This window comes from Pollicipes pollicipes, unplaced genomic scaffold (genome assembly GCF_011947565.3).
Source record: "Pollicipes pollicipes isolate AB1234 unplaced genomic scaffold, Ppol_2.1 Scaffold_1600;HRSCAF=1878_pilon_pilon_pilon, whole genome shotgun sequence".
Classification (NCBI taxonomy): Eukaryota; Metazoa; Arthropoda; class Thecostraca; order Pollicipedomorpha; family Pollicipedidae; genus Pollicipes; species Pollicipes pollicipes.
In genome coordinates, this window is record NW_023595962.1 from 19,214,553 (window position 1) to 19,358,403 (window position 143,851).

The 143,851-nt window shown below is 54.2% G+C and overlaps 2 protein-coding genes across 2 annotated transcripts; both read right to left on the reverse strand.

Moving 5' to 3' along the window:
- Positions 1-12,738: 12,738 nt before the first annotated feature.
- LOC119091850 (cadherin-23) lies at positions 12,739-49,367 on the reverse strand. Its single transcript, XM_037214749.1, has 26 exons — positions 49,217-49,367; positions 48,127-48,276; positions 46,551-46,657; positions 42,970-43,107; positions 42,668-42,754; positions 41,406-41,519; positions 40,773-40,907; positions 37,698-37,776; positions 36,889-37,029; positions 33,415-33,590; positions 32,795-32,959; positions 32,292-32,388; positions 29,348-29,459; positions 28,328-28,434; positions 25,303-25,418; positions 23,606-23,778; positions 22,688-22,845; positions 22,036-22,204; positions 20,729-20,882; positions 20,354-20,495; positions 19,034-19,593; positions 18,467-18,706; positions 16,952-17,845; positions 15,721-16,085; positions 14,698-14,859; positions 12,739-13,990 (listed from the first exon to the last, which is right to left on the reverse strand). The coding sequence occupies exons 1-26, from the start codon at positions 49,275-49,277 to the stop codon at positions 13,591-13,593; spliced, it is 5,202 nt and encodes a 1,733-aa protein (XP_037070644.1). The 5' UTR covers positions 49,278-49,367; the 3' UTR covers positions 12,739-13,590.
- A 16,235-nt stretch (positions 49,368-65,602) lies between these two features.
- On the reverse strand, positions 65,603-105,034 carry LOC119094402 (pituitary homeobox x). The gene is made up of 5 exons (XM_037217466.1): positions 104,622-105,034; positions 85,234-85,381; positions 82,353-82,419; positions 68,563-68,817; positions 65,603-68,001 (listed from the first exon to the last, which is right to left on the reverse strand). Exons 1-5 carry the CDS (start codon positions 104,821-104,823, stop codon positions 67,678-67,680), a joined length of 996 nt encoding a protein of 331 aa, XP_037073361.1. The 5' UTR covers positions 104,824-105,034; the 3' UTR covers positions 65,603-67,677.
- Positions 105,035-143,851: the final 38,817 nt, after the last annotated feature.

Below are 143,851 nucleotides of genomic sequence, written 5' to 3' on the forward strand. Positions count from 1 at the left end.
GATCCAATGGGAAGTGACCACTTCCCCATCTGGATCAAGTACCGGGCTGACGTTTTTCTTGGTTCTCGGCCACAGCGCTGGAATTTTAGAAAAGCCGACTGGACTGAGTTTCAAGCAAGGATCGAGCATTCCCTTACTATGCAGCCAGCGGGTGAACCCCCGTCGGTAGGGGATTTGACATCGCTGATTTTGCGGTCTGCAGAAGGGTGCTTACCGCGAACGTCGGGCTGCCCTCGTCGTCCTCCTGTCCCATGGTGGACGCAGCGGTGCCGGGACGCAATCTGTGCACGTAGGAGGGCCCTTAGAAAGTTTGACCGTCGGAGTACTACTGAGAATCTTATTGCATTTCGACGAGCACGAGCGGCTGCTAGACGTACCATTCTAGAGGCTAAGCGGGCATCGTGGCGATCGTACGTCGGCCATCTAAACTGCCAAACACCTCTATCCAATATATGGTCACGGATCAAACGCATTGCTGGACAGCACTCGTCTGTGCCACACCCTGTGCTCCGTATCAATGGACGTGACATTATACACCCAGCTGACGTAGCAAATGAAATCGCCCGCGCATTCTCCGAACGGTGTGGTAACGGCAATGCCGTCCCGCAGTTTATGCGTCACCGGATCCGCTGCGAGGCATCCCCTGTCGACTTCAGCACGACGGAGCAGATGTCGTATAACCGACCTTTTACAATGGCCGAACTAATTTCCGCGATGGGATCGCTGCGCAATGTGGCAGAGGGTCCAGATCTAGTTCACAACGCCATGCTTAAGCAACTTCCCACTTCAGTAGTTGAGGCCCTCTTAGCGACGTACAACAATCTCTGGGAGAATGGAGGTTTTCCGGAGTCGTGGCGTGAGTCACATATTGTCCCTATGCTCAAGCCTGGTAAGAGTGGGGCTGACCCTGCTGACTATCGCCCTATCTCACTGACATCATGCGTTTGTAAGTTGATGGAACGTATGGTAAATGTGCGTTTGTCATGGTTTTTGGAGCGGTACAACGTTTTTACGGCTGCTCAATGTGGATTCAGAAAAAATCGCAGTACCATTGACCATCTTATAGCTCTCGACACAGACATTCGCACCAGTTTTAGGGAAAAGCGACATGTTGGCGCGGTGTTTTTTGATGTTGAAAAAGCTTATGATACGACGTGGCGTTACGGCATCCTGAAAAAGCTCTTTCATTATGGCATTCGAGGAGCCATGGGCACGTTCTTAGCGAACTTTATGACCGATCGTTCTTTCAGAGTTCGTGTTGGCTCACACTTCTCGGATAGGTACCAACAAGACAATGGCGTGCCCCAGGGTAGCGTTTTGAGCGTCGCTCTGTTCGCGGTTATGATTAACGATATTGGGACTCCCTTCCAAAGTCGGTCAGCCGCTCTCTCTTCGTGGATGACGTCGCCATCTGGTATGCCTCGTCAAACTTTGCCTCTTTGGAACGTCGCTTGCAGTTGGCTGTGATCAGCCTGGAAAGATGGAGCGTTATAAACGGACTACGTTTCTCGACCTCGAAAACAGTTGCTATGCACTTTTGCAGACGACATCGTCAATGCCCCGCTATGGCTTTAAGGCTATACGGCCAGACCATCCCAAACGAACCCAGTACCCCGCTTCTTGGGTCTGCAGTTGATAACCGTTTATCGTATGGGTCACATTTGAAACCCTACGTGACAACTGTTTTAAAGCATTGAACATATTGAAGTACGTGTCTCGAACATCTTATGGAGCGGACAGAAGAACACTGCTACTGCTATACCGCTCACTTATACGTTCAAAACTTGACTATGGCTGTTTTATTTATGACCGTGCGCCGAGTTCCTGCAAACGTTTATTAGACACCGTGCACCATACCGCATTACGCATTGTGACAGGGGCATTCAGGACGTCGCCAGTTGCTAGCCTTACCGTGGAAGTTAATGAACCGGCGTTGGCACTGAGAAGGGAAATGCTTGGCGTGCGGTACTTTTGCAAGCTGGCTCAATTTCCCAACCATCCGACTCACCGAGCAATCTTTTCACGTCATGTGGAAAGCAAGTTCCAAAGTAGCGGAAGGCTGTCCGCTATTCCATTTGGTGTCCACATGAAGAAGCTGTTCCGGGAAAGCGACGTAAGGTTGCGTGGTGTGCTGAGGTCGCGTCCCGTATTAGTGCCTCCATGGGAGCTAATTTCACCAAAAGTGGATGTATCCCTTTCATGCACAAGCAAACAGGGAGCGATCCCATGCGACCTGAGATCGAAGGCTCTGGAGCACATCGGGTCGTACATAGATTTTCAAGCCACATATACTGATGGGTCGAAGACGGAGGCAGGTGTCGGTGCTGCCTTTGTGAATGACCAAGCGACCCGGTCCTTTTCTTTACCGAAACACGCCTCAGTTTACACGTCCGAGCTCGTTGCAATCAGTAAAGCCCTATGCTTCATCGAAGTTGGTGAGAGCAACTCACACGTGGTCTTATCCGATTCTTTGAGCAGCCTGTTGGCTCTGACAACCTATAACCCACCTTGTCCCATTATACAGGATATTTTAGTTCGCCTGACAGCGCTGGATCTTGCTGGTAAAACTGTCGTCTTATGTTGGTTACCGAGTCATGTGGGTATCGCAGGTAACGAGCGTGCTGACGCGGCCGCAAAACGGGCAGCGCGTGCACCTTGCACCCGTTCTTTACCCTTGCCGGCAAGGGACTTTTACCCTGCAATCGCGACCTTTATGAAGGCGAAATGGCAGCGCTGCTGGGGCGCCATTGTAAACAATAAGTTAAAGATGATCAAGCCACAACTGGGTCTATGGTCTTCAAGCTCACGTAAGCTGAGACACGAAGAAGTAACCCTCAGCAGGTTACGAATTGGCCACACGCACGCAACACATAGCTACCTTTTGTGCGGTGAAGAACGCCCTAAATGTCCTCGCTGTGGTGCGCCACTTACGGTTCGCCACGTTATTCACTCCTGCCCACAGTTCAGAGAAGAGCGGGCACTTTACTTCGGACGAGATGCGTCAGGTCTTACCTTTTCAGACCTTATTGGTGACGATTCTCGCATGCTTGGCACCGGACAGCTGTTTTCATTTTTGAGAAGCGTAGGATTCACAGCTATTTATACGCCACGGTAAACACTTAGCTGTTATGGGCGCAAAATGACCCTAGAAGTCGACGCGCCCTAAAACCCCAATCATCATCATCAAACATTCGGCGGATCGTTGCTGGAAATGCGTAGCGGCCAAACTAATATCGACTCTCCGACGACCAGGTCATTTGTTCCCGCAGGGGCACCGACTTCGGTCGGTGTAGGGGACTAGCGCCCCCTCGGGTCCCAGCTCCGGTAACGGGTGGACAGCACAAGCTGTTCCTCTCAGGGTGTAGCGACCCTGCCGGTACGTGAGCTCCTGCTCCTTGTCCCGCCCGCTCCTCTTCCCATTACCCGTTCTCCGGCATCCGGCCCTATCACCACTCCTCATCCTCGTTTTGTCGGGGTCGCCGTGCCCCCTCGCCCACGTCCCCGGGTTGATCGGATCCTGGTGGCTGAGGGACGCGTCGTGCGGGTGAGTCACGGCGCGTCCCAACACTCCACTTTGGCCAGGATATCCGGGGGCGCGGGGAGGGGGGGGGGGCGTGGGGCCCCACACGGGTCTAGCGGCTTGTCGCTCGCGTCGCGGTTGGGTGCGCCTTGCGGGTTTCCGCTTGGGGCGTCTGGCCGCGCGCAGCGGCTTAAGGGGTCAAGGGGCGGCGGCGCTGAACCACGGTCAGGACGGGAGGGTTCTCGCCGGTTACACCTGGCCGTGTGGGAGGCGTCGTCCGCCCCGTATAGCACCGAGGTAGCCCTGGCGGCACCACCGCCAACTCGTGAGTGGGCCGTCCCCCAGTTGGGCTCCGAGGTGGGTGGGGAGCCCCGGTGCCGAAATAAGGAACAACATTGCATGGCATCTACAAACCCAAAGAACACCCGCCCCCCCCCCCCCCCAGAGGGGGACGGGACTGCGATGAATTTAGGGCGCAGCGAGGAGTCGGTTCCACCTGCCCCACGCGTTCTTGTCTTCCGGAGTGATGCGAAGAACCTGGCATCGCTTTCACCGTTTCAGTGCCGAAACGGATGCGACAGGTTGGGAAAAGTCACCCGCTGTGACAAGCTGAGGGACGGCGCGATCGAGGTGGATTTCGCAGACGGCACCGATGCGACTCGAGCTTTGACTGTAACTGAACTTGTGTATGCCGCGAGAACCGAGGGTGCAAAGCGATACGTGAGCGTGCCAGTCATGGTCACACCGCACCACAGCAAACATTTATAAAAAGGTATCATAAACCGCTATGGCCCTCGTGACGTCGGCGAGGAGGAAATCGTCGAAGAGTTGGGAATTTTGGGGGTCACGGCAGCACGTAGGATCACGACCAGGAGGGGTGATGACCAAATCCCTACAAACAACATTATATTGACATTCAACCGGCCTGATTTGCCGTCTGATATCCGCATTGGCTACGCAGTTGTCAAAGTCAGGGTCTTCGTTCCGAATCCGATGCGATGTTTTCAATGCCAGCGCTTTGATCATACAAAACCACACTGCCGCAATCGAGCTGTCTGTGGGAAGTGTGCATCTTCCGAGCATTCGGGAGACCAGTGTACCTCTGTGCAGCCCTGGCGCGTGAACTGTGGCACGGGGCAGGTACCGCACACAACTTTCGATCGAAGTTGTCCAGCCTTCATGAAGGAAAAGGAAATTACATCACTCAAAACTTCAAAGAACATTTTTTTCCGCGAGGCGCATGAACAGTATGAGGCTAATCACCCAAAGTATCTTATGCCGGAAAATCCAAAATCTCTGTACCACAGTCCACCAGCATCAATCACATGTCAGCGGTCCAACTCATCACGCTCCTGCGATCCTTCGGTTTGTCTGTGGTGCCGGCGGGGCGGGCGACCCCCGCCCAGTCGGATCCTCCTGGTCCTTCAGTTGCGTCCTGCTCTACCAGCGCTGTGCCGCCGGACCTTCATGTGTCGTCGGGGTCGCAGGCGGGGGAGGAGGAGGGATGGACGGTGGTCAAGTGCGGCCATGGTCCGCGGGCTCGGCCTTCTTCGCCGTCTGTCACTCCGCTGACCTCGTCGCCTCCGGCGACGCTGGCGAGTTTGTGTGGACGAGCAGCGGAAACGATGGAACGGCATGAGGCGGACAGGCGCGCCCGCGACGCCAAGCGGGCCCGCCTGGCGGAGTTGGAGAGGGCTTAGGCGACCAATCGTTTGTCCGTTGCAAGCAAGGAGCCCACCCCTCGCAGTGGCACACCATCGCGGAGAAGGCCAGTGGAGGCCCCCGCTGACCCCCAGACGCCCGGTAGAGGCCCGCCGATGGGCCCTCCCCCGCCGCCACCCGGGACTGGGTACGCTGGCGTCAAGCGTGCCCCGGCCGGTCCCCCGTCTCCATCTGACGGCGGGAACCCCAGAACTCGTCCCAGAGTGGGGCACCTTCCTGCAGATTCTATCCGTGGCTCTCAGTCAGAAACGTCTGCTTCTGCAACTGGCGCAGCCCGGTTCTTTTAGCACGTGTCCAGTTTTAGTATGTGACCTCCAACCGCCTTTTTAACACGCCCCCTTTACAGGCCTTTTTACAGTGGAACTGTAGAGGAATAAGGGAGAATGCCCTCGACCTCCAGGCTGTCGTCAGCAAGCACTATCCTGCAGCCGTAGCGCTGCAGGAGACCAAGCTTGCTTCTAGTCACCACTGCACGCTGAAGGGATACGCCCAGTTTCACAATGATGTGTTAACCGACGGTATCGCACATGGCGGTGTCCTTCTTGCAGTCCACCGCAGCGTGCCAGCCAGGAGGTTTAACCTGCGGTCTACGCTACAGGCTGTAGCCGCACGCCTACATGTCAATCACCGTCACATCACGGTGTGTTCTTTATATCTTCCACCTGGCGTCGGTTTTCCATTGGAAGACATGAGACGTTTAGTGCATGAGTTGCCTTCACCATGTCTTCTTTTAGGCGACTTCAACGCTCATCACACCGCGTGGAGCTGCGATAGCACGAACACCCGCGGAAGGATCTGCGAACATTTTATCCGTGACTCGTCACTGTGTATTTTAAACACAGGGACTCGTACTCATTTTACACTGCCGTCTGGTCAGACTTCCGCGCTTGACCTGGGTCTTTCTAGTCCCGAGCTGGTGGAGAGCCTCGAGTGGTCTGTGGCAGATGATCCAATGGGCAGCGATCACTTCCCAGTGTGGCTTCGATTCCAAATAAGAGGAACGTTGGGTGTAAGACCACGACGTTGGAATTTAAAAAAGGCTGACTGGAGTGAGCTTGAGGCTCGACTGGAGACATTATGTCAGACCGGAGGTGTGAGGGTGGTACTCTCTATTGAGGATTTCACTCACGGACTTCCAAATTGCGCTAGCGATTACATCCCGCGCACTTCTGGACTTCCCCGTCGCACTCCTACGCCGTGGTGGACGGAGAAGTGTCGGGACGCAATTCGCGCACGCAAGCGTGCTTTCCGAGCTTTTGACGCCAGAAGTAGCTCGGAGAATTTAGTAGCCTTTAAGAAGGCCAGGGCTTTCGCCCGCCGTACGATAAAAGAAACGAAACGTGAATCCTGGCGTATGTATATAAGCACGCTCAACCGATTCACACCAACTTCGCAGGTTTGGGCTCGGATCAAAGAATCTTTGGGCAGTTTTCATCCGTGCCACTTCCTATGTTACATGTGAACGGCCAGGTGGTGACTCATCCGTTGGACGTGACTAACGGGATCGCCCGAGCACTCTCCCACCGTAGCGAAGGTGCAAACATGAGCCCACAGTTTTTATGGCAAAGAGCACAATCCGAAAAAAATCGTAGTGAACTTTTCTACAAGGCAACCACAGGCGTACAATGAACCCTTCACTTTGGTGGAGTTGGAGTCGGCAATCGGAAAACGTCGTAGTGTATCGGAAGGTCCTGATGACATCCACAATGAGATGCTCCGACATCTGCCACCGTGTGCACGTCGTGTACTATTGGTGGCCCTCAACAGGGTGTGGTCAAGAGGTGAGCTCCCTCCGGCCTGGTGGAAAGCTGTTGTGGTGCCTATCCTAAAACAGGGAAAGAGTGGGCTGGACCCTCTTTATTACCGACCCATTTCACTCACGTCTTCACTGTCCAAGCTCATGGAAAAGTTGATAAACGTGCGACTCACTTGGTTTGTAGAGAACGATATTTTTAGTAACTCGCAGTGCGGATTTAAGAAAAACCGTAGTGCGGTGGACCATCTTTTAACCCTGGACACCACGGTTCGCAAGTCTTTTCAAGAAAAAGCGCATATGGGGACAGTGTTCTTCGACATTGATGCCGCCTATGACACCACATGGCGCCATGGTATTGTACAAAAGCTTTTTAGGTATGGTATACGTGGCCATATGGGCACTTTTATCCAAAGGTTTTTAGCCAAACGATATTTCCGTGTTCGGGTCGGCAACGTCCTCTCCGATAGGTACGTACAAATAAACGGCGTGCCCCAGGGCGGCGTGTTAAGTGTAGCACTGCTCGCAGTTATGATAAATGATATTTGTAATGTGCTCCCACAGTCGGTCGGATGTGCCCTTTTTGTTGACGATTTTACCATTTGGACCAGTGCAGCGAGAGCACCAGCGATGGAGCGGCGTCTCCAGCTGGCTGTGGACCGCGTTGAAAGATAGGGTGACATGAACGGGTTTCGTTTTTCAGGCGACAAGACCGTTGCGATTTTTGTCGTCGCCAGCGATGTGATGATCTGAGCATCCGTCTATATGGTCGCTCTATTCCAAATAAGGCCGTGGCCAGGTATCTTTGGATACATTTTGACCGCCGCCTTACATATAACGCACATCTTAAAATGTTACGCGATCGATGCTTTAAATCTCTCAACATACCAAAGTGTGTCTCGCACATCATATGGGACAGACAGAAGCACGCTTATGCTTTTATATCGTTCCCTCGTCCGCTCCAAACTGGATTATGCATGCTTTGTTTATGATGGCGCGTCTGAATCCAGCAAGCATGTTCTTGATACCGTCCACCATACTGCCATTCGCATTGCTACCGGGGCGTTTCGCACATCACCTTCCGTCAGCCTCTTAACGGAGGCACACGAACCACCACTTTCGACGAGGAGGAAAATGCTTGGCATACGTTATGCCTTGAAGCTGCGGCAGTTCCCACTTCACCCGACATATTCTGCAATATTTTCGCGGTTTGCGGTAAGTTCTCTTCGTCATGGGCCGCAGCAGCACGCTTTAACTTTTGGTTCCCGAATGAGAGCGTTATTGCTTGAGAGCGGAATTCCTCTTCGGGGTGTAAGGCAAGTAAGCCACCTGGCTTCTCTTCCTTGGCAAATGACGACACCCTTCACTGACACCTCGCTTACGGAAATTAGGAAAAAAGACGTCACACCACACCTTTTGAGATCCAGGGCAGCTGAGCTTTTGGCGTGTTGCGAAGGATATACCCTGACATACACAGACTGATCCAAAACCTCGGATGGCGTGGGTTGTGTTTTCGTCAGCGGTTCCGTCACTCGATCGTTCTCGTTACCGGCCCACTCGTCAGTTTTTACGGCGGAATTAGTTGCAATCACCAAGGCGATATGTTTCATAGAAGTGGGTGAAGGATCTTCACACGCCATTTTTACAGATTCACTGAGCAGTCTCTCTGCACTGAAGTCTTTTTATCCATCATGTCCCCTTTTACAGGACATTTTATCACGCCTGACACAATTTAATCGGGTTGGAAAGAGAGTTGCGCTGTGCTGGATCCCTAGTCACGTCGGTATCGTGGGCAACGAACTGGTTGATGCCGCTGCTAAGCGAGCAGCGGTAGCACCATATACCCGGTTTTTGCCTATCCCTGCCAGAGATTTTTACCCGGCAGTCAAGACCTTCCTGAGAAGCAAATTGCAGCGTTGTTGGGACCAGGTGCGTGACAATAAGCTCAGGGCGATAAAGACAGAGTTGGGCTTGTGGTCGTCATGCTCTCGCAGTGTGTGGTGGAAAGAGATGGTTTTATGCAGGCTGCGCATTGGGCATACTTATGCCACCCATGGCCATCTGTTGCATGGAGTCGACAGACCCCTATGCCAGCGGTGTGGTGCCGTCCTCACTGTCCATCATGTCATTATATCATGTCCATGCCTCATCGAAGAACGACGACGTCACTTTGGTTCACAGGCTTCGACCCTAACGATTGACGATGTGCTTGGTGACAGTTCCTCCTTTCTTAATCCCAAACAGCTCCTTTCGTTTTTAAAAGATATTGATTTTCAAGTCATTTTCACACCGTACTAATTAAGTAACAGCATAGTTATGGGCGCAAAATGACCACTGCAGTCGACGCGCCCGAAAACTCCAATGAACAACAACAGACCAGGTCATTTGTTCGACATCAGCCTCCGCACCCGGTCTGGCGCGACCGCATGACAGACAGACAGTCGCACCAGTCTGGCACCAGTCATGACAGACAGACAGTCGCACCAGTCTGGCACCAGTCATGACAGACAGACAGTCGCACCAGTCTGGCACCAGTCATGACAGACAGGCAGTCGCACCAGTCTGGCACCAGTCATGACAGACAGACAGTCGCACCAGTCTGGCACCAGTCATGACAGACAGGCAGTCGCACCAGTCTGGCACCAGTCATGACAGACAGACAGTCGCACCAGTCTGGCGCGACCCCCATGACAAGGTGCCTACCTCCCTCAGACCTTGGTGCCTTAGGAAGCGTCGCTTAAAGGGAGAGCACCGCTGCGTCGGGTCGAAGTAAAACTCTTCACTTCGTGACGTCACTAGATCACGCGAATCCGACTTGTACTGCAAACCAGTTCTATGAAAGTCTTTCTTGGTACTGGAATCTTTCTTGTTGGAGTACGTAACTATTTCATCGGATTTTCCTTTTACAATTCTTGCACACTACCACTCGAAAAAATAGGTATTGCTCACAAAATTCATTGTGTTTTGATCTTCCTGCCATGAAACTCTGCTCAGTGGACCTTCCCAGTAAATTACCTTCCTTACAAATCGTACGAGAACTTGAAATGGCAATTTTGTTACAATCCAGGATGCAAAACATTGCTTCCCAGCTGTAAACTTGGCGCCTTACGTCTCGGTGCTTGCACTGAATACACCCAGGTGGGAATGTGGATTACATTCACACATGGGTGTAGCCACCGGCGGGGTATGACACTCCCGTCCCGATTTCCCCTGGAAGTATTTCATATCCGCTCTAATTCGCCCACGCGTTTATGACATCTTCTTATTTGATATGCCATTTTCAGGTCAGATTGTCCCACCCAGATTGCAGATTAGTCCTCTTATGATGGCATGTTCCGCCAGTCTCAGAGACGTGGATACGCCCATACAGAGTCACAAGCATCAAAGCCCGGCCGCCTCGCGCGCCGCGACTTTGTAGCATCCCCCCCCAAACTAATGAGCTAATCACACAAACTAATGAGCTAAGCACCGGTAGATTTGTGGCTGCCGGCTTCCGCCATGCTGGAAGGAAAACAATGTTGTTGGCAGCACATTCAGTTTTGTATACCTGATATTTATTCAACACGTATTTCTTATCGTGTGCTTTACGCGACTAAGGTAAACTTCCCAGCATAGCGAGCAGTAAAGGTCAAGCTTGCCCCTGGCCACTGTCATCGTGACCTGTTTTCCACCTACACCGACCGTAGCGCCATCGCGCGGCCGTAAACAGCACCTGAAATAACAGTCCGTCCCGCCGCCGAATACAATGTCTTAGAATACAGCTGCCACAGAAAAAACGGTTGGAAGCTAACTCTGTCAGAACCATCAACAAAATGCCCAGAGTGGGAGAGTCTGTAGCTGGCCGTGGCTGGGGGGGGGGGGGGGGGGGGGGGGGGAGGAGTGGCCGTTTCAACCCGCGCAGTTGGCGAAGTGGTTACCATTCGGTTCACCATCTGGGGCACGCCACCATAAAATTTATTCACTAATTTGAAAAATAAAACCCTTTTTTGAATCTCCTTCAAATCGACCTATAAGGCTGTCGTAGGCCTGGACACAAGCTGTAACAACGAAAAAATCCGGAAAACGGATTCCGATATATAGTCCCGGGCAATTGGCATAGGCCACTTTGAGGGTACTTCTTTGACAGTCTGTCATTCCTAAACTGTCAAGCTAATGATGTTGAAAATCCTACGTCATTGCAATTGCCGTGATTCTAGACATGTATTAAGATGGCCTCCTTACAACAATTATACATGTGATGCTCTTTAAGCAGGTTGTATGTTGATGAATTTTCAGTCACACCTTGCTGACAAGTCAAAAATCCGAACATAAGGTGGACACCAGATTCTAGCCAGCGTTGAAAGCAGTTTCCCCTCAGCATTCACGTGATAAGATGGCACACATTTCTCACACTTTGTCTGATCAAAATTACAGTAAATCACGGACGATAAAGCAAATTAGCTTCGTAACGTGCTCTATCGTTGCTTTATTTATTTTTAAAACATGCGCAAACTGAAACCATGAGTAAATAGAAATACGTAAATCGTGGAGAATAACGTAGTCCTTATCGGTGTAAGGTTTATGTGTTTTATCGCTCATGATTTATTGTAATTTTGTCCGGGTAAAGTTTTGGGAAATGTGTCCCATCTTCTCATGTGAATGCTGGAAAGAAACCGCTCTCAACGCTAGTTAAAATCCGGTGTTCACCTTATGTTTGAAATTTTTACTCTGTTAGCGGGGTCTGTGACCGGAAATTCATCAAAAATACAACTTACTTAAGAAGCATCACTATATAATTATTGTAAGGGGTCATCTTAACTCCATTTTAGTACTAGTCATGCCTTACATTGTGCAAGCATCATACCATCCTAGAAAATTTTATCTATATCGGAAATTTACTTATTTAGATTTTATACGTGACTTTATGAAATAATTTTTACAGTGACCTTGACCTGTTAGCAAGTAAGTGCTGGATTTTTGTATGAGCTTTTCCCTGCTTTCAAGCAACGAAACAAAAAGCATGGGTCTCGTTTTGAAAATGTTTCTGTTTTTGAGTTCCAAGAGAGTTCTAAAAAAGTTCCAAAGTCATTTCACCAACACAACTATCACTGGCTTCACCGGCGACTGTGACCCTCGACCACTTTGACCTCTCCGCTTTTGCGATCTTTTGATAGCTAATGTGCTCTGATCACGGTCCAGTTCACCGGCCAGAATCAGCGCCATCTCATCATCATCATCATCAGTGTCCTTTTTAGGTCACCGCGCTGGCGAAGTGGCCGCTGACGTCCACCGCAGCCTTCGCCACATCTTCCTTCAACACGCAGGTACCGGAATCTGACCGCGGGTGCAAACTTGTGTGAGGAGCGCGAACACATGTTCGGCTGTGAGGGTCTGTTTCCTTCGGAGGTGCGCCGGGTGCTCTCGCGGCAAGAGCCGGGCCATGTGGCCGTCTGCCAAGCATTCTCAGCGAAGCGGGGCATTAACGGGAAGTACCAGGGTTACGATGGGGAAAGGTCTCATTTAGCGTAGGAAAAACACGTTAGTGGGTCCGTGCGAAGCCAGTTTGTCCAGCACCATCCTCGGATGGCACTACCGATTTCTGCGTACGCACATCAACGTAAAACTTCCCGTTCGCTTGATGCAGTGGGATGTAATGCAAGCAACCTTTCTCAGAATGTGCCAATTCCGTGGGTTTGCAGTACTTCACACTGAAGCGCCGTTTGATAATCTAGTGGTCGAATGTTCTGGATAAAAATACAGCGCCTATTCGCCTACGTTGATCGTGTATTGCATACAAGCTCGTCCGATGAGACCATGACACCTTGACACAGAACATTTCAGTCATGTCAACAGAGTCTATACCTGCAGTAGCCAAGCGGTGCCATCGTTAGTAAGTCACGTGACAGACAACGTCATCACATTCGCTGTCCCGTGGCAAGGATCAGCGCATTAACCCCGCGTGTCGGCGCCCTGCGTGGCGTTGAGAACCGCAGTGCAAATCATTCTTCAAAGTCAAAGCACGACCACAGGCAAGCCTACAGTTTCAAAAACGTCCCCATAATGAAAGCTCTGAACATTTTGTGAAACGTCTAAAAATATTACATCATGTTATAAAGATATCGAGGAAAGCGATTATGTCCCGACGCCAATCAATCACGCTGGAAATGGCTGTCAGCAGCCGGACAGATGTGAAGCGAACAGAATATTACCAAGTCATGAGTAGTCACATTGTAATCGACGGCAGCGACAGCTACTTTCGTGAGCCCTATAGCGACCAGGCGTCGGCTGTCAGTCATCGTCACCCGGCGTCAGCACTCAGCGCTCCCCGGTGGACGGGGGCAAGGGGGGGGGGGTTAGCGGCACAGCCTGGCCGTCACCCACTGGTTGACGTCCCTCTCCGCGGGGAAGGGGCAACGGCACAGCCCGGCCGTCACCCACTGGCTGACGTCGCTCTCGGCGGGAGGGGGCAGCGGCACAGCCAGGCCGTCACCCACTGGCTGACGTCGCTCTCCGCGGTAGCCCTGGCCGCTGGCGTCGCCCGTGGTCTTCAGCTCGACGGCTGCCGCCCGCTCCTGTGCAGGGCCGCCCTGCTGGCCGCGGCAGTCGCCCGCCGAGCTCAGTACAGGGCCTGCTCCTGCACGCTGCCTTCATCCTGCGGCAGCTCGGCCCCGAAGAGGGGGTTGCACGTGGCTCCACCGTCGCTGCCGAACGGCGAGGCGCCAACGCCGACGTCGCCGCCGAACGGCGAGGCGCCAACGCCGGCGTCGCCGAACTCTTCGTCGGCCTCGAACTGTGGCATGTGGTAGGGGCTGTCGACGTCAAAGACGGCCGACGCCGGCGGCGTCACGGGCGCGGATGGCGCCAGCCGTTTGGCGGCCTGATCGCCAAACCCAGCGTCAGAGGCGGCCGACGCCGGCGGCGCCACAGGCGCGGATGGCGCCGGTCGTTTGGCGGCCGGACCGCCAAACTCAGCAGCATCCTCGACGCCGATCAGCACCGAATCGCCGCTGGAGACGCTGCAGGGAGGGGCATCAGAGGTCAGAGGTCAGGGGTCATCAGAGGTCAGCCTGGAGAGGGCTGGTCCCGGAGGCGAGGTTAGGTCAGGGAGGCGGGGCGCCTGCTGACGATGCACTGTCCGGTGACGTGCCAGCGCCACAATAAGACTCTTCGCAAGACCCTCGTTCAGGCTGGTGCTTGGATAGCTTAGGGCTAGTCTCGGATAACTCAACGTTAGGTCTGAATTGTTTAGCTTTAGTTTGAACTGTTTAAGGGTGAGTTGGCATTGTCGAGGGTTAGTTTCGGTTGGTTGGCTTTCGTTTCTAGCAGTTTAACGCTAGTTTTAGACATTTCAGCGCTGGTGAGCTGACAAGCAGGCGTGTTGAGCGCTGCAAGACGGTTCGGTCAGCTGAGCCAATACCAGTTCAAGCGCTCGTTGAAAAGTGCCATCTCCCTACGACCTTTGCAATGCGTGTAAAGCCTACAGCAGCAGCCATGCAGCAGCAGCTTTGATCTACAAGCGCTCAGCCTTCGGATCGCGAACCTGCCAGCAGGCGATCTCCGTGGTGCAGTGCGGCAAGGAGCGCCCCCCCTCCCGAACGCCCCCCTTCCCTTTGGAAAACGTAAGCCGGTTACTGATACATGCTTTTGACGACGAGGTAGCGGCTACGGATACACGCTTTTGACGGCGAGGTAGCGGCGAGCGTTCGGGCAGGAGTGTGCTGACCTCTCGGCGTCCGGGTTCTGCCTCTCGTCCAGCGTGAAGATGGGGTTGGCGCCCTGGTTGGCGAACATGTTGGAGCCGGGTACGGCGAGGCCGGCGTTCTGCATGCCTGACTCTTTGGAGCCGAAGGCGTTTATGGAGAGCGCCTTCACCTGTCGCCTGAGCCTGCCGGGCGTCACGCGCAGGCGTCACGTCACGCGACACACAGACGTCGGACACTGGCACAGTCTGGCCATCGACGCCAGCTGGACCTTTCGGGGGGTAATCTCATGGAAAGCACAGGCGGTAGGGGGAGTCTCCCGGCAAAGGCCGCTGGAGGTGTCACCAATCCATGTCAACAAAAGTCAAGCTTGCACCTTTTAATCTATAGACACAAGTATGAGTAAGTAAGAGAGGCCTTAAGCTCCTAGCTTTAGCCCTTTTGGGTTGTCTTTGGTATCGTCAGTAATTCACCGAAGTTCAATACACCGGGCAGTACTGGTCACAATACAACTATAATAAATCATTGAAGAATATGGCGACGTTTCGTCCGCAGTGGTGGACGCCAGCTGTAATGCCCTGTTGCGACTGCTTTTGGAGCACCCGACTCCAAAATGCATCAAAATCTCTGCTGGAAACCTCGGTTAAGAGAAACCATGGCACAGTTACCTCCGGAAAACCATAGCGCAGTTACTTCCGGAAATCCATAGCATAGTTACCTCAGATAGGTCTATTTTACCTCGTATAGCAATTAGGTGTGAAATATGATAGAAAAATGACATCAGCATATATATATATATATATATATATATATATATACACATAAAGCTATATTAGTGATCAGTGAATAAACCAGCAAATAGGCCCAAAACACTACCAAGCTAAAACGGCTCGTGCAGACGGTGGCCGTAGGCACTGCATACAACACACCTTGCCAGGTTTTTTTCTAATGTGAGGGGCCAACTAACATGGCAACGGATCGCTCACGCCGCCATCGGCTCGCTGCGAGCGGCCCTCGCTCGTCCGCTGCCCGCCTCCGGGTCTCACTTGGTTGTTTTAATGCAGGCGGTGATGAGCGTCAGCGCCAGTAGCCCGCCGAGGACCGAGGCCACGACGATCAGCAGCATCTGGAACAGCGTGTCCTGCTCCGGCAGCGGCGCCACCTTGGTGTCTCCAATATGGGTGAGGTTGAGGTCAATGGCCGAGAAGTCCTCAATCAGCGTCCTACTGACGTCTCCCTGATACTGCATGTTGATGATGGTGTCGCGGTCAACGGGGAGCTTGCGCTGCTCGTCGATGAAGTGCGTCGTCACGTCAGTTGAGGTGCTGTCCGACGTGGTCAGCACCGTCTCGATGTTGGCCGTGTAGCCGAACACCTTCGACAGGATCTGTCGCACCTTCTCCTGCTGCGACTGCGGACAGCCGAGAGACGGAGGGACGCGTCAGACGGGACAGCCGAGAGACGGAGGGACGCGTCAGACGGGACAGCCGAGAGACGGAGGGACGCGTCAGACGGGACAGCCGAGAGACGGAGGGACGCGTCAGACGGGACAGCCGAGAGACGGAGGGACGCGTCAGACGGGACAGCCGAGAGACGGAGGGACGCGTCAGACGGGACAGCCGAGAGACGGAGGGACGCGTCAGACGGGACAGCCGAGAGACGGAGGGACGCGTCAGACGGGACAGCCGAGAGACGGAGGGACACGTCGGACGGGACAGCCGAGAGACGGAGGGATGCGTCAGACGGGACAACCGAGAGATGGAGGGACACGTCGGACGGGACAGCCGAGAGACGGAGGGATGCGTCAGACGGGACAACCGAGAGATGGAGGGACACGTCGGACGGGACAGCCGAGAGACGGAGGGATGCGTCAGACGGGACGCGACCGTGCCGGGGGGGGGGGGGAGGAGGAGGGGAGGGGGCGGCGCGCAGCTGCTGAGGGTGCGGCACCGGCAGCGCTGACTCTCGAGCGCTGGAGACGCTGCCCGGACCGGCGGCGTCCGGTGCCCGCTCTGACTTTGACCGCGCATATGAACTTACCAGCCCATTGGCAGCTGGAGAGGAGAATGAAGTGCCGCCAAGTTAAGCAAACGAAGACCATTTCGCATCCCGTGATACCACTATTCTCTGTGCACAAGCCAGAGATGTGAACAAACTTCCCCTGGGGGTGGGGAGGGGGGAGGAGAGGCAATGCAATTTTCTCGAAAGCCCTGCGAATGTTCACTAAATTTCTGCGACATCACCGAGCATCTAGACTCAACGCCGTCAGTAGCTCACCGTCACGAAGGCCGCCGCATTGGCAAAGATGAACTTGACGCGGTTCTCCTCAGTGATGATAAACACGCGCACGACGGTTTCGCTGCTGTGATCCTTCAGGTCTGTGGCCGACGCCGTGAATTCGAAGTAGCCGTTCATCTTGCTGTCCACGTCGAAGTTGAGCAGCAGCTTGCCGGTGTCTGGCTCGAGCACAAACGGCTGCGTGGTGTTGGCCACCGGCTCGATGCTGGGGTCGCTGGCTGTGATAGCACCCTCGATGCGGTAGCTGGTCGTGTCGTTGAGGTCTGGGTCGATCGCGCTTAGCGCCACAATCACCACCTTCTTCTCGTCGCCGGCGGCGATGCCGCCCATGGTGCTGCCGCTGAAGGTCGGCGTGTTGTCGTTCATATCCTGCACGGTCACGTTCAGCAGGAGGGTACTCTTGTCGCTGGCGTCGAATTCAGCCACGTCGCCCGGGTAGGTGTTATTGCGGCTGGTTGCGAGGATGAGAAGGTAGCTGGGCTGTTTCTCGCGGTCCAGCTGCCTAGTCGTGCGGAGCTGCGGCACTGGCGCATCATGATTCACCAGTTCGAACGTGTCCTTGGCGCCCCCCACCAGGAAAAAGAACATGATGTCCGTGTCGTCGGCGTCGGTGGCCTTCGTCGTAACGTCAAGTGTTACGCTACCAGCCGCCTGATTTTCCTTGAAGCGTGCGTCGTAGTTGACGTTGTCGTCCGGGAAGCGCGGCGCAAACTCGTCGACGTCCTTGACGGTGACGTGGAGGTGGGTGGTGGCGGCCAGGCCGCCGTCTTCCCCGCGGTCGCGCGCCTCCACCACAAGCGTGTACTCGTAGCCTGCCGGGCTCTCTCGGTCAACCTTGCTCTTCAGGCAGACCACACCGCTGCTTGGAATCACCTGCGGAGTGAGGGGGGCAGAACGGGGGGGGGGGGGGGGCGATCAGACAGGCGTTAGCCCCTGCGCGGCCGGCTCGCCGGCGCCGGCGGCGAGGATGATGGCGCCCAGGGCGTGGCGAGGCTCGAGCTCAAGGGAGCGCTTGGGGGCATGAGGAACCGGCGGCGAGGATGATGGGCGCCCAGGGCGTGGCGAGGCTTGAGCTCAAGGGAGCGCTTGGGGACATGAGGAGCCGGCGGCGAGGATGATGGGCGCCAGGGCGTGACGAGGCTTGAGCTCAAGGGAGCGCTTGGGGACATGGGGACCATTGGCGCGAGATTGACATGACGTGACATGACCAGACATGACATATTGACTGGCTGATCACAGCTCTCCGCTTTCGTGAACGTTGACACTAACCGGCGTTGAGCCGCAGTTTTGTTCATCACACCTTCACAGTGTTCGAGCGCTTCTCTACCTACGGAAAATAGACGGTCGAAAACCGCTTGAGATTTTTGTAGTCTTTTAAGCTTTTTGCGAGTTATGGATGCCCTTATCCTGCATTGCAAGCTGTTGCAAACTTTACTACGCCAGTGGTTGCCGAGAGCAGGCGGCCCACCGATCGGCACCCGTCTTGACGCTCACGTCGAATATGTTGGTAGCGCCCTCTGGGGTGGAGCTCTGCAGCAAGCTGTACTGTAGCTTGGAGTTTTGCGTTTTCGGAATGTCTGGGTCTTTGGCCACCACAACCAGTTCGGTGCCGTTCGTCAGCACGATGGGCATCAGGTGCTGCGAGCCGTTGTAACTGTTCTCCCAGATACCCAAGCTGAAGCCGTCCGCAGGCGAGACAAACTCGGGTGGGTCGTTCACGTCATCCACTTGCACCTGCAGGCAGGAAGCGTGACGTCAGGACGGCGCCGGCCGCTGGGCCCTCGCTTGTCAACGCATTGTACGCATTGACGTACAATGCGTTGACAAGCTTCGCTTGGCAACGCAAGTATTGACGTATGTATAGTACCGCTGCTGCTCGCCGGGTGGTGTATTACCAAGCAAAGCTTGCTAACCGAATGCTTCCACTCGCGACTTCGGAGAGTCCTGGGCCTACATTAGACGCGCGAAACATGCGACACATGGCTGAGCAGAGCAACATGCGTACGGCGGCTGGGGGCGGCTGCGGACCGCCGGCCACCGGTCTTCACCGCCGTCGGTCACCTGGTACACGGCGGTGACGTTGTGGAAGGGAGCCTCGCTGTCGGCGGCCCACAGGGTGACGTTATAGGTGCCCCAGCAGCCCTGCAGCGCGTGGCTGGACAGCAGCTGGGCGGCGTCGCCCTCCGTGCCGGCTGTGAAGAGGTCAGTGCGCTGGCAGCCGCTGCGCACGGCCACCGTCTCGGCCAGGCCGTACTGCAGCTTGGCGGCCGGCGTGTCACGAGCGTCGGCGTCGGTCGCCGTCACCGTCGCCAGGAACACGTGCTCCCGCGTGGTCTCCGGCACCTTGGCCAGGTCGCCGGACGGCGCCGGGAACACCGGCGGCTGGTCGTTGATGTCGAGCACGCGCACGCGCAGGTAGCCGTCGATGGTGTGGCGGCAGCGGCCGGCCGTGTCGCAGTTGTCACCAGCCTGCACGCGCACCGTCAGCACGTAGTCGGACTCTGGCAGCGCCTCACGGTCCAGCACACCGTTGACGCGGACCTCGCCGCTGATGGCGTCGACGGTGATGTTGTCGGAGCTCTCCTTGCTGACGCTGTAGGTGACGTTGCTGAAGGGCGTGCCTGCGGTGTGGACACATGCCGTTACAGCCAGCGATCGGTAGGGGCCAGAGGTCGCCGGGCCGATAGGAGAAGATCTGCTGCCCATTAGAACACTTCGCAGATTGGCTATATCCAGGAGATTTGAGTCCATCCCCTAGATTTGCCCGGACTTGACCTGGAAGGCTACGAGAACAAGGATTAGGGCTAAACGTGGTTCTGTACATGGATCGGAACGAACTGATGGGAGCGGATTGCAGCAACCGATGTAGTTTTAACCCGAAGTAACTGAGCCAACATCTACCAAATGCAGCGCAGTATGTTGACGAAACAAATAGCCGTGCGCGACTATCTTCAGAATTTCTTTGCAGTGCGGCATTGCAGCCGGTTTTGGAAATTGCGCAAAGTACGCTTGATGCCTAGGTTTGCTTTCATATTGAGGGCTTGCGCGAGACGGGATTCTGTCTTAGAAAATAGTCGCTTATGGTGCCTAGAATCGGAGGACCGAACTGAAAGTGTCATAAGTTGACTCCGTAAGTTGACTCCGTTGACTCCGTTGACTCCGTTGACTCCGTAAGTTGCCATAAGTTGACTCCGTCTGGATCTGCAGGCTGCATGCACGGCGACATTTTGCTGAACAGCATTACTATAGAACAGCATTACTATAGACGGATGTGATGCATATGCATCACATAATGCTGAACTATGCATAATGCTGAACAGCATTACCATAGAACAGCGCCGCGTGGAGAACAGGCAGCACCTGAGACGGACATTAGCAAACCTGCTAGGTCATTGTCTGTGGCTTGAAGCGTTGTAATAAGCTTGTTGGGGGTGCCCTGCTCCGAGACGTTGAGCAGCAGTGTGCTCGGGTCGACCTTCCATACCGGCGGACAGTCGTTCTGGTCCAGCACGGCGATGGTTATCTGAGGTCACGCGGGTCAAATGGGGTCAGCCAGGCTTTAGAGGTCAGCCGAGGCCACACCCAAACAGAGCTGCGTAGTTAAGCAGTTTCCCGACTGAGCTGTGCTTTGCAGTAAGATGCATTCGAATCCATACACGGTGATCAACGCTGCGCATCTGTAGCAAACTATTAGCGAGCTTCCGTTGTAGCCAGGCCGCGCGCCCATTTTGCGGCGGCTGCGGCTAGTTTCCGCACCTTGATCGAGCTGTTTTTGGGAGGCACGCCAGAGTCGGTGGCCGTAACGGTGAGCTCGATCTGCGAGTGCTTCTCCCGGTCGATGTTGTCGATCACTGACAGCTGGCCGTTCCCCTCGCCTATCGCCACCAGACTGGTGAAGGCCGGGTTACCACTGCGGCGACAGAGGGCGGTACGGTGACGGCGTGACCTGCTGATCTGCCGATGCTCGGCTGCAGGGCCCGGCGCCCGTCTGGATGCAGGGCCCGGCGCCTGCTCGGCTGCAGGGGCCGGCGCCTGTCCGACTGCAGGGCCCGACACCCGTCCGAATGCAGGGCCCGGCGCCTGTCCGACTGCAGGGCCCGACACCCGTCCGAATGCAGGGCCCGGCACCTGCTCGGCTGCAGGGGCCGGCGCCTGTCCGACTGCAGGGCCCGGCGCCCGTTCGGCTGCAGGGGCCGGCGCCTGTCCGACTGCAGGGCCCGGCGCCCGTTCGGCTGCAGGGGCCCGGCCCGGCGCCTGTCCGGCTGCGGGGCTGCCCATCACCGCTACTGCGCCCTACGGGAGCACTTCTAACGCTCAACGACACAAGGAGGCTAGTGTATTGGCGCTGAGGGGAATCATTCTGTGGCTGGTAACGCTCAACGACACAAGGAGGCTAGTGTATTGGCGCTGAGGGGAATCATTCTGTGGCTGGTAGCGCTCAACGACACAAGGAGGCTAGTGTATTGGCGCTGAGGGGAATTATTCTGTGGCTGGTAACGCTCAACGACACAAGGAGGCTAGTGTATTGGCGCTGGGGGGAATTCATTCTGCGGTTGGTAACGCTCAACGACACAAGGAGGCTAGTGTATTGGCGCTGAAGGGAATCATTCTGTGGCTGGTAACGCTCAACGACACAAGGAGGCTAGTGTATTGGCGCTGAGGGGAATCATTCTGTGGTTGGTCCAGCTGAGATTCACGTCGCGCTGAACGCGTGTCTGGGGGAAGTCGGTCATTTTGGGCTCAGCATGCAGTTTTTAGGAGGCCAGAACACCCCGTTGTTGAGTTGGTGCGTTCATCGTGACGACGTCTTATTTCACCGCGGCACAGCCGAGGGCTGAGCACAAATATGCCAGTATTCTGATCTTGAGAGCCTGTGGCGTCCGAACAGTGTTTTTAGTACGTAATTTGTAGTACATTCTTGGGAAGCAAAATTGCACGGTAAATAATGTTTTGTGGGCTTAACCTTCCCTCCCCTCCCCCGTGTTAATTTTACTGGTAGATGACGTCGTTGTTGTGGTACCGTCAACGAACCAACGTCCGAGTGGTACCCCGCCATGACTCACTCTAGCCGGTAAGTGATGGTGTTGTCCTTATCCGAGTCTTCCGCCAGAACGGTGAAGATGACTGACGTGTCCGGCACGTTCTCCGTCACGTTCATCTCCGTGGTGTTGTTGACATTGATGAAGGTCGGGTAATTGTCATTCTCGTCCAGGATGGTGACGGTGACCGTGCCTGCGGTGGACACGAGAGATGACACATACAGTAGCACGGCCGCCGGCGGTGTCCCTCGCTCCCAGCTGGCTGGGGCGCAACAGCCCCCGGCGGGGAGGGCCGCATGGCAGGCACAGGATTGCAAACATGTGTGGTAGGCGATTAACGAAGGCAAAAAGGGTTATGAGTACCTTCTTTGTTACGTCGGGCCCCGAGAAGGGGGCCAGCGGAAGAGTGACGCAGTGCACGTACCTTCACGCCCTCGCACGACATTCCTAAAAAAATGTGTATCGCCATACCACATGACGCAATACACGCATTGCTGCCAGCGGGGCCCCGGCTCAAGGCCTCTCTCAAGGCCTCTCTCAAGGCTCTCTCAAGGCTGGCTCAAGGCCTCTCCGCTCCCCTCTCTCTGAAGAGGTGAGCAGCGCCGGCCGAGCAACATTCCGGTCCACCCGAGCTGAGTTGTCGAGTCGAGTGATTAAACGGCGCCGTTGTGTTCACCTGTGGCACTTTTCGTGCCCGAGACGGTCTTTTCGTCGGTCACGACGACACTGAGCTGGATGGAGTCCATCTTCTCGCGGTCGGGTGCCTCGCCCGTGACGCTGAGTGTTCCCGTCGCGCCCCCGGGCGGCGCAGCCTGGGTGCCGATGTGGAAGCACCTGCCGCAAGGAACCGTTACAGGGCGGCGCCGAGGCGGCCGGGCGAGAGCGGCGCCAGCGGGCACCCGTGGCCCGAGCGGGGCCACTGTCGGCCGGCGGGCACCCGTGGCCTCGGCGAGCGGGGCCACTGTCAACCGGCGGGCACCCGTGGCCCGGGCGGGGCCACTGTCAGCCGGCGGGCACCCGTGGCCTCGGCGAGCGGGGCTACTGTCAGCCGGCGGGTACCCGTGGCCTCGGCAAGCGGGGCCACTGTCAACCGGCGGGCACCCGTGGCCTCGGCAAGCGGGGCCACTGTCAACCGGCGGGCACCCGTGGCCTCGGCAAGCGGGGCCACTGTCAACCGGCGGGCACCCGTGGGCCGAGCGGGGCCACTGTCAGCCGGCGGGCACCCGTGGCCTCGGCGAGCGGGGCCACTGTCAACCGGCGGGCACCCGTGGCCTCGGTGAGTGGAGTCATCATCAGCGGTGAAAAGGGCAGCTGTGAGCGACGAGCGCAGGTGATGTTAGCATTGTCAGCACTTGTGTGACACATGACTCACCGAGAGGGCTGGGTGACGATGTGAGAGAGTGAGCTCAGGTGGGGTGCTACGCCTTTTCTCACAAGCTGGCTCGTCGCTGCGATTTTGGTGAAATGTCAGCTGGTTCAAGGACACCAGCAAAGGTCTGTATGTGAACATTCTAAGAAAGCTCACTCACTGGATCCTTTTCCTTTAAGATTTTTGTTCGGACGAAAAAATATTCGGGTATCGCTATGAGCTCACTTTGTGAAGTCGTAGTCGTCCTTCGCCACCTCTTTTCCATCCTTGTAGGCCTTCGTGTTGCTCCAGTCGATGGAAAATGTCAGCTCAGCATCAGTATCTACGTCCTTTCCTTCTATATCTGGCGTGAGCTTAACATTCTCCTTGTTTTCTTTCACTGAACAGCTCAGTGAAGGCTGGAGCAAAGCAAGGACATAGACAAAGTTATGAGACTGGCGATGTCTGGCTGCCAGGAAGGGGATGGACAAGGGTAAGAAATTATTGACATGAATAAATGAAATCAATTGTTACAGTGTTTATCAAATGCGGCCTTGCATCCGGCCTTGTTCTTCCATAAATAAGCTTTTCCACTCAATTCGCGAACAAAAACGCATGCATTTCGTTGGCCACGTGGTTCTACTCTCTGCTGCCGTGTAGCAGCAAACCTGACATGACCTATCATAAACCCTAACAAAACATATCATGCACCGAAAATTGCTTCTGATACCAGTTGCAAAAGTTGCAGAAGCGCGCAAAGGGAAGTGTCAAATATTGAATTCTTGAAAACGGCCGTCTTCACAAAAGATTACAATGCAAAAGCCATCAAGGTTTATTAAAAATTTGTATCGCTCATTTTCTAAGGACACATATTGCACGAAAGGTGTTGGTTTTTAAATATTTTTGGGCAGAAACGCTTGGTAGATGTTTTAAAGCGTGTTTACAAACGCTCAATATTTTGATAGAATCGTAGTTTGCTGGTTATTAGCAAGATTATGCTCGTGCGGCCTGCTTTACTGTCATATCTCTTCCCACCAAACTTCTCGAAACTTTTGAGAGATTTGCTGGCACATCTGCTGCATACGCAACAAAACATAATTTTACGTCCTGGTCACGTCCTTGCTCACGGGTGCGCAGATTTTAAGAGATAACATGCCAAAACAAGATTCGCGATGAATGAGCCTGGCCTTTAATGACTGTCAAGTCCAGCCTTGTTCCACAAGACGCCGATTCAAACAGTAACAACGCGGCCACCATACAAGGCTCTCGACCGATCCACAGGTTTCCATGTCTGACATTGTCCTAGAACTGGGATGAACTAAACGCATGGACTGAAAAGCGTCTATAAAGAGCTTCACATCGCGCCATAAGCTTACTCTTGAGGTCGATTAGCATGGCTTTGCTAGTGAATGCCAATGGAACTGCCCGCGGACCACCATGTCTTTGTCAAAGTGCCTAGCAGGGAGTAAAAAACCGTGAAAAGATTCAAAGGCCTTTTTAAGAAATGTTAATGCCTCACTCTGTCATGAAAATGCCTATCATTCAGCTTGGGAGTACACAAACATATGCGATTTGAAGCTTAATTAACACGCATTTTCGGTAACAAGAGGCCAATTTCAACAGCCGCTACAGTGCCATTGACATCCAGAGTAGTACATCACTTGGCTTCTGAATTAACCACCCGGATGATGACGAGCACTTGCACTAGAAAAAAAACAGGGCCGGGCACGTGTCGTGATCGCTGGAGGCGTATCGTCGATGTCTTCGATGTTAATGGTCAGCTCTGCAGAGCCGGGCACGTACCGTGATTGTTGGAGGCGTATCGTCGATGTCCTCGATGTTAATGGTCAGCTCTGCAGAGCCGGGCACGTACCGTGATCGTTGGAGGCGTATCGTCGACGTCCTCGATGTTAATGGTCAGCTCTACAGAGCCGGGCACGTACCGTGATCGTTGGAGGCGTATCGTCGACGTCCTCGATGTTAATGGTCAGCTCTACTGAGGATGTCCGGGATTTGTTGCCACCATCGACAGCGCGAATTGTGTACTTCACGGAATGCTCTGGTGAAAGCAGAACAAAGGTGCAGAGTCAGATCATATTCACACGGGACAGTGCATGCAGTCACACGGACAGTGTATGCAGTCACAGGCACAGTGTATGCAGTCACAGCCACAGTGTATGCAGTCACAGGGACATTGTGCATACACATCACCGCATATGTTCGTCGGCGGTTTGAGAAGCGTTGCCTACTTATATTTAAAGTTAGTTTGACGGTAGGGATTTAACGCTGATTTTGGATAATTAAATGGTGCTTCCTTAGGAGCAATTCAGAATGGGAAATTAAGGTCATAACTGACATGTCCGACGGTCAAGTAAAAGTGAAATGTGTTTTGCAGTGCGTGCTTCTATTAGCAACGTCACCATGGTGCCCCGCGCAGACGCTGCGCGACGTTATGAAATGCTTGCTGAGCTAGTCGTTCCCGTCCACACCCATCGGAGGCTGTAAGTGGTTGATGTTAACCATTGCGAGGGTGTCAGAGCTGAAGAGAACGCGGCCGTTCGAGCATTTCTTAAGAAAGAGCTGGCCACATAATCAAAAGTTCTTGAGCGCGGTGGAGTCTGCGCTAGGTCTCATAATCAAAAGTTCTTGAGCGCGGTGGAGTTTGCGCTAAGTCACATAATCAAAAGTTACTGAGTGCGGTGGAGTTTACGCCAGGTCACATAATCAAAAGTTATTGAGTGCGGTGGAGTTTACGCCAGGTCACATAATCAAAAGTTCTTGAGTGCGGTGGAGTTTGCGCCAGGTTGGTGGACCCCAAGCTGACTGGGGAGGTGCAGGCTGGGTGGATGCGCATTTCACAAGAGCCCTTGTGCCGCGTGGAAAACGTTGGTGAAGATTCTTACAGAGGAATTGTGATCTCTAACGAAACACGGAGGTTCCGTTATGACCCTCAAAAGCAGGAGAAAGTTAATGGAACACCACCTTAAAGATTTAACGCGGCCGAAACACGTCAGATCACAGCTTTCAACGGGGAGAGACATGCTGACCGCATTTTGGAATTGTCAAGAAATTACACTTTTGGATGTCTTGGAAAGCGGAGATACAGCAAATTCAAAATGTCGCATGAGGTATCCGAGAAACATTGAAAATCGTCTCACGACAGAATGTGAAAACCGGGAGACACTTCTGCAGCACTCCAGGAAGGCAATGTTGCAGCACACCAGTGAGGCAATGCTGCGGCGCAACGGTAAGACAATGCTGCAGTGCACCAGTGAGACAATGCTGCGGCACACAGTGAGACAATGCTGCAGTACATAGTGAGACAATGCTGCGGCACACAGTGAGACAATGCTGCAGTACACAGTGAGACAATGCTGCGGCACACAGTGAGACAATGCTGCAGTACACAGTGAGACAATGCTGCAGTACACAGTGAGACAATGCTGCAGGATGCCAGTGAGACAATGCTGCAGCACGCCAGTGAGACAATACTGCAGTGCACCAGTGAGACAATGCTGCTGCGCGCCAGAGAGACAATGCTGCAGTACACCAGTGAGACAATGCTGCAGTACACCAATGAGACAATGCTGCAGCTCGCCAATGAGACAATGCTGCAGTACACCAGTGAGACAATGCTGCAGCACACCAGTGAGACAATGCTGCAGTACACCTGTGAGACAACGCTGCAGTGCACCAGTGAGAAAATGCTGCAGCACACCATTGAGACAAGGCTGCAGCACTCCAGTGAGACAAAGCTGCAGCACACCAACGCCAGGCCGCTCACCAACAGAACCACGACTGCCGGCATGCAGCGATCAAGGTTCCCCGGAATATCGCTCTTGTTGGTCCCTGGGATAGCTCTGACCCTGCTCCTAGCAAACATCTCTTGTCCCCGAAGCTAAAGGAACTTCCGAAGGGTAAGACTGCTTATCTGATGAAGAGGTAATGTCAGCAGGACGCAGATAGATACGGGAATGGCAGCCTAACTTCTTTGCTGACGAACTCTGTAAACGAGTGACATTTTGGCAGAAATGTATTGCAGTTGTAAGAGACGATGCTGAAAAATCGGTATGCCGATCATTGCATGATGCAGCTACATTTTCATGTTCTTCATGAAAAACGTTTCAAATCGTTTGGCTTGTATTTATGTGAAGATGGAACGGTTCTGCCCACCCTCGTATGGCAACGGATATCCATCAGCACATTCATTGCTACTACGGGGCACCGCAAATGAAATACCTGAAGTTGTTCATCCTTTTCCATTTCAAATGTCCTTTGCGTGGCCCGTGCTTAACCTTAACCTTAAGTCTTCCAGCAGTCTCTACAGTGTAAACTCCCCTTTCCGGCTGCACAAGTAGCGCATGCCGACAAACACATCCATATGCGAGGTGCTGGTTTTTTTTTTTTGGAAGTTCTTGTCAAAAGCCCAAACCAAAATCCAAGGATCAACCTCGCAAAAAAGCTCGAGCGACCCAGGATCGACTTCGCGTTTGTGCAAAAGGTGTCCCAAAAATTGGGTGGCCCAGAATTTTTCATTTCGTAGAAAGGGTTTTTTGTTAAAAAGATGGCAACCGTCGAGCGGAATACAGAAATGATGCGAGCTCCAAACTTTGGGAAAATCGGTTCTCGCGCTCTCATTCCAATTATCAGTCGCGTAGCTTAAGACAAATGTGACTGTACGCGATGAGAGTTTCTATTTCATTTTTCAAAAAGACGTATTTTCTAGTGTGCTGTGTCAGCAAGTTGTTGGCGTTCTGGACTCAATATTTTGAAAGAGCGATACCAAAGAAGTTGAGATGCATATCAATCTGCGCCGCGACGGAATGATATCAGCTGTATAGCAAAATTTCAAGATTTCTGCCGATGTCCGTCCAATTCCCAACCTGGATTTGGAAAATGTTTAAAAGTTGAAAGAGTCGGAATCCAATCGGCACCTCTAATATTTATGTATAGCAGCTTGTGACTTGCCATTTTCATAGTCGAACGGCGGTGTCTCGCTTGCCGACATAGTAATGTCTCCGGTGGTGTCGTCTATTTTGATGGCGTCCGTCTGGGTGCTCCCGACGATCGAGTACCTGCCGGCACGCACATACCGCATGGCTCAAAACGCACGCACTATATCCACAGCAATCACATGCATTCGTGTGCTGCCGAAATGTGTTGCAGTGGTTTGTGCAGCTAGCAAAGGGTGCGATGAGGCGGCTGCAGCCGCTGTGGGCCGCCGCCGGCCGGTGAGTGGGAGTCTTGGTGGCGCCCGCCTCGTCAACGTCACCCCAAGCGGCTGTCAGATCAGACAAACGGGCAGAAGCGCCTGCAAAAAACGGCGTGTGAAACAGCACTGTCCCACTGTCGAAAGAGAGAGAGAGAGAGAGAGAGAGAGAGAGAGAGAGAGAGGAGAGGAGAGAGAGAGAGAGAGAGGGGGAGAGAGAGAGGGAGAGAGGGAGGGAGGGAGAAAGAGAGAGGGTGAGAGGGAGAGAGAGGGAGAGGGGAAGAGAGATAGGGAGGAGAGAGTAGAGAGAGAGAGGGGGGAAGAGAGAGAGGAGAGAAAGGGAGAGAAAGAGGGAGAGAGAGGGAGAGAGTGAGGGAGGTAGAGGGAGGAAGGGAGAGAGAGGAGAGAGGGAGAGAGAGGGGAAGAGAGAGGGGAGAGAGAGGGGAAGAGAGAGGGGGGAGAGATAGGGAGAAAGGGAGAGAGGGAGAGAGAGGGGAAGAGAGAGGGGAGAGAGTGAGGGAGAGAGAGGGGGAGGGAGGGAGAAAGAGGGAGAGAGTGAGGAAGATAGAGGGAGGAGGGGAGAGAGGGAGATAAAGAGGAAGAGAGAGAGGGAGAGAGAGGGGGAGAGAGTGAGGGAGATAGAGGGAGGAAGGGGGTGGAGAGAAAGTGAGAGAAGGGGGAGAGAGAGGGGAGAGAGTGAGGGAGAGAGAGGGAGGGAGGGAGGAAGTGGGAGAGAGTGAGGGAGAGAGTGAGAGGGGAGGAGAGACAGGCGTCCGCACCTGATGCTGGCGTTGCCAAACTCTGGGGTGATATCTGCATCTGTCGCTGCCACTGCAATGACGTCATCGCCGCTTGAACAGCTTTCCTTGATGCTGACCGCGTACGCGTCCTCTGAAACGGTCGGTGTTACACCCATGTGACGTCACGTGATGTCGTCTGGCGCCGGCCTGTCGCGCTCCGGTGCGGCGGCTGCTGTACGTCAGTGCTTATCTATTGGTATCGCGATATTATGTCGGGCGTTTTCCGTACTTCGACTCATGCCTCGCGAGCTCGGGGCTCTCTAAAGCCAGGCTCGTCGGATGCCGGTCCATGCGACGGTGTTGGAAGAGACTTTGGGGGAGCCAGAGAAGATGTGACGCTTCGCGAGGGCAGGCACCGCGGAACGGTCCCGTAACAGCACCAGTGACGCTCGTGACGTCACCAGCGAGCCGATACAGTAGCGGTGGCAGCACGCCGGCGACTCTTGTCTGCTGACGAGCAGTGAAAACGGCAGCAGTGTTTCACACGACAAACGGGACTCTGTGACGTCAGCGCGCCCGTCACACGGGTGCGCTCACACGCAACGGAGTCGGCTGAGCCAGCCCAGCTGACGCTGACGTAGTGGCGCGGCCGTGTATTTCATTGGGCGGCCCCTCGCGTGAAACACAACAGGGCGGCCTACGGAGATGCCAGTATTTGTGCGTCTTGCTCACAGTCCGATCATCGATTTGCTGAGCATGTGAAAACGTGCGACTGTTGGTTCTGTAATGAGCTGCTTCAAGCGCCGGTTTTCGCCGCGCAGTGTTAGCAGTCTGTGAGCCGTTCAGCACGGCTATCATGACGCGGTTGACGCATCCTTAGCACGGAAGTCTGCGATATCAGGCAGCCTCGCTCACGACTCCACCATTGTATAACGGCTTCATCGCTCCGCACTGCCCACAGAAATTCTAGCCAGCAAACGGCAGCGTTATTCAAATGTAACAAATCATCTAGCTTTCGCTCCAGCCCTCGATGCCGATGCTCCCGGTTTGGAAAGTTTGGCACGTGAGGTAGGCATTGTCTAACCACTGGCATCCCAGTGGTGCATGAGCCCGACCTGATCCCACCGATGCGCACCTCAGATCGGTTTCCGCGGTCATCACTCTATTGAATTGATGGAGCGAAACTAGGGCCGGCTTTAACATCCAATCAGAACCAAGCTGGTGCTGCTCAAAGCCGGCAAATGCGCAGCAAGCTCTAACTCTAGCACAGCAAGCTCTGACTCTAACACAGTAAGCTCCAACTCTAGCACAGCAAGCTCTAAATCTAACACAGCAAGCTCTAACTCTAACACAGCAAGCTCTAACTCTAACACAGCAAGCTCTAACTCTAACACAGCAAGCTCTAGCTCTCAACTACGCTCATAATTTGACGTGATTGGATCCGGTGTCACTTGCAATGTAGTTCAATGACACCAAAACGCACAGGACATGCCTCTAGACCCGCGTGTTGCGTGCCGTGGCATCCAAAACGATTACAATGAGTTCAGTTCGTTGAAGAAGTTTCCACGTGCTCAGAAAATACTGACTCGATTTAACTTGATTTAACTCGATTTAACTTGAATGATTGCATACTCGTCTGTAGAGCACGCACTTTGTTTCAAAACATCCAAGCATTTCGGCATCTCAGGGATCAAAGGCCCGGGACCAGAGCCCGCACACGTGGAAATCTGAACGCGTTGTATTGGTTCAAATTTCCGTTTAAGCGTTTTGCTTCAAAACGCGGTACGCATGGCCATCCAGTTGCATGTACGGGGCCTCTGTGGGCGCTTTGTGGCAATGACAAAAGTTACACGGGATTAAAGGCGAGACTGCTGAGAACCTATGACACACCCGCCTCATGATGCCGGAGTCATCTAGCTGAGTGAGCAGTTGAAAGGCGGGCGCCCTCCACATACATGTGGCTGCTTAAAGTGCAGTTTAAGTTGAAGTTAGCGCTCGATGCAGGCAAAAATGACGTCGAGCTCTTGGTTTGCCGGCACGCATATGCACCGTCCTGTAGCATGTCACAGACAGCACGTAGCATATAGCATTATCTTATGTCACGTACCATAGCAGACACTCAAATCACTCTGTCCATTTCAGTTATTAGATTTGTTAAATCTAATGCTATTTTTCATTCCTAGGTATGTATGGGATGGTCTGCAGATATTCCTAGGTATGTATGGGATGGTCTGCAGATATTCCTAGGTATGTATGGGATGGTCTGCAGATATTCCTAGGTATGTATGCGATAGACTGCAGATATTCCTAGGTATGTATGAGATGGTCTGCAGATATTCCTAGGTATGTATGGGATGGTCTGCAGATATTCCTAGGTATGTATGCGATAGACTGCAAATATTCCTAGGTATGTATGGGATGGTCTGCAGATATTCCTAGGTATGTATGGGATGGTCTGCAGATATTCCTAGGTATGTATGGCATAATCTGCAGATAATCTCAAGCCTTCTCCTTTTTCACGGACCGCAGTTTTTATAATAAATCTCTTTAACGTTGACCACACGTGATCATGAGCACTCCTAGAAAAGTAAAGCATTTTTAACGTCATGTCAGTCAGCGCTTAATGCCTTGTTTTAACCTCCTAACCTCCTAGTGCACTGCAGGCTGATTATCTGCATCATCTAACATCAAAATGCCGATGTCAAAAATTCTGGTGGGAATAAGGTTTAAGGAACCTTGGATGTCAGCATGGCCATTGAGTCCTCATTTGCGGGTACTTAAGTATCGTTGCTAGACAACGTGAGCCCGTCATTGTAGCTCACCTCGGCCTGCGTTTGAAATACCGGACATTGGCACCAATACCGAGGCAATTTTCTGCCAAAGCTCATCTGGGCGGGGGCGCACTTCATGACTTCTCTGCAGCCGAAACTGCCAGCCTTTCCCGAACAGCGCGGTGCAGATGACAGACAACATGACGTCATACTTTCAAACACGGGCGAGTTATCGTTGACGTCGTTCAGGGTGATGATGACGTCAGAGCTACTGCTACTTTTTTTCTCGTTGTCACCCGTTGCCACCACCTGTCAAATAGGAGACGGTTGTTAAAAGGCTGGATAGAAGCCCATAGCCGGATGAACACATGATCACGTATAAACTGTCACGGTAAGGCCTCTGCCGCCATAGTCCCGTTCTACCACTGCTGATGCCGTGCGAGTTGCATTTGGCGTGCAATTTGAGCCGAGATTGCCTTCCAGTAACGCGTACGTTCATGCGTCGTATAAAGTGAGCTTCAATAAGCCTTCCTGCCAAACGGGCTCATTTTTGTGCTTAAAGTTAGACTAGAGCATTCTAGTGTATCGCAGCAGGCTTCAAAAGTTCGATGCTGGGCTCATTTTCCTGTGACCTTCAAGCGGTGCCCCACGGACCACGAAGCCGCCGCACGAGGCAGCGGCGTCTTTCGCTTCAAGGCGGAAAGCCGCCGCTTACCTTGAACTTTATGGTCTGTCGCTCCGCCACCTCGTAGTCCAAATAATCGGGATTCATGACGCGGATGTCGGTGATGAGCTCCTGTGCACCTTTGGTGGCGGCGGCCTCGAACACACCTTCAGGCGCCCCCTCCAGCGTTATGTCGAAGGCCCCGTTCGGGTACCGCTGTCGGCAGCATTTCGTCACTCTGGTGAGCACTTGTGCTCGTCGAGACCATACACGGTCCTTTTCTTGGCGTCTTACAAAGAGGAACACAATTAGGGCCCTCCCTGAATTGGCCTTATCTGCATCAAGGCCCAATGTATAAACATCGGTCCCATCGCACCACAGCCGACTCCAAAGCCCGTCTCGAGCACATCCAGCATGACCTTCATGACCTTCAATCATCCGTTTGAACTGTATCGGGAGACACCAGCGGTAGAAAGCTAGCTGTTAATACAGAAACTGTTCGGCTTCAGTTTTCACAATCTGTCCTATTGCAGGGACTACTGACGGGAAGCACCGCGTTGTTGCCTTAAAGGTGCTTACTGCTGCCTACTGTTGCCGCGCCATCGCGAGGCTAGCGCTGCGCTGTGCGGCCCGGCCGCTGCTGCAACCCTCCTGACCGCGTTACTACTGACCGAGTCCGGGTCGGTGACGTTGATCTTGAGACCGAGCATCCCCGGCCAGTTTTCGTCTATGGTGACCGGATAGCTGGGGCTGTCGAACGTCGGGATGTGGTCGTCCATGTCGTTTACGGTGATGATTCCCGTGGAGGTGGCGCACGTGATGTTGGAGCACGGCTGGTCTGGTTTGTCTGACGGGGTGGAGACCGAGTCAAGGACAATCGACGTCGCACGTGCGACATCGCGACAACGCTGCGCTGCGCTGTCTGCCCGCGCCGAGTCGTCTAACTGAAGCCGCGGGGCACACGTGCTGCGCATCGTCACATGGATGCCATGCCGCTGCCGCCCGGTCCTGTGCATCGTTACATGGGTGCCATGCCGCTGCCGCCCGGTCCTGTGCATCGCCACATGGGTGCCATGTCATTAGACAGAGCCGCCGCCGCGCGGTCCTGCCTAACTTTTGGGTGATTCACGCAACGTAGGCATGAGAGCGCCATTTGGACGCAGCGGCGTACGTCAAACAATAACGTCCGCCACACGGAATGTCGATTGGATTTGCGACAACGGGACACGGCACATGAGTGAGGTTGGTTCTAGTGGACGGGTGACGCCGCCATGTACGTCATGCTACAGGATACGCTGCCAGCGAGAGAGAAATAGGAGGCGTCCGTCCCTCTGACGCTGTCAGATATATATATATATATATATATATATATATATATATATATATATATATATATATATATATATATATATATATATTTTATTTCAGATATTTATATATTTCCCTCTAAGGTTATCACCGTAAGCCCGGGGCACATACGAACACTTCATATCTCCCCGGTATTCAGCTCAAGCCAAGCGGGAGCTCAGTGTTCAGCCCAAGCCAAGCGGGAGCTCAGTGTTCAGCCCAAGCCAAGCGGGAGCTCACTGCTCAGCCCAAGCCAAGCGGGAGCTCAGTGTTCAGCCCAAGCCAAGCGGGAGTTCAGTGTTCAGCCTAAGCCAAGCGGGAGCTCGGTGTTCAGCCCAAGCCAAGCGGGAGCTCACTGCTTAGCCCAAGCCAAGCGGGAGCTCAGTGTTCAGCCCAAGCCAAGCGGGGGCTCGGTGTTCAGCCCAAGTCAAGCGGGAGCTCACTGCTTAGCCCAATCCAAGCGGGAGCTCAGTGTTCAGCCCAAGCCAAGCGGGAGCTCACTGCTCAGCCCAAGTCAAGCGGGAGTTTACTGCTCAGCCCAAGTCAAGCGGGAGCTCTGTGCCCGTTGCGAGCCCGACGGAAAGACAAGCTCGATGATGTGTCACATGTGTCAGAACGCAACTCACATCGTTTTGAAGTGCACAGTGCACGCGCTGCGTGTACTGTTCTGAATGCTAAAACGCATGCTGTAATACATATTGTGGGGCGTGTTACATCACACTGCATAACATATTTTCACACAGCAAGTTTCGTCCCATGCTCAGAAAAGCGCTGTAATATGGATCTGATGAGTACTGTTCATACGCTGGGCTCGTGGCACTGCTTTGGCTTTAGTTCGGCACCCTGGCACCTCAAAACACGGTGGTGAAGCAGAAGGGGCAGATAGGGGCAGATATGCATTCGGTATTACGGACGTTTGGACATGTTAAGGACAAAAATTTTGATATGTTGAGCATTTGAATTCATTTCACTACGGCCTTCGTAGATTCAAGTTCAGAATTCAGCCAGAGCTAGCTTGCTGTTATTTGTTATTTTATAATCCGGTGATACACACAAACACGCGCGCGCACACACACACACACACACACACACACACACACACACACACACACACACACACACACACACACACACACACACACACACACACACACACACACACACACACACACACACACACACACACACGCACACACACACACACGCACACACACACACACACACACACACACACACACACACACACACACACACACACACACACACACACACACACACACACACACACACACACACACACAAGATGTTCTACTCTATGTTGTCCATTGGCTTACCATGTCCATCTGCTTACTATTTCCCTGTGGCTACGGCTATCCCAGAGCTACGCTTAAGGACTATAGGCATATGGCCATCGCTTTAAAGCCCAGTGTTTTCACCATGTCTGAGCTGTCCTTTGGTCAATGATAACGCTTTCAGATGTACCAGCGCTGTGTGGTGAGAAGTCAGCGGCACGCTTGATCGCTGGCCTGTGCTAAATGTGACAAGTTCGCTGCAATCACTAGTCTTACATGATTCGGCCAGTGAGGCGGGGTCACCGCTCCGGGTACTGTTACAGCAGTGAGGGGCGTGTGTGTGGTGGTGAGGCGGGGTCACCGCTCCGGGTACTGTTACAGCAGTGAGGGGCGTGTGTGGTAGTGAGGCGTGGTCACCCCTCCGGGTACTGTTGCAGTAGTGAGGGGTGTGTGTGTGGTGGTGAGGCGGGGTCACCTCTCCGGGTACTGTTATGGCAGTGCAGGCAGGAATCAGAAATCAATGCCGGCACCACCATTGTCTGTAGACCTAGATCTACTCAAAAAAGAATAGGTGGCTGCACTTGTGCTGTAAGTACCAGTCAAATGAGCTCATCATTTGACATTACATTGCAACTTATTTCACAATCTGTACGGGTGTAAATGATAGGCATGGTCCATTTTCTACTCCATCCACATTCTACTCCATCATATAACTTACAAAGCAAATGACAACATCAAACCCCAAATGACACGCGTCTACCACCCAATAGGCGGCAAATTGTCGTCACGTGCCTTCGACAGGTGCGTTGTGAGTTCATCCTTCAGGAAAATCTGAACAGCTCCGAGTGCGTTTGGCCGCTGTCAGTCGCAAGGCTTAACTCATGCCGGCCCCGTCTGTCAGTGGACTCAGCTCATCAGACGGCCCCAGCTCATCAGACAGCCCCAGACATCTCAGCTCATCAGACGGCCCCAGCTCATCAGGCGGCCTGAGACACCTCAGCTCATCAGACGGCCCGAGACACCTCAGCTCATCAGACGGCCTCAGCTCATCAGACGGCCAGAGATACCTCAGCTCATTAGACGGCCCCAGCTCATCAGGCGGCCTGAGACACCTCAGCTCATCAGACGGCCCCAGCTCATCAGACGGCCCGAGATACCTTAGCTCATCGGACGGCCCCAGACGCCGCGTTCGGAAGGCGCGATTGAAAACGTTTTACGTAAATCCCATTTCAGCTCGCCGGGGGTGATTCGAATGTCTCGCTAGGCTTTTGATAACATTGCATTTTTTAATACGTTTTTTCACGTGCCACCTTATGTTTATCATCCTCTCCTATTGGCATGCATATCAATGCACACAACAATAGATAAGGAGAGGGGGAGGGGGTGGATACGTACTCGCTTCTGGCATATGCACCGGGTTACTGGGCTGTTTTCATACCTATTTATGCAGAATCTGTCAACACACTTGATCTACATTGCCGGCGTGCTCTGAAAATGGTCATATACCTGCGGGCGACTCCCGGGCCTGCACAACGACGGAGATGAAGCCGTTGACGGCAGCGATGGCCGGATCCTCCCTGTCTAGGTCCTTCAGAAGCGTGACGGCCCCGCTCTGGGTGTCGATGGTCATTATGCTGTCGGGATTCTCTGCAACGCGTCGGCATTCGCGTCAGCCGGCTGGAGGCGACACACGTTTGTGCGGCCGTGTGAGCACGTTGTAAAAAGGACCCATGTGTCATGCATACAAACAAGCAGACGTACATATATATATATATATATATATATATATATATATATATATATATATGTGTGCGTGTGTGTGTGTGTGTGTGTGTGTGTGTGTGTGTGTGTGTGTGTGTGTGTGTGTGTGTGTGTGTGTGTGTGTGTGTGTGTGTGTGTGTGTGTGTGTGTGTGTGTGTGTGTGTGTGTGTGTGTGTGTGTGTGTGTGTGTGTGTGTGTGTGTGTGTAGACACACATGCGCTGATTTATTGATGAACATCCAACTACGAAGTATCAGTCTAAATCATTATTTTGCTGCTCATAAGGTCACGTGATCTTTCGAGAAAAAAACACTCAGTTTGACCTGTTGCATTCGTGCTACGCAGGTGCGACTACGAGAGTGCAAGAAACGGCACAGGAACTGTAAACAGGCTACAGCTGCTCCTAACAAAGAAAGCATTTCAGAAAGAAAACAAGGGTACGCTACAAACCTGGTTCGGGAGCTCAAGTTGTTATGAAATAGAAGCATTGGTGTACGTAATGTAACACGCACAATGCGTATTTCCAGTACTGTGGAGAGTACTACGGAAACTCACGTTTGGTTATGGAGTAGACTATTGGGTTATTGACCCCTAGGTCTCCGTCAATGGCCAACACGCTGAATATGAGCGCACCCTGAAACGGGGTCATCAAGTTATATCGCAGTGCAATGCCTGATAAAACAATGGAGGTCACATTAAAACCGGGCCGTACACACGAGATTTGTAAGCGGCGTAACAGGGAAGCCACTTTTGTCGCTTTTCAGTGCCGTCATGACGTCAAATAACAATGCTGTTTTATCTTAAGCATGCTTATATTTTTTAACCCACCAGTCCAAATTTGCAGGATGGTAGCGAATGGAACTTACACCTGACAATATGGCACGCCCCTCTAGCCTTCTAGTGTCGTTTTCACTCTACCTCTTTGTCTTCAAAGTGGTCTGGGGTTTCTTGAATAGCTAATTAGATAATCCGGGACAGTGCATAATTGCGGTTCAGTTACAAAACCGCTTGAGTGGCTCCCGCAGCCACTCTTACGAAGCATTTTTATGCCGTTAAATTAAGAAAAAACAAAATTCTGAAGATTTTGGTAAAGCCTAAGATAGCTGACCAGTGGTTGGCTTATGTGTCTTTATTTTTGTTTACTGGGAAGATTAATGGAATGATTTACCAGGATAGGTTATTTAAATCCTTGTTGGGCATAGTGCTGCAAAGTTCCTGAACCGCACACCTCCAGCTAAGCAAACCCAGCTCAACGAACAATTCTGCGGAATAAGTGCGGCGCCCTCGACACTGCTGTCCTGTCGTCCCCGTGCCAGGTGGCTTCTGCTGACTACCTGCCAAATGGCGTTAGTCAACAGCCTCAAGGCAGCAGCCTCCTCCACTTGGAAAGGATGATTATTGCTATAATTATTTCAGGAATGCTTTTCATATTAGCGTGACTCAAAAGGTCGATGAATACAGGCCGGGCCACATTTGACATTCAGTTGTGGCGTCGTCGGTGGACGGTTGTTTCTCGTGCATTTACATTTGACTGCATTTCGTGTGCTTTTCCGAACTTTTAAACTTATTTGGCATAACGCTGGGCATGATGGCCAGGTCGTGCAGGTCAAACCGAATGTTCCTTCTTTTAAAATGTGCTTTGCCAAATAAGGAAGCGATGCGACAAAGGGCTGGTTCTGTAAATGATAACTGATAGTAGCATAATGCTGCGGCAGGATGCTTCAGTGCACCTCTTTGACACGAATTTATTTTAGCCGCTATGTCGTCGAGGCATTTTAACCCTTCACTATCATAACCTATGGAGTTTGACTGAACATACAGTTTGGTGGAGGTCACTTTGCCCCTTTCGAAGGTATTTTGCCTGTATAACTCCCGAACGACTTCGTGTAGTCGCACGAAGCTTGGAATAGCTGAGAGCTAACTTAAATAATGGACCTTTTGGTATAAAAATGTGAATGTAACTGTCAAGGTCGCTGACCCATGGCAGGTCAAAGGTGGGCCGTGACAGTCAGCCAGGGCAATTTCTAGGGAATCGTTCAATTTGACGCGACAACGGAGCGTTATACGAGAACGAATATACTTGATGAAGTTTCCTAGGCAACAAAAACGGTTCAATTAAGGATCAAAATAATTACAATGACCTAGGGTCAGGTCAGACCGAGATCTAAACCGACCTACATTTTTACTCGGGTGCTTGCTGCTTGGAAGTAGTTTCTGGTGTTCATTTCGAATTTATTGGTAACAGGGACCGAAACAAACATTTTGCATGCCATTTTTAAAGGTGGGAGTAGGTCACTGACATAAAATAACCAAGGTCAATATTTTGTGTTTAAGAACATGCCGCCTAGCGTTATGCTTGACACCGATTCCAATGTAAAAAACAAAACGATCCCGTAGAGTTTTGGATGGCCATGACCTTTTAAAGGTCGAACAACATCACTGGTATTAACACGCGCCGGAGTGGCCGGTTGAATATCCTTCACTCGGTTGGGGATGGAGTCAATTTAATCCCTTGAGATTTCAAAAACTAGCATGGCTAGAGACACCAAATTTACAGTGTAGATTAACATATGTCTGAGCTTACTTGTCTCCAAATTTGAGATTCCTAGATCATAACCTGAAGGTTAGGTAATACCAAACAATGTCAAACTTTAGCTAAGTGCACAAAATGCCTCCAGACCTCCGTATGCAACCGTCGTGAGCCTAGATACCTTTTCTAATGAAAAGGTCAATAGTGTTTATTAAATTCAGTGACCTTGTTTGACCTAAAGAGGGTCCAGGTGACAAAGAACCTATGGGATAAGAAAAATGAGAGGTTCTTGGACTAATGTGGGCAGCGGGAGCAGCCGGTGCTGACGGCCTCATCATACAGATGATAAGCATGACATTGGCTGCTGTACAGGTACGGGATGGTTCTTGACCCGCCGCTGCTAAAGTCAAGGTACAGGTACGGGGAGGGTTCTTGACCCGCCGCTGCTGAAGTCAAGGTACAGGTACAGAAGGCGGTTCTTTACCCACTGCTGCTCAAGACCAGGTACAGGTACAGGGGTGGTTCTTTACCCGTCGCTGCTAAAGCCCAAGTGCATGTACAGAGTCGTTTTTGACCCAACGCCGCTAGCTCCCAGGTGTATGCACAGCTAGCCCAGCCCAGGTACGCGGGTTAGAACAGAGCCTGCTCACGCAGCTCCTTCAAATGCAGAGCTTTGTTCAGCTGGAACGCTTAAGACACGACCCTCAGACTTGAGGAAAGATGTTCGGAGCGACGTGTGTGTCGACTGGGACACTTAAGACACGACCCTCAGACTTCAGGGAAGATGTTCGGAGCGAGGTGTGTGTCGGCTGGAACGCTTAAGACACGACCCTCAGACTTGAGGGAAAATGTTCGGAGTGAGGTGTGGTCTGTAAAAGCACTCTGCCTTAGCGTGCATGGTATTGTCTATTCTTTGAAACGTGAATCTGTTCTTACGGCTATGATGGTATGTACTTGACTGAACACGGGAAGCAACTCCCCTGGGAATGTTCTCAATACGTATCTATCTGCATCTGTAAAACAATGACCGTCGCACAATATCTTCATGCTCGGCAATAAGTCTCCAGACGCTGGAGACAGACTGTGGGGAGCCCACTAACCTTTGGCACCGTCTCGTCCACGACCTTGGTGGCGGCTGGCGAATTCCAGAGAGGTGGCGTGTCGCCCACGTCCTGAACGTTGATGTTCACGGTGACCGAGACGTTCTGGCGGAGACCGCGGCCGTCGGGAGCGTCCTGCCAGGGCGCAGTGCGCCGGTCAGGCCGGCTGGGCCGCTCGCCATTGGCTCGCTCATGTGCGCACGCGTCAAAACCAGGTTACCTCATGAGGAAAAGTGTGGCGTGTAATACATGTGGGAGAGTGCTCAAACTGGGATATAACACAACTTGTTCGCCTCAACGTAAGTCATGCCTAAGGTTTTAATGCTCGCTTATCTATTGTCTTCTTCTCTAATCTCCTGCACGGCATGACTAGACGGGGCATGAGAGAAGAGACCATGTTCTGCTGGCAGCGGCCATACCTGCTGACAACCATGACGCATTCGGCTTAAGTATGACGCCAGCAGATAGCAGTTTATGGCCAGGAGCTGCGTGCCTGCCTCCGACACTTGTGAACAAGGCGCGTGTGCAAACAGATCATGAATCTCAAATACGCAGGGCCCACAGCCCCGCATCCGCTGGCACTCCTTGATCTCCGGGACGCTTGAGCAAGCTGGGGACCGGCTCGCCGCTGACCGTGGCTGTGATGGTGAGCGTGTACAGCCGGCTTGTCTCGTAGTCCATCGGCTTGATAAGGTGCAGCTGGCACCCGTCGGACGGACTGGTCAGGGTGAATAGTTCCGGATTGACCTGAATCAGCGTCATCAGCGCATCAGCCGCATCCCAGCCGCACTGCTCGCGTCAGGTCATAGTTTGGCCGCACTGCTCGCGTCAGGCCGTAGTTTGGCCGCACTGCTCGCGTCAGGTCATAGTTTGGCCGCACTGCTCGCGTCAGGCCATAGTTTGGCCGCACTGCTCGCGTCAGGTCATAGTTTGGCCGCACTGCTCACATCAGGTCATAGTTTGGCCGCACCGCTCGCGTCAGGTCATAGTTTGGCGTTGGTCCCGTCAGACATTTGTCGAATGTTCATGACGGTACAGACGAGCCCTTTCAAATCATGCTGATGTTTCTAGAATGAAAGTAGGCGTCCTTTATCATTATACGCACTTAATATCGTTTCTTATTGTCATACTAGCTATTATAATAATCGCTGTCATCACGCTGTCCATTATCACCACTTACTATTATTACATGAGCAAACACAGTAGCACAATTCCACTATCTAAGCACCTTATGACGTTTTCTGTTGATGAGACTGGATCGTCGGTGAAGCATATAGTCAGTATCTTGTTTATAAGGGAAATATGGCGAGATACGCACTACTATGAAGGAAACAGGCTCCATAGACGTCAAAAGATATGTTGGAAAGCGTTACTTTCACGTGTAAGCGATCACAATATAGGCCAAGATCACCCGGAAGAAAGAATGCGACGGAAGGAGAACAAGAGTGCAATTATGTGCAGAATTGAAGCTGACGTCACCTTTCCGGTTTTTTCGCATCCACACACATCACATCGGTAGGGAGCAAGTATATGTTGCTGTCACTTCGTGAAAATGGTTCCAGAATTTTGTTAGGGAGAGGGCAGAGGGCTGTCGTTGCTCTCAAGCGGGGGTAATGAGTGACATACTGTTGCTAGGTATAGCTGGGGTTACTCTCAAACGGGGGTAATGGGGGACATACTGTTGCTGGAGTATAGCTGGGGTTTCTCTCAAACGTGGGTAATGAGTGACATACTGTTGCTGGAGTATAGCTGGGGTTTCTCTCAAACGGGGGTAATGGGGGACATACCGCTGCTAGAGTATAGCTGGGATTACTCTCAAACGTGGGTAATGAGTGACATACTGTTGCTGGAGTATAGCTGGGGTTACTTTCAAACGGGGTTAATGATTGACATACCGTTGTTAAAGTATAGCTGGGCACCTTCGTACCACCCTGATCTGCATCAGTTGCTTTCAGTACCAGCAAAGAGTCATTCGTGCTGTCCTGCGGTACAAAACATGATAAGACAGCGTTCAGCACTCCAATGCCTTGTGTCATACGGTTTCTTACACAATGAGACAATGTAATGCACACAAGTGAAATCAAGTTACACGTGTGAAGTTTCATACAGGCCTCAGCGACATACGTGAGCGTGGCTAAGCCGGACACGCGTCCACATCCGGCGCCTGAGCTACACCGTTCTGACCGCGACGCTTCACCTCTGGAACATTAAGGTTGACTTGGGAGCCGATGCCGCCGTCGAACCTGGGCGGGTTGTCGTTCACGTCTTCCACGTGTATGATGAGCGTTTGACTGTTTCCGCCGTTCAACTTCACCGTCGTTATTATGTCTGTTTTCTGAAGCAGAGGACAGTCGACTGTTGGTGACAGTGCCAGCTGGCACGACCGTCCAGTTCAGTGGGTACGCAACCACCAAGCAGCAGAACGCCAGCGCCGAGTCGCCATTTACTGCACACATGCATGCGTGCATTTAGTGTATTTCATTTGAACTCACCGCAAATCTAAGAGCCCCAATTTTGATTCGTTATATTATAAGTTCGAAGTAAACATCACTCTCAACTTCCTGTGCGGATGAGGCGTACAAAAGCTCGCTAAGCTAACGGTCCTGCGGTCATTGGCCCTCACCTCACCTCACCTCACATCTCACCTCACCTGCATTCACCTCAACTCAACTCACCTCCCCTTGCCTCACTCACCTCGCCTCACTTCACTTCACCTCGCCTCACCTCACCTCACCTCACCTCACCTCACCTCACCTCACCTCACCTCGCCTCACCTTACTCCGTCCATCGGACGGCCCACTCCTAATATGGCAAAGCGCGCATCGGTTAGAGATCACAAGGCGGTTATATAAACCGATGTTCCCTTCTGACCAACAGTAACACCGCATAGAGGGTTTTCTCATATCTAAGCAACAGCCTTCTCTTCAAGCTCGGTAAAACCCGCTCTGCTGAGCTATTGAGCTGAGCTATTCTGTTCGTACTAATTGTCCCGGCCGTCCCACGGCTCACCGAAAGCATCCGCTTTGCCATGCATTCTGGTCTCCGCTCTGTGAAGGCCATGGTTAGGTGCGGAGAAATTAAGAAACAAAATCAGCGTTCCTGAGAACATTTCTGCTTTTTGACGCTTCCACGCGCCTTGCCGGGGCATGGAAGCGTTAAAAGGCGAAGATTGCAGAGCCCCACAGAGTTCCACTAGCCACAAGCGTCTGCCTGTCAGAAATACCCTGCTAACACTATCTTCAAAGGGTTTGTGATGCTGCACATGCTCAAAGGGGCATTACAGCCCTGTTTACGCCAGCGGTTGTTCGACTGCTACCTAATGTGATCCCGCCGTATTGCACAGGTATTTAGTTCTGAACTGTACAGAAAACATGATCATCAGGACACGAAACTCATCGTTGTTTTGGCTAGGCCTGTGATATACCCGGGAATGGCCGCTAAGCTTTGCCTTGGAAACTTTTTTCGTACGTCATTACGCACCCAATATGGCATTTCATATTTATTCTAAAGCCTTGGCTAAAGACTTGTGTGAAAACGGCAGCAAATGACATTCTTAGAATCATTTTTTGCGTTCGATATTTGTCGGGGACATGAATGAGTCCAACATGAAACAGGCTCACGAATGAAGCGTCGCTCGCTCCGATGACAAGTTGCTGGTAGTTTCAGAGCCGAACATTCATCGGAAATTTCAGCAGCCACGCTTCCTTTCAAACGGGAGTGACCGCGGCGCCGGCGGCCGTGTAATGGCGGCTGTAGCGAAGCATACGTTGCCTCGCTCGCGGACACCCGTCTCAGCGTGCGGTCAAAGCATGGGACCACTCGCATGTCCTTGGTGTGAAATCGGTCAACTGACTTTTTATTGATCTCGGTCTTCATTTTCAAAGTTGTTCGATATGAGCGGCGCCATAAAACGGTGGATATTTGGTGGCGATCGGTCACGTGAGCTTACAAGTCCCTGCAGTTCTGCATCTTGTCATATTTGCATCTGATCTTGTTTTTGTGGGCTTCTATGCCACCCAACGAAAAAGTCTCACTTCAAGCTCCGGTTACCACCCGCTGCTTCGTGCTTTACGTTAGAGGCAAAGAGACGCATAGTATTATGGTTATGGACGCGCAATCGGCCCATTACCAACATTCAAACTGACAACATGTCTGTCTGCTCATTCCTTGCTGTCAGCAGGAAATCTTACGACCTAAATTATATCATTGCTGATGAAAGAAAATTGTGCACCTTGATGCGATGTGCGTGCATAATTATGTATCAGAGAGGTTCCGGCACTGATGAGTGAGGAAATCGCTTTAAAAGCCCAACGCTTCGTCCGTATTTTTGACGGTTCCTTACTGGAGTAACATTTGGGCTGGACTGGGAACTGTCTTACACCGGTGAACCAACCCAAGCAATGCATGCACAGTCGTTGGTTTTTAGCATGCGCCCAGGTGGCTGGTTGAATACCATTCACTCAGGTGGGGATCTCAGATCTCTGAGATCTTAGAAATGAGGGAGTTAGAGACACTAAATGTACAGGGTATCTTGACCCATACGTGAGCTCAGTTTTGTCAAAATTTGAAGTTCCTAGGTTATGACCTCCGGACCAAATAAGGTCAAACAAGGTCAAACCCCAGGTTGGCGTCCAAACTGATTGGTGTGCTGTTCTGAGCAAAAGGCTACTGATTCTCATTTAAGGTCGTTGACGTTTGACCTTTCGAAAGTCAAGGTGACCTTTCAAAGTCATGGTGACCAAAATTATACAAGACTGCCTTGAGTTTTGCATTTGACCGAGCGTCAAAGATTAAGCTAGGCAGCATGTTCCTTAAAACAGAATGTTGACCCGAGCCGTTTGAGGTTGTTGACCTTTTCTGACCTCTGAGGAGTCCATGACAGATGTATAATGCGCTTCTTGTTATCAAGAATTTGAGATGAGCACCACACAGCAGGCTCTAGAGTGATAAAACAGGTTGGTTTTCACATTGGTCTGACCTTCATACCTGACCCTAGTTCAGTGGAATTTGTTCAGTCAGTTCTTGTGTCGCCTAAGAAACTATCTCGGAGATGAATGGCCTCGTCTAAAGCTCTGCCCTCCATCAGACTGGACGATCCCCAAAAAACCGTCTTCGCTGAATCCATGACCTGTCTTTGACCTGTCGTAGGTGAGCGACCTTACCAGGTGCATATAAGTTTTTGGTACTAAATAATCCGCTTTTCAATTGTCTAGAGCTATTAAAATCTGGCGCGGTTGGCCGTACCGTTCGAAAGTGATTCCGGAAAACCCTTCGGGGGGCCAGTTGACCCCGTCCATTTTTGCGCGTGTTGAACACGCTAAACAAACAAACACGTTTTGCCATAATATATGAGAATGCTTTTTGTGCTTCTCGGAAGAAATAGATGCACATACACTAGTATTGCCTGTAGCAGACCATATGCGTCGGCGTCTGGTAAGATCAAGCAAAAATTTTGCGACAGTGTTGAAAGGTGCTGTGCGTATGGCCTTTTTGCATGCGGTGCACGATTGTACAAATCGCAATATGATTTCCCGGAGGTCATATTGCGATTTGTGATCATATTGCGATTTGTGATCATATTGCGATTGAAGTGGATGGCATCCACTTTATATCATAAACAGTAAGACTCACACTAATGGTGCTCTGCACCGCGTGGCCCAGTCGTCACCAAGAGCTCCTCTTGAGAACCACGCGTCCAAGCGGGCAGGCCAGGGATCGTACCCGCAGGCCAAGCATCCCCTCAAGCGGGCCAGCGAAAGCGTGTGCACCAATAGTTACCGGCCTCTCGAAGTCGAGTTGTGACGCCAATGTGACTTTGATGTTGGGTGCATTCTCTGTGAACTCCAGTTGTACACCATCCTCTGCTGTCACTGTGACCTTTTCACCTGAGGACACAATTGTCAGCATCACGTCCTCCTCTCAAGGCGCAGATATCAGCATCACGTCCTCCTCTGAGGCCGCAACTAGGAGCATGACATTTTCCCTTGAGGATACAGCCGTTATAAATCCTCCCCAGAGCACCCAGTCGTTATACGTCCTCCCCAGAGCACACAGTCGTCAAACGTCCTCACCAGAGCACACAGTCGTCAGTGCCACGTCCTCCTCTGACGACACTGCCGTCAGCATCACATCCTCCTCTGAGGTCACAGTTGTTACTATCACATCCTCCCCCGGGAACACTGCGTCAGTATCACGTGCTCTTGCGAGGATGCACTCATGAGTATTACGTCCTCCCCTGAGGACACAGGCATCAGTACTAAGTTCTCCTCTGAGAACAGTCGTTGGTATTACGTCCTCCCCAGAGGACACGGTAGTCGCCCTGATGACACGGCTGTCAGCGTCACGTCCTTCTATGAGTACACAGTGGTCAGTATTGCGTCATCCCGTGAGGACACAGTCGTCAGTATCACGCTCTCTCGCAAGGATGCGGTCGTCAGTATCACGTCCTCTCCTGAAAACACATTGACCACCGTGACGTCATGCCAAAAGGACATGTCCACCGCTCTGACGAAGCGTCCAGGCAGCGCTCGTATTACTACGATGCTCTCACTGAGAGAATGGCTGCTTTGGGCGCCATCTCCCGGGGACTTCGTCATCTCTCATTTCCGTGGACGCCGCCGCGATAGCCATCACGTGCAAATGGGACACACGGCACTCGAGATTCTCAAGAACAAAAATGACGAAACAATGCAAGGCAAGGTTGCATGTCACTGGCTGGCAAACTTTCTTTGACCTGGCGAAAATGTTCGCGAAGCAAGCATGTGGCCAAATGCGTAGATTCAAGAGCTAAGTGGCGTGAGATATGCGTTTGATGGCGAGCAGCCAGGCGGACCACGCATGTTTTAAGAAATGTAAGGGAATTTTTATTTCATGACCCGATCCAACCTGGCCCAAACCGCCTCCGTCTAACGCATTTTTCCACTTTTACAGCTGCACGGCACATGGGTACCAAAGCAAGCCGTTTTGACAAGATGTTTTTTTTTGTATTGAATCTCTGTATTTCGAGTTATGTGGTGACATTTATGTCGTTTCTCTTTACAGTGGTGCTTCATATGAACTTTATTTACGCTGTATTGCACGAAAAGAACGCGCCCATTACACAAACAATCCGCCCACCGCAAATACCCCCCATTGCAAAAAATCTGTCCGTTGCAAAAAAAAAAACATTGCAGAATCTGCCCATTGCACCGCCACGTGGGGGATGAACTCAGCATGTGCTACGGTCTCCCCCAAAAGCATAAGCGGGTCATTTGTGAACCTTTACGTGAATGAAGTAATTTACAAACGTCATAAACAAAATGTCCAAGTGACAAAATCGTGTAGGCGTATCTGGACTCCTCTTGCTCAAACTCACCTTCTGCGGCGTTCACGTGCAAAACTGCGATCTGGTGGCCAATCGGCACGTCTTCATATATCGTGAGTTCGCTGTTATCGGTATTGACTTTAATCACGTAGTCGTCCTTTGACGCGGTCATCCATGGATCTTGCCAGGTGGGTGCCGCTCCTGACAGTGAAGAAAAACGCCACTATCATATTGGTATGTGACAGCTCAGTCGTTCCGGTCAGTGAAGGCAGTGTGACTGCGACTGGTCATGACTGGCCAGTTATTTATGCACCATTTGGAACTTATTTTTCTATCAAAGGATTGTCAGTGGATGTGTACGAACCACAGACATGACACTGCATTACACGACGAAGAGCTGGAAAGTTCCGAAAACAGGCACCGATTCAAAAACAGCGTTATTCGAAGTCACGTTTTCAGCGACTGATATCAGGTGATTATCCAATGATCAACTTTTCCGCGCCGTTCGAACGTACATGGAATGCATTTAAACAGGCAGCGTAAGACACTATCAGTTCTCCAATAGCATTGTTAGTAATAATGAATGTAAAGTGTGCACAAGGCGTACACACAGTGCTGAGTGATTGCTGAAGTTGGGTATTTTGATTTACCACGTCACCGCAGTCAAATAATACCAAAGCCTCTTGCAGTCCTTCCTGGTTTTCTTCTGTCCTCCTGTGGCTAATTACCGTGCTCTTGTGGCGAAATGCCGTCCTCCTGTGCCTAACTGGTGGCCTCCTGTGGCTAGCTATCGTCCTCCTGCAGCTAACTACCGTCCTCATGTTGCTAACTACCATCCTCCTGCAGCTAACTACCGCCCTCATGTGGCTAACTACCATCCTCCTGCAGCTGACTACCGTCCTCATGTGGCTAACTACCATCCTCCTGCAGCTAACTACCGTCCTCATGTGGCTAACTACCATCCTCCTGCAGCTAACTACCGTCCTTTGCTGGCAACCCGCAGAACTCCCACGGCTCTTGCCGTTCTCTCCTGGCTTTCTACCATCTTCTGACGGTAACCCGCGGTCATCTCCTGGTTACTTGCCGTCCTCCCCTCGCTCCCTTCTCTGCCCTGGTGACCTACCCGTCCTCCCCTGGTTACCTGCAGTCCACGCGGTCACCGCCAGACAGAGGACGGTCATCAGTCGAGCGTGGGTGGCCATGTCCTGTTGCGGCCGCCTCAGGGCGACCGTGTCTTCTCCCGCCTCGCTGACGCTCTGCGCAGGGCTCGGACTCGGAGTCGACACGGTGCACCAACGGGGGCTCAACTGGCCGGCGCTGCTGGCCTAGGCCGGCCGCCGCCAGACGCCGATAGCCCCGGATAAGATAGCCGGGAGCGTCGCCGCACGGGTCAGGGTCGCTGACGGCCGCACCGGCCCGAGGGAGGAGGGGGGGGGGGGGGGGGGCGGGCGCTCCCTCAGCCACCGCACGGGTCAGGGTCCGCTGACGGCCGCACCGGCCCGAGGAGGAGGAGGGGGGGGGGGGGGCGCTCCCTCAGCCACCGCACGGGTCAGGGTCCCTGGCGGCCGCACCGGCCCGAGGAAGGAGGGGGGGGAGGGGCGCTCTCTCAGCCACCGCACGGGTTAGGGTCCCTGGTGGCCGCACCGGCCGGAGCCAGGAGGGGGCCGGGGCGCTGCCGGCACAGCCTCAGCCACCGCACGGGTCAGAGTCCCTGGCGGCCGCACCGGCCAGAGGGAGGAGGGGGGGTGGGGGGGGGGGGGGGCGCTCCCGACATAATCTCAGCCGAAGCCGGCGGGTGGCACTCTATCGCGGTCGCCGCACTGTTCGCCTGCAATATTATCAAGTTAAAGCACGTTTAGAAATACCTCTATGTTTGCCGTGATCAACACCGATGCCCGCTTCCTGAATCATTTCTATCCTGATGCTCGGTAGAGGCCATCGGTACCTTTCGGCTCCGCCGTCTGTGTTGCAGGCTGACGTTGGCAGCAGCGGACGTGAGAATGTCCTGGTGTATTGAAGGCTCGATGCCGCGACGTGAGAATGTCCTGGTGTATTGAAGGCTCGATGCCGCGACGTGAGAATGTCCTGGTGTATTGAAGGCTCAATGGCGCGATGTGAGAATGTCCTGGTATACTGAAGGCTCGATGCCGCGATGTGAGAATGTCCTGGTACATTGAAGGCTCGATGCCGGGACGTCAGAACCTCCTGGTATATTAAAGACTCGATGCTAGGACGCGAGAACCTCCTGGTCTATTGAAGGTCGATCGCCATGGGTGGAAGAACTATGAAGTTATGGAGTTAGTACACACAGAATGTCATCAATACCCTGTCAAAAGCTGTCCTAGCTGTGCAGTTTTAGTCCTCTGGCTGCAGTGATGGCTGATCTGTAGCAATCAGGCGCGTGGACTATGTTTGAGTTTCAAAAGCCGGGCAGTCTGGCCCACACGGCACCCTTTCGCCGGTGAGAACTATCAGACCGACTCCGAAGCATCATTTGACAACCTTTTCCGGGGCACACCCAGGCCTGTGGGTACGCCCCTCTCCCCCCCCCCCATCGGACCCCCTCAGCGGCGCCGTCATCGGACCTCACCTCGAACAACGGCTGGCGGTGATCGCCGAGATCCCGCGCGCCGTCACCGAGGGTTCTCGTTCCGGAGCATCCGAAAGAGTGTTGGATAAGCGTCCTGCTTATCGGATTACCTGCAGGTGTCTTCGATAGGCGGCTGGCGTGCGGTGTGACGCCCGACGCTGACCAGCGCTTATGCCCTGTACGCTGACCAGCGCTGGTGCCCTGTACGCTGACCAGCGCTGGTACCCTGTAGGCTGACCAGCGCTGGTACCCTGGACGCTGACCGGGGTGCTGGTACCCTGTACGCTGACCAGCGCGTGGTAACCCTGTCAGCTGACCGGTGTGGTACCCTGTACGCTGACCGGTGCTGGTACCTGTACGCTGACCAGCGCTGGTACCCTGTACGCTGACCGGCGCGGTACCCTGTACGCTGACCAGTGCTGGTACCCTGTACGCTGACCAGCGCTGGTGCCCTGTACGCTGACCAGCGCTGGTACCCTGTACGCTGACCAGCGCTGGTACCCTGTACGCTGACCGGTGCTGGTACCCTGTACGCTGACCAGCGCTGGTACCCTGTACGCTGACCGGCGCTGGTACCCTGTGCGCTGACCGGTGCTGGTACCCTGTATGCTGACCGGCGCTGGTACCCTGTACGCTGACCGGCGCTGGTACCCTGTAGGCTGACCAGCGCTGGTACCCTGTAGGCTGACCAGCGCTGGTACCCTGTACGCTGACCAGCGCTGGTGCCCTGTACGCTGACCAGCGCTGGTACCCTGTACGCTGACCAGCGCTGGTACCCTGTACGCTGACCGGTGCTGGTACCCTGTATGCTGACCGGCGCTGGTACCCTGTATGCTGACCGGCGCCGTAACGCTGGCGGCACGTCACGGTCGGCCAGGCTCACGGTCGATTAGGTTGCGTTTGGTAAGGTAGCTGCCGGTCAGATCACGGTCCGCCAGATCACGATCGGTCAGGTCACGATCGGCCAGGTCACAGTCTGTCAGGTCACGGCCGGTCAGGTCACGGCCGGTTACGTCACGGTCGGTTGGGTCATTGCCGGTCAGATCACGGCCGGTCAGATCACGGCCGGCTACGTCACAGTCGGTGAGGTCACTGCTGGTCAGATCACGGCCGGTCAGGTCACGGCCGGTCAAGTCACGGTCAGTGAGGTCACTGCTGGTCAGATCACGGCCGGTCAGGTCACGGCCGGTCAGGTCACGGTCGGTTAGGTCACTGCCGGTCAGATCACGGCCGGTCAAGTCACGGTCAGTCAGGTTACGGTCAATCAGGGCACGGCCAGTCAGGTTACGGTCAGTCAGGTCATGGTCAGTCAGGTTACGGCCGGTCAGGTCACGGTCAGTCAGGTCATGGTCGGTCAGATCACGGCCGGTCAGATCACGGTCGGTTACGTCACGGTCGGTTAGGTCACTGCTGGTCAGATCACGGCCGGTCAGGTCATGGTGGTCAGGTCACGGCCGGTCAGATCACGGCCGGTCAGGTCACCGTCGGTCTGGTCACGGTCGGTTAGGTCACTGCCTGGTCAGGTCATGGCCGGTCAGGGTCACGGCCGTTTAGGGTCACAGCCGGTGGCGACGGCGCTGGGGCCGGCGTTAACAAGCGGGGCAGGACGTGATCCCCCTCTCCACAAGAGGAGAAGCCCGCCTGTACGATATGTCATTGCCTTCCACAGCTTCTATGAAAGCTTGACGTTAGGCGCACGGTAACAAACGGACAAAGTTGGCTCAAGAAGAGGGTGTGTTCGGGTGTTGCCTTTTCCATCGATTGTTCTACACCCGGATGCTGTCAGGGTCAAGCGCAGCTGCATTTCACAGAGCACCGTGTATCTGGCCAGGGTGTTGACGATGAATTAGGGTAATCTTATCTCGAGTGACGCAGGTTTCGCCGTTATCTTCCTCCATCTGGCTCTGATTGATAGCTTCACTCCACCGCGCAACGGGCGTCAACAGGTGAATCAGGCTCTTGGGTGGCCTTGTTCTTGGTCCTCTGTCAGTGCACGCGATAACTGACGGGATAGATCTCGCCTTCAGAAGGCGCCATGGGTCTGTGAGACGGCCGCCTCTCTCCAGCCCGCGCGTCTGCAGTAACAGTTGCATGTGGAACGTTGGCGAACCGTGGGGCGACGCTCCCGGCCAGGGAACAACACCGACCTCTGGCGTAGGCGCCCACACAACAGCGAACTCTGGCGTGTGCGCCTACGCAACAACGACCTCTGGCGTGTGCGGCTACACAACAGCGACCTCTGGCGTGTGTGCCTACACAACAACGACCTCTGGCGTGTGCGCCTCCACAACACCGACCTCTGGCGTGTGCGCCTACACAATACCGACCTCTGGCGTGTGCGCCTACACAACACCGACCTCTGGCGTGTGTGCCTACACAACAGCGACCTCTGGCGTGTCCGCCTACACAACTCCGCAATCAGCAAATTCAAGCTGGGAAACAGCTCGAATTTGCAGAGTAGTGGTTTGAATGAGCAAACAGAGTAGTGGTTTGAATCTAGCTCCCAGCTCATGTGGAAAACCAGTGTTACGGAGTTCAATTCTTGGCGGTGCCCATCGTTCTAGCTAGCGTTGCAGGCATTGCATTGCTAGCATTGCAGGCGTTGCAGGCTATGGACGCCACATAGCCACAGCGCCTGAGTGCGTTGCAAAGCCCAAATGACACAAGCAAGTAAATTTAAACTTGCTGCAAACATTTTGAGAGCGTCATGTAGCAACAGATTTCGGTTAGTTACACGGACACACACACACACGCATACACATACGTTACGCACGGCAGGGGTCTCATGTGGCCTTACAGGCGTTGACTAGCGTTTACCAGGCGGTTACGGTCAGGATGGTCAGCGGGGCGTATGTATACAACAGGTCCACCCCGATGGCCCGGCTCCGAAGGGCAGAGGTCTGCCCCAGAGGCCCAGAGCGAGGCTGTGACCTCAGGACAGGCCATAAGGCCAGTGGGCCGAAGGGTCTATTTGTTCAAATGCAGACGATGCTTTCCGTGAGCCCAGCGCGGTGGGCACTGGCTGGCACAGTGTAAATGTCGCGACAGGACAATTACTGCCAAGCTGTTGTCGCTGGTATCTCGTGGACGACAGGACGATTGCTGCCCAGTTGCTGCCCCTGTTGTCTCCTGGACGACAGCATGATTACTGCCCAGTTGCTGCTCCTGTTATTTCTTGGGCGACAGGACGTTTGCTGCCCAGTTGCTGCCTCTGTTATCTCCTGAGCGAGGGCTAGCCGATGAAATGCCGGCCGAGGCCAGGCTCCAGCTACAGATCTTCCACCTATAGTGGAAAGCTTTGCTTCGGAAAGCTTCGGAAAGAGAGAAAAAGGCTTCGGCACCGAGTCGGTTGAAGCATCAGGCGGTAAACAGCGGACATCAGGCGGCCATCAGGCGCTAAACAGCAGACATCAGGCGGCCATAAGGCGCTAAACAGCAGACATCAGGCGGACATCAGGCGATAAACAGCGGACATCAGGCGGCCATCAAGCGATAAACAGCGGACATCAGGCGGCCATCGGGCGATAAACAGCAGACATCAGGCGGCCATCAGGTGGTTAACAGCTGACATCAGGTGACTGTTCGACGTTGCGTGATGGTTTAGGCGTGTTGGATATGCCCCAGGGCCCGATACAAGCAGACACGAAACATTTCCCCGCCATTTCTCCATACGTCGCATGAGAATGTGGTGGCTTGGCACTACTTGTGTTGCGGGTGGTTTTGAGAAGAAGGCGGGTTATGCGCTGTTCAATCCGGCGAAGTGAAGATGAATCGCTATCTTCGGAGGTGTTTTTCTCCTTCTTGGGTCTACATAGGTGTCACACACACAGTCTTGTCGATCTCACGATTGTGGCCATCAACAGAACCGCGTCAAAGTGTCAACCTCTATGGTGGTCAGCTGAGGGTCAGCGGAAAGCCTTCTGGGCATCCATCACCGGAAAACCCATTCGCCTCTTCTAAAGTCAGTATACGTACTGGCATTTTCAACACATGGAGAATAGGTGTCACGCGACCAGTACAAGTCACGTTTAATGCTAACATTTGTATGGTAATAACGATATGTATGTAATAATAAACACGAATATGGTAATAACTATTCAGCTTTTATCATTTTATCAGCACATGTATATATTTTTTCATTGTATATGCTTAACCAGACCTTGCGCATATCTTTTTTTCTATGTCTAATATTCCATCTTTCCCATTTCCTCTTCGCCTGTGGACCCTTTATACATTTAGCTGCATGGCACACTGAGGTGGGGATTGGAGGAAATGCGCAATGGCAAACACAGTTTTTTATTGTTATATCAATGCGGCAACATTATATCGTGAGCAAAGGGATCAGATACACCACATGGCTTCTCTCCAACTGCCCACAGGCTCTGAAATGGAGGACTCGGCCTCCATTTCGCCAGAATTTCAGCCGACACGTACCCCGATCTGGGATGGAAGGGCCTTCCGGTTCCATTACCAGGAAAGGTAATGGACCATCTCATGTCCTGCCTACAGAGCTCCTACTTGGAAAAATGAAAGGGTCTCTCCCATAAGTGTTCACTCCACAGGCCCTCAATGCAGGTGCTATATTGGCCACATACAGATGAGATAAAAACAGGCCCGCGTCATGGCAGCCGACTGTTTCCTCTAAGTAGTCTACCTAGCCTGTTACAGGTACCTAACTGGTCACAGGTGTCTACCTAGCCTGTCACAGGTGCTTAGCTCGTCACAGGTGTCTACCTAGCCTGTCACAGGTGCTTAGCTCGTCACAGGTGTCTACCTAGCCTGTCACAGGTGCATAGCTCGTCACAGGTGTCTACCTAGCCTGTCACAGGTGCTTAGCTCGTCACAGGTGTCTACCTAGCCTGTCACAGGTGCATAGCTCGTCACAGGTGTCTACCTAGCCTGTCACAGGTGCATAGCTCGTCACAGGTGTCTACCTAGCCTGTCACAGGTGCTTAGCTCGTCACAGGTGTCTACCTAGCCTGTCACAGGTGCTTAGCTCGTCACAGGTGTCTACCTAGCCTGTCACAGGTGCTTAGCTCGTCACAGGTGTCTACCTAGCCTGTCACAGGTGCATAGCTCGTCACAGGTGTCTACCTAGCCTGTCACAGGTGCTTAGCTCGTCACAGGTGTCTACCTAGCCTGTCACAGGTGCTTAGCTCGTCACAGGTGTCTACCTAACCTGTCAAAGGTGCCTTACTTGATATAGACGTCTACCTAACCTGTCACAGGTATCTACCCAACCTGTCACAAGTGCCTTACTTGGTGCAGGTGCCTATCTAACCTGCCAAAAGTGCCTAACTTGATACAGGTGTCTACCTAACCTGCCACATGTGCCTAACTCGTCACAGGTGTCTACCTCACCTGTCACAAGTGTCTTTCGCCGTGGTCAGGTGTGTGTGATGTAGATTGGAATACGGAAGAGTATGGCTCCCAATTTTCAGAGCCAAACGCATTCTCCTTATTGGAATGGCAGACTGGTGAGACCTTCTGGCTAGCGCCCGTGGGACAGCTTATTGTTGGCACCCGTATTTTCGCAAACGTTCGTGCTGGTGAGGGCTTCCAGGTTGTCCATTTCGCCGCAACGGGTACAAGATGCGTTCGCATCCAGGTCGACGGCTCAACAACACCAGGTCTGCTAGGGCCGCCTCATGCTGCCGCCGCTTCAGGTCTGCTAGGGCCGCCACATGCTGCCGCCGCTTCAGGTCTGCTAGGGCCGCCACATGCTGCCGCCGCTTCAGGTCTGCTAGGGCCGCCACATGCTGTCCCTGCTTCAGGTCTGCTGGGGCCGCCACATGCTGCCGCCGCTCCAGGTCTGCTAGGGCCGCCACATGCTGTCCCTGCTTCAGGTCTGCTGGGGCCGCCACATGCTGCCGCCGCTTCAGGTTTGCGGAGACCGCTACATGCTGTCCCTGCTTCAGATAGATCTGTGTGGGCTGCCGCGGTCTTCCCCTGCTTCAGGTCTGCTGGGACCGCCACATGCTGCCGCCGCTTCAGGTCTGCTGGGACCGTCACATGCTGCCCCTGCTTCAGGTCTGCTAGGGCCGCCACATGCTGCCGCCGCTCCAGGTCTGCTAGGGCCGCCACATGCTGTCCCTGCTTCAGGTCTGCTGGGGCCGCCACATGCTGCCGCCGCTTCAGGTTTGCGGAGACCGCTACATGCTGTCCCTGCTTCAGATCTGTGTGGGCTGCCGCGGTCTTCCCCCTGCTTCAGGTCTGCTGGGACCGCCACATGCTGCCGCCGCTTCAGGTCTGCTGGGGCCGTCACATGCTGCCGCCGCTTCAGGTTTGCGGAGACCGCTACATGCTGTCCCTGCTTCAGATCTGTGTGGGCTGCCGCGGTCTTCCCCTGCTTCAGGTCTGCTGGGACCGCCACATGCTGCCGCCGCTTCAGGTCTGCTGGGGCCGTCACATGCTGCCCCTGCTTCAGGTCTGCTAGGGCCGCCACATGCTGCCGCCGCTCCAGGTCTGCTAGGGCCGCCACATGCTGTCCCTGCTTCAGGTCTGCTGGGGCCGCCACATGCTGCTCCTGCCTCAGGTTTGCTGGTGCCGCCACATGCTGCCCCTGTTTCAGGTCTGCTGGGGTTGCCACAGTCTGCCCCTCTGTTTCAGGTCTGCTGGGGCTGCCGCAGTCTGCCCCCTGTTTCAGGTCTGCTGGGGCCACCACACGCGGCTTACAGTACCAGCGCCCGCAGTGACGTTGCGGCGACGGCTGGCGGGTGGGAGCGCATATGTGGGAGGCGAGCGGACGAACCCGGCAGGTGAGAGAGCGCATGTGGGAGGCGGGCGGACGAACCCGGCGGGTGAGAGAGCGCATGTGAGAGGCGGGCGGACGAGCCCGGCGGGTGAGAGAGCGCATGTGGGAGGCGGGCGGACGAACCCGGCGGCGGCCGGGTTGGCCGGCAACGGTAGACCACTCGTTGGCCGGCAACGGTAGACCACTCGTTGGCCGGCAACGGTAGACCACTCGTTGGCCGGCAACGGTAGACCACTCGTTGGCCGGCAACGGTAGACCACTCGTTCGCGCCGGGGGGTAACCTTATCGGTGTCGGGGCTGAGGCCGAGCCAAGCAGATTACGGGTCAGACCTTGGTCAGTTTCTCAGGCCAGGGCTTGGGCCTGTGCTGCGCGAGTGACCGCCACGCACTGTGCGCTGCGTAGCCACTTTGACCTCAGCTACTTTGACCACAGTCAGCGCTGCTTGACCTCAGCTAACGGACAGCTTACCTGTCTCCGGTTGTGTTGTTTGACTACGCTACAAATTTGAGTTTAAGTTTGGGGCTCCTATATTCTCGATTCACCACGCTTATTTGAGAAGAGCTGATTAAAAACATGTGACTTTTTCGGGGGTACATCATGTTCTGGTTTCTTAAAAGCAAATCCATGGAGGGCTGACGCCTGGTGGGCAGACAGACAGGGACCGATGAACTTTTAAATTTTGACTCTGGTGCCTTAGCCTTAGAGCAGCGGTCGGATATCCCCCGACGAAACATAACGTGCAATTACCGACCATGATGTTCTGTGCCGCCGGCATCTTATGTACCATTTCCGTTGATTTTTCAAGTAATGTACTTATTATGCTGGTGAATCACGTTAAGATACATTTTGAATGTTGGAATATATAGAACTTCTTCATAACAATGAGAAGCGAATGTCCTGCATCAGTCGTCAGCCATCAGCTGATCACAGCAACTTGCGGGCTAGCCGTAAATAAGCCACGACTCAAGTTCGTGCTTGATTTCGACAGTATTTAGCAGGCAACTTTATTGCATTCTGACATTTTTTCCAAACTGCTTAGCCTGAAAATAACAGAACTCATCCAGATCTGAAGAAAGTGAATAACCTCCATGCATTTGCGTACGTAGCACGTCTAGTTCTCTAGAGCTGCGTGCAGTAAGATGGATTCCCATTTAAAAATGGTATACCAAGAACCTTAAAATAAAATGGCCGGAATGCAAAGATTTCTTTTGGGTAGGCGCCAAAACCTACGAGGCCACAATGTTACATGCCCCTTCCCCCTTCACGGAATACTGGATCCGCCCCTGAGCCAAGATTCCTTTAACTAACGACATTTGCCAAACCATCGCCACCAGTTGCCATGACGACTGATTGCATCCTCTCGCACCGCACAAGTGTCGTCAGGCGTCGTACCTCTACAAAATCGTTGTAACAAGGTATGGCCTAGGACACCAGCCTGGGGATAGACAAATATCTGATCGAGTGATTGTTAGGATGACTGAAGAAAAGGATCAGTATTTTCGGCAGCGTAAAGGGATATTGCATCTGCTGGTGAATCTGGAAAAGTAAAAGCAGAATATTATGCTTTATGTTGCTGTAACCGTTGATCTGCTCTGAGGTCAACCACGAATTTGTAGCGTCAAAATATGCGTTTAAGCCTTAGCCTTGAACGGTGCGATTATATTTGAAAGCTGCAATTACAAACGCGGCTGGAAAAAGCGGGGTTGCAAATGCAGCTCGACTCTCGTCCCTGCACGCTTCTGGTAGCTCGTGTAGTGAAACTGGCGGGAGATGTCGGTTCCTCGTCCCCAGCGTGCAGTGAAGGTGGCAGGAGACGGCGGTCCCCCGTTTCCGACGCGTGGTGACTTTGGTGGTGACGTGGTGACTTAGAGATATCGGTCCCCCGTCTCCGGCGTATGGTGAAACTGGCGAGAGATGTCAATCTCCCGTCCCCGGCGCGCACTCCCTGCTCTATATTAGCACTCAGGTGCCATGACGTAACCAGTGTTCGAGCCCGGCTACCCACGTGGAGCCCGCAGGCGCCGCTGAAACGTCACCGTGCGGCCGTGGTTGGCAGCTGAAGAAAGCAGGCTGCGCTCCTCAAAAGGCTGCGCTCCTCATAAGGCTGCGCTCCTCAAAAGGCTGCGGTCTACAAAGGCTGCACTCCTCAAAAGGCTGCGCTCCTCAAAAGGCTGCGCTCCTCAAAAGGCTGCGCTCCTCAAAAGGCTGCGCTCCTCAAAAGGCTGCGGTCCTACAAAGGCTGCACTCCTGAAAAGGCTGCGCTCCTCAAAAGGTTGCGCTCCTCCGAAAACCTCGTGATCAATAGTCTTGAATAGAGTAATGAAAGCAAAACAATATCATTGGCTCGTTTGTGGTAACAACTATTAGATGAGGATATTAGCAAACTGCTATCGGCGCTGTCGTCCCGACCATCGGCGCTGTCATCCCGACTATCGGCGCTGTCATTCCGACTATCGGCGCAGTCATTCCGACTATCGGCGCTGTCATCTGTCCTATTGATATACGTTTAAACTATTGATATACGTTTCAGTTGAAAAGACTGTTCTAGACAACCATATTTCTCAATTTTGCAAATATGCTGCCCAAAAGTCATGGTTTGATTGCGTCATTTAACGTTTGTATGGCAGCACTCATTTGTAGTTTTTTCAATTTCCTGTGAGATCAAAGCGTGGGCTGGCGGTATTCGCTGAGCCAAATATCGTTATGCTCGTTCGTGTTTTGGCCCTTCCTCGTGGTGTTTTTGCATCTTCGTCTGTGGATATAAACTGTTTACTTGCACTCACATACTCGGTTAAAGAACTATTCATAGCTATTTGATGACAAGTGTTATTTCCATGATCACTAGAAGGAGAGCATAACATATTGTACTATGAAACACACAACGTAATGCCCGACTCCCCTCAACCGCCCCCCCCCCCCCTTATCCTCTATCTTGCTTCATCCTGCATGCCCCCCCCCCCCTCCAGGCGCATACAAGTCTGCCCCACCGTTAACAGGCGCCCGGTGTGGGGGTTAAAATGACCCTCCGAAGGTTTTTCAGAATGGTTTCCGAACGGCGCGGTGTCAACGCGCCAATTTTTGCATAGCTGTAGACAGCTGTATAGCGGATCGTTTGGTGTCACAAATTTAGATGTACCTTGTTAAGTTGCTTACCTAGGGCGCGTCAAAATTAAGCCATGGATTCAGCGGAGGCAATTTCTAGGGAATCGTTCAATCTGATGCGACAACGAAGTGTTAGACGAAATCATGCATCTCTGAAATGCTTTCTTAGATAACACAACAGTTGAATGAGCAAATTGCATTGACCTAAGGTCAGTTGAGAAGGTCAGACAAAGGTCAAAACCAAGCTGTTTTATAACCCAGGGGCTTGCTGTGTGGGACAGTTTCTGGTGCTCACATCGAATTTATTGATAGCAGGAACCGCATTTTACATCTTTCATGGGCTTTTTAGAGGTCAACATAGGTCATTGACCTAAAGTGACCCAGTTCAATATTTGTTTTTTAGGAGCATGCTGCCTAGCGGAAACCTTGTCCCTTATTCCAATGCAAAACTCAGAGCAGTATTGTATGATTTTGGTCGCCATGACCTCCAAAAGGTCAAACAAGGTCACTAAACCTAAATGAGCATGTGACTTTTTCCTTAGAAACAATTATCTAGGTTCTTGGGGCACTTTGGAGACCAACCTGGAAGTTGACCTTGTTTGACCTTATTTAACCAGTTAGTTCACGTTACAGGTTAACATATCCTGTGGATTTGGTGTGAAGATATGCTGTAACATGTTGTTACATTAAGTGATGAACTTGATATAGGAGTATAATTACCTTCATCAATGACGGCGGCGGAAATTAGTCGAACAGTTCGATTTGCCCTTGTCTGAGTAAGAAAACCAGCTCTCCTTTTTCAGGTTTTGTCACAAAAAAACGAGCTTGCTGCAGTGATTTGTCGTATCAACGATGATAGAATACGCCTGAAAATATGTATGGTTGATGTCAACTACTTTTGTTTTTAGCTGGTTTTCTATTGCACTCTGGGATTAAAACTCTCAAGTTTCTTGGGTGTTCCCTTTACACCGCATGGTCACGGTATAGTTCGATTAAGGCCGTGCCTGAGGTATAGCACGCTCAAGTTTTTACAGAGTCATGAATTTAGACTTAAAACACGGCATCCTTGATTCGTATCCACAAACAATTCAAAACAAATAGGACCAGCACGTTACCAGCACCCCGTTGGTCGGCTCTGGCCCCAGTCGGCGACACACCGCCGTAACGCAGAAAAGGTCATGTCGTCCGATCGGCGAGTTATACTGGCGTCTGTTAGTGCTCCCATAACGACGTTGTTTGTGCATGGTCACACCCGCCGCGCACGCATTTAAGTATTCTATGTGGCCTTCCGTAACTCTGTAACTTGCCGGCTCGCAAACGCTGAATAATGGGCACGCCGCCGTGGCATGAGGCGGAAAATATCATTGACAACACCAAAGACAGCTGCTACGCTGTCAGCTAACAGCTGTAAGGCAGTGCTGTCGACAATGCAGAGTGGTTTTCTTGTCGTGTGCCTTTGAGTGGTTTGGCAGGGCCACCGTGGTCCGGGCATTACGGTACCTGCCAGTTAGTTATGATGGTGCACTGCCACGTCAGTAATGCACCGTCATAACGCAGAATTGTCGCATCGTCCGATCTGCGATTTATGATGGCGTCTGTCAGTGCTCCTACGACACTGAGCATGGTCGCACCCACCGCGCAGGTAACCTAACCTAACCTAACCTAACCTAACCTAACCTAACCCGCTGTATTTTACGCTGCATTCCGTGACCTTAGAAGTGGCCAGCTCCCCAGCACTAAGTGTAGACGCCGTTGAGGCATCGAACGGAAAGTATCAACGCCATCAAATAAATATGTTGTATTGGTAGCTCATAGCTGAAGAACAGTGCTAACAAAAATACACAATGGCTTTCTTGGCGTGCTCCTAGAAGTAAGGTTGCCGGGACACCGTAATCTGGCCAAAACGCTACTGTCCGTCTCTGGTCGCAGTTGGTGACGCACCGTTATGACTTGGAAAAGGCCATGTCTTCCGACTGGCGTTTTACATCGGCGTCCGATAGTGTTCCCACAACGAAACTGTCTGAGCACGGTCGCACCCGCCGCGCATGCATTGAGGCATTTTGCATTGCCTTCCGTAACTCTAGAAATAGACGGTTCGCCAGCAATGAGTACTAACGCCGTTAGGGCATCGACGAACTTATACCAATGACGTCATCAAAGACAGCTGCTACACTAGCAGCTGATAGCTGCAGAAAAGTGCTAACGAAAATACCGTGTAGTTGTCTCGGTGTTCGCCTGTCAGTTGTTTTCCCGGGCCATCGTATAGCCAACACGCTACCGGCCGTCTCTGGCCACCGCCGGCGACGCACGGTCATAACGGAGAAAAGGCTATGCCGTCCGATCGGCGATTTTTATTATTTTATTTACCAGTTTTGGCGTCTGATTGTGCTACCGCAACGACATTGTTTCAGCATGGTCGCCCCTGCCGTGCGTGCATAATTTGTTTTATATTGCGTTGACAAGTTCCGGGTAAGGCAACATTTGGTTATCATGCACCGCTATTTCGATTTAAGTTGGTTTAAGTCAATAAATTTGTTGGCTTAAACCAAACCCTATGTATTCGGGTTGCTTTGCCCACATCCGAAGGTGCATCACAGCGCGAGCATGTCAGGATAAGATGGTATTATATCAACCCAGTCAATCGGACGGCATTTTTGTCCGAGTCGTCGTCCAGATTTTGTTTTCATTGGCCGCATTCGATCTGTCGCCAGCACGTTTGTCAGCACCAATCACGGTACAGTATTCGCCCCGCGGCACGTCACGTTACCGCAAAGTCACGTGGTCTGCGACGTCACACTCCGACTGACGATGCCAGGATTCTTTGTCAGCCCGTCAACATAGGGAGAAAGCGCTACCAGATTTTAACAAATCACTCCGACAACGAAGCCGGAGTTTGATTTGGAAGCTGTTGTGGTGGCGAGTACGTTAAGTGGGATGGAGGCATCCATCACCATTTGGGGGGGATGCAACGTAGGCTATATAAAAAGGAAATTGATATTCCAAGAGTGACGGTAAAAAGGCGTGTGACAGTGACTGGTTTGGTGTATGGTTGCGCTCCCCAGTATATCAATAGCGTCGGAATGATCGCAAAAGATGGAGATCAGGAACGAAACGTCACTGGTCTCGAACATGGTCTTTGTCAGTGCAAGTGGGAGTTTAATGAAAGGATAGGCCTTATGCCAGCGGAAGAAGCAGTAAGAATCGATAAGCCTTTTCCACACAAAAATGAGTGAACGCTTAGAATGTGAACGGAAGGGATCGAAATGAGATAAGAATGGGGAAAAGCAATCAACTTACGGGTGGGATAGGTGATCGTTATATCAGAGCGGGATCCACAGTTCCAAACGCCACTTTATAGGTGGTGTGCCATGCTCGGCGATAAGCCAGAGTTCTCAATCTCGCTGGGTGTCGTTCGTCTACTGTTGTAAAGAACACAGTGTGTTTTTGGATACGACGCTTGCGAGTTTCTTGTTGGGTGCATGCAGGCGGTTGGTCTAAATTCGACGGCGGATGCTGAGCGTGCCATCGAAAGCTCGTGTGACGCTGTGTGGTGCTTGCATACAGTTGCACTTGGATCATGGCGTGGTTTGGAGACCCCGAACCGAAGACACGGTTACGGATCTGACGGACACCCCATCTGGCGGGCTCCACCGAAACAACAGCGAAACCGACATTCTGAACCTTTCTAAACTCCGCGAGACCTGATACCGCACGCCAGTTTGAGCGTACACCGTGGACGTACCCTTCATATGATCACTGTGTGGCTCGGCATAGCGTGCTATCTGCCATTTAGCCCTCTGCGGCGTCTTCTGAACATAAGCGGATAAGTAAAAGGCATGCTGTGCAGATTAACTGCGAATGACTGTCGGCGAGTCGGTATCGGTCTTGACCACGGTGGCGGAGCTCACCATATCCACACCGACCCCAGGCAGTCTGCTCACGGCGGCGGCGCTCACCATGTCCACACCGACCCCAGGCAGTCTGCTCACGGCGGCGGCGCTCACCATGTCCACACCGACCCCAGGCAGTCTGCTCACGGCGGCGGCGCTCACCATGTCCACACCGATCCCAGGCAGTCTGCTCACGGCGGCGGCGCTCACCATGTCCACACCGATCCCAGGTAGTCTGCTCACGGCGGCGGCACTTACCATGTCCACACCGATCCCAGGCAGTCTGCTTACGGCGGCGGCACTTACCATGTCCACACCGATCCCAGGCAGTCTGCTGCAGCACAGCCTGCAAGCAAATAGCTCATCGAGCCGTCGCCAGCGAGGCGATGCACGCGCGACTTCCGCCACTTTTGCGATTTTTTATCGCGACCGCCTTAAAAGCTCCCCTCAACTTCCAAACCTTAACTTTCATTTGTTCCGCCCTGTCGACACAGGTGATTACACATAGATTGGCGTGTTTCCCCTGCACTTACTCAGGGTTGTTGATAATTCTGACCGTTCGTCATTGTACCTCACCATACCCTGCGTTCATGCCCTTGGCTAGGTCAAGACGAATAACATTGCAGATGCTGACAGATCAGAGGTTCATGAGCTGTTTCATAGGCTGTACCGCACCGTTACATGCATGCTTGTATAGGTTGAATGTCACAATGCTAAAACCATGTACTTAACTGAAATATGCGATACAAATAGGTAAATATATATATATATATATATATATATATATATATATATATATATATATATATATATATGTACGCGTGTGGCCAGCGCCGCCGCAGCTCGAAGACATGGTTGCTGCGGGTCGACCTGAGCGGGTCGTCCCGCTCCTCGGGCGGTATGTGGCCAGTGCCGCCGCAGCTCGAAGACACGACTGTTGCGGATCGACCTGAGCGTGCCGTCCGCCACTCGGGCGGTACGTGACCAGCGGCGCTGCCGCAGCTCCCACTGCCGGAATCTTGTTCGTGGAGGTCACCATCAGCACAGCGCTGAGCAGCCGCTGGAAGGGAGACGGTGTCCCGCGCACGAGACCTGCCCCCAGTTCGCATGTATATTCACAGCTCACAGTACCTCGGTCATGCGATCCGCATTGCTCCCCTCAGCGGCCTCTGCCCGCGAAACAAACACGACACGAGCTCCGTCCGTGTATTGCAGCAGCACCACCCTAGGTCACAGGGGTCAGGTCACCATCCTCGCCTCCACGTCTGGGACCGCCGCAGGGGTGGTGTGAAGAACCTCCGAGGCCCCAGCGCCGGTACGAATCGAGCCAGCACGTGCTGGAGAGAAGCAGGCGCTGGGCGGCGCGCCAGTGAATCGCGCCAGGATGGAGGCGGGGCAACAGCGCGGGGGTCAAGACGGGCGCGGCCCGGTTCACCGGAGCCAGAAACGCAACATCGTTCGGGGAGGTATAGAGCAAATGAGGGAGTAACCAACGCGGCTGCTACAGCTGAAAACAGCCCCATGTGCGGGCAAACGTGCACGAGATGCGTTAGCGAGCTTGTGGTTATGAAAACGACAATTACGGAAGCGTGTCACAATTACATCAGAATCACGTTAGGTGCGCTGGCATGCGATGGTGTGCGTAAAACATTCCTGTTGTGGGTGCGTAAAACATTTCTGCACACGACTCAAAGAACATGCAGATCAATAGGGCCGCTCGAGTGTGCGGGAACTAGAAAGCGATAATTTAATTCAGATAAATAAGAACATTTTAAATATGGCAATAAATATGGTTGGGTTTTTAACAAGCTTCGTTGGCCATTTGCGGAAGATGAGTGTTTCGGAACAGCTTCGGGTTCGGTGTGTGCCGCAACGACTTCGGCGTCACAAATCTGCACCATCGACATCATACATCGCCGCCGGCAAAGAAGATCGAAAGCCTTTCGGCAGCAGTCGCAGCCACAACATGACAATGTCAGCGACCGAAGGGCATATAAATAACACGCAACACCTACACAATTATGCCGGAGGCTGTACGCCGTCTCCCAGCTCGTGTCAGAGACTGGACCCTGTTGGCGCCGGTCGACGAATATATACACGGAAACACTCACACTCACACAGACATAGATCGATAATAAGCTAATATCATACAAGCGACAGCCTGACACGGCCATCTCCCGCCCACAGATGGCGCTGCGTGTCTTTGGTAGACGCGAATCCGGTCGCCTTGGACCAGCCGTCGGCCGCCAGTTGCCAGCACCGTCCGCCAGGTTCGCCACCGTCGGCCTCTCACTCCAGTCAGCTGACCGCGGTTGAGCGCCTCGGCAGCTGACAGCCGCCGCGGTTCGCCTTTGATTGTCTCCGTTCGGTCGGCCGAGCCGCCGGTGACGTCAGGCACCGTGACGTCACAGGCGCGACCCCAGACCCACGCGTGGGTCTGACGAGGATCTCGGACCCTCGCCCGTCGTCTGGCCGCCGGGAGTCTGAGAACCGCCGAGTCTGCTGTGTCCAGTCCTCGCCCAGTGTCCAGTTTGCAGCGTCCGTTCCCAGCGCAGTGCCCGGTCAGCACCGCACCGCTCCCGCCCAGACTGGGCGAGCGAGGGACGAGCGCCAGTGCCGTGCAAGAGGCGGTGGACCTCCGGAGCCTCGCCGAGTCCGTCCCCTGGCAGCCGTGCCCGGCCGGTCAGCGGTAGAGCGGCAGATCCCCACTCAGCGGGTCCGCGTGCGTTCAGTGCTCAGTCGGGTCGCCACGTCTCATCCCCAATCAGTTTGTCTGCATAAGTTACAGCGTCCATCGGCGATCGTTCAACCAGCGACTCATCCTCGTCCTCAGCCGCTAGACCCTCGTCTGTAGACGTCAGATCAGCGGCCGGCAGTCCTCAGACCGGCGGTCGTTAGACCTCGGTCAGGAGCTCCTAGACCCCCGGTCTGGGGCCCCTAGATCCTCAATCAGGGGCCGTTACACCCGCGTTCAGTGCGCGTTAGACCTTCGGGCGGGGCCCGTTAGGCTCTCAGTCAGGGGCCGTTATACCCCGGTCAGGGGCTGTTAGATCCCTGGTCGGGGGCCGTAGACCCCAGCCAGGGGCCGTCAGACCGGCGCGGCGGCCCAAGCGCGTGAGAGCCTCGATCGGCACACCCCAGCCCGGTGGCACCGGACCGCCAGCCGACAGACGACCGACGACCGCCCGCGGGAGGCGGACCGGCAGTCAGCGACCCCACCAGCCCGCCGCTCGTCAGTCGTCAGTCGTCAGACGCCGGGCGAGCGTTAGACGAGCGGCCGGTCCGTGGGCGCGTACTGGCAGGCGGACATGTTAGCGCTCTGGGAGCGGACGCTGACAGCGGCCGGCGAGTACGCCATGCCCGGCACGGTGAAGCCGCCCGTGTGCTGTTTGGCGCGCAGTCGCAGGCTGGCTATGCTGGACGACATGCTGGGGCACTGATCGGGCCGGTACACCGCGTACGGGCTGGCGCCCCCGTACGGGCAGGCGGCAGAGGCCAGCGATGACGTCATCGACGGCGAGCCAATCGGCGACGTGCTGACGGCGGCCGGCGAGCTGAAGCAGTTCATGCCGATGCTGGCGCCCGGGGACTGCGGACGGGGCGGTGCGGGTTAGGCACGGATGTCAGAAGGTCAGACGGAGGTCAGCAGGGATTATCACAGCTCAGACAGAGGTCAACAGGTGGTGTCACGGGTTATACAGAGGTCAGCAGGGCGTCAAATGTCAGACGGAGGTCAGCAGGGGCGGCATAGATCAAACAGGCAAGAGACACAGGCATCAGAGGTCGACATTAGAAGTTGCAGGTCATCAAAGGACACTCGAGGCGTTACAAGTCATACGTAGGTCATCAAGGGTCCGCAGGGGCGTCGCAGGTGAGACGCAGGCCGGCACAGGTGGCATAGGTCAGGCGCTGGTCAGAAGAGACCGGGGCGGCACGGGTCAGTCACCAGTCACCAGGTTAGCAGAGGGTAGCGCGGTGGAGTCATGGGTGGACAAGACGGCATGAACGACGAGACAGCAGCCAGCCCACACGGACCTTCCGCTCCTCCTCCAAATCTGCATCAACACCACGCTTCATGACAACGCCGCGACACATGGCCCTCAAACAGAGCCCCGCTCCGGGCCCTCCCGTCGCCGTACCCCGCGCTCACCTGGTTCGGCACGCCCAGCGGGTTAACGCCCGTGTCAAAGCCGGGCCAGAAGGCCTTGTGTCCGAGTGGAGAGGGCACCTTGGCCGCCCAGTTGTTGTAGCCGGGGTAGCCCGAGTAGAGCGCCTCCTGGCCGAACGGCTGCATGAAGCCCTGCAGCTGGCCGCCGAAGCCGCTCTTGATGTCGGCGCCGTTCATCATCACCATGGCGTTGCGCTCGCGCTTCCGCCACTTGGCGCGCCGGTTCTTGAACCAGATCTGCCGGGGGAGGGGAGGCTGTGAGCCAAGGCTGAATCGCGGTTGCCGCTGGGACAGGCTGCGAACCGGGGCTGAACCGGAGTTTTGGGAGGGAGGAGAGACAGCGAACCGAGGAAGACCCGGAGCCCCAGGGGAGGACAGGCTGTTAACCGAGACTGAACCGGCGTTTTGGGAGGGAGGGGAGGCTGTGAACCGGGAAGAACAGGAGCTCCAGGGAAGGCCACGCTGTTAACCGGGACTAAACTAGAAGCGAGCCTGCCCGTAACCAGACAAAAGGGCATCTTGCCGACATTCGACATGTTGGCATGTCAGGTTTGGGACCTCCTGCAGCGAGGATGCAGGAGGCCCCAACCAGATCGGGGGACGGCAGATCGGGGGATCGGGCAGATCGGGGGATGGGCACGGGGTGCCGATGCACGGCGAAGCTCGTCTGAAGCCTGTCCCGATAGCTCGGCTGGTTAGAGCGGCTGTCTTCCGATCCGCACACCCGTGGTGAGGTAGGCTTGCTCGCTTTAAGCGCCGCTATTTGCCTCTGACTGGGATGGTCTGCGGACGGTGGCAGCGGCCGCGCTGAAGGTCTGGTGACGTCAGAGGGCAGGACCAACCGTGTAGACTATTGTGGCATTTGTCCGATCGAAAGGCTCGAGCAAAATGCGTTAAAGAACGAAGCAGCAGACAGCGGAGGAGCTCAATCAGCGCCGAACCGCGAATGGGGACGGGGGTGAAGAGATCCGTCACCAGATATGGTGAAAGTATGGGCAGCCGTATCGCAGTTCTGAGCCTGCTCTGGCACTAGCGGGAGTTCATTACCGACAGCAGGGACAGTATGAACCAGGTCCTTTGGAAGGCGTTTACTTCCGAGCCGGCTAGAACGACCAGCTGTGTGCGATGACGGTGATAAATCTTAAGGTCGTGATCATACGCCACATTTTCATCGTCATCCCTTTCAAGCTCAAGTTCAGCCCTTGTCAAGTGCTGACACCTATTAAGTCAGATTCTTCCGTAGTTCAGTAGTGTCACCTATACTAGGTTGTGTTCACGTATCTGGTGCTGCCACCTATACCCTGCCAAGCGGGCCCCGTTTCATCTCTATTTTCACCGAGTCGTCAACACCTCGTAAGACCAGGTGAAATCTGCTCGAAGTCCACGACGCGGAGCGCCATCAGCCGCGCATGACATGCTGGGCTTTCACGAAAGACGCGAAAGCCTACCATGTGTTTATGTCGGATCAGCTGACTAATGACATCGCCGTCAGGCGGAGCGTGCGCCGGCTGGGCGGCTGGGGATCACGTGACGCCGTGCCTCCAGGCTGGCGCGGCGGCTCGCGGCAGCAGCAGCTGCGTCCCACCGCGTGTTTATCGTCGCTTGAGGTGCGAAGTGAAGAACATCCCGAGTCTCGGCCGGAATTATGCATGTTGGTGATGGGATTATTCTTGAGAGCGGGATCACTTACTGAAGAGCCTGGTTTGTTGGCCCACCAGATGGTCCAGATTGGGGCTGTTGACACAGGCGGGAGGAGGCCCAGGCAGCTGGGGTCGGCGCTCGCAAGGAAACACATTGTGGCCGTAAGATCTCGGAAGAGCAAAAGAGCCACCGCTATGAAGAATTTGCGTATGATATTTGTGAACTCGGCGTCCCTTGCCCTCTGTCTGCCATCACTATGCAGTTATCGCTACCCCGTTTTTCATCATAGAAAACCCTGAACCTGCCGCCTATTTATCCTATACATACTAATGCGTGTTAGGTCGTAGCACAAGGGCGAGATAAGAAGCGTGTTGTTCACCTTGTCGCGCTAGCCTGCCTTTGACCTGCGGCTAAGTCAATATTTTGGTCGGCGGCAGCAGTGCGGGCCGTGGCCGTCCAAAGGCCCTTGGACAAAAGTACAGCACACCTCCGCTGCGAGGCGTGACCCCTCGACCTTGACATTCTGAGTGCGACCAGACGCTGGTTGGTGATGACTGGGCAGTGCTTGTACCCGATACAGGATCTGAGTCCCGATTGCGCTGTCGGGACGTCGTTTTGCGATAGATGTAGATATGCAGGAGGTGAGGCCACTCTAAGGGCAGTTTGATTAGGTTGGAATCGCCCTATGGGATCGCCCATTTATTTAGGTTGGAATCGCCCTAGCCGTTCGGCCGTCGGCGCACCGACGTAAGGAAAACCTTGGGGCACCGTCAAACAGCGGTGGAACCATTCACCAAAACTGAGAGATTACGGTACTGTCCGTCAAGCTCGGAGATGGAGGAGTCATTTCACTCTCAAACTTGCCGCCCCGATAATTATTATCCCCCCGATGCGGGATGGGGAAAACTGAGACGTGGGCCGGAGGCATCCCAGGCTCGTTGCTCCAGAAGGTCGGCGCGCCGCGCGGTGGTCTGTTCAGTCCAGTCCAGTCCAGTCCAGTCCAGTCCAGTCCAGTCCAGTCCAGTCCAGTCCAGTCCAGTCCAGCCCAGTCCAGTCCGGGTCACCTGAAGGCTCGTCCTGAGGGCTCCAGGTCCGGGCCAGGTCAGCACGACTCCAGTCTGGGTCAGCACGCGCCGGGTCGCCTGGACTTCAGTCGAGTTAGGCTGCAATCCAGTTCTGGTAGGTTGGAGTCCAGTTCTGGTAGGCATGAGTCCAGTTCGTGTCGGATAGAGTCCGGTGCAGGTCAGCTGAAGTATGGTCCGGTTCGGCTGGACTATGGCCCGAGTTCAGTCCAGTTCGGCGGACCTCATTTCGGATTCAGAGCCCTCCCAGTCAAAGTAAAATGAACCTCAGACTAGGTCGGGTCGAGATGAGTACTGACCAGTTCTAACCGACCCCTGTTTCCGTCCCGTTTCGTTTAGAGCCGAGTCCTGGCCCCTGGTCCCGGCCGGTCTGAGTCGACTCCTCATCCCGTCTGGGCTAGTTTGGAGTCAACTCCTGGCCCCGTCCGGGTCGTGCAGAGTTGACACCAGCCCGGCTCCTCCCCCCCCCCCCCCTCCCCCTTCCGCCGCCGTCTGCAGGGGGTCGCCCGTCAGGTCGCAGCGACCACCCGGGCCGGAGCCGGTGATGTCAATCCTGTTCGCTATCGGCGGGCGGTGTGTGCGCTCTCGCGTCACCTGTGGACACGACCGGCGCCGCTATCTGCCGCGCCAGATACGGCCCAGGACGCGCTGGCGGCTCCTTGCAGGCGCCGGCAGCGCGCCCGCGCCCCGGGCCAGGCCTGGGGCTGGGGTGACGCAGAGGCTCGACTACCACCGAACTGGACTGAGACCAGCCGTCCCTCGTACTGACCCTAGGTCAGGGTGACGCAGAGGCTCGACTACCACCGACCTGGACTGAGACCAGCCGTCCCTCGTACTGACCCTAGGTCGGGGTGACGCGGAGGCTCGACTCCCACCGACCTGGACTGAGACCAGCCGTCCCTCCCACTGGCCCTAGGTCAGGGTGACGCAGAGGCTCGACTACCACCGACCTGGACTGAGACCAGCCGTCCCTCCCACTGGCCCTAGGTCGGGATGACGCGGAGGCTCGACTCCCACCGAACTGGACTGAGACCAGCCGTCCCTCGTGCTGACCCCAGGTCAGGGTGACGCAGAGGCTCGACTCCCATCGCGGCCCGAGCTCGACCGAGACCAGCCGTCCCTCCCACTGGCCCTAGGTCCATGTCTTGCCATGTTAACAGCTGTGGACAGGGCTGTAACAGCTGTGGACAGGGCGGAGTAGCTGCCATGTCAAAGGTTTGGATAGATCCCCTCGACAGGGCTCGGTCGGGGCTCAAAATGTAGTTGTATGATCTGGCACCAATTCTGGTGCTTGGTGCTGGTATTGACCGGGTCGCGTTCCCATGGTCTTTACCTGCCACCAGAGTACCTTGGCTGGCCAGACGTTTTTCTTATCGCAAACACAATGCGCAATGGCCTGGGCGTGCGTGGCGACCCAGACAGGACACGCGACCTGCCGAAACCGCAGCGCTGATGCCACTGGCGTGCCGCCACTTGGCACTTGTTATCAGACCATGTTGATTCGGAAACGTACCGCGTCTGTCGACCCGCGACGTGTTAATCTGCAGCGGACTGCAACACTCGAGAGCGGCTTTATCGGGCAGATACGGGCCGCGGCCTTTGGATGTGTCCCGTGAGAGGGACTGAGGTCAGCCTAGAGCGCCCCGGGGGCCGCCCGGGGGCTCGGCCGGGGTGGGGCGCGCCGCTGCCGTCTGCGGGCGATGGGCCTGTCCGAGGCTACAACAGACACAGCTGGGCGTGTCCGAAGCTGGCACAGACACGGCTGGGCGTGTCCGAAGCTGGAATAGACACGACTGAGCGTGTGCGAGGCCGGAATAGACACAACTGGGCGTGTCCGAGGCTGGAAGGTACACTGCTGGGCGTGTCCGAGGCTAGAACAGACACAACTGGGCGTGTCCGAAGCTTGAATAGACACGGCTGAGCGTAGCGAGGCTGGAATAGACACAACTGGGCGTGTCCGAGGCTGGAAGAGACACGGCTGGGCGTGTCCGAAGCTGGAACAGACACAACTGGGCGTGTCCGAAGCTGGAACAGACACAACTGGGCGTGTTCGAGGCTGGAAGGTACACGGCTGGGGCGACTGGGTGTCTTACTGAAGCGCCCATGCGCAGGCTCCTCATTCAAATCGCTGGGCGTTCGCTCTGTCGTTGCTCAGAAAGTGCTACCGGGCAATTTTTGACGTCAGTTTCTCGTGAGGATATTGAGCGGCGTGTTACCGGCTATGGAGGGCCGCAGAAATGCAGCCCGTGATGCCTAGCACGGCGAACCCGTCATGCAGAGCTGGTCCTGCGACAAACCCGTGATGCAGAGCTGGCCCTGCGGTGAACCCGTCATGCAGAACTGGTCCTGCGGCGAACCCGTCATGCAGAACTGGTCCTGCGGCGAACCCGTCATGCAGAGCTGGTCCTGCGGCAACCCCGTGATGCAGAGCTGGCCCTGCGGTGAACCCGTCATGCAGAGCTGGTCCTGCGGCAAACCCGTGATGCAGAGCTGGCCCTGCGGTGAACCCGTGATGCAGAGCTGGTCCTGCGACGAACCCGTGATGCAGAGCTGGTCCTGCGGTGAATCCGTGATGCAGAGCTGGTCCTGAGGCAAACCCGTCATGCAGAGCTGGCCCTGCGGTGAACCCGTCATGCAGAGCTGGTCCTGCGGCAAACCCGTGATGCAGAGCTGGTCCTGCGGTGAACCCGTGATGCAGAGCTGGTCCTGAGGCAAACCCGTCATGCAGAGCTGGCCCTGCGGTAAGCCCGTCATGCAGGCTGGTCTTGCGGTGAGCCCGTCATGCAGAGCTGGTCCTGAGGCAAACCCGTCATGCAGAGCTGGCCCTGCGGTAAGCCCGTCATGCAGGCTGGTCTTGCGGTGAGCCCGTCATGCAGAGCTGGTCCTGCGGTGAGCCCGTCATGCGGAGCTGGTCCTGCGGCCTCGATGTCGGTATGACCCGGGGGCGGACAATGGCTGCGACGTCGATGTGTTCTCGCATACCGAACATCCTCAAAGTTCGGGATTCAGTACCGCTGCCTATCTAACCTCTATGCTTCAATCGGCAGGAGGCATTCCTTTATATACGTATCGTTCCCATCACGGCGCCCAGAAAGGAGTGGCCATCACTGCACGAAACGCGGCATTGCAGAGCTAATAACCACGACATCCATATGAGTCATGAAAAAATCGAAAGGAAAGTTTGTTCGCAAGATATCACCTGGGTTAGGATAAAGGGTAACTTACTGCAATATGCAGCAGCTTTTAAAAGTTCAGTGTGACGCAGACGAGGGTTAAGCAATGCTGCCCTAAACAGTGACTGGCGTATTTGTCACAGTGTGAGGTGTTGCCCCGCCCTGTTGGAGCCTCCCCTCCCCCCCCCCCCCCCCATCCCGACCGATCCCGTGAAATCGTCCTAGGGCCACCCAGAAGCGTATCAGAGTGTACCGCTCTGAGGCGGTGTACCGCTCTAAGGCGCTGCTGGCAGGACATGGTTCTCTCCCTCGAAGAGAAGAATAACGTATAGATATAGATGCTTTGTGTAGAGTCGCGATGAGACGAATGCGATATCGCTGATGACTGCCGTTTTAATCACGCTTTGCCATGGAACGTTCTTCTAATGTCACTGCAGGATCGAATGTGCGAGAAATGCTTTGACGCTGTTTAGTAAAATGTACGTTAACTTTTGTCAGCCACCTTGCATGCACTGGTTACACATAGATTTTACCGTTCTGCTACTTTCTGCGAACCTGACGTAACGGCACATTTGGGGGACCTCGCGCAGTACTCCGTGCGTCCGTTCTCACGAAAAAGAAGGAGCACTTAAGCACGTGTACGTTCACACAACTGAGGACTAGAGGACACGCATACCGCTCTCGCCATTTGTAATAGGACTGCTTTCTTAGAGTCACGGGTACGCGGAATTGCAATGCAATAGGATTGTGCAGCCGCGAGTGTTTTTTAAAGATCTATCTCGAGCCTTTTGCTAGGATGCGTTTGCTGGATGAGCTCTACACTAGATTACTCAGCCCTGAGCCCACCGTAAACTTCAGGTCAACGGCAGAACTCTGCGGCGAAAGCTTTACGTGTCGTAATGCTCGACGCGAGTCCTGCCGCCCCCCCCCCCCCCCCCCCCGGACGTTACCTGACCGTGGGAGCGGCCGCTGCCACCGGCCGCGGACTATCTCACAGACTCGTGAACAGGAAGGCGGGCGTTCTAACCAGCTGACCTGACCAGCTGACCAGCTAACCAGCTGACCAGCCTAACAGTCTAACAGTCTAACAGTCTAACCAGCTGGGGACGGGAGTGCACTGCGGGACGGGACGATTTCAGATACAGTTTGGCGGTGTGTCTCCCACCTGATGTTGGTGCTCATTGTCGGCCGGGCGCTGCTCGCACAGCGCCTGGCCGCCCGGTCGGTGTCAGGCGCCAGGAACATCAACACCTGATTACGACCGGCCACCGGCCCGGCCCGGGACGCGCAGCGACCGCAGCTGGGGAGGCAGGCCCGCCGGCCCGGCAGCCAACACTGGTAGGGTGTGGCACATTGGGGGGACGGGACCCACCGGCGGCGCGGGACCTGCCGATGGGGCAGGACTCATCGGCGGGACAGGACCCACCGGCGGGGCAGGACCCACTGACGGGACAGAACCCACCGGCGGGGCAGGACCCACCGGCGGGGCAGGATCCACCTACGGGGCAGGACCCACTGGCGGGGCAGGATTGCACACCGCAGGCGGCGCGTGTCTGTGCCGCCAGGACCGCGCGGTGACGTTAGGCCGCGGGCCTGCTCCGACAGACGGCGAGTCTGAGTCTGTCCCAGCAAACGGTGTATCTGTACAGGCAGAGCGAGTATCTATGTCGGCGGACGGCTTATCTGTACCGGCGACAGGTGCTTTTTCACTGCACATTGTATTTGCACCGGCAGACCTGTATGTCTTCCCAAACATCGTATTTGCCCCCGACGGCCGCTGTATCTGATCCCGTAGGAAGACTGGATCTGTCCCTGCCGCTGTTCCTGTAGAAACTGTTAGTACTGCTCGCTTTACACATCTGTCTGTGTTTTCCGTTAGCGGACAGAGAACCCTCACACCTGTGGCCGTCACCGCAGACCCTGTCGCCGCTGCCTTCCTTCACATCGCATCTGTTTCGGCCGAGCGCCTCCCTGTCTCCCTCTGTCTTCCGTCACACCGCTTCTCCTCCGGCCTCCCTGTCTCTCTGTCTCCCTTCACACCGCTTCTGCTCCGGCCGAGTGTCTCCCTGTCTCCCTCTGTCTCCCTTCGAGCCGCTTCTGCTCCGGTCTCTCCGTCTCCCTCTGTCTCCCTTCACACCGCTTCTGCCCCAACCGAGTGCCTCCCTGTCTCCCTCTGTCTCTCTTCGCACCGCTTCTGCTCCGGCCGAGCGTGTTCGTGAGCCTGCGGGGGCGCGGGGAGGGCGGAGGGGGGGGGCGACCCTGTTGACCGTGCCGCCGGCCCGATAACGTCAGAGAACGGCGCCAGGTGACGCCCGACGACACAGGAGCCGACGCCTTTCATGTCGCCGGCACCGCCGCCGGCCACGCCCGAGCCGCGCCACGCGGAGCGCGCTGCGCTGCTGCTGAGTGAGAAGCACGCCGGAAGAACAGCGGAGCGTCAGAGCTGCGTGACACGCTCGTCAGCGGGCTGCCTTCAGTGCTGGACGGTCGGGTGGGCGGGCTGAGTGCGAGCGGAAAGACTCGGAAAGTTGGAAAGCCGCGCGCGCGACGGCGGTTGAAGCAGGCTCGCCGGCGCCCGCCCGCACGTCGCCCAGATAAGCTTGCACCCGGACCTTGTGCGCCGTCGATCAAGGCCGGTTCGGCCAGACGCCATAGCCTCTCCACTACACTCTAACGCGATCAACTGATCAACTGACACCGCCAGACTCTAACGTGATCAACTGATCAACTGACGCCACCAGATTATAACGCGATCAACTGATCAACTGACGCCACCAGATTATAACGCGATCAACTGCTCAACTGACGCCACCAGACTCTAACGTGATCAACTGATCAAATGGCGCCACCAGATTATAACGCGATCAACTGATCAACTGACACCCCCAGGAGCATACGGCGCGGCCGCTCAGCTGACCAGGGCTGGAACGCCGCAGCCGACGCAGAGGAGAGGCGTGGGGGAGCAGGGGCGGATCCAGAGGGAGGGGCACGGGGTCATGCCCCCGCTCCCCCTGGGCCCCAAAGGAGCCCACAGGCTCCAAAGCGGCCCAAAGCAGGCCGAATAGATGCTTTTTTAACCACAAAGCGCAACAAAATTGGATGTCTTTGGGCTTTCAGTCGTCCAAGACGCAAGTCCAAATCGCAAGCGAAGGTGAAGGGCCCACGAGTAGAAAGGCTTTCAGTCGTCCAAGACTAGTCGCAAGCGAAAGTCAAGGGCCCGCGAGTGGGCAAAAATTTTCTTTGCTGATTGGGAGAGTCGTGATCGGGATATCAGAAGGCTTATTACGCTGTTCAGTGGCCCTAAACTGTTTCCGGGGGGGGGGGGGGCTATATGCACACTTGCAGGGTCAAACTGATCGTTCAGGAGCCTTTCGTGCTGCACTTACTTTATTCGCGTTTACCCGGATGGCCTGGACTGTTTCTGAGCCCTTCCTGCTAGTGTGCTGGGGTACCCTTGTCAAACAGGGGCCTTCCACGGATTCCTCCCATTCGCCCGAAAGGCTCTGCACGCTATAGCCGGGACCCCACACGTTAACCTGCCGGGGGTATTCTTGGTTGCTCAGGAGTCCTTCACGTTGGTCTCGGTTAACCTACCGACACACTCGTGATATGCTCATGGGCCCTCTACATCGGCCTAGGCTCCTTCCAATTCTCTGTCACTTGCTTAGGGCCCTCCACTTTCGTCGAGGGTCCATCTGATAGTTTTCTGGGGCGCACTCGGTCGCTCTGGCCTTCCAAATTGGGTCTTGGGTACTTTATATATCGATGGAGGGCACTACACACTTGCCGGGGCTCTATCTGGTCGCATTCTTGGCCAAACTGGATTGTTTGGGGGCCCTGAAAGATGGGTTTTTGAATGGAGGGCCATACGCTCTTGTCGCGGGCCTACCTGATGACCTGCTCGGGCACACTCAGTCGTTCTGGGTTCCTCTACATTGGGCCTTGGGTGTTTCCTACTTTATTGGAGGGCCTTACGTTTTTGTCGGGGGCCCTATCTGTTGACATGCTCTGGCGCACTCGATCGTTTAGGGGCCCTCTTCATTGTGTCGTGGGCATTTCTTATTTGAATGAAGGGCCATGTGCCTCATAGCTGCTAACCTGCTCGGGCACAACCGATCGTTCGGGGCCCTCCATGCTGTGTCTTGGGCGTTTATCTTTTTAATGGATGACCCTATATTATTGGCAGGGCCCCATCTATTAATCTGCTCAGGCCGGTGGCGGATATAGGGGGGAGGGCACGTGACCATGTCCCATCCTATCCGCCACCGGCCTGTATCCGCCACCGGCCTGTATCTGCCACCAGCCTGGACCCGCCACCGGCCTGAATCCAACACCGGCCTGTATCGCCACCGGCCTGTATCCGCCACCGGCCTGGACCCGCCACCGGCCTGAATCCAACACCGGCCTGTATCGCCACCGCCCTGGACCCGCCACCGGCCTGAATCCAACACCGGCCTGTATCGCCACCGGCCTGTATCCGCCACCGGCCTGGACCCGCCACTGGCCTGAATCGCCACCGGCCTGGGCAGCTTCATAGATGGGGCCCTGCCAAGAACAAAGGGCCATCCATTCAAACTGGCCACGACACAACGTCCGGTGTTGAATAGTCGAGGGAAACTCTGCATAATTTATCTGCAGCAGAAAAGGCAGACGCGTTAACCCTATGAGAGGATGACAGACATTTCGCCACCAGCAGCAGCCAACTCAGCACGCCTTACGGTGGCGAAGGTCATTAGGCCCAGCAGGTCAGAAGGTCAGTAGCGGAGGTCAGTAGGGTCACGACTTGACCGACGCGCATCGCCAGTGCATCAAAATCGCCGCAGCAATGTATGCCATGGAGACCAAAATGCTTTATTAAAGCCCCGATATTGACCGAAATAAACAGAAAATCATTATATTGATAAGCAGGAGACCAAAGTTACAGAAAGGAACACAAAACGGCTGATGGCCCGGAATCGACCTTAAAAGATATCATTTTCTGATCAAAATCGTGCAGTTTGGCACGCTGCGCACGGTCGTCCCGCGCCCCGCGCAACAGCACGCTACTGGCGTCTATAAGTCTCAGCATAGACACATGCGGCTAAAGCGGATACCCTGTGCTGCAGAGAGCCGACACATTCAAGTCCCTGGCGCTCTAACAGAGCGGGGACGTTCAAGTCCCTGGCGCTCTAACAGAGCAGAGACACTCAAGTCACCGGCGCTCTAACAGAGCCGACACATTCAAGTCCCTGGCGCTCTAACAGAGCAGAGACGTTCAAGTCACCGGCGCTCTAACAGAGCAGAGACGCTAAGTCACCGGCGCTCTAACAGAGCCGACACATTCAAGTCCCTGGCGTTCTAACAGAGCCGATACATTCAAGTCACCGGCGCTCTAACAGAGCCGAGGTACGCAGCCGTTCGGAGCTCCCCAGAACACAGACAAAACTTGTGTCGGCAAACGTCACATTTTCTCCCAAATCGGGATAATTTTGAGCATGTTCTGGCAAAATCACCCAGCATATTGTCAAAGGCTCTTCGCTGATGGAGAGAGGCATCCCTGGTCCCCTCATCAGGCCGACACCTAGCCGTCCCTGCTGCCCAGGTCAGCTCCCAACAGTCGCCCAGGTCCCCGTCCGGGGCACCGCCGTCGTCCTGCGGGTCTCTTCGTCGGCGGCGCCGCGGCCGCGCCAACCTTGCCGCGCATCCATCATGGGCGCCAAGATTGTCTTCATTAAACGGCCCCCCGCGCAGCACCCAGCGGGGGGGGGGGGCGTTGGAGGGGAGGGGAGAGAGATTCGTGAGCCGCGCGCGAGGACGGCAGGGCGCCCCCCCCCCCCTCCCTTCTACCCCCTGTTTTAGCGGTGGGACGCGCTGCGTCGGGTGTGTTGCGCTACAGTATTTCTCCAACAATGTGCTGCAGGCCTCATGGCATTTCGTATGTAGTTCGGGTAGTAAACGAAAGCATGAATCTTGATAGGCAGGTCTTCGCAACATTATAGTCGGTTGAACGACGGTGAATATTATCTGCCACCCAGACGAGGCACGTCCAAGGGCCGGTCTTGCGCACATGACATTTTACCGGGCCCTTGATATTCTTGTTGTGAAGCTAATTTGCTAACCTCCCTAGGGATGCATTAAACGTGTGTGTGTATACGTCTGTGCAAACAGCTTACATACCACACCCAAAAATCGCAAATATTTTAGCCGATACAATGTCTGTTTCCACCATCGTAAGCATTTTGCATTTTCCCCGGTGTTTATCATAGCTCACTTTTAATGTGACGTTTTCTCTGCCGTTATTTGGTGTGGTTTGTATGGCGCGTCTTGACATTATCGCGGTTCGTATGGTGGTTAAATGCTGATGTTATGTTGGCCCCGGGTTTTCTCCGTCAGCGCCGCTGGATCTGGCCGTCGGGATGCGTCGCTCGCTCGGTCTGTTTGCTCCCGCCGAGTGCCATCTCGCGTCATGTTCTTCGGCGCGTGACCGGTGGCTGCCCACAATCGCCGCCGCTGCACCCCCGTCGACGGATTGCGCTGCGGCACGTGCCCTGCCTGCGGGCAGCTCCCCACCCGTGGCGGTCCACAGGCAGTGCGAGCGAATCGCGACAGACCGCGCTCCGATTTACGGCCACGGGCACGGTGCTCGACAGTGATTACGGCGTCTAATGCTTCCGCCGCGTGCTGTGTTTCAGGGGCGGAGCCAGGCATTGCAGCAGAGGCGCACTGCCCGATGGCACATTTCAAGGACACACGGAATGGAACTGTGTCTAGGGACACGGTCAGCAATTGACTCACTCAGGGTCATCCCCAAAAGTCGACGCTCCCCCCAGGAGCTCTTGCTGGGTGCGCGCCTGCGCGACACGGCCGCGCCCCGAGTCAATGATAACCAGGACTGCCATTAGCATATCAATGCGGCCACACCGCATTCATTGGCGACGACAGACGGTGGTAATTTTGTCCAGACCGAGTGTGAAATGGGTCTCTGATCGGGCAGCGCGGGGGAGAATCGCGGGGAGGGGGGGGGGGGGGGGGAGGGGCGCCGACGGGCGGCCGCGGCCGCAGAGCGTTATCTAATTAGCGCTCCCCACGCGGCGACAGATGAGTCGATGTAATTAGGATCGGGCCGGCCAGATTCCGGCGGCCCATTGGGACGGGAAACGCGGCGGTTAAATCATGTTTGTCCCCGTCCGGCCGGTGGGCATCGCGCCACGCGACGTTTGTGCCCGCGGAATGGCCCGGCGATGGCGAGGCCGGGCTGTTCCGGCGTGATTTCAGAACAGCTGGCCACACTCTCGGGCGGAGTCGCAGGAGGCGACGTCAGGAAGTTTGTGGAAGGCTTTCAGATATGTTTCAGATGCGCGCCTTGGCAGTGTCGTGCTGGTTTAGATACAGCGCCGCGGTTTGGGGTTAAGTGTGCTGCACTCGTTAGGGATTTAAATAGTGCAAACCAGATGCCTGACCTTATGACGATGATCACAGCCTCAGGACATTTGGCTTCCTGAGTATGCCTCAGAAAATGACGCCGTTAACCAGATGTGCTCTTTGAGAGGTGTTGCATAACATAAATGCACGATGTCGAGATTCATAAATAGCTCAACGTGTAAATATTCATAAACATCCGCACGTATTCGCAGATATAAAAAAGTGACAAATGGCTATGGTCGCGAACATCACACGGAGGAGGAGACAGGAGCTCGGTGTGGAACGATTTCAAGGCTTGATGAAAATATCTCCCGCAACATGACGCTCCTTTTTCCAAATGATCGACGTGACGCCATCTCGAAGGGCGATTATGATTCGCTCTCGTGTCGAGCCCGAGGGGTAGCACCGAACGGAATGCGACAATTCCCGCCGGGTATCACGACGCTCACCATTTGGAGCGGCGGCTCGTACTCACCCTGATCTTAGCCTCGGACAAATTTGTGTAGAGCGATATCTCCTCGCGCATACTCATGTCGGGGTACCTGCGAAACAGTGGGCACGGGGTAAGAACAAACACAGGCCTCGAGGCGCGGGTCGGGGGCACGAGCTCACCTCACCGCCGGCGTCGTCTGTTCACCATCGCGAGCTCGCTTGGCTGTAGAAGAATCGACGATGCAGGGCATCCGGCTCAGTGAGCACAATGCAAGACAGGCAGGGCACTTGCGTTGTTACGTAAATCCCATCATAAGCGAATCACAAGCGAGGCATGAGAACAGTCCGCCGAACAACGATAGGGGTTGCATAAGTTTCCGAGCCAAGACTAACATGCAATGTCCATGGCCACAAGGGCACTGGCAACGGAGGCACATGTACGCGACATTTTTCTTAACCAGCAACAGCGTGTTTTCGTACGCGCGTGATGGCTTCCTGCAGACAGCCTGCCCCTGCCCCTGCCCCTGCCCCTGCCCCTGCCCCTGAGAAATTAATCCCGCAGATAGCGAGCATTCACCCGACTCAGCCCTGACCAATCGCTGCGCGATAAGAGCTGCGTATCTGAACACGAGTTCCGGGTTCGAGTCTAGGAGCGTGTGCTCTTCAAACCAACGCGCGCAACGTCGTTTGGCAGCTGAGCAGAGATGGCCCCTGGGGCGGTCTCAACACGCGCACGACACAGCCGGAGCCGCGAGCCTGGCGAGCTCAGGAGCCTGGCTAGCTCAGGAGCCTTGCCAGCTCAGGAGCCTGGCTAGCTCAGGAGCCTTGCTAGCTCAGGAGCCTGGCGAGCTCAGGAGCCTGGCTAGCTCAGGAGCCTTGCCAGCTCAGGAGCCTGGCTAGCTCAGAAGCCTTGCTAGCTCAGGAGTCTGGCTAGCTCAGCGGTCAGGAGTACTGTTGAGCTCGAGCCGCGCTAGCTGGGTAGTTGACTGGGGAGTACAAGCGCCGGATATGTTGGCGTAACGGGGCTCGGACCGTGCGCAGGCCGAACAGATCCAGATCCGATCCGACCCGACCCCGAACAGAACAGATCCGTGCACCTGCGGTCTGCAGAATCAAAGCACAAGTAATGTCATCCCGGTTAAAGAGCGTTAAGGATGTTTCGCGGCGTTTGCGGCCCACCCAAACAAGGCAATATCATGTATTGTTGCATTTCAAGGCAGATCTTGCGTTTCGTGATTTAGCTCGTGTAAAAACCAAGCAAAGCACAACAAAACACCGTGACCCTCCCGGAGGTACACCTCAAAATGAGCGACAATGCGGATTGTGAGGTCCGTGCTTTTGAAACATCGCGGGAGGGGCAAAACGTCACGGGGTCAAAAGCGGTTAGCGAAAAAGAGAAATGCATAATCTAATCAGGTAAATAAGTATAACGTAACGACTAGGACAAAACTCCGGACATTTAAGTGGCGGCTGACATGGGATCCCGCGGCTCCGAGCTGCGGCTGACATGGGATTCCAGGGCTCCGATTTGCGACTGACTTGGGATTCCGCGGTTCCGAGCTGCGACTGACATGGGGTTCCGGGGCTCCGAGCTGCGGGTGACATGGGATTCCGCGACTCCGAGCTGCAACTGACGTGGGGTCCCGAGGCTCCGCGCTGCGACTGACGTGGGATCCCGCGGTCCCGAGCTGCGGTTGACATGGGGTCCCACGGCTCCGAGCTGCGGCTGACATGGGATCCCGCGGCTCCGCGCTGCGAATGACGTTGGATCGCGCGGCTCCGCACCGCCACTCAAACGGGACGTCTACGACCCCGGGCGGTTATGCCTCGGGTCCTCACGGTGCAGCGTCGCAGCTCCGGCGTGACCTGGGGCCTCCCGGGGCAGCCGTGACTCAGGCCGCTCCTCGGGTGACGTCAGGTGGGAGCCGAGAGGGCGGCCGACGATACAGGAATCGGCATCGGCGATAAACGCGGCACGAACCCGGAACTCCCACCGCCGCTGCTCAAACACCCAGGCGTATACACCGCTCCGCCACCCCAGCGGGCGCGCCGAACACCGCAACACCTCGCGGCGGCCCTCAAGGGCGTGAGCATGGATGCTTTACAGAGGTGGACGCGGAAGGTGCCCCCGAAAGGCGCTCGTTGTCCAGGCGCCGACGGCGGGCGAGGGGGGAGGCACCAGGGAGATGGGGGGGGGGGGGGGGCACCTGGCAGACGGGCAGGGGAGCTGAACGTTCGCCTTTATCCGCGGATGGAGGACGATGACGAAACAAAATGCAATTATTCGTAGAGGTGGTCGAGGTTAGGAAGGCAAGATCATCAGTAAACAGAGGGTAGGCAAGTCCCAGTGAAATACAATTTAGGATGCTAGGATATCGAACGATCAGACTGGGCAAGCGCGCACGGTGTAATCTTAGGTAGTGGCGGAGGATCAGGAGACCAGGATGTGTCAACCGTAGTTTCCGGTTGTAGAGAGTAATTCGGCGGGGAGGTTACATCAAACGTAACGTTCGGTGTCTACGAAACCATTCGGCGAGGCCAGTGTGTCGAACGTGGTTTTCGCTTCTGTTTCCTTTGTTTAAGAGGCGAGGCGTGTGACAGTGGTTGTCCGGCGGAACAAAACGAACATTTAGTTAAATATTTACAGCTGTAGTTAACCACTCGGTGCTCTTATCACAAGCGATGCCATTCTAAATATATGGTCTATTTCAGCTGACACGCCACACCGAGAACTGCCTGATCTCGCCAGCCTACCGCTGACTTCACTCGGTTCCGTGAGATTTCCCCGCCCCAATCTGACCCCGGCAGTTGACCTCTACCTGACAGCTGACCTTGACAGCTGATCCCGGACTTGATCCCGGCAGCTGACCCCCATCTGCCCCCCAGATGACCCTTGACCCCGCCAGTCACCCCGCGCCACTGACCGATTGCGCGCGAATGTCGACTCGAGCTCCTGCAGCTGCTGGGATGTGAAGTGGGTGCGCTGCCGGCGCTGGCGCTTCTTCTTGCCGTCCTTGCCCTCCTCTGTGGTGTCGGCCGACTGCGACGGCTGCTCGCGGGGCTGCTCGCCGCCTGTCGGCACAGAGTAAACGGTCAGCCAGCCGCACAGGCAGGTCAGCGTTAGGGGCTCGCCGCCTGTCGGCACAGAGCAAACGGTCAGCCAGCCGCACAGGCAGGTCAGCGTTAGGGGCTCGCCGCCTGTCGACACAGAGCAAACGGTCAGCCAGCCGCACAGGCAGGTCAGCGTTAGGGGCTCGCCGCCTGTCGGCACAAAACAAACGGTCAGCCAGCCGCACAGGTAGGTCAGCGTTAGGGGCTTTGCTCTGTTAAATAAATTGAGGGGCGGAAGAGCCAAAAATGGCTGAGTCTTCATCCCCCCCCCCCCCCCCTCCGGGGGAAGGGTGGAGAAGGCGTCAGCTATGACTGTCAAGGAACAGGAAGCAGGGAGCGTCAACAGTGGCCATTAGAAGTCATGGAGCGCCGACAGTGAAGAGCAGAGGTCAGCAAATGTTGTCAGCAATGTCACTGGCCAGTGCATGTTAGCAGTGACGGTCAGCGACCGTCGTCATTGGCAGAGATGGTCAGAAATCTGTCGACAGTTACCGTCCACTGTCGCCGGACAGCTTTCTGAGGCTCCGTGGCGTATTGAGGTCACCAGGTTGGATTGAGCCTGGGTGGACGCACGTTAGGCATTCGTAGAAGAACGCCCCCGGGGCCGGGCTTTGCAAAATGGCGGGAAAGTTATTGGACGAAAGGCTCATTTCTAGTGCCTTTCAAACTGATCTTATGCCTGTGCCGTCTACACCCACATCGATAACATATCGGCGGGGAAGGCGAAAGCGGCGAGAAGGAGCGGCAGAGGAAACAGCTGTTCACATCTCTATAACTATGAGCATTAGTCATGTGGTGTCGGACGGAAAGAAACGATGTAAAAATCGTGTCAAATATACTTGTGCATTCCTTCGAAAACATCGACGGCTCATTTTTGGGAAAGATGTCATACAATCATGAACTGTCAATGCAAACGAATCTGAAACGTTTCACCTTCCGAATAATGTGTAATATTCTGAGTGATTAGGGCTTTACGACGCACCACGCTGCTGAAGCTATATGATGCCGCCCGCCTCTCACCCTGCCAGGATAGGATGTAGCATTGTGTGCGATTACGGCTTTACAGTGTACTCTGCTGCTGAAACTATATGATGCTGCCCGCCTCTCACCCTGCCAGGATAGGGTGTAGCATTGTGTGCGATTACGGCTTTACAGTGTGCTCTGCTGCTGAGACTATATGATGCTGCCCGCCTTTCACCCTGACAGGATAGGGTGTAACATTGTGTGCGATTACGGCTTTACAGTGTACTCTGCTGCTGAGATTATATGATGCTGCCCGCCTTTCACCATGAAAGGATAGGGTGTAACATTGTGTGCGATTACGGCTTTACAGTGTACTCTGCTGCTGAGACTATATGATGCTGCCCGCCTTTCACCATGAAAGGATAGGGTGTAACATTGTGTGCGATTACGGCTTTACAGTGTACTCTGCTGCTGAGACTATATGATGCTGCCCGCCTTTCACCATGGCAGGATAGGGTGTAACATTGTGTGCGATTACGGCTTTACAGTGTACTCTGCTGCTGAGACTATATGATGCTGCCCGCCTTTCACCATGAAAGGATAGGGTGTAACATTGTGTGCGATTACGGCTTTACAGTGTACTCTGCTGCTGAGACTATATGATGCTGCCCGCCTTTCACCCTGGCGGGATAGGGTGTAACATTGTGTGCGATTACGGCTTTACAGCGTACTCTGCTGCTGAGACTATATGATGCTGCCCGCCTTTCACCATGAAAGGATAGGGTGTAACATTGTGTGCGATTACGGCTTTACAGTGTACTCTGCTGCTGAGACTATATGATGCTGCCCGCCTTTCACCCTGGCGGGATAGGGTGTAACATTGTGTGCGATTACGGCTTTACAGCGTACTCTGCTGCTGAGACTATATGATGCTGCCCGCCTTTCACCCTGGCAGGATAGGGTGTAGCATTGTGTGCGATTACGGCTTTACAGTGTACTCTGCTGCTGAGACTATATGATGCTGCCCGCCTTTTACCCTGGCAGGATAGGGTGTAGCATTGTGTGCGATTACGGCTTTACAGTGTACTCTGCTGCTGAGACTATATGATGCTGCCCGCCTTTCACCCTGGCAGGATAGGGTGTAGCATTGTGTGCGATTACGGCTTTACAGTGTACTCTGCTGCTGAGACTATATGATGCTGCCCGCCTTTCACCCTGGCAGGATAGGGTGTAACATTGTGTGCGATTACGGCTTTACAGCGTACTCTGCTGCTGAGACTATATGATGCTGCCCGCCTTTCACCCTGCCAGGATAGGGTGTAACATTGTGTGCGATTACGGCTTTACAGTGTACTCTGCTGCTGAGACTATATGATGCTGCCCGCCTTTCACCCTGGCAGGATAGGGTGTAACATTGTGTGCGATTACGGCTTTACAGTGTACTCTGCTGCTGAGACTATATGATGCTGCCCGCCTTTCACCCTGGCAGGAGAGGCAATCACAATGCGGAACGTTGCAAAACATCATGTGCACGAACAAGCGAGATTACGCCCTCTAAAACATACGTATTATCAAAAATAGTCCTTTATGAGCGATCACAAATGTATCATCCTCCAAAGGTATGACCGAAATTGGCCCCGGGCGGCTCAGCCGGGCTTTATGAAGCCAGGCCGCTGCGTCACCGGCCGACCGCTAACCAGCTGGAGCGGTGAACACCCTTACGGTCCGACCGCTAACCAGCTGGGGCGGTGAACCACTTCACCGACCCACCGCAAACCAGCTTGGGCGGTGAACACCCTCACCGGCCGACCGCTAACCAGCTGGAGCGGTGAACACCCTCACCGGCCGACCGCTAACCAGCTGGAGCGGTGAACACCCTCACCGACCCACCGCGAACCAGCTGGGGCGGTGAACGTCCTCACCGACCCACCGCGAACCAGATGGGGCGGTGAACACCCTCACCAGCCGGCCGCTAACCAGCTGGAGCGGTGAACACCCTCACCGGCCTATCGCTAACCAGCTGGAGCGGGGAACACCCTCACCGACCCATCGCGAACCAGCTGGGGCGGTGAACACCCTCACCGGCCGACCGCTAACCAGCTGGAGCGGTGAACACTCTCACCGATCGACCGCTAACCAGCTGGGGCGGTGAACACCCTCACCGGCCGACCGCTAACCAGCTGGGGCGGTGAACACCCTCACCGGCCGATTGGTCCAGCTGATGAGCTTTTTATCGCGCGGGCAAACTCATCCGGCTGATCCAAACAATAACACGGGCCGGCACGGCCGCGCCGGGGCGCGCCAAAACGGGCGCGCGAACGGCGCCGACACCGACCGGGCTGTGGGAGCGACGACAGCGACGGAAGGGACGGAGCGACGGAAGGGACGGAGCGACAGAGCGAAAGGAGCGGCGGGAGTGATGGAAGGGACGGAGCGACAGAGCGAGAGGAGCGACGGCAGCGATGGAAGGGACGGAGCGACAGAGCGAGAGGAGCGACGGCAGCGATGGCAGTAGCGAGATAAAATGTCCCACACACATTTGGCAAGGGAGGTACGGGCACGGGTGGGTTGAACATGGTAATAAGCGCCAGATTAAACACTATGAGAGGATGCGCTATGTGACACTTGCCACACCGCAGCTGCCAGATCTGTGTGGCAGCAGCTATGGCCAGTCGCGTTTGAGTTACCAAAATCCTAGCATTCCTTTTTTTCTTCTGGCGCTTCATTGATCTACTATTGTTCACGTCAATTCTACCATTCCAGTTATAGCTTATGCATGAGCCCGCTGGTCTTTGCTGCTTTGTAAGTCTTTTTGTTGCTTTTTGGTAGGCTTCTTCCAATAGTTAGAAGGCCAGCGAAGACCCCTCCAAAAGCGAAATTAAATCCTCCCGTGTGGTTATGACTGGCGGGAGACCAGCATCACCAGACCAGCATCACCAGACCAGCATCACCAGACCAGCGTCACCAGACCAGCATCACCAGACCAGCATCACCAGACCAGCATCATCAGACCAGCGTCACCAGACCAGCATCACCAGACCAGCATCACCAGACCAGCATCACCAGACCAGCATCACCAGACCAGCATCACCAGGCCAGCATCACCAGACCAGCATCACCAGACCAGCATCACCGGACCAGCATCATCAGACCAGCATCACCAGACCAGCATCATCAGACCAGCATCACCAGATCAGCATCATCAGACCAGCGTCACCAGACCAGCATCACCAATATGCACCAGGCGGCCAATTTGATAACACACAAACAAGGGGCAGCCAGGAGGGCCAGCAAGAACAAAACAGCAAAAACAAAAACAAAAACAGCGTCATGGGATCGGAGTCACGGTCTTAAGTGAATATTTATGAACGCACGAGCGACTTTCAGACACCCAATCCAGCGGTCAGGCAATCAGGAACCGTTTAGATCATTAACGCAGTGGGAAAAAGAGATGACCTGAAAGGGATTGGGTACATCAATGGTATTTTGTCATGCTAATATGCTTAAATATGGAGCCTACCTTGATCAGTTACGTGAGCTTTTATTTTGATCAGATTCTTCTAGCAATCATCCCGTGAGGAAGCGCCACATGGCGGGATGTCAATGAAAAGTCGAGGAAAGGTCCCAGTGACGGGTGGAGGCTGGAGCTGTCTGATCTGCTGCGAGAAGACGGCGTTTTCTCACTTTTTGGAACTCATCAGGCTTGTCTCCCCAAACCTGAGGTGCCACAATACCAACGCGTGCTAAGACCACTGCAACCTACAAACGAATCCACGTGTTTTTCTCGTCTCCGTCGCCACCGTCGCCACTGTGAAGTTAAGCTTCACGAAACTCCGTCCCTGGCAACACCTGCCTAGCAAGGAAAGGATTGGGCCTCTACGCATGTGCGTTTCCTCACGCCTCAGCTGTCGTGCGCCGCCCGCTGATGGGACGGAGAGGCGGACCACCCGCTGTCGGTGGTCCTTCCAGAGCAGGACGAGAACGCCGCCGGTGGTCCTCCTCGGGAGTGAGGACCGCCCGCCGTCGGTGGTCCTTCCAGAGCAGGAGGAGAGCGCCGCCGGTGGTCATCCTCGGGCGAGAGGACGCCGCCGTTGGTGGTCCTCCTCGGGAGTGAGGACCGCCCGCCGTCGGTGGTCCTCCTCGGGAGTGAGGACCGCCCGCCGCCGGTGGTCCTCCTCGGGCGAGAGGACGCCGCCCCGTCAGCGCCGCTGGTCGGCTCCTATTGCGGCCCAAACATCGATTCAGGCCGCGTACCTGATCACCGGCCGTTTGTCGGAGCGCTAACGACCTGGCGGCCCATCCGGCGACCGGCTGCACCCCCTCCCCCCCCCCTCCCCGGCCGGGGCTGACCCGTCCGGCGCACGTGCTGCCGGCGGGGAATGCTCAGGACCCAGGCGGCGGGGCCGGCTGGGGACCCAGGTGGTGGGACGGCTGGGGACCCAGGCGGCGGGACAGCTCGGGACCCAGGCGGCGGGACCGGCTTGGGGCCCAGGAATCTAGGAGGGACAAAACCTAGATTCCAGGGGCAGGAATCTAGGAGGGACAAACTGACCTAAAAACTTAGTTTTAAACGGAAAAATGTAAAAACGCATATTCTTGAGTCGAAATTGGAAGGGAGAAAACCCCGGTTGAAAAAAATAGAGGGGACATGTCCCCTCCCCCATGCCCCCAGTAATCACAGTCGTGCGCCGTTTGTCAGGTGATCGCGAGCCTCTGTCGCCTGCTCTGACTGCGCCGCCGCCGCCGCCGCCGCCGCTGGCGGGCGGCCGATCCCCCTGCCCCGTTGGCGGGTCACGTGCCCTCGTGTGACGGTGGACGTCCGCCACCTCCGCCTGTAATTAATGACGCGCCGCCGATGGCCGCTTCAATGGCTCAATAGGGCCGGCGCGGCCGGCGCCCGGTGTCCGTCCGGTGTCAGCCCGGTGTCCGCCCGGGGTCCGCCCGGAGTCCGCCTGGGGTCTGCCCGGTGTCCGCCCGGTGTCCGCCCGGGTCCGCCGGTGTCCGCCCGGTGTCCTCTCGGCGTCCGCTCGGCGTCCGCCGTGTCGCCGCACCGTAATGGTGGTCATACGGCAGTGGTCCGGCCGGGCTGCTCTCAAGGGGCGCCAGTCTGTCCGGGAGGGGGTCAGGAGGGCGAACACACCGCATCAGGGCCCGGGACGCGGCCGGACCGAGCTGGGATCACCGGCGCCGGCCAACAGCCCGGTCTCTCAGCTGTTTACTGCAGCAGCGGCCGATATCGCACACGGAGATCAGGACGAGCTGAGCGAACTGAATCAGCTGGAAGCATTTGGCTTGGTACACGGAATATGGACGACAATGCTGCATTTTCGTTTTCTAGTCAGTTGATGGTTCCAGCTTTAAGACAAAAGTGGGCAAAATCGAAGCAAAAATTGGTCTGGCGAGTTTTGAGGAATGTATAGTTGCTTTTTTCGCACAGCAACCCAGCTTTCTTCGCAAAACTACAACCACGATGCAGACCTCTTTTGGTACGCATCGGCCCAAATGCCTTTAGATAAGCTTGCGGTAGAGGCCTGATGACATTTGATGGATGTCAAATAAAGTTTCACGAGTAGCGCATAACCTTGGTGCTTGTCTGAGTAACTTGGCCCTTTAGCATGCTTTTCGGCTTTTCAAATGCAGATTTTCATTTTCATCATCACACACATTCACATGCTTATGTGAATCTCTTAATGCACGGGGGGGGGGGGGAGGAGGCATTGGGTGTTCGTGGGATAGCCTCTTCCCATTCCTCCTTCTTTGGCTGCAGGTCCCAAACCCATAGGCGGCCGTATCGCGCCAGACATTTGTTGTGATTGTTGTTGTAGTCAGGCGCGATTTTGAAACGGGAATTCCAATGCGTGCGACATGCATTTTGGCAAATTCGACTGATACAGCGCTACAGAATGAGTCGAGGGCAGCCTTTTTCTACGGTTAGAGAGCAGAGAGCACCCGGGTAATCGCGTCAGGGTCGTCTTGTACGGGCCACTAAAGATTTCTCATCATTTTCTTCGCGTCATGGCAAAGGTATCATGCGTCGTGGCGTTATTTTGTCTCCATTATCCAACGGACTGAGCTTGTGAAACGAGCAACACAATGTCCTTTTCCTGGAAAAAGGTAGTAATTCGTGTAAAAAGACACTTTTTAGCCCAGCAGTAGTAAAATAACGGACATGTAACCATTTTTGCGGCATGCTGTTCACTTGCCTGGACCACGATGCTACGAGCGGAGATCTACGCCACATTTGAAGATGCCGTTCTACAAGGTCTTTTTAGCATTTGGTCCGAGACGTTTCATTGGATGGATTCTGGAATCAGCGCCCACCCTCAGCGGTGCGTGTTGGGTGATCCTTGGACCCAAACTCCGATCCTGAATTCCTGGTCAGTGGCAGAGGTCCCAATTAAGAGCATCACGCGCGTCGCCATATTTGAAAGCCACACGTTCCACAAATCGTGCCTTGGGCTAGAGCCATATCGGTCCAGGAGAAAGTGTGCTACTTTCCGCATACCACACTAAGCGTGTTTTTTCGATAACTCAGTCCTTTTAAATGAGTGGTCCTTAAATAAGCCACGATTTGTAAGAGCTAGATCGGCATCTGAAATATCGTCAGGTTTTGCGTACAGTCCTTGGCGAAGGCTGTTTTCTGGCGCCGAGCACTTTAAGCATCTCCACATTGCACTCGCCCCGGCTCTAAGCCCTTTAATCGGCAGAAATACGAGAAGACGCGGCGCGGTCGCCCGCAAATGGTTTTTAAACGACCGGCGGAGAAGGCAGCGGGCCGGCGTCGGGGGCGCGACCCCCGTCCCCTGGCCGCTGGTCATTACCGCGACGCGGCGGCCGGGTCGGGTCAAATTAGCGCGTCATTATTCACGTTGCTCGCGCGGCGGCTTACGGTGCGGCGGCAGCGAGGCCGCGGCAGACCCGCACCGGCTTTACCGGCTGACCGCGGAAGCAATTTGCCATCGGAGACAACGATGTATCAAAGCCGCCCGGCGACTGCGCATGCGCGGTGACGCCGCGCGGCGACATGAAAAGGGTTCAGCGTTCAGCGCCGAGGGCTTCAAAGGCACCGCCGCGCGTGCCGCGATGGTGACAAGTCAATTCAGTGGGCGCCTCCGCTCGGGTACCTTTCTGTTGCCAAAAACGTGACAAGTTGGGCCGCCGGGCTGAGGGATGGCATGGATCGCTCTTTTCGTTTCAAAGTTTGCTTCCACAGAATCTGGGCCCGTAACATTATCATCCAGTTTTGGCTGATGACTATATGGTATGACTAAACTGTATATATCTGCATCTTTGACTAAAGACTGTATGGTGGCACCTATAGTAGCACTGGTGCACTGGTGCAGCACTGGTGTACGGTGGCACTAATCGAATGTGTCAGCGCAATCAGGTTCAGCGCAATCAGGTTCAGCGCAATCAATGTCAGGTTGAGCGCAATGTGAGACAGGGCCCGCCGAACAACACTGCACAGCGCAAACGTTTACGTCGCTGTGCATATTACGATCTGAAAAATACTTTTGAACAGAATGTCACCCTTTCTGCAGGAAAAATGCGCGATCATGTTTTCCCGCCAAAATGACCAACCGTATTTTAAAAATTGTGTAGCATGTCCAATTTGAGATGTGATGAGGTGTGGGAAGTGAAGCTTAAATGCATTAAATGAAGCTCACCCAATGTTGTGTCTTGCAAACATTGCTATTCAAAATGCCGAATAATTTATTTCGTGTTTCAATCATCTCAAGCTGCAAGTAACCCTTTTGGCAACCAGGTGGATACTACTATTTATTATCCCTCGCACCATTCATAAAGGCGTGCGTGGCAGATTAGTTGGGAGTAAGTCACAAACCCACAACCTTCACCCGCTGTTGAAAATTACGGGGGAGAAGCTTCCCAAGCTGCCTGACATGGCACAATACATCTCACGGTCCGCAGTGGTCGTAAGACATGAAAACCCGTCCGGACAGAGGGTCTGGCGGTCCGCCGTGATCTCACGGTCCGCAGTGGTCGTAAGACATGAAAACCCGTCCGGACAGAGGGTCTGGCGGTCCGCCGTGATTGATCACCATCGACAGCCCGCACTGTCTGCACGTGCGCTGACACGCCAGCCGCTTCCGCCGCGCTGTTTCCACTGTCACCGGGCATGACGAGCGTGCCAGGCCGCAGGTCACGGAAGGTCAGGCCGCCCGCGGCGGTTAGCCGCGGACGCTGGGGGACGAGGCGGCGCCGCCGGCGAATCGGAGAGGTCACGAGGGCGGCAGGGATGTGAGTGAAGACCGGAGATCGCTGGGGAGGGGGAGGGCGGGGGAAGGGCGTCCGGAGAGTGAACTCCGACGGCACTATTAGACGTCTGTAAAGACGTGCAACATACTGGCCTGTCGGAGGCATCCAGGGTCTCACTGATCCATTACCATTTTCCTTATTTAGATTCGGTGTTTTCGGTCAAACTGCTTCGCGGAAAGGCGCAGACGCAATCGCGGAAAGCTTAAATTGAGACAAATTATCCGTTGACGTTGTTTAGGGCCTGAAGGGGCCGTGCTAATGGCGCATCTCTGATACACACCTTTCTCCAAACTTGCAAACACGAGCCAGGCACTTCGGTCAGCTCATCCAAAGACAAATAACCCTGCATTTGGACGGGCGAGTGCAGTTTCTGAGCGAGCTCAGACGACTCCGCTGGGTTTGGCTGAAGGGATGCCGTGCTCTCCCCACCCCAGCCGCCGAAGGAGAGAGCGGCGAGGGCAGGGGAGAGGGCCGGGGAGGGGGCGGGCGGGAGGGCGGGCCGCGCGACAGTGGCTGGATGTTTTGATAAGTGATGCGGCGTGAAAAAGGTCCCGACAAAGGGAGTCGCCGAGAACGAAACGCCGCCCGAGACGAACGAGACGGAAACGGCGCGGCAGATACGGGGAGAGACGGGGAGAGCGAAGAGAAAAGGGAGGGGAGGGGCACGCACAGGGAGGGCCACGCTGAGCGGAGCGACAGAGAGGAGGTCGAGGACGCCGACGTACCTCAGAGGAATCATGGAAAATACATGTAGGCAGTCGCTTATGGCAACTGCTCCTCCCCGCGCGAATGAGTGACAAGAATGCCGGGGGCTCATGGATCGAGGTCTCGCCTTTCTCTCCAGCACCCATATCCTCCGACGCGAAATCCCACACCGCTCCTGGCGCATCTCGCGCTTCATCTGCGGCGCGCTTCATGACCCGGGAGATGCTGTTTTAATTCTATCCTCGCACAGTGTGCTTCTCGTCTTCTGGCTACTTCCGATCCTGATGTTGTGCCAGCCAAAGTCCCTTACATCGCTCCCAAGTTGTCCTGCCTGCTGCATGTCATCCCCCTCCCCCTAAAAACGTACCAATACGAGGCGTCACCACGAGGCACCCCTGTGGTACCGTCCGCGCGCGACACGCTGTCCGGTGATGAGAAGCCCGGAAAATCCGGTGCGTCGCGGTCGTCGTCGCCGTCGTCGGTACGTCGTCGCGTCTTCGACGTCGGAGAGAGCGAGAGGGAGGGAGGGGTGGGAGGCAGGCGGGAAGCTCCAGAGGTGGGGCGGTCGCGGCGGGCCATAAAGGCCGCTATCTGCCGTCTATGTACCACTCGTGTCAATAGCGGAGCCAGATTGTTTATCGTGCGCGACGGCAGGCGGTCACCGCTGCCGCTGCTGCCGCGCGGGGCTCCGCAGCAGAAGAAGCTCGCCGGGAGCTGTGGTGGAGTATGTGCTGGCGAGAACCGTGTGTTGTGTGAGAATCCTTAGCCAACCCGGGAGTTGTGACTGAGTATGTGCTGGCGAGAACCATGTGTTGTCTGAGAATCCCCAGTCACCCTAATCCCTGTTATATTGTGATTGATGAAAGAGATGACCAGACGAACGGGGGGAAGACGGGGTGAGATGCATTCGCCATCCAGAGCCGGTTCGGGCGGGGCAGAATTGGGCTCTGACGACGGAGGCTGACTGTGTGCAGTGGGCAGGATTGAGCTGCGAAGACCGAGGCGGTTGACACTGGGCAGAAGCCATCGGCGAAGAGCGAGGCTGACGCAGGGTGGACGCTCCGAGCCGAGCGTGATGCGGGGCAGAAACGAGCTCCGTTGGTGGCTCTGGCAAAGGCCAAAGTGAATATTGCACCGGGATATTGAAACCAGACAGAAGCAAATACACGAAGCGGGGTAGACACGGGGCGGGCTCTGGAGAGCGAAGCTGACTCAGGGCGGAAGCGATCGCTATAGAGCGAGGTTGACGCAGGCCCTGTAGATCGAGGTTGACACAGACCCTGTAGAGCGAGGTTGACACAAACCCTGTAGAGCGAGGTTGACACAGGCCCTATAGAGCGAGGTTGACACAGCCCCGTTTGCCGACGCCTCACGTGTCGCATTACATAGGTCCTAATGGCGACTTACGGAACGCTAGGTGTGCGAACACACGCCCAAATACCGGGGATTTGCCCGTGTACACAAGCTTATATCCTGTCATCAGCAATGACCGCGGAAGGGATGGCTTTGACGGCGTTTGCTATGAGCCTGAGCATGTTCAACACGCTGGCAAACAGTATGGCGTCATTCCGTTAAGACGGCGATCAGTACGTTTTCAGATGGCTTTATCCGCTCCCATGTGAGGCTAAGCCTGGTATCTGTCTCTTGTGGCGGCGGCGGTATAGGAGATAAGTGGTTATTGGCACAGGCATGACAAGAGGGGTATCTCCAGTGAGCAGCGCGGAAGTTTCGACACCTGAAGGCAGAGTAAGTGGTGGTCTTTTGACGCCTGTAAGCGGAACTGGTGACACCTTGTTGAGATTAACAAAATTAGTGCAGCTGTCGTGCACGAATGTCTCCAATGCGTCACGAATGTGTCCATACACGCAACACTCGTGTGCTTAGGATGAACTGTAGGCATAGCGACCATCATGCACTGGTGAGACAATGCACAGTCGGGGTCTGGCATTGTTTTTCTACCCTGCTAGTGAGTGGGCGAGCGAGAACAAATCCGATGACTTTGTCGAGGTCTGTGGGCGACAAAAGAATGCAGCTCCCGTCCCCCCGATGGCTGACCGCCATGGGTGCGGCTTTATGCCGCTTTGGAAGGATTCTGGTGATCAAGGCACGTCTCGACCTTCTCAGCTGGAACAAAATGCCTAGGAGTTCTTTAAAACCTTCAAAACCTCTGCTTTTGGGAAAATATCTGGTGAGGTGAGGTCGAGAGGTGAATCGAGTCACGTAGAGAGGTGAATGCACAATGAGACATCATGCACTGGTGAGACAACATCATGTACTGGTGAGACAATAACTGGATGGGCTATGATGAAGGTGGCAATCCTGGGGAAGCAGCGGCCTCCGGATGGGCCGCAGCTCGCTTGGTGTCCAAAAACCGCGGAGTTAGGTCAAGGTCATGTCAAACCTGGGTGACATTTGTGCACTGAAAAATATTATACTGACCAGCGTCAGTGACAACCTCTCTAGAATCGAAACATTCGGTGAGAGTGATGCAACCCTGATCCTGAGGATCACTGATTCTCGGAATTAAAGTTACATTACTATTCCTGAATTTTTAAGTCTAAAGACGGGATTCGCTGACACTGGTTTGTGTATTCTTTCTCAGTTTGGAAAGTTGTTGCCTCTTCCGGGGAAAAGTATGACTTACACTGATAGTGTCGCCTTCCACTGGCTAGCAAAAAAAAATATGCCAGCCATGCACAAGCTTTTGGAACTGTCAGCATCGCTTAGCCCGTTATTGGCACGTTTCACCTAAGCGTTCTGCGTTTCTTTTCTGTTATAACTCACAGGTAATTGTTACAATTTGCACGTCCTTCCACAGTCCAACTGCCGCTGTTTCGTATTCTATGGCAGACATCAGACTATCGAAAATAATCGGTAACAACGGGCATAAGCCGGACCTCTCAAAATACATTGCGAAAATAGACCAGATCTTTTCCCAAAAAGCAGAGGTTTTGAAGGTTTTAAAGAACTTCTAGGCATTTTGTTCCAGTTGAGAAGGCCGAGACGTGCATTGAGCACCAGAATCCTTCCAAAGCGGCATAAAGCCGCACCCATGGTGGCCAGCCATCAGGGGTACGGGAGCTGCATTCTTTTGCCGCCCACAGACCTGCGACAAAGTCATCGGATTTGCTCTCGCTTGCCCACTCACTAGCATGGTAGAAAAACAATGCCAGACCCGACTGGCCGACGCACCTCTGTGGCCCTTGAGACGCCCGTTCTGAACTCATCACCAGGTCTGCTACTTCCTGTGGCGGCCTCGGCGTCGCACCTGACCGTGTGGTGCTGCCCCCCCCCCCCCCTCCCCCCCCTCGGCCCCTGACCCCGGCCGTTGAGCCCAGCACCGCTCCTGCGTGCACATATTGACACCGGAGTATCGAACCGAAACACGCTAACACAGGTCATGTCAACACAGCCATCTTTTAATTAGGGCCAATTGAGTTTTATGGCCGTGCTTATCTCGGCAGCCGGTCCGTCCACAGGCGGAGAGTGTACACAGCCCGGGGACGCGATGTTTGAGAGTGTACACAGCCTCGGGCAGATTCGCGGAGAGGTGTCGGTGCGTTGTTGCATACGGCCACCGAAGGTAACGGGCGAGGGAGCATTGTACTGAGCCGGGGGTTCTGATTAGGTCACAAGGTTGGTGGTCACGGCTGAAGACAGAGGCGGGTCTAGCATGGGATGTTGGGAGGGCCCACATACCAATTGTGGGACCGAGTTCTCAACTGTACTCAAAATGCGCTGAAATCAAGCAAATTGTATTGCGCTTTATCGTATTTGACGAGGCCGTGCTGCGTCACCGCCCTCCCCCCCCCCCCCTCCCTCATTACATCCGCCCCTGCTGCAGGGGTGGTGCGATGCTGTAGTGCGTGATAAAACCTGAAGTGCTCAACGCGGTGCAACCACAGGCCTGGCGATGTTTGTCGCTGCTGCCGCCGAGACGTGTCCTCCACGTACCGTTACTCATACGAGAGCCATATCACAGCCCGCGCCCGTTCCCACAGGATGACAAATTGTCCACGGCATTACAAGGATCCCACACAAGGTCCGTTACATAAGCGCACAGATGTGACGGCGCCCGAGGCTGTGCCCCCCCCCCCCCCCCCGCCCCCGCGGACCGGGGCGGACCGCAGACGGTGTGGCGCCCGTGGCGTTGCGGCCGCCGCTGTGGACCCTTCCACCGCGGCCGGTCCCGTCCACCGCTGTGGACCCTCTCTCGCGGCCGGTCCTGTCCACCACTGTGGACTCTCCTAACACGGCCGGTCCTGTCCACCGCTGTGGGCCCTCCCCCGCGGCCGGTCCTGTCCACCGCTGTGGGCTCTCCTAACACGGCCGGCCTTGTCCACCGCTGTGGACCCTTTCACCGCGGCCGGTCCTGTCCACCGCTGTGGACCTTTTCACCGCGGCCGGCCCTGTCCATCGCTGTGGACCCTTTCACCGCGGCCGGTCCTGTCCACCGCTGTGGACCCTCTCTCGCAGCCGGTCCTGTCCACCGCTGTGGACTCTCCTAACACGGCCGATCTTGTCCACCGCTGTGGGGTGACAACCTTGGGCTCGACGTGAATTCGTGTGCAGAAGCACGAATTTAGTGCGAAATGAAAAGTGTAAAGCTAACTTCCTAAGGGAAATCTTGAAATCTGACATTAAAACCAACCTGGCCTTCAAACCTAGCGTCGGAAATTTTCTGCACTGAATGTACAGGGCCAGGTACCGCTCTATATGACACTTGAAAGAGAACGTGGGCCACCCGGACACGTCATAAACAGCTCATTTTGAGGACATTCCAAGCACAAAGTGCTTGTCAAAAGTGTAAGCAGCGCTATTTCTCTTCAAGATGGCGGCGCCATAAACTGTTGGCGGTCAGTCGAGCGGTTTGGACTGGTCAACAAATTCAGCGCATGCGTGTCGGCGGGACTTTGGTGCTGCTCACGGCCGGCGGAGCTTATGTCATGCACTGATGCCTAAGTCGCCAGGCCCCCTGGATTGGAACGCTTTGAACGACGCAGGCTATAAAATCGCACTCTTTTATGCACTTTTTTATCACACTTAACACGCATCATATCATTGAAACATTTTAATGTCTCGCCATTTGCAGTTTATATAAACTCACGAGTACTCAGTTGAATGTCTACCTGAGTAGCGGCACTTCCTCTTTCATCGCGTTTCAGAAACTCAATTCCTCTGAAACTTCCTGTTTCAGATTCTGTGATGAACTTCGACCAGCTACGAAAAGCGGAATGATCGTGAAATGGAAGCGAATACTGCGAACCAACCCTCGCTCAGAGCAAGGTCGAACGCACCACTGATATCAGCGTAATGGCACGATAAATGAAGGGATAATTTATGTATCACACTTTTGAGACTGGCCACATATAAAAAGTACCCAGGGGTCCGCAAAATTTTTCAACATCGGCATTCACTACTCTTGCTTCATAAGCAAGCGCCCCATGTGTTAACGTCTTCATAATCTAACGTGCACACAGCACAATATCAGCCCTTTTAAAGAGCGAGCATATTTAATCTTGACAAACTGATACTGGTAATTTGCAAGCATCATTGCCCCCAGAATCGCTTTGCATCCATTAGAGCCGCTTCATTGCCGGTTCAAACCTCTGCATCAACGGCGATAATCCTATCAGATTAGTCACGCCGGATACAGGAGAAAGCACGTGCGCTGGACCCGACGCCTGGTGCTACGCGTGCATTAAACGGAGCCCTAGCCGCCCAAACCGGAGTTTTTGGCGGCGAGGCGCGGTAGGGGCTTTGAGCGAGCCGCCTCAGCACCAGCACACACCAGCTGGTGAGCACGGCACCAAACGGCGACAGGGTCCGACTGAGCAGACACCAGCACACACCAGCTGGTGGGCACGGCACCAAAGGGCGGCAGGGTCCGACTGAGCAGACACCAGCACACACCGGCTGGTGGGCACGGCACCAAAGGGCGGCAGGACCCGGCCGAGCGGGCATCACCAGCCGCACCAGCACACACCAGCTGGTGAGCACGGCGGCAGGACCCGGCCGAGCAGCTAGACAGGACCCTGATCTGCGGCTGTGCCAGGGCTGTCAGCCGGTGACATGCGGCCGCCGGCTCGCGCCACTCAGAGCAGACAAGTGCCCAGTTCAGCTGTCAGACGGCTGGAGGACAGGTGCCCAGTTCAGCCCTCAGATGGCTGGAGGACAGGTGCCCAGTTCAGCCCTCAGACGGCTGGAGGACAGGTGCCCAGTTCAGCTCTCAGACAGCTGGAGGACCCTCTCGGTGCCAGTCTCAATGTTGCTGCGGCCGCGTTACAGTCCACACCGGCACGGGCCAAGTCACGTATACAGGGGCGTGGTTTTGAAGAACGATTTTGGGGTGCTGGACAGTGAAAATGATGTAATTTATCCCCAAAACGCACCAGCAAGCGGCTTTTCCCTGGGTTTGGCCCACTTTCTTCCCAAAGTTGGGGAGTTGGGGGGGGGCTGTTGTTGTTGACTGGAGTTTTAGGGCGCGCCGACTACTGTGGGGGGGGGGGGGGGCTGAAGCCCCCTCGTCCCCAAATGAAAAAGGAACTTCAGCATGTAAACTTCTCACCACCGAGCAAGAGAGTCCGGCCGCGTTTAGCGACGATCCCGGCCGTCACAGCCGGCTGACGTCCGGCGCCACAGCCGGCTGACGTCCGGCGCCACAGCCGGCTGACGTCCGGCGCCACAGCCGGCTGACGTCCGGCGCCACAGCCGGCTGACGTCCGGCGCCACAGCCGGCTGACGTCCGGCGCCACAGCCGGCTGACGTCCGGCGCCACAGCGCTGACGGGCCGCTGCATAGCACGGCACAACAGAGGCGTTGTGGTGTTCTGGGGGGGGGGGGGGGGGCAAGCCCGCGCGTCCGCTCCACACTGCAGACCCATGCTGAAGGGGTGGCTCACCCCTGGCTAGAGAGGAGGCGGGCCGGTCACCCCTGGCTAGAGAGGAGGCGGCCGGGTCACCCCTGGCTGGAGAGGAAGCGGGCCGGATCACCCCTGGCTGGAGAGAAGGCCGAACGGGTGCCGGTCACGCCGCTGCTGAGCGAGGAATCGGGTCCCCCAGCCCACGACACGCACCTCGCCGTGTATCGCTGCTCAGCTTCCAGAGACAGCGGACAGGGCTGGCGCGGCAGGCGCAGGCTCCGCTGTTGGCGACCGTTGTGAGAAAAACGCAGTGGGTGGCTTGATGGTTTCATATGGTTTATGGCTATGTGGTTTGTGATGAGCGTGACGGAAAATCATGTGATGTTTACCAAAACCGGTGATATATCATGGCCTTATAACATGCATGGCCGCATAACATATGGCATAACATGGCTGCATGGCCTAATTATATTGATTCCTATCGTATATTCATGTTGCTAATTTTCATACTACCGCATGATTTGCGACAAATAGTCAGATCCAGGCGATGAAGGCATTTCCTTTGACCATCATGGTCTCCGACACATGGCGGTGAAGATCGCCCTTATGACGACGGCGAAGATTGATGACTCGTTGCCTGACGGGCGCATACGCCCTCTTTTCCTACACACCACACCAATCCAAAACTGCAATCCCCAAGTGCTCTAACAGCATTTCGTCCCAGGCCTAGCCAAATGAGCCTGGCACATGCTGTTCAAACCCGATCTTGAACGCAACGTTAAGTCTGCCCAGCTCTCTCGCGGGGCCTGGACCGAGGCCCGGGTCAGACCCCCAGCCACGCGTGACGACTGCGGGAGAACTGGAAGAGGTCGAGGTGGGAAACGGGCAGGGGTGGCACTGCATGCTTTAGAGCGCTGTCCCAAGCCTTTTACTTCCTCCAATTTCAGCCCTGCGATGCTGCCTGGGAAGGATGCTTCCAAAACGTCAAAAGTTCCGCTTGAGCCCCATTCCCACAATTATTTTTGAAAGGCGCTGATGGTGTCTAGTTCCATTTTTGCTAATTCTTGCAAGCGTTGGACATAAACTGTTGAACAAGCATTTGACCGCAAGAGTCTGTTTGGTGGTAACGGGTGGTCAGAGCAGGGCCTGAGGCGGTGTAATTGCCACGGTCTGGAGACGCACAACCAAAGGGCTAATGGGGGCAGGGGGTACCCATGGAGAGCCCGGACGGCTTCACTTGCTGGCAAATGGAGGCAGGGGGCCCTGATGGAGAGCTTCACTTGCTGTTACGTGGGGGCCAGGGGACCGATGGAGAACGCTACGAAAACTTGGTGCAGGGGACTGACGGAAGAGTGGTTTGCAATGACAAATGACAAAATGATGATAACTTTGATGAAAACTGGTGTGGCCGCTCCCACACCACACACCTTATCCTCCAGCCGTGGGCAGAGTATGGCTACAGGCAAAAGAAGGTATTTCAGGTTCCCTTCTTTCCATGAAACACCATGGGAGGTGATGTTAACTCTCGCGATGATGGGAGGGAGCCGTATCTCCCGCACCACCAGTAGCGCCTCTCCTGAACGCAGACCAGGGTAGCAAACCGGAGTTCTCTTGGGGGATGTAGCTGCGATCACAGTCTGAGGTAAGCTCAGGAGAAAGCCACCCACGTGTATCGCTCCTTAAGTGCAGAAGCACGGGAACACAGGAGCAGCAGCACAGCTGCGAACACGCTTTCCACGCTGAGCCGTAACCATATCCTGCGGGGTAACTCGACCGTGGTCACACTCTTCGGGGAGCACGGCCCGAACTATCCAGGGAAGCACAACTCACACTCCCAGGGAGGGAGGGAGGGGGACATAGCTCACATTCCCCAGGGTAACTTGGCCTTGGGTACATCCCCCAGGGGGAGGAGCACAGCTCCCATCCTCGGGGAGCACAGCACACACCCCAGGGGAACGCAGCTCACATTCCCGGGGAGCACAGCACACACACCCCAGGGGAGCACAGTACACAACCTAGGAGAGCACAGATCACACCCTCGGGGAGCACAGTACACATCCCCGGGGAGCACAGAACGCACACCCCAGGGGAGCACAGCTCACACTCTCAAGGGGAGCACAGCTCACATCCCCGGGAAGCACGGCTCACACTCACAAGGAGAGCATAGCTCACTCCGCTTAGGAGAGCACAGCTGCCCTCAGGAGAGCACAGCTCTCACTCAGCGCGAGAGAACAGCTCACACGCCTACCTCGGTAACCTCGGCCGTGGCCACATCCATCGGCCGTGCTGCCCAGGGAACACATCTGACACTCTTCAGTGGGAAACACAACCACATCCCGGGGATCCGGCCACCGCCGCCGGGCCGGCTGGCGGCCGTGGCCGACGGTACAGTACCTGTGCTGGGTGTCCGCCGCGGCCCGGCGCCGCTGCCGGACGACTCCGGGCCCAGGCTGGTGATCTCGGTGGTGCCGTCCAGTGCGGCCGACTTCACCGACGGCTGCAGCGCCTGGTGCGTCGGCGGCATCGCCGGCATCGCCTCCTGCACGTGCACCAGCTCCTGCAGGCACATCTCGTTCATCGCCGCCAAGCCCTCCATGGCAACCTTGACCTGGCGTGACCCGATTAGCGCGCGCCCGCCGCGAAAGCCCGCTGGCTCGGCGTCAATCCGCCGCGATTTGGCGCGGAATTACTCGCCGCGCTACCTGGGCTGGGGCTGATGCGCCGATCTGCGCTCTAAGTCGGACGATCCCGGCAGTAAGCTGGCGTAATATATCAAACACAACAAAATGCACCACTATCCCGCCGTAAGCCTGTTAACCCTCTGAATCCGGCCTCTCGTTGTGGGTGCTTAGCTTCGCCACGGCGCGGCGCCGCGCGCTGATTGGCTGCCGGCCGCGCGCCGGCGGCCAGGCAGGCGCTGACGTCATGCCGCGCCGGCCGCTGATTGGCTGGCGCCGCATCGATTGCGCAGCCGGCAAGAAGCGGAAAACTGGCGCTGGAAAATGGCGGGGGCTTTAGGGGATTCGCCGTTGAATTCGGAATGTAAATAGAGCGAGGGCTGCGGCGCTCGCCGAGCACGTCGTCCGGGCCGGGACGGCAGATAGATTCAGAGGGCGCGAATAAATCGACGCCGGGCTTGCGATAAAACGACGCGAAATTACGAGGCCGGGATCTTGCGACGATAAACACCACTCTACGTCGCTGATGGGGGTCTTGGCCACCCCATCCTCGGCTGTGGGAAACAGCAATGAAGTTATGGATTTCATATGCTCTTTCGGGCGTGACGGCATGAGTCAGATGAAATTGCCATCATCATGAGTTTCGTATGATCGGAGCAGCATGGGTTACGTGACTCAACCATCGCAGGCGGGCCTCTAAGGCGATTTCGAGCTCATTTCTATGCATCACCAAGCGATTAATAAGATGCTTCCAAAGACGGGTGGCTGCCCTTGCAAGCCCCCCTCCCACTCCCCCTTCCCGTCCCCCTCCCCGTCCACCGCCTTCGCCGCACCTGGCTGCCAGCCTGAGGCGGTGTACAACACCCATGCAGCATCCATAAAGCGTCGTATTTCCGGCGCAGTGATTCCGATAGTTGGTAACAAAAGTATACTGGCCAAGCTGCGTGTTTGGGAAACCAGAGGTTCGGGGTTTGAATCCCTGTGGTACCCGAACTTTCTTTCGAGGTAGCGAGACGGCTTCACCCCGCCCAACGGTCCCCAACGGGGCCAGAGTCGCCTCGCAGATCGTGACTCATCAGTCCAGCGAGTTCCCCACGTCAGTCCGAGAAAACCGAAACGACCACGGACTCCAGGCGACCGTGGCGCTCCGCACCTCTCAGTGCAGGTAGTCCGGGGCACCTTCCAGGCAGTCCTGAGACGAAATACGGACTGGAACGGTATCGCTAAAGGAGGAGCAATGTCTTCCATTTGCTGTTTTTTGCCGCCAATGGCACAGTGCAGGCCAGTATCCCAGGGGCCCCACACAAAGCCACAGTGTGTGCCAGGATCCAAGAGATCACACACAAGGTCACAGTGCAGGCCAGTACCCCAGAGGCCGCACACAAAACCACAGTGTGTGTCAGGATCCCAGAGGTCACACACGAGGTTACAGTGCATGTCAGTACCCCAGGGGCCGCACACAAAGCTACAGTGTGTGCCAGGATCCCAGAGGTCACACACAGGGTCACAGTGCAGGCCAGTACACCAGAGGCCGCAGTCAAAGCCACAGTGTGTGCCAGGACCCCAGAGGTCACACATAAGGTCACAGTGCGGACCAGTAGCCCCGAGGCCGCACGCAAGGTCACATTGCAGGTCAGTAGCTCAGAGGCCGCATACAAGGTCACAGTGCGGACCAGTGGTCCAGAGGTCGCACACAAGATCACGGTGCGGGCCAGAAGCCCAGATGTCGCACACAAGGTCACAGTGTGGGTCAGAGGCCAAGAAATCGCAACACAAGGTCACGATGTGAGCTAGTAGCCCAGAGGTCGCACACAAGGTCACAGTGCACGTCAGTAGCCCAGAGTGCCTGAGACACAATGTCTGAGGTACCGAGTGGCGGGTCAAGGACCGTCAACTTGACTTCATGACAAAGGTCATCGATTCAACGATGAGATCCAGATTGTGAGACAGCTTTTTTGTATCACATGGTTTTACAGCTAAGACACCCGCGCAAGGCTTTCTTCTTTTTTTCCTATTTGCTCTCTTTCGAAGGCATTCTAGGTTTCTCGCAAGTACGAAGGTGCTCGTTACCAAACAGGAGATACCAGCAATGCAGCGTAACAGGTGTATCGCGTATCGCTCAGAACATCCCCATGTACTTCAAGCTCATCGACTTTGTCGTACTGCAACTCATATTTTTGCCCTCATTCTGGCCTCCGAAAATGATTGCATGGCAATACCGAGGTGTAGCACTATTTCTGATCGCTCAGAAGATGTTTTTCGTATGCTGCTAGATCACCAAATGACTAACTCCACTTAGGTCGCTCTGTGAAAACACTGCTCGGCACATAACCGTTGCATGACATACATTCTGGGCGTGATATTCCGTGTACGCATAAGAAATCATATCGCGGAAAACGTTTCATAGCAGGAAATGTTATGCAAGTGCTTGCAGCAGTTTTGGCAACGGGATCTTCAGGCAAATATTGAATGCTCTGCATCTGTCAGAAATGTTTTTCATATAAACATAATACTAGAGCGGGAGGGATATGGAGGGAATGCGATGGCTCTGTGTATCCAGCCTCCATAGGAAATGAAAAAAAATCTGAGAAGTCTGAGAGCTGTAGTTTCTGAGAAGTCTGAGAGCCGGTGGCGGCAAGCACCTGTAGGTGCACGTGCTGGGGCTCCGATGAGGTGTGCTCGTATGGCAGGTGCGGGCGCCGACACCGGGCTGCGGCGCGTTCGGAGGGGTCGAACGGGCCCACCGCAGCCGGCAAGTCCTGATCAAAGTCAGATCCGGGCTGACGTCCAACGAATTCCCCCCTGCGTGAAGTGGCCACGCTTGAACAAAGCACAGCAGCCTAATGCTGTGCTAGCATTCGCCGACGCGATGTTTTCAGCAGGGTGAACTTGGGTGAGAACTTGCTCGTTTCGCCGGACCATGGTGGCGGTGCCCTGTACCTCTCCCCGCTGCGCGGACATGTGTGCCTCCTAGCAGGGGTGCACGAGAAGCCAGCGAGAGGTCGAGTCGCCGCGATAAGGGTCACGTGACGCGGGGGAGCCGCCAACAAATTCACGGCCGGGGGTCAAGTCTCCAACAAAGCTGAGGTGAAGCGGGGAACTGCAGGCCACTCTCCCACCTTTAAAAACAAGGTGGGGACCAGATCTGGAGGGAGGGCCCTTCTGACCTATTTTGGCGGTAGCTTAGCTACTTTTCCCTGCTTAGATCACCTCTTATTTGCCTAATTAGGCCTCTGATCACGGCAAACAAAGATAAAACCATAGATTCGCTTCTTTTTCTCCTTCATTAGGTCATAATTTAAATTACATCTGGTAGCCACATCAGGGAACGTGAAAGCCTTTGTGGCACATTTCACGTCGCGAACAGCGAGAATCGCGGGAATACGGCCAAAATCGTTGTCCGACAGACTGCGGCATGACGTCACCGTTGTCATGACGTCACGTCGTTCGACACCGCTGACCTCTGAGCCAGACGCTGTGGCGGGTACAGGCGCGCCCGGCTGCCACGGGTCATCAGTTCTGACCCAGTCCGGCCGCTAGGGGTCATCAGTTATTGACCCAGTCCGGCCGCCAGGGGTCACTTCTGACCCAGTCCGCCAGCCCAGACTAGCGCTGGGTCATGGTCTCGGCCGGCGCGTGACATCACGTGGAGATGCCTGTTGGGGCGCGGCTGAAAGGAGAACAATACATGTCATCTGACGTCAGGTGATGTGTAATGTGAACTGCGATACCGTGCCAACTGAAATATCTGGTCAATGTGAAAATATGCTGATTTCGGGTGACGTCATTTTCGAAATGACATCACAAGTAACGTAACAAGATATATCTGTTGACAAACGCTGCGGCTTTCAACCAGGCGCTGGGGTCTCCGCGCGGAGTGCGCCCGCTGAATTAGCGGACAGGGAGCGACGCTCAGCGGGTTGCGATCGGGGGCACTTCGGCGGGAAAAGGACTTGGCGCAGTAGTTCATTGGACACTTCGAATTCATCGATTCTTGATAATTCAACTCCGTGTTGCATTTCCCGCAGTATGCCTGCATCGCTGGTGAAGCCATGCCTGCATCGTTGGTAACGGCCAGCAAAGGCAGCCCGATCTCCCCACGAGTTTCGGTAAAACCACGGCCTTAAGCCCTACTGCCACGACCACTACCACTACCACTACCACAACTACAGCGGACTCAGCCACCGTTTTGCATCGCTTCTTAAGCCATAGTCGCTCATGCAACGCCACCACTGACAAAAGTTTCCCCTTCACAAACAGCCTCATCGGTATCACCTCCTCATCCAATTCAGGGCCCTCCAACAGCGGCGGTCGACACCAGCCCCTCCCTTTGTAATACGGCCGGCAGCACAGGCCAATTTCGCGCCATTTTAGCTGATCTGGCGCGCCCTTTAATTGGAGGTAATCAGGCGCGGCGCCGGCGCGCGCGCCGCACGTGACTTCCCAACTAACGGCTCCTCGCTCCGATATAAACCACCGGCGAGGACGGCGGCGGCCGCGGCCTGGTGCCCAGGCGGAGTTCGGCGGCCACGGCCTGGTGCCCAGGCGGAGGTCGGCGGCCGCGGCCTGGTGCCCAGGCGGAGGTCGGCGGCCACGGCCTGGTGCCCAGGCGGAGGTCGGTGGCCGCGGCCTGGTGCCCAGGCGGGGGTCGGCGGCCGCCGAAGGTGCCCGGTGCTGAGGTTAGATCCGCCTTGTGGCGTCGCGTTTTGAGAGGGGCCAATGTATTTTGATGTCGTGCTCAGGTACCACGCTTACTGTTTCACTGAGGTTGGCATTCCCGCTAGCGTTGGGTGGAAATTGAACGGCATGAGAGAGGGCAGATCGCTTGCATAAATCCTGGCCTGGTCTCGTCTTTTTCAACTGTCTGATGTGGTCTGATGGGTTCGTTCTGGTCTGGTCTGGTTTGTTCTGGTTTGGTCTGGTTTGGCGTGGAGTGGTCCTCTAACGTGCCTACATAAAGCGACATTTCCGAACGCTGACCAACGAAGGGCACGACACGCTTCTACTAGCCATTTTTGGCGATCACACCAATCAAAAGCACATTTATCGCACCAAAACACCTGTTTACAAAAGCATCTGCTGCTCTGCTGTCCCCCGTTATACCCACCCGGACAGCAATGTCATGCCTCGTCGCAGCCGCACCCCGCACACCCCGCGTCCCAACAAAGCGCCCCGACGCTGGCCGCGCGCGCACGCGACAGCAATCGACGCAGCCGAGCGCACCTGATGCGGAATCTCACCCGCCGCCGCGTCCGCTCTCCGCCGCCGTCCGTCAGCCGACGACTGACGTCACGGGTCACGTGACCCGCCTGGGGCGCCAGATGTCTGGTGCCTCGGGGGACGTCGGTGGTCGTGAGAGGGCCGGCGTAATGGCGGTGTTGACCGCCGACTCCGCTGGGAGACGGCCGCGCTGATTTAGTGCCCCGGCCCGGTGGTCTCCCTGGGTTTGCGTTCGGGGTTAATGAGAAGATATTGTCATACGTCCGGCCGCGTGCGGGGTGACATTCCATAATCGGCCTTCCTATTAGTTTTTTAGGTCCCTCACGAAAGCAGCGACCCCTGGTGTAACGTTCGCATCATTGCGCCGCGCTGTCACCCCAACATAAGCGCACATCTCGATGACCTTTACGCGCGTGTCGCCGTTGATCCCGATGGTGGGTGTCTTTGTCTCTTTTCTTTGCGCTGCGGTGCTGATTCGGTGTTGTCAGTTCATGCCCTCGCATGTTCTCAATCGCTTAATAACCACCGTCGCATTCCCATCAAGCTGGAAAACTACCTGCGTAGCTCCGAGCTCTAAATCTGGCGATCTCACGAACTCGACCAACCTTCAGCCAACATCGCTTCCCTCCTCAGCCTTAGCGAACGCTGCACGCGGCCAGTCGCGAGCTTCTGCGGCCACCACGCGCTGGCCGATCCTCGGAGCACCGGCCTGCTGTCGCTCTCGGCAGAGGGTAGCCTGAAGGTGTCGTCGGGCGGCGGGCAGGCGACAGAGGTGACGGTAACCTATCGTCGGGCAGCTGACAGACGACAGAGGTGACTGTTACCTGTCGTCGGATGGCTGGCAGGCGACAGAGGTGACGGTTACCTGTTGTCAAGCGGCTGGCATGCGACAGAGGTGACGGTTACCTATCGTCGGGCAGCTGACAGACGACAGAGGTGACGGTTACCTATCGTCGGGCAGCTGACAGAAGACAGAGGTGACGGTCACCTATCGTCGGACGCCTGGATCAATCACGGCGATCCGCCCAGGCGTTCGGCAGCGGCGACCACGGCGCCTACGAGACAAGATGACGCCCATTCGGACTGGTTTGGAAGCTACTTTCTCGAAGGGAGATAGGTGATGTGATGAGGTGTGATTAGTTCGATGGTGCCACTCTGTCACACGGCTGTCACACTATCACACAAGTGGCTTCGCACTGTCTCAGGGTTTCTTCATCCGGCTATTGCTATCCAGCCTGCCGGATAGTGACCTTACCAACTTGCTTGCAATACTGGCTCATGTCGTGCGCAGATGACTCTCATGCTACTGACAGAACTTCCTGAAGACAGAACACCATTTGCGAGTAGACAGCGTATCGGGGATGTGGTTTACGATGTGAAGACAAATGTCGGTAAAACTGGCTTCGTGATTGTCGGTTGTGAGCACGACAGGAAAAAAGGAAGCGCATTGATCTTCGCGCTCAAATCTCAGATTCACAGATTCTGTCCAAAAATTAAGAAAATTCTAGCAAACCAGGTGCTAACGTACCAGCAGCACTCATCCGAAATTGCGTAGAAAAGTCGTTGGCGGACCATATTCCATTGGAGCGGTTTCACCATCGTCTCATGCCGGGGGCTCTTCGCCTCACCGTTCAAGCCATGTTCTCCCCTGCGGCTCTCGCTGCATGCCAGTGTGTGGAGGCGCCACCCAGCAACAGCTCGACCGAGTCCAGAAGGTCACCAACTCTACCGCATCGACCGTGGCCGGCTCCGGGGAAGAGGCCACGTTCCACCCGCACCCGAAGAGCTGCGGCTCGACCGTGGCCGGCTCCGGAGAAGCGGCCACGTTCCACCCGCACCCGAAGAGCTGCGGCTCGACCGTGGCCGGCTCCGGGGAAGCGGCCACGTTCCACCCGCACCCGAAACGGTGCAGCCGTCAAGGGATCGATCGTCTGCGCCAGAGAGGCCGTGTCAAGGTTTGTCGGGCGGTGCACGGTAAGCGCGCCGCTGTCGCCCTCTGACCTATCTGACCGCGCTGCACCACTATCTGACCTCGCCGCGCGACGTCCTCCACTCCGTTACGGCTGCAGGGCCGCTCCTTCGATGCAACATGTAGGGCACGAAGCGGGCCTGCCCTGGCCGAGATGTACGAGAATGAAGTGCTATGCCAATAGCTGTGGCCTGGTGATCTCGTCCGGTGCTGCAATGCTGCCCTGCACGATCGCTGGGGTGAGGACGAAGAGGGTGTCCCCGATAGGACCAGGCCATATCTCCTCACAGACATTCCCAGCTGCGTCACGTGCTGTCACGTGGTGCTTCGTCTGATGTACCTGGGCTATTCCTTTCACCTCTCTGTGACCGCTGTTACATGACAGAAAGCCTGGAAACCACATTTGTGTAGACGGTCTAGTGACCGATACATACCTGTATCACAATGCCCACAGAGGCGCCTGTAGCTCAGAAGTCTAGTCTCCTAGCTATCAGAATCCTCGGACTGTTGGCATGATCGTGCTCGGTGTTCATGTCGATACTTACGTCTCTTATGAAGGACCTACACATTCCACAAAATGAGTTTTCAGTGTAGATTTCACTGTTTGTGCGATGCGCAAGCTGCTTCAGGGAGGATGCACCACCTTCGTTTTCAAGTTTTCATCAAGTTTTCGGCAAGTCCATAATCGATGTCAACAAAATGGCGACGCTATAACGTGCGTGCACCGTGCGTTGTACTTGCAGTCACTATCTTATTCACATTACAGGAAGTGCGCTGGCCTACTAACAGCCAAAGCTGTGAAAAATATTGGGGTGTGAAACATTACCTGCTTGCAAAAATGTGGACAAAATGCCGCAGCTTTCTCCGCATGTAGCTGTAAAATAGCTTTCGGTGTAGCACGCCTCAGCCCCTCCAGGCATTCGGATGCCTAGAGTGCTGCTATTCAAGAAGGAGTTCGGTTGTTCATGCCCCTGTTCTCGAAGAAGCCATGTCCCATTCAGAGCGCAAAGCAAAGTTTTAAAGCAAATTTTTCCGCAAAACCTTGGACTTCCCGCATAAAACAGCGACTTTCAATGAATTCTCAAACGTCGTGGGAGCACTACCCTCGCCTACTGCCGCTATGCAGGGCATCAGTTGCCCAGCAAGAAATATTTACCTGCTTAAGCTGGATCCAAGATGCTTGCGCGTTGGGCTGGGCATAAAATCGCTTACGTAGTCACTGACACGATATTGTACAGACATGCAGGATAATAATACCTCATTTCGATGCAAACGCGTCGTTTGGATCATTGCTGAGTCCACGGATCGACCATAGACTGAGGCTTGGGCGTGTGATGTTTTCATTTTCAGATTGCACCATGACATTCGGAGGTAATCACAACAGAAGCTGAAGGCTTTGGCTTTGAGCTTGTCTCAGGTTTGTCGATCAGCTCCGAGACTGTCGACGCTGATTGACTTCTGACCCGCAGCGGAAGCGATTGACCTCTGACCCGCAGCTGAAGCTATTGTGTTCGGATTGCGACATGGAGCCCGTGCGAAGCTGCGGAAAGCTTGAGACTGATTCGAGAACAACACGCCGAGTTGCTTTGTGCTGTCTGCATCCTTTATGGTACTTTGTATGCTTGAAAATCAAAAGCATGATTTCTTTATTTGATACATTGGGTGACCCAGGCATGCCCTCTTAAGTCATTTTCGAGAACAATTACCGAGTCCCGGGCAGAGGCTCGGGCAGTAGTCTGTCAACATAATTTTGAGGTGCTGCTCAATCTGTACTGAGTTATGTCCCTAAAGCACACACCAGACCTGGCAGGCCAGATAATTAGGCTGCGATTTTGAGCTGGAAAAGTGTTTGCTGACTAACAGACTCGAGGCAGAGTTGCTGCAGATGTCCTTTAGGCTGCGATATTGTGGTGGAACGAAGGGACGTACTTATTACAAAATGAGTTGGGGTTGAAGGGGGTGGACTGAACGGTGAAAAATGGCCCAACCTACCAAAAAATATGCTAACAGCTTTCTCTCCAGATTTGGCACACTCTCTTCCAAAAGTTAGAGGCTGGAGCCAACGTTGAGGGCTCAAGCCCCCCCCCCCCCCCCTCCCCAAACTGGATATGAAACTACACCTCTGCTGAAACGGAGTTGATAACGGACACAAAACGGAATAATAACCAATGCAAATGTTGCAACTCCCACGTTTATCCGCCTACACCGCCCCGATTATGTGCCCGCTGCGTAAAAGACAGTGGGACTGTGGATGCTGCCGACAGCTCTCCGGAGGACCCCAGTGACGTCACGCTGTCGCGGCTGCGTCAGCTGACGTATTCATAATCAGCCGCCCTTCAGGCGAACCGATCGGCCAGAACGGCGCCGAGCACCGTAAACCGCGCCTGTCATCAGCGCACACCGTGACCGACCGACCCCTCCCCTCGGGGGGAGCGTACTGTGGGTCATGGGCTTACGTCTGGCACCGCACCGCCGGCAGCGACCTGGACACCGTCTGACGTGAGCGCCTGCGCTTCGATGGGGAGCGAAAGCAATTTCTTCTGCATCGACTGCCATGCGAATCGGTATCGGTCGATTCATATCGATGCTAACAGAAATCGTTTACTCAGCACGCATTCTGAACGTCAAGTCAAATTGCTTCAGAGGTATGTTATTATGTTATTGCTTCTGGTCTGTGTTTCTGGTCTGCATTTCAAGTTTTTTTCCACCCGGCCTTTGTCTGCTCATCTCAGACTGCGCTCCACTCCTTTTCTTGCTGCTTTACTGGCATATCACGAGGAAGTTTCGCATGCATGTAGTGCGTGCGGAGCTTTTTTCCGAGAAAGAATATTTGTTTCGGCCCGCGATGTAATTGGAGTTTTGACCTCCAAGAAGAGTACGCTAAAACGAGTAATGCAGACGTGATTTGTTATCCTCCCGCTGGAATAAATGATTTTTTTGCGATCGTAATATGCATGTGACTGGCGTTATAAACTGCTTGCATGGGACACAAATGAGCAGGAAAGGGAGCCTCGCACTACTTAACGGGTTACTTTGTACTACGCGGCACCGGCGATTGCCACTGATGTATGATTCATTTCGTCTCATTTTTGTAGAAATTTACAGATGAAATATTAGCAGGCGCTGGACAAAAACAGTGTTTCTTACGTCTGGCTTTGGCCCTGGTGACGTTCCAAACCCTAGGAAGTTTAGACCCCTGCAGGGACGCAGTGCGCCAAACGCCAACTAATAGGCCCACTGGAAGTGTCGGCATGCGTCGCCCGAGCCGTACCCTAGCGTGACACATTCGTCACAACCGACAGCCTGCACTGCGAGCGCTGCTTTGTAACTAGCCTTCAGACTTATTTCTTTAAGGCGCTGTCAGCCTCGTTCTGCGTTATGTCTTTGAAAGGCGGTGCTTTTCACAGGCGCCACGTCGGCCAGACGGTAGCAGGCCGGCACCAGGCGGGCGGTCGTTGTGCCAGCAGGGCCGGCTGGCTTGCTTTGCGTGCGTCTCCCGAAGGCATAAATAGATCCCATGGAGTCAGAAGTGCAGTTTTGTTTTAAGTCGGAGGAGCTTCAGCTCCTCTCCCAAATTTGGGCTCTAGCCCTCACCCCTACACACACAGGTACTTTGAAAAAAGAGGCCAAATCCGGAGGCCTCCTCTCCGCCCGGAGCGGTCTGAGCGCAGAGGCCCCCTCTCCGCAGAGGCCCCCTGTCCGCAAAGTCCTCTCCGCCCGGAGAGCTGTGAGCGCAGAGGCCTCCCGTCCACGGGGGCCTCCTCTCCGCCCGGAGAGGTGCGAGCGCAGAGGCCTCCTGTCCGCAGGGGCCTCCTCTCCGTCCGGAGAGGTGTGAGCGCAGAGGCCTCCCCTCCGCAGGGGCCTCATCTCCGCCCGGAGAGGTTTGAGCGCAGAGGCCTCCTGTCCACAAAGGCCCTCTCTTCGCCCGGAGAGCTGTGAGCGCAGAGACCTCCTCTCCGCAGGCGCCTCATCTCCGCCCGGAGAGGTGCGAGCGCGGAGGCCGTCCGATGACCGACGGGTCGGGATTACCGGCGACCGGCGGCCGACGGGCCGGCGACAGCACGTGGGAGAGACGCCACGTGCGTCGGCACGGGACGAGACGCTGGGAGACGGCCAGATTGAGAGACTGGAGGCTGGGAGACCATGGGAGATTGAAAGACTTCTGAATACTGGGACACTTTCGGAGCCCGGGAGACACCGGGAGACTGTGCTCAGAGACAGGGAAACGATAGGCGGGGAGACGGCGAGATAGTGGGGACTGCAAAACGGGGCGCGTCAGGGAGGACACCTAAGAACGTTTGAACCCGGAAAGCATATCCTCTCTCAATGAATAGGATGAAAGTCATTTTCATAATCGTAGGACTGAAGGCAGGATGAGGATGCTCGGAAAGTGCGGCCATCTCTGGCCAGATCGGGCAGCTCGAACACGGCCCGCCTCGACGGCAGCTATGCAGAATACGCCCGCTCAAAATCGACCCTCTCCCTCTTCAAAGGCCGTAACGACTACAGACCCTAAGCCCATGTTCTTGACCATGTCTTGTTCACGTATGCTGGACACTTGTCCTGGACCCACTGTGGCAGCGTCTTGGGTAGTGGCTCCAGTGGCCTTATGGCGTCTCTGGCTGATTCTAAATTATTTGTGTGTGGTTAGTAAACAAAACACTTATAACGTCGTTCCACATTTGAAAATATCCACACAACACTGCATGTGTTCTGATTTCTTGGTTGAGCATCGTCCTGCACTTAAGTATAAATTCAGACTTTGGCGAATTACGCTAGCATTGCAGATTTGCGGCAATCACAGTCTGTAAAGTTTGATTTATTTCTGCCATTTATTTCTGCCATATTTCCCACGTAGTGCTCTTTTTCTTCGTACCATCAAAAAACCCGAAGTAACATTAATTGCCCAGAACCCATACCTTAAGCTCGTGGCCTGTACCAAGGTGCTGTATCTGTATCTGTACAGTGGCCTGTACCAAGGTACTGGCACTGTATCTGTGCCAGTGTCCCGGACCTGCGTCCTGGATCTGTGTCCTGGACCTGTGTTCTAGACCTGCGTCCTGAATCCATGCTCTGGGTCGTGTCCGCGTCCGTGTCCTGTGCCCGCATCTTGAGTTCATGTCCTGAGTGTATGTCCCGAACTCGATCCTGTGCCCGTGCCTTAGACTTGTTTCCTGAGCCCGCCCGCACCCTGTGTCCGTCCCGTTCGTATCCCGCACCGGCGCGGCGCCCCCGGCGCGGGGCCCCCGGGGGAGCGCCGGCCCCAGGGGAGGGGGCCTCAGATTGCGGCTTTAGTGGCGCCGGCCGCGACACAAATGACCCGGCCGCGTCGGATTACGGCGCCGGCCTGAACGGAACCGATTACGTCCGCCGGTCGGACCGAGCCAGGGAGCAGCGGACGGACGGCGAGACGCCGCAGACGGAACGGCAAGGGAGCAGAGAACGGAACGGCGAGACGCCGCAGCCGGAACGCTGGAACATCGGACACGGAACGGCAAGGGAGCAGCGAACGCTGAACAGAGGACGCAAGGAGAATTTAAACAAGGCAACGTGCATCATTCCTAGGCACTGGATGTGCAGCGGGGAAGAGGAAGACGTGAACACAGAACATAGGACGAACTCATTTGCGATCAGGTTTTGTTTTCGTTATGCTGAGCCGTCGACCATTGGCCAGGAGGCATTGGTTAAGCGACGTTGTAGAGCAAACATTGGTTATATGAGCACTCGACGCTACAGGCTTTGCCCATGATAACTCGTGATCATAAGGAAAGCTTGAAACGACTATTACTGTCAATAAGACCCATGTTTACCCTATAACGCCGTTTTACCAGTACTTCCTGGTATAATGAAGGCCGATAGCTCGGCCTAAGAACTTTGAACTCATAATGTTGGAAAGCAGGAGATAAGGGCCTGTCTTGCTTGTACCAAGCAAACTAAATGGGCGGCACCATTGCAATCCCATTCAGAGTATTTTTTAGCCATTGTCCCCCCTCCATTGAAAAACCTACGCACGCCCCTGTCAGATATCCCGGTGGGTAATGGTGGATCGGGGCGGGGCCAGGCGGCCACGTCCTCCATCTCCAAATGTCGTGAAATCGTGATTCCCCCCCCCCCTCCCCAACGGCCGGACGCATGCTGTTATGTGCGCGCACCGTCATGCTTCCGGCAATTACTAGCGTCGGTTTCTCGTTTTGCTACTGCTGAGGCAGTCAACTGCGCCATTAATCAACGCATACCCGAAGCTTATGACCGTTGCGTGCCTAACATGAGTAGTTCGTTGCTGTTAGACGGTTAACCTGTTATCAAATTGACTTTTCGAAAAGTGAGTTCACCCGCCATTCTGTTGACTGGGTCTCCGGCGGCCCGTTAACTTCATCATCACACCCAGCCTACCAGTCACAGATCGTCCTGCTCCCCGCACACATTTGTTCTACGCGCGACACAACGACCTGGGCTCAATCCACCACCCCAGGGCTTGTCTTCCTCATATATATATATATATATATATATATATATATATATATATATATATATGTATATAAGCATGCCTGTGTGTGTGTGGGCGTGACAGCTATGAGGTGTTTTAAATGACATTCTGCAGGAACGGCTTGACCTCTGAAAAAGCAGTCTAGATCCGCCCCTGTTGGTGGATGCGCGGTCCTATATTTTCAGGACCATTTGCCTCGCCATTGCTGTCGATTAGCACGGCACTCAGCCTTTGGCCACATCCATATCCTTTTCAGTTTTGCGTAACATGTTAAAATTATTTTGCTGTCTGTCTGACTCTCTTCATATTTTTGGGACAATGCCTTTGTCTTCTGTTTCCGTTGTCACTGATGATTCTGCAACTTTTTGCTGTTGTTTCTAAGGCCTTTAGATCCAGGAATCAGTGACACATTTGGGAACCGTACTATTTTTAGGCCTCACGTATTGCTTGTGGAAGCCAATATTCGAGCCGGATGTCTTCACGGACCGGGGTATTCCGGAGTCCACCTGATGTTCCGCGAGTCCCGGACATTCGGAGTTCACGGATCGGGGTATTCCGGAGTCAACCTGATGTTCCGCGAGTCTTGGACATTCGGAGTTCACGGACCGGGATGTTCCGGAGTCACCCTGATGTTTCGCGAGTGCTGGACGTTCGGAAGGACATCGATGCCGCTGATGATCATTTGTTTGTGGTTGCTGGGCTCCCATGTTTCTGGTCACTTTGCCTTTGAAAATTAAATCGTTCTCGTCCAATGACGCCCATTGTTCTTATTCATTCAGATCTGATATCATTCAGAGACTGATGCGCTGTCCAATGCCCCCTACGAGGCATATCATCCTGTATACGCTTCTCGCGGAGGGGTCCCTTCGCGTTGGGGAGGGCACCTGTCACATGTGGCTCTGCCGTATATCTGCTCCAGGCTGGACAGCGGACATTTGAACACGGCATGGAACACTGGAACACATGGGGCACGGAACATTGATTATTGAACGCTAACAGAAGCGCCCAGTGCACGTCAATTAGAGACCAAAGTGAAGGCACATAACTGGGAGACAATCAACGCTCAAGCCCGAAACATGCGGGGTGTTAACCGCGTAAGCCTAGAGCTATACAGCGTACATGAGAAAAAAAAAAACAGCGACGGGTTGTGTGCCAACGTCGACTATGCAGCTACTGTTACCCAGGAACAAAACGAAAAGGCTTTCGCTTGTCATGATAGCCGTAGTCATGGTCATCTATTGGAACCCTTTCACGCGGTGGACATTAGGAATGCAGTCAATGTGCTTACAGAATGCAGTGAAATAAAAGACAAAGAAATTAGTTAGTAAAACGGGGGTACAAATTAAAACGCTCATTATAAATACACACACCGCTTTAAAACCATCCCAAGTGCAGTGCAGTGACGTCACACGTTGCTGTCTCCGGCGGCCGACTTCGTAGATCTGGCGCTCCAGGATAGTGCAGATCCATACACAAACTCCCGCTGAGTTCTGGCGGGTCGGCGCTTCGGAAGCCGCAGCAACCCGGCCGCCGCGGCACTGGTGTTGCGCGACGATGCATGGGCGCGACGAACAAGTCCGATGCAGCTGAGGGACGCTGGATGCGGTATGGGACTTACGGCACCTGCGCACAGGTATAGGAAGGCGCTTGCGCAGCTCGACTCGGTTTAGTGCGGAAGACACATCTGCACTCGCCGCATCCACAGTGGCGAAATCCTCACCATCGGAATCATCACGTGATTTATCGGAACACTATCGCCGGGCCCCACAGACAATCTGTCACCGTTCAGCCGCCGCCGCCCGGTCGGCGGCGCTATTTCTGCTTGGACGCGGCGCCGTCTCCATGGCGACGCTCGTCAGCTGCCGCGTCGCGCCGCGCCGTCGGATTACCGGGATCAGCGTCGGCGCGTATAAATATGTATGGAAGCCGGCCGGCGGCGATCCCGGCGCGTCGGAATGAAAATGTTAGCAGCAGGCGGCTTTGGCATGACATTAATGGCGCCCGGATTTGCCGTGTTTCGGAAGGGGTGCCGAGAAGGATGATTACCTCCCGGCGGCAGCGGTGGCGGCGGCGGCGGCTCGGGGAGTGTCTGCCGCGGTCAATAGCCGCGCTCTTCTGCCGCAGCACATCATGAACTGATGCTCATTTGGTTGCCTCTGGCCTCGGAATTGGTTGAGTAACGGCCCTCATAGATTGGTCAACCACTTTGGAGGTGTAACATCGTACGGGCCCCTTGCTTTACTTCATTTACTCGCCGTCTTTCTGTGAGATATCTTGTAGTAGGCGCGTGCGCTGTTCGAAAAAGGCACGGGCCTGAAATGACGTCTATTCTACAGAGCTCCGTACTGTATCATGCGAGGTCTCAGGCTCAGGCGTGGTCGCCACGCCATGTTTATGAGAAGAGGTTCAATCACACGTGAAAGGGCATGGAGTTCAAAACGCTCCATTGCAGTTTTGTACGGATAAAACACACAAAATTGCACGGCATTAACACAATTTTCTTGGGTCCAGAATCCTACAATCGTATAAGAGGTCATTAACATGCCCTTGTCAGAAATCTAGAACATTTCGCATCTCGGCAGCGAGTATTTCTTTCACCAAATAGTGATCTTCGTTAATCATGCGCGGACATATGCGGCACGGCGATGGCTTACAGGGAAGGTTCCGCGTTTGGAGATATTGAAACAAGCATGAGATATGATGAAGGACGCCGATTTATGACTTTTGATATACTTTTAAGTGGAAAATGCTGCTCTAGACAACACAATTTCTCTGTTCAGGTAGTATGCTTCTCAATACGCACTTGCTTGATTACGTCATTGTACCTTGCACAACATTTATTGAGAGCCAATTGACGGTCGTATCTGGAAATCGCGCCCACGAAAGCCAGGTTTGAACGACTCGAGAATGGTAGACAATTCTACGGCCTGGATCGATGCATGGCCAATGGAATGACTGGATTTAAATGATGTTATTATGGCGTCATGAATGTCTGGGTGACCTTGAAATAGTCTCCCATAAAAAGTCAAGAGTGGCCGGGCTGTGAACTGCACCGAATGATATTGATAATGATAATGATAATGATATAATGATAATGATAATGAACTTAAATAGCGAGTTTGGTCAAAATCCCGTAGGACACACCCTTTAATACCGGCCTCACATGTGGTGTGTTAACACCCCAGCAGCTGGGAACCCAATACCCTTTTTAGGCTAATTATTTGCAGGTAATTGCAAAGTCGATAGAGCTGTGGTGTGCTTTCGCAAGCTGCATGAGGGCCATGTCCATGACCCATCAACCCCGCCCCTGCTCCGCTGTTAAGCCATTGAAAAACCACATCTAAATCGCCAAGAAAGTATTACTATTAGCTCGCAGGTTCTCTAGGCATGGCTTGAAAGAGAACGTGTAAATTTGCATTCTTGTCAGTTCCAATGCGCGCCTGTGACCGGAGGTTGGATGGATAGGCAGACGGAATACGTTACCGAGAATTTTCAATTACCACTAATACTTTTATGTTAAACAATACACATTAAGTCCGTTGATATGGCCTGCACGCATGTACGATGGAGTAGGCAAGGATTTCATCCAGGAGAGGAACAAAATGGGTCACACAGGCCCGTTTAGTCCGGGGCCCCGCTTTGTCACTATCAGGGTCATGGTTTTAATTCAGCGAGTAAGATAAAAAAAAGACTACAAACCGACGGGAAGGTAGCGAAAAAGTACTTACACCATAGAAAATGACCCCTGAACGCCTCGATGTATGCTCTCCTGGCGATTTCCAGGCCCGCGTATGTGCCCTTGTAAATCCAGCTTTTATCCAGTTTATCCAAGACCGAGCGCCAGGCCCCTCCCAGGCTTTTTCTCAGACCGAGCGCCAGGCCCCTCCTCAGACCGAGCGCCAGGCCCCTCCTCAGGCCCCTCCCAGGCCCCTCCTCAGGCCGAGCGCCAGGCCCCTTCTAGGCCTCTCCTCATGCCGAGTGCTTCATTTCAAACGGTCTGTTTCAGATCTGGCGAGTCTGGTGAGTCACTGGACCCAGGATCCGACGGCGCCCAGTCACGTGCAGACCCCCCATGGCAGACACCGCGGCCGGCGCCGACCCCCGCGCGGCCCACGTGCGCCACACTGCCGCCGCATCCTCCAAGAACAATACAAAAAGAGAGCGGTTTATTCAGCTGCGCACTGATCCCATTGTAAGCCGGTGGGTTTCGTTTTCGCTCCCGCCGCACGTGCGTTTTGTCCTATGCCGACAATGGTCGTGTCCACAATGCAGCAACGCGGCCCCGGTCGCGGGCCGCGGTCCTGCACGGGACGGGGCCGGCGCGGACCCGGCGCACCGCCAGCGGCGCGCCGCCGTATTGGCATGGAAATGACCAGTTATATTGAAGCTTTATCGGCTTAGGAAGGGAAAATTATGTTTTATATCTAATCCGGTGTTTACACAACAGGAGGGGTCTTTGTGGCGGCGCTGGCGGCGGAAGGGATGCGCCCGCTGGGTGAATGCGGGAGGGCGACACCAGGCGGGCCTCGTGACGATAATGGAGCTGCTCTGTTTGTTTGGCGCGGAGCTTCTCCGTTTAAAAAACACGGACGCGCTCATCCACGTTGACTATTACGCGGCGTGTTGCACGAGCTGAAAAGCGTGCCTCATCCGTCGGGGCCTAAGTGAATAACGGTTTCGTTTTCGCCAGCGTAATCCCGTCTTGTTAGGCGGGGGCGGTCCATCACGGCACCCAATCCAGCTGCCGCCTACTTCGTTTGGCCTCATCCGCGCCACTCGAGGGCTTCACGGAGAAGGGGCTCGCGCGAGAAGCCCCGAAGAGCCGCTCCCGACACGGAACCGAACCCGCCCGGCAGCGCTCCCACGGTGCTGACGAGAACGCGCGCAACCGTACGGCGGCGGCGGCGCGACGCGAAATCGGAGCAGGGAGGGCGGCTCGGCGGCGATGCCCGGAGGGAAAACCAAACAGCGGCGATGATGCGACGCCGAGCGGAACGAGAACAGCAGAGAGAGACGTCGGCGGCGCGGTCGGCGGACGCTCGCAGCCGAAGCCCGTCTAGTGGGGCCACCACGAGTCTAGCAGGCGAGCTGGCCGACGGAGCCGTGTCGCCGGCATTAGAGGGAGTGCTCCACATTTGTGTGGGGTTTCGAAATGAAGTAGCCATCTTGAAGATCATTCGGTGCAATTCAGTGCCCTAACTTTCTAAAGAATTAACCCCTCCAGTCCCTGAGCTACACGCCCGCGAAGATGTGCAGACTTTCGGAGAGACTTTTTCAAAGTCACCTTGGCATTCATGATATGATAACGCCACTCAAATCCTGCCACGTTCGTGAGCACGAATTTTAGATATGACGGCCATTAATTGGCTTTCAATCACTGTTGTGCAAGGTATGATGTCGTAATCAAACCATGACGTATCGAGGGGCATATTTGCTTAACAAAGAGGTCGTGTTGTTTACAGCACTCTTTCGCACTAAAAGGTATTATTCCAATAGTTATAAGTGCGCTTTTTGATCACATCTAATACTTGCTTCAATACCTTTAACTGTTAAATTCCCTTTAAGGATCGGGGTTCTCACAGGTGCTGGAGTGTGAAACGTCGGGCACCGCCAAGGTGATAAAGGGATATATTGAAAGACTGGAATGATAATAATAGCAAGATGAGATGATCCACGATGAGCTAGCTCCCTTGCTGAAAACGGCCGAATATTGATATATGAGGTGGTGCATGTGAACTGAAAACAGCATCTCACTTCCGTTTTTTCTATGTGGTCCCCACCATTTATTTGCACACGTTTTGAACTAACCATTCAAACATACCTTGAGGTCTGCGTCTTCGGAAGGCGATTATACGCATAAGCATATTAGATTCCTTGACAATTTTAGCATACCTATATATAAGCCCGTTATAACATGAATAAATCACCAGGGAGACTACCGCAGCGGCGGTGAACGAGCTGGGGAAATAGCAGGCGAGCAGGCCCATCCTCGGTACAACCAAACGTGAGTCCTGTCGATGCATGCCGAGGGATGTAAAGAACTAGTGCAAACATGACGGCTTTCCATTTCCCTTCCCAAACGCCCCAGGGCATCTGGCGGTCCCAGCGTGGCCGGCGTAAGAGTCGAATGGTTAAAGGCTTCGCCTCCCACGTGGGCCCGGGACGAAATCCCAGTCTGCGTCGAAGCGCGCGGCGGAACTCACACGCACACACACACACACACACATACACACGTACACATACGCACACACAGTGGCCACATACGCAGGTACACACACACAGTGACCACACACGCACACACAGTGACCACACACGTGCACATAGTGACCAACACACGCACGTACACACACACAGTGACCACACACGTGCGCACACGCACAGTAAATAGTGGTCTGGCCGGCGTGCACAGCCGGTGATCCGGGTGTGCGGCGTCGGAGATCAGGGGGCCGATGGTCCGGCTGAGGCCCGCAGGAGAGCCGGCTGAGGCCCGCAGGAGAGCCAGCTGAGGCCCGCAGGAGGACCGGCTGAGGCCAGCAGGAGAACCGGCTGAGGCCCGCAGGAGAGCCAGCTGAGGCCCGCAGGAGGACCGGCTGAGGCCAGCAGGAGAACCGGCTGAGGCCAACAGGAGAGCCGGCTGAGGCCCGCAGGAGAGCCAGCTGAGGCCAACAGGAGAGCCGGGTGAGGCCCCAGGAGAGCCGGCTGAGGCCCGCAGGAGAGCCAGCTGAGGCCCGCAGGAGAGCCGGCTGAGGCCAGCAGGAGAGCCGGCTGAGGCCCGCAGGAGAGCCAGCTGAGGCCCCAGGAGGACCGGCTGAGGCCAGCAGGAGAGCCGGCTGAGCCCGCAGGAGAGCCAGCTAGGCCCGCAGAGGACCGTCTGAGGCCAGCAGGAGAGCCGGCTGAGGCCCGCAGGAGAGCCGGCTAAGGCCCGCAGGAGAGCCGGCTGAGGCTTCATTTCACGCCGCCCGTGGGAGGAGAGAAGCAGGGGGTGACTGAGGACTTTTCGATATCGCTTCGACATCCATCGCTGTCGTCTCCATGTCTATATTTGGAATCGTTACAGGCAGCGCAAATCTTTGTCTCTCTAATGCTCGGTTAGGGCTCACTGGCTCGGTATGCGGGACTGCCTCAAGCCTCGACGCTGGATCCGCGGCTGCTCGGAGCACGCGCCGGCCTCGCGCTCGTCCACGCACAATGGCTCACGCACTCGGCCCATTAGAGGGACGATTAAGCAAACAGCTCGCAGGCCGCGTGCGGCTGGCACCTGTGGTAGCAGCGGCCGGCCTCGGACCGCGGGCCTCTTTCGCAGCTTGGCCGCGCGCGGCCGGGATCTGCGGTAGCACCGGCCGGCCCCGAGCCGCGGGCCTCTCCCGCAACTTGGGAGGCCGTGGCGCTCGGGTGGGTGTTCATGTTCGCTAATTAAGGGTTCACCCATATGGTGGCTATCATGCGCCTAGTCAGGTCTGGCCTTCCATCACAAATGGGATGGGCGGGCACAGACCTGGCACGTAGCCAACATGCTCCTCACGGGATGTCAAACTTGCTGCGAAATCTGCGAATTTTAAGCAAATTCCTGCGAAATCTATCAGTGTCTAGCGTCAAATTTTTCCTTTAGGATCGACGGGGGGGGGGGGGGTTCGGCCTGTTGGCCCTTCCTTGGCTGCGTCCCTGGCGGAGACGACGGCGACCACTGCAGCGATGGCTGAAGGCGATCGATGAGGATTTGGTGACGGTATGTGGATGTGGTATGTGGAGGGCCAAGCGGCTAACTTCCTGGGATGCAAATTCTTTGTCCATTGACTTCCAGTTCTCCATCCTGCTGACTCGGACGCACAGACATTTGGCATATTGTACTCATTTGGAAGAAGCGCTGCAAGCTTTGACGTGTGTAAACAGATTGTGATTTTTCGTTGGCCGGTCCTTTAATGACATTGTGCGTTGTTATGCTTTGTCACTCTCTCAGACTCGGCTCGCCTGCCGCTACTCACTTCAGCCAAACTAGGCGAAACTCCACACCTCGTCGCCGCATTGAGCGTCGGCTGACAGTCCGACATGCTGTAGGCCCGCCGACACGACGGCGGCGGGTCTTCTGATGACGCGCCTGATGACGCCCGTGTTTTGATGTCGGTCGTCATCGTTGACGGGCGTGCGGGACAGAGCGGCGCCGCCGGCCGCCGGCCACGCGGCGTCTCCGCGCCAGAGGTGCCCGCGCGATGGGCGCACGAACAACCGCATCTGGATGGTCAGGGATCCTCGGGTCGGGGGAGTCGGGGGAGTCTGACGTCACTTTCGTGGTAGCGACGGATACGGGCGGTAGCGACTATGATGCAGAATAACGATGACAACAGATGTGGCATCTAAAGCGGGTTGTACCGGGAAAGCGGCCAACGAACAAAAACATTGCAGTTATCGATTCGTAACCTTACAAGTTTGCCACGAGTCCACGCAGCTCTAAAATGCAAATGAATGTAGCCCCACCTTCTCGACACGCTCTGTCTCACGGACAGAGGAAGATGTCTTAAGCATGTTTACTTGTTTCCCACTTCCCTGACAAAAACGCACTGCGTATCAGATATCCTATCTACATCGCGCTGTCGTATTCAATTTCCGGACGCCGCCACCGGCCGCACCGCGAACAAAGTATTCCGCCCCTCGTCGCGTCCCAGGGGCCGTCCCCCACAAGGAGGCGCATCCGAAATGCGTGCCCGACCGATTACTGCCAGAGGCTGTGCCGATTAGGAGGGGCGCGGCGCGTGCCAGCGCGCGGTGTCGGAAGCGGCGCGAGCGCCGCTGGGCCGGGCACCTGCGTCCCAGGAGAATCGATCAGTAGCAGCCCAGCTGATTGCGCCCTAATTGGCTCATGGCCGATTGATGGATGTTGACAAATGGGATTTAAGGAAGCGTTGGAGCACGGGACAGAGGGGGCGTGGGAGGGCGGTGGGGAGATGAAAGCTGAGGGCCGCTGGTCATTGCGGCTGTGGCACGAACAGTCGTAAGGCAAGAGTTCAACACAGAGATATAGAAACACGCAGAAAACGCAATGTTTTTTTATCCATCTGGCATGTAAAGGTAGCCCCCAAATTTGTTGTGATGCTATCGCTCTCTGTTTTGGTGGGTGACAACGTAAGGTAAAAAAATGTGGCTCTGAGCAGCTCTGTTACATCTACTCCTTTTTCGGTACTAATTGTCATTGTCAGCCTTTTCTGCATAGAGAGTTATCAGAGGCGTCAATTGTTTTTTGCAAATGATTAGCGACTGGGACGAGCCGAGGGTCCGACGACCTGTCCCCCGCTAAAATTGTGTTTCTTGACGGATTTATACCTTTTTAGTTTAATTGATGACAATTTGTATGTCAATTTTTGGATCATATTTGCATCATTAGCCTTTAATTTAAGCATCATTGCACTATCGCCAGCAAATAGTGTCCGAAAAATATAGATTTTGTGTTACAGACAGATTTCCCCTACATTTCTGTACTTTATACCAGAAAACACTGGAGTATTTGAGCTGATATCGAGTGGAACCAACTTAATTTTTTTCGGGCTCACAAAGATGCAAATTTACTCCCGTGCAAGATGATAATTTTGCTATTCATCCATCTCGAAAAAGTATAATGACGGCTGGTGGATTGTGGTCGTGGAATCGGCGAATACACTGAAGATGACATTATGAGAGGGGAACCCACAGATATGTAGAGCGGCGGGTAACGCCCCTAAATGCCAAACAAAACACAGTGCGGTGGGCGTCCGGTCATTGACTAAATCCCATCCAGCAGGGCAGCCACGGCCCAGCCAACGGAGAATGTGCCAGTGAATTCACCGATGGCAGGCAGAGCGGACAGATGTTCTCCCGGTCCCGCCCCCGAAACACAAAGCAAAAAGTCAACAATGGCTTATGACAAATAACACGTGATCTGCCTCCTCGCCATATTGATGCAGCGCCGATCAGGGGCCGAACATCTGCGCATCTTCCTTTTGTTCCACATTCGGCCAAAGTCAGAGGCGCCGACGGCGCGGGGGGCCGACTTGGCGCTTTTTTATTCGACGCGCACGTGATTACCATGACAACGGCGTAACAGGTGGCTGCACTAATGGCCCTGGCCGTGATGGATTGGCTGCGATCTGATTTCCATTAATGACATCGGCACCGTTTCATTGAATTTAATCCGCCGGTGTCGGTGGTAGTCTGCCAGTTAACTGGTTCGCGCTGGGCCTGAATGAGGGCGCGCGCCGGCAGTAGCAGGCATGGGCAGTGCGGGGGCGGCGTCGCTGCTTTTGTCACGGGACCGAGATCGCGGCAGCGGCGAACGACACAGCAAGCGAAAAGCTTTTAACAGAGATGAACTGGCGGGCGCGGGTCATGTCGACGATCATTTGATCAAATTTAATGGACGCCAGGGGCGAACTAAAAAACTGCACTGAAGTACGAAACGATCCATTTAGATAGCGATTGCGGGGTTCTGTGGTGCCACTTGGTGACTTGGGCATCGTCAGATAGCACTGACAACTCTGAAATGTACGTGTAATCTTGTCAAACATGGATGTTAACTGCTTAAAGCAATGGGACGTCTTGAAAAATCGTTTTTAAGTTGGAGGGATTTGGTACACACAACAAATTGATCTGAATATGCAGAAAGCTTCATACTCGGTGTATTCTCCCCATACAGCTAGCACCTTTCACTGTGCCAGGAGCCCGTTTTTACGCTACAACAGCTCCGCCAAGCTCCGGCCCTAACAGGAGCCCAGCGAAAGGCGACTGCATCGTGATGTAGTACTTTCGGGTTTTACCAGACCACTTAATTGCATAGAAAGTGGCCGGATGCTCCTTTGATTCATTTGGTATCCACCATCCCCCCACGAATTCCGTTGCGCTATAATGATTCTGCGAGTATTTAATGTCAGTATGGGAAGTGAGTACATGGCAGTGGCGCCCTCATTACGGTAGTATTCCAGTCGAATTCGTTGCGGCCCAAACCAATACACGGCTCCGTTAATATTTCAGTTCATGATTCGTCCGCTAGGGATGAACGCTTCTTTATAGAACCATAAAGTTCTGTTCGTCTAAATGCCGTGAAAACTAGGCTTCTTTGCATTGGCCGGTCCAATTCTTGACAGTTCGCTGCGCTTAGACCACCTGCGACGGAGTTTTGACACTATTTCTCTCTGGCTGAGCTGTAGAAGGGGCGTTCTGGAAATGGTTGGGCTCATGTCTTTTTAAAGTCATTTTTCCATGCTTCACCACACGGCTAGTGTTAAACTGTTGGTAAGAAGTGGCCAGGTCATGGGTCACCCGGCTACCTACTTCTACGTCTGTGATTTTGGAGTAGCTATTGTGCCGGTGTGCCGGACTCTCTATGACATGACAGTATCAGATCAGTGTAATCTGGCCCCAAACCATCGCACGTCCTATGCCAGCAGGGCGGCCGTCCTTAGTTGGACCAGTGGGCGGTGTTGCTGAATTTTTCTCCCGCCACTGACAATCACACCATTCGTTTCGTGCTTTAAAAACCGGGATCGACACCGTTGAACGGATCTTCACGCATACCGGCTCATAATTTACTGACGTTGCCTTTGCTCCCTTCTGATCGACTGTGCCGGTTGATAAGGCCGATTCGGCGTCATTTACAGTTCCGCGTCACGTGCGCTATTCTGCCACGTGCGTGCCGTGCCGTCGTGCGCGTCGTGCCGTGGCGCTGCTCCGAGTTTGGGTACGTTGTGGGCCGAATGCACCATGAAATCTGACCTTAGCTGTCAAATAAACCAACCAAAAAAAGAATCCTCCCCATTCCGAAAAGCGGACAACGTGCTTGAAAAAGAAGCATGTGTTCAGCTGTCTATGCAATGCTGATGTTTTCCAGGAACTTTGGTAAGCTTGACTTGTTATCTATTAAAACAAGACGAGCAAGACATCACAATCTCGATGCATCTTTGAATGATCCCAGTTGATATTTTCCTATCTTCAGTTCGCCATTCTGGATACTCGACATGGCTCTTGACAACCCCCCTCGGATAACAGCCATCAACCTCAGTTTTACAGAGCACCAACGAACCCCGTTCTGTCATCGGCGGCGGCGGGGTCAGACAGGGGTCAGCCGGCCGGCGCAAAACGGCGCCTGAGGCACGGCCGGGGCCAGGGGTCGTCTCGCCGGCGGCGCCGCTTCCGCGGAGCGCAGACACCATGGTGAATGAGGCGACAGCTGGCGTTGCGCCGCCACTGTCGCGCCAGCGCCGCGCACGCCGCTGCCGGAAATCCCTTCAGCTGGTGGTGGCCGGGGCGACGCGGCACGTTTTGGAAGTCCAAGTGAAATGCGATGATCGAACAGTGACGAAATGGAGCCGCCGCGCATGTAGATGTGTTAAGGATGGGCTCGACCCAAGGCACCGCCACGGGTTGACGTGGAGAGACAGATGATACTATATGGTGGCGTGTTTCACGCGGTGCCTCGGACTTTGGGGAATGTTCCACATCTGAAGATATTGAAGCAGGCATCAAATACCATGAAACAAGCTCATTTATAACTACCGGCATACTTTTAACTTGAAAAGACCGCTGTAGACGACACGATTTCTCTGTTGAGTAAATATGCTCTTCGGTACGTCATTGTTTGATTACGTTATAGTGCCGTGCACAGCATTGATTATGAGCCAATTGACGGCCGTTATATCTGGACATCGTGCTCACAAACGCCAGATATGAATGACTCGACCATTACATCTTTCTTGGCTTTGATCGCCTCACGGCTTATGGAATGACAAAATTTGAATGTCACTTCTATGTCGTCATGAACACCAAGGAGACTTTAAAATGCTCTCCCCGATATACCTTTCCCCATTTTCGCCGGCGTGTAGCTTAGAAATTGGAGCAGCCAAGGTCTCAATAAGGATAGCGCTCTGAACAGCACCGAAAGGTCTTCAAGATGGCGATTTCTAGCTGTACTTTAAGTGCTCCCTTTAAAGGGATTTTTCCACATTTCTATGGGATTTTGAAGTAAAATGGCTATCTTGAAAACCTTTCCATGCAGTTCACAGCCCTGCCCTTCTTAAGACTTAAACTCGTCTAGCTTCTGAGCTATATGCCCGCGAATGTGGGGTAAGTATTTCGGGGAGAGTGTTTCAAAGTCGCCTTGGCATGCATGATGTCATGATAACCTCACTCAAATCCTGCCATTCCGTAATCCATGTGGCGATCAAGGCAATTGTCGAGGCGTCCATGCCTGGCGTCCGTGAGTGCGATCCCCAAATATAGCGGCCGTCAATTGGCCCCCAACCAATGTTGTGCAAGGTACGATGACGTAATCAAACCATGACGCATTAGGAGCATATTAGCGAAACAGAGCATCGTGTTGTCTGAAGGAGTTCTTGCCACTTAAAAAGCATGCCAGTGGTTGTAAGCGAGCTTGTTTCATCCTATCTCATGCTTGCTTCGTTATTTTCAAATGTGGAACATTCTCTTTAACGTTAAAATTCAGTATTCTGGGGAGACGCTTGACAATACTACCGTCCTTACAGTGAGGCCCCCAACGTTTCAAGCCAGGATTGGGTTTGATCTAGAGAGCACCCAACCATGCATTCCCGTGTCTACAGCTCGTTCAGCAACTTGATGCAACCAGACTCGTCATTTTTCCGTCTGTTCAAGCTCCATCCGCTTCTTGTGAGCCGGCTCTGAGCACAACCGTTAGGCTGTTTAACGTTGCCATTTCCATTGCAATTTAATCAATGCCCAACTTATCAGCTTCTCACGAACCTTCGATGAGTGAAACAGACTAACAACCAACCTCGTCAGGAACACAGCGTTCCAGCAATCCAGTCTGGTGCACCAATATCGCTTAGCCACGTAGGCGCCTGTTCCTGCAACCTGCATGGAGATGTGCGCCGGTAAAAATACCACGTGCACCGCAGCTGGCTCGTGGCCCAACTTTCCCTCACCGTCACCAAATATCAAATTTTCCCCGGCTGATGCGATATCACCCAGCATGTAATGTAAGCCTCTTGCCTCAAGGGCGTCGCCCGCCCCATCCCCTCCCCCCCGCTTAGCTAGATGTCTGACCATCGGTGGTGCGGGAGTCGTGTAAGTTTGTAGCACCCGGAGCTGTCTAGGTGAGCATGAACGTGAGATCTTGAGCCCCTTACCTTCTGGAACCTGAATGCTAGAGCAGTTTTAGAAGTAGAGCTGTGCACAGGTTGTTGATAATCTTATCTAAAATATCAAAGCAATTTTTTATTCGTCCGCCCCGTTGGCTCAGTTGGTTAAAGCGCCTGCCTTCCGGTCCACCCACCCGTGGCGGGGTGGGTTTGAGTCGCTTTAGGCGCTCGCTATTTGTCCTTGACATGTATGGCCTGCGGCAGGTGGCAGCGGCCACGCTAAAGGCCATTTTACTCCAGACGGCAGGACGGACCGTGCTGAGCATTGCGGCACGCTAAACTTCGCCGTTGACATGAAATTGCGCAATCGGATGGTGGGGGTCAAGGCTCACACGACAAGCATTACTTAATGTGAGCTCTGACCCCATAAATCCATACACTCAAAAGGTTCGGACATCTTAAAAATAGATAAAGAGGTCAAAACTAGACACGAAATTTGATTTCGGTTGCACGTTATCCTGACTTGGTCCCGCCAGCTTATTGCAGTTCTCGTGCTGACAGACTCCAGGTACAAAGTCCGCGCAAGCCCCCTTCGAACAGGACACGCCCTCGCTCCTCCGACTCCTCAGTGGTCGCTCGCGCGTGTCTCCTCCCCTGCAGGCCGTGGGACCGGCGAGGGGGGGTGATGGATCTGGCCCCGCACCTGCTGACGCCGCCTACGGGGGGGGGGGAGGGGTGTTGCCCATGGTCTGGCGACGGCGGCGACAGTGTGGCGCTCCGGCGGCGCGAGCTAGCCAACCGATGTGAAGATGCAAGGCAGACACGGAACTCGGCACTGCCAGAGGGGGGGGGGGGGGGGGGCACCGGCTAAAGTTTCTTTTTTTCCATGCAGCGCCGAAAGCATTTAGTCAAATTTTGCACAGTTCATACGGGGCTTTGTTCGCTCCGTTTAGCTTCCGCGCTGGCAGAAGCCACGTGCTCATAGTCGCTAGCAAACTGTTACAGAGCAATAACAAAGCAGAACCTTTCGCGGCGGCAAGGCTTAGCGTGAATTAGGCTGCTTGCGCCATAATCTATCGTTCATTACACCTACCTTCAGATCAGTGGAAATGTGATATGCTCTCTATGTTGCATATACCAGATATCATCACATAATATCTAAGCATGGGTAATACGGCGTACCAGAATACACCGACATGATGAACCAGTGACGGATGTACGCTACTTGATCACGTGCCAAGGAATGCAAACATCAGGTATGTAACCAAGGCGTGTCTAAAGCGCTGCGGGTCAAGTGCTGTACGCAACCAAGGTGTGTCTAAAGCGCTACGGGTCAAGTGGTGTACGTAACCAAGGTGTGTCTAAAACGCCGCGGGTCAAGTGCTGTACGTAACCAAGATGCGTCTAAAGCGCTGCGGGTCAAGTGCTATACGTAACCAAGGTGTGTCAGAAGTGCTGCGGGTCAAGTGCTGTACGTAACCAAGGTGCGTCTAAAGCGCTGCGGTTCAAGTGCTGTGCGTATCGAGTTCAAGTACGTATCGAGCGCATGAAAAAATCAAAGTATGAAACGAATTGAAATTTAAGCCGCTTCCTGAAAGAAAATATGAGCACTTTCCGGCACATCGCCCACTGAGCACAACGCCTCGGCCGATTTTCGTCGCACGATATGAACGCGTCGTTCGCGGCCCCAGGAGCGTCGCAAACTCCGCGTAATTCCCCGCTAGGAATGCACAGCGGCGATTCAGCCCCGCTCCACAAAAATTCAAAGCCGCTAAATTACGATCCGTCCACGCACGTGACACTCTCCCAGCGTCAGCCCTTCCGCCGTCTCTCCGCTTCCTGCCACCTCCGCCGCTCGCGCCTACAGCTCGCCTCCCCCTCCCCCCTCCCCCCAGCGCTGCGCCGCCGGCGCGCAGGCGGCTCCATAAGGCCGGCGCCGATAAAAATGACGCGACGACAAATTCGGCGCGGCCGCGGCGTATGCAAATCGGTGGCGTTGGTGCGACAATCAATGCGTTTAATAATAATTATTGATGGGCCATTGTGGCCCGACTGCGCGGTGAAACCCATCGGGCCATTATAGGGGAGGCGAGTCATTCGACGAGCGATCGCAGTTTGATGCAGGACACAATGGCCTGATTTGCGTTCGCCGCGCTTCAGGGGGCACGGGGGGAGGGGCAGGGGGGGGGGGCACCTGAGGTGCGGGAGTGAGGGGAGTCGGACGTGGACGTGGTGTGTCGCGGGAGGCTGCCTGTGCTTCTTGGGCGGTGGCTGCCGTGTGGAGCAGACAGCGCGCTCACAGGGGCTGACCTCCGGTACCGTCGCGCCTCGGAACCGCGAGGGGTTTGTAGCACAGTCTTCCCTATGATCGCATTCTGGAGTGCACTTGCCGAGCACGCGGTCGAGCTGCTGCTCTAACAGCAGACCACCAGTGGGTGGGGAGGGGGGGGGGAAGCACGGCCAGATAAAATATCCAGCTTCTGATGTGCCCCGCGATATAGGTACGGGCTTCCGATGTGCCCCGCGGTATAGGTACGAGGTTCTGATGTGTTCCGCGATGTAGGTACGGGCTCCGCGCTTATTCTCATCCTGTGCCCTTTTGCACATCTTGTGCCCCTTCACCGTGCGCTTGCCCACCGGCACTCCCCTGAAAACGTATGTGATTTACATGTTGAATCGCACAAACGTTAGGCGTTTGGCAATGTTTTCGTCTTCGTCTGGCTCTCAAATGACCGATGACACTGAGGTTTTTTCAGGTGCAAAAAAATATTTCAGTACAGTCAGGATAAAACCAAAGATCATGATAAATGACTGCAGAGTGCAAGCTTCGACGAGGCCATATGGTGCTATCCGCGCCTCGCCGTCGACAACGCTGGGAGCAATGGAGCGTGAAGCGTACATGAAGAGGAACGGGCCCCGCCAAAGGGTTGAGGCTTGGGAAAACGCCACGTGCACCCGCGGGTAATAAATGACCGGCTTCAAATTTTTGTGGAACGTCACAAAAATGGCGTCGCTCTCTGTGATAGCCGGGCGACGGGCGGCGTTCGCAGCGAAGGGGCGACATAATTGACGCGTTAGACACCGGTGAAATATACTAGCTTGGATTCGTGCACGCATGAAACCGAGACAACTCTATGTGTGGAACAGTGGTGATAAAAGGTGCAGATACGCAATGTAACACTGCATTCTCATGCATGCGCGGCTTTTGTAAACATATCCTGTCTTGTCGGACTGGTGAATGGCCCAAAAACTTAATATTCTTGTATTCTGTCCTATGAAACTCAAACGTAATGCAGGACTTACAAGCATGTGAAGTGTGCAAAACAAAACAGAAATCGTCGGTGCACCACGGCCCTGTACCAGCGCACTTAAAGCACAACTATAATCCGGCAGAGTAGTTGATTTTGTATAATGCTCTCACAGCGCTTACTTACCTCCAAATTTCAGCTATACAGAGATAATGCGTCTTTTTCCATCTAGTTCTGATGTCTCCTGCACGTTTATGATAAAAAAGTTTTGCCCTCACATGGCAAATATGCTTTTAGATCCCAGAAATGCATATCATAATTGGATGTCTGGATCATGTATCCTGAATTCCTCAAGATCCAGGCTGCATTTTTAGCCTAAATGAAAGAACGATCTGAGATCCAGCTCACAGTGGCGACTTTGTTGAAAGATCTTGTAGCGTCCTGTAACTTCTTTTGGAAATTTGTTGGGAGATCTTTTAAAACCCGGTATCTGCCCTCAAATTTTATTCAAAGAATTGCCAGGGTCAGTTAAGGCGACGATATGCAAGTTTAAAAACCAACTTTGTCTCCAGTCGAGGAAGGATGACCCGTCCAATGTTCAAATAAAAGATTCAGACTCCTAAAAGGCTTCGAAAATATAAGCCACAGTTTTCTCCTGATGCGCAACCCATTTCAGTGGCTTTGGCAAGTTCACAAAGGCTACAGATATCGTGAAAACATCAGAATGTGTGTGGTAATGAGATCATTCGAATGGAACGAGAGCCTTCGTAACTTGTTAAAGTGAAAGCGATACCACCACAACATCTCAAGGTATGTGAAAAAATGTGCTGCAGTTTGGCGTAACTTCAAGGCTTTTATATCACCGATGAAGAAGTTTTAAAGGAATTGTTCCTGCTCAGAATTTAAAAACATATTCTCCTTTTTCTGCTTAAAGTTGTCTACATGCAAACAAATATTCCTAAATTTTGACCCAAAAAGTTTCCTAATTTTTTATGCACAACCCGGCAAAACGCCCGAGAGCAAAGCCTGGTTAAGTGTGCTAGACCAGAAAGTTGCATGAACTTTAAGGGCCCCATACATAGACCCCAAGATTGGATCCCTGGTCCATGGCTTCCGGGTTGTCCAGATATTTACACAGCGGCAACCGGGAACATATGCCCCACCCCTGATCAAATTTATTCCAGCTCTTAGCCTATTTTTTTAAAAAAAAACATTGACATCACTCCCCCTTCTCTCATCTCCCATTTCGACTCTCCCCCCCCCTCCCGTCTCGCATCCTCCCTCCCACCGTCGACGCTTCCTCTCCCCCTGCTCTACCCCCCCCCCCCCCGCCGTGTGCCGTCCACCGTCAGCTGATCCTCCGCCGTCACCGTTCCGGAGCACCTGGAGTCAGCTGGCTAATCGCCTCAGGCACTGCCACTCAGCCAATCCCTGCTGTCTGCAGGCCTGAACCAGCACATCGACCAATTAGCCGAAGCGCCGACAGCTCTCACTACAGGGGCCAGTCAAGCCGTGTTTTTGGAACGCCGCTGATCACAGTGATGGTGGATTACCTGGCGGGCTGGCGCCGGGGAAACTGCGCGCTGGCGTTGGTTAAACAGAAACCTGTTTTCCAAAAATGGATGGTGTCCCTGGCCAATAATCCACCCCCATCGCTACTTTGGTTCTGCTTGATTTATTTGTTTTGCATATGTTTAGCAGCTTTCCCATCTCTTAGCAGGGAGTGTCACAGCCCGGCAACGTTTCAGATACTAGAGCAGGTGCTGACGTAAGGTTATGTTTGCCGCCGCGTACAGGGTTAGTCGCCCCGATCATGGGTGACGTCACCCGTCCATGGGTGACGGATAAAAACGAAATCGTGTGACGTCACCCGTAGCTAAACCACTGGTAGTGTTATGTGATGTTCTCAGTACACCAATTCGCCAAAATCCCGGCGCATTATATGGTGTGAGAGTTTCGAGCACTCACCAATAAACTAAACAAATAAAACTAAACTAACGAAACACTTCTTTCGGAAGGAATGCAAATATGAGACAATGCCACGCGATCTCAACGAAACTTCGCACTATGACTTTGATTTGTCCCTTACGACGTTTAACATAGTGGCTCAGTTTGAATGGTATTCTGACCTTGGAAAGCATTGTTTACCTGTATGCTTGTTAAGTCCAAGGTTCCGATTGTCAGGCAGGTATACGCCAACGACACATCAGTTGGTTTAGTGACGCATATGCTTCACTGATGCACTGCTGGCCGAAGACTTACGGCACGCACTGTGATAATTACGAATGTCCATATCTAGTTGCAACATTCGTACCTAATTAAGACGTAAATGCAACAAATGTCCACCGCCGCAGTCATGGTGGATAGATGTTATTATGGTACCATGCGGTTAAATGAAAAGGCTAACCTCAAGTTTGCCATAAACTGTTTCCATTCTGAGCATGCCAGCTTTGCCTCATATTAACTCACCCACCACCCAGGACTCTAACCATCGCTTTTATCACGTCATTAACTTACTATTTCACTCATGGTAAACACAAGCATGGTCTACTGAACTGAGTAGCTGTGCTTCTAAGTTGTTCAGTGCATTAGCGAGGAGCACTATTCACATAGATAAGACAGTAGTATTAGCCTCATTCCTTCGTTAAAGACCAGGAGAATGGAGATATTGTTGGTACTGTCTTATCCATGTGGATGTTTATTTTCTTACACGATGCATATCGCTTTGCCCTCGCATAATGCCAGCATGGCTCATGGCATACACGATTGTGCTGGACGATTATCTGCCATTGCGCCACTTCAGTAAAGACGGGAAATTTTGTAAATTCACACAATATATTCACAATCTTTCACTTAACATGCCATGGCTAATTCTCCCAAGATGTTGCATAATACTGGCAGAACAACACCTGTGCCTCACGTTGAAATAGCTTGTCAAAGGCAGCAGATAGAGATTGTCATTCATCATTGACATCAGCCATTAATGACCCCCTAGGAGCAAATGAACATGATATTTGGTTTTATATGTCTTCTATCTTATCGGAGCAAAAACAATGTTCAATGGTACCTCTACCCTGTGTTTTTGTGTTGAGCTGTGCACGCGAAGATCTGCGGAGGCTCAGTTTTAGTAATTCAGAGCAGGAAACATTTTACAACATGAGTGCAGTGGCTCAAAACACCATTACGCTATTGTTTGCGCTCTTGCCATCATCGCACAAGTAACAATGATTTGCTAATTTGAGTAAACGTGTTTAGTTTCCGATTTTGTTCAATTTGCTTTGCCACCACCGTATGCTGCATGCATGGCACCAAAAACTGAGCTCGATGATTATAAGTGCACTTAAGCCACAGGTGTGCGGGCTAGAAATTAGGTGGGATGTTTATCAAGATGTCCATATTGTTCTCCTCAATATCATATGGCTAGTTTTCCAAAATATTGCGTAATATTTACTATCGGCATCCACGGCGCAAGGCATTATTCGCACATCCCAGTGCACGACAGTGGGATGTGCAATGGGATGTGGGATGCCTGTCAGAGACAATTACCACAGGTCGTCATCAAGGCAACATTCATGTCAGGGGTTTGCATTTTCCATCAACATCAACGAATTCTAGCATCCGAGCAGTAAAGCGTTTCAGCCAACCATTTTTAGATTTGACATGCTGGCAGGAGCACAGCATTATGGTGTCTTGAATGTTTACATTTGCGGTGTAGAATGCTTGATGTCAAATGGCATCTATGATTGCTGTCTTTGATAAGCTTTTTCAACGTCGGGTGCGGATGTTGTTGCTCTGTAATTATTACGCAATATTTAAGAGAACCAGCCATGACATCTTGAGGAGAACATTGTGAACATCTTGGTAAGCCTCTTACACTATTTTCAGTCTCCATACTTGTACCTTAAGTGCACCGATTACGACCCAACACAATTTTTGGTACGAGCCGTACAACATACTTACCTGGCAAAGCAAAGTGAATAAAATATGAAAATGAGTATATCTACTCAATTCAGCAAAACATTTTTAGGTATGTAACGATGGAAGGAGAACAGCATAATGATGTTTTGAATCGCTTCACTCATGTTACGTTCTAAATGTCTGTTGTTCTTTATGATTACAGCTGATTCCCTACAGCTTTTGTTAAGCATAAATCAACGAAAAGCGGTAGAAATACAATCAAATATTTTATTGGCTCCAGCAACACATCCGGCATATGAAACAAAGCACTGCGTTCAATTACTTCGCGGAGGTCATCAATGCTTAATAATGATGTTGAATCCCTGGCCCGCCGAATGTTGTCTTTTACCATCTATCTGAACGTGGGGTGCCCATGTTGTTCTGTTATTAGTATGAAATCTTTTTGGAAACAAGCCCTCGCATTTTGCATGGAGCTTTGTAAATATCATAATACATATCCTACACCACTTCTAGCTCTACCCTTTGCTAAATTGCCTTGGTTGTCAACCAGCACAATTTTAAGTGTATTTAGCCATACTCATCTGTGCTGATAAAAAAAGAAGATGAAAAAGCAATATCAGCCACAGAGTTCAAGCCGCGAAAAACGTTTTTAGTTCGCCGGGAGGGCATGACCATTTTTGAATGACTGGACTCTCTATTTACGATTTTAGCTGTTCACACTTCAGCTGCACCTCTCCGATTTTACATTTGCAGAGCTATGAAAACACAGCGTAGAAGTAGGCATTGAATATTTTAGTGGTACCAATGAGATGTAATGGGCACAAAGAACACCTTTGATTTCTTCACTTCCAAGATGCCGCCAGTGGCAGATTTTTATGACCAATCACAACATCTGATTGTCTTTGAAGAGATGTTCCGACGCAAGCTGCAATGCCGTTCCAACATAATTATTGTGCAATATCTTGGGAAAACTAGCCGTCACATGCTTATGTCAGATATTTACCAGAATGTTCACAGTCCCCTACTGAACATGTCACATCTGGTTCTCCCTGAATATTGCGTGACAATTGCGGAGCAACAGCGTCTGCACCAACGTTGAAAAAGTTTATCAAAGACAGCAATCATAGGTGCCATTTGACACAATGCATTCTACACCTCAAATGTAAACATTCAAAGCACCGCAATGCTGTGCTCTTGTCAGCATGCCAAATGTAAAAATGGTTGGCTGAAACGCTTTACTGCTCGGATGCTAGGATTCGTTGATACTGGTGACAAATGCCAACCCCTAATATAAACGTTGTATTGATGATAACCTGACAACCTGATGAACTGTTGCATCGTAAGGTGCGAATGTTGTTGTTCTGCAATTATTGTGCAAATTTAGGATGTCATGGGATCTTGAGTAGGACATTGTGAACATTTTGAAAACATCCTACTTAATTTCAAGCCCCCACACCTGTGGCTCAAGTGCACTGATAGTCATCCAGCACAATTTTTTATCATATTTTTTTATTTTTTTTTATTTACGTACAATTTTTTTATTACGTACAATTTTTAGTATCATACGTACAACATGCTGCAATGGCAAAGCAAAATGAACAAAACAGGCAAATGAGCACATTCATTCAATTCAGCAAACCATTTTAAGGTCTGTGAAAATGGAAAGGTTCGAAGTTTTCAGTGCTCTCAATTCATCTCAATTGGTCACAAATCCATCTTAGTCGGCCGCAATCCATCTTCATCCTCCACGACCCAGATCAGTCCACATAGTCCACCTGAGAATCTTAATTCCAGGGAATCTTAACTCGTCACAAATGCATATCAATCTGTCCCAATGCATCTCAATCGGCCACAGTTCATCCCAAGCCTTCTCAACTCATCTAAATCCGTCTCACCGCATTCCACCTAATTAGTTTCAATGCGCCATTTCAATGTGTTTCAATGCGCGTTCATCCGTCTCATTCCATCTGAATCTGGACACTGACCGGTCGAGCCGGCCCTGCAATGGTTAGGATTGAGATGAGACGATTGAGAGGGTTGAGACTGGGATGAGATGATTGAGAGGGTTGAGATTGAGATGAGACGATTGAGAGGGTTGAGACTGAGATAAGAGGATTGAGAGGGTTGAGATTGCTGACCGGGGTCGGAGACCGGTCAGGGGTGCAGAAGCGGAGACAAGGAGGTACGTCGGGGGCAGCGGGAAGACGGTGCCGCTTCCCCTGATAGTGTGTGTTCAGCGGAGGTGAAATCAGCACGAGCTGATGTAGCGGACAGAAAAAAGTTTTTCACCTTCTCTGCTGCACTAAAAACGCACTGGAGTGTTGGGCCTCAGAGCTTGTACGATCTCCAGTGAGAGGCAACGGCTACTGGGCCCATAGAAACCCACCCCCCTCTGGGTCCCTTCTCACGGCGAATGCAAGTTTGTAGAGCTACACTAAAGGGCGTGAAAACAAGAAGACAAACTCCAACATACCTGTGGTAGGTAAGGAATATGAAGGCGTGATATGCATATATATATATATATATATATATATATATATATATATATATATATATATATATATATAGGTATATACATATCCTCTCTCCTCTCTCTCTCTCTCTCTCTCTCTCTCTCTCTCTCTCTCTCTCTCTCTCTCTCTCTCTCTCTTCCTTCTCCCTCATCCTTCTTCTGCTGTCTGAGAAGGGATTGGATTGGATTTGGGTTGGATTGGATGGAGGTGGAGAAGGGAAGGATACTTATAAAGATGGCTGCAGCAATCAGGTCCTGGGACCCTTATTGTAAAGCGTTACGATGAAAAAACATGACAACAATACATAGCGGCAGTGACATTTTTTATCGCAGCAATTTGCTTTCATAAACCGTTGACTAGCGAAAATGTGGCATGAGACATTGCTTCAGGAGCGTTGCTGGCCATCTATCCGTGTGTTGAAGTGACCTGTCATAACCGCTTGCTAAAATCCAAAGCAAAAATACAGGCACTGTTAGCGATGACACTGGTCTTTAGAACTATGGCGTCAGATCTGCAGAAGCCATCCTTAGATAACCATGACATCACATCTGCTGAAGCCATCCTTATATAACCATGGCAGCAGATCTGCGGAAGCCATCCCTATATAACCATGGCAGCAGATCTGCGGAAGACGCTGGTCTGCTGTGCGTCACTTTTCAGTGTTGTAGCCGCGCGTCATGAAACGTGTGTGGAATTCCTGCGCATTTTGATGTGATGCTTGTTAGCACTGGGGAGAACAAGCGGAGGGAAGGCCTGTGGTATCAAGGTGTCTCGCTATTGTCAGCACTGAAATTAACTTCTGTTGGCGTTCAGATGCGAGTCGCAGTTGATGCCCGCGACGCCATAATCGATGCCACAAGGGCTGAAAGTGTACCTCTGATGTAATCAATGTGAGCCTTGAGCCTCTGGTTCTTCGGTATTCTGTGTTTTTTATGCTAAAAACAGCCTATCTTGAACACACGAGGACACGCCGGTCGAGCGCCGCCAGCCCACAGTGGCGCGCCCGCTGGCGACCTGTTCTTCAGAGGCTGCTGGCCCTCCTCGACCTCCTCTGGGCCAGGCGAGGAACTGTGAGGACTGAGGACGGCGCGGGCTGACTGGTGGCCGTTAGTGGGAGTCAGTCGTCTGCGGGGACGCAGTGCTCCTCGAGTATCGAGCGAGAGGGGGCGGGATGACGTGCATGGCTCCCACGTGGGGTGCCTGGGCTCGAATCCCGGTTGCGCCATGTCCCCTGAGGTCTGATATGGCCAGTACAGTCGCTGGTGGTCCACAAAACGGTGCATGCCGGCGTGCATCGCGTCCCCTTTTCAACAAAAAAGAGCCTGGGAGCGCGTGAGTGGAACCTGGTGGATTTAAGTGGAGGTCAGCGATCATTGAAGGGCTGATCAGTGCTGTGTTGAGATGAAGGTCAGTAAGGTCGAGGGCGCTGCCACAGAGGTCAGTAAATGTGGGTGATGAAACGACACACATGGGCTGATGAGGCAGCCGAGGAGCACGATACAGGTGACGTCGGGGG

Coding starts and splice junctions, on each gene's coding strand:
- LOC119091850 (XM_037214749.1), bottom strand. CDS start 49,277: ATGGCCACCCACGCTCGACTGATGACCGTCCTCTGTCTGGCGGTGACC. Junction 41,520..42,667: donor CCAGCTATACTTTAACAACG/GTATGTCAATCA, acceptor ACGCTGATTCAG/GTCAATCCGGAACTATTCAC. Junction 22,205..22,687: donor GGGCACGAAAAGTGCCACAG/GTGAACACAACG, acceptor TGTCCACCGCAG/GCACGGTCACCGTCACCATC.
- LOC119094402 (XM_037217466.1), bottom strand. CDS start 104,823: ATGGAGGGCTTGGCGGCGATGAACGAGATGTGCCTGCAGGAGCTGGTG. Junction 68,818..82,352: donor TGTCCGAGGCTAAGATCAGG/GTGAGTACGAGC, acceptor CTCCCCCGGCAG/ATCTGGTTCAAGAACCGGCG. Junction 68,002..68,562: donor CGCTGGGCGTGCCGAACCAG/GTGAGCGCGGGG, acceptor CCCCGTCCGCAG/TCCCCGGGCGCCAGCATCGG.